Below are 144,179 nucleotides of genomic sequence, written 5' to 3' on the forward strand. Positions count from 1 at the left end.
GGCAGCCCTCTCCTGCTTCACTGCCTTGGAACACAGGGACGTCAACCAGGGGAAATACCAGCGCAAGACCATTGTTTTGAACGTAGATGCTCTATCTGCAGATCGTAGCTGGGAACAACAGCTGAACTCTGGCATATTTCTTTGCTCTTTCTTCCTCTTCTCAGCGTGCGTGTGTGTGTGTCACAGTAGTTTATTTTTGGTGGTGTGAAAGTTAAATGAGTGGCACCAAAGGTTTATGTTGCAGCTTGCTTTTGTACCCAGGCTGATTTGCTAATAATGGATCGATCATCTGTAGTTCCTCAAAGTGTAACCATTCTAAACGGGTGAAATAATCCCTCACGCAATCCTATAGGGCTACAAATGAACAATCATTCATTATTGATTACTCTGTCAATAGTAATAGTAAATAGTAGTTGCTGAACAATTCAATCATTCAATCAATTAATTGATTAATTGTTGCAGCCACATAAAAGCCTCAAGAATTGTTTACAAATCAGATTTCCCAAAATATTTTTCAGGGGTCAAAGGTCAAGAGTCCATTTTTCCAAGATGAGACAACAACCCTTCTTGCAGGAAGTGTAGCCAGGGTTACTGGACCACTCTGAGGTTCAGGCAGGGGCGAATCCACTGGTAAAACTTCAAATAAAGCGACGCATGGCCATAGATCTTCAAAATCACACCTTTTGAGATCCCAGTCTATTGAAAGATGGAGTCAGTTATGGTGGAGGAGGATTTGGAGTGGAAATTAGTAGTGTTAGTTTGAATAAAATGTCCTAGTTGGGGGTATCTTTAGTGATGTTTAACTGGAAGGTGACATTTGCTGACATCTGTGCAAATGAAGCAACATGTTATCAACGTATATTTGTGATAGTGAGCAGAGGCCTATAGTGTGGCATGAGTAAGGTAGAGACAAATGCACAACTAATGATGCCATTTCTTTTGTTTTTAGGCCATGGTTGCCTGTTACCCAGGTAACGGGGCAGGGTATGTCCGCCATGTTGACAACCCCAACGGTGACGGACGCTGCATTACGTGTATCTACTATCTTAACAAGAACTGGGATGCCAAGGTACATTTTATAAGATGAATATTAGTCTGTTTTAAAATGTTTTATCACTCTTGAAAATATATTTAAATCTCTATTTGAATGAGGAGCAACACACAAAAATGATTTACTATCAATTTGGACTCTCTGGTCTTTCAGTGCATTTAAATTGAACTGAATTGCAGGGAAATAACATGTATGTTGCAAGTAAGAGAATGTGCTGTGTGTGTTTATGTGTGTTTATAGAAACAAGGAGGGTTGCTGCAGATCTACCCTGAAGGCAAAAATGTGGTAGCCAGCATAGAACCTATGTTTGACCGACTGCTGATCTTCTGGTCTGACCGCAGGAACCCACATGAAGTCAAGCCAGCCTATGCCACTCGGTTAGTAACTCTTAAAATTGCTGGGGTCCTTCATATGCACACACCCCCCCCCCCCCCCCCACACACACACACACACACACACACACTAATATGGAATTGTGCCGTCTTTTCAAAATTGTATAACGAATATATATACATATACCCTAACCCTAACCCATTTGAATTTGTCCCCTACTGTATAAGTAAAACTATGCACATGCCCAATTGAAAAGAAATATTTGTTTTAAAGTCACAGTCAGTTACAATAGTCTTTTTGAATTATTGAACATGGTTAGATTTACTATAAATATTTAATTGACAAGCTTTATCCAGCAGTTTTAGTAGCGCCAAGATGAACACATGCATAAACACAGTCAACAACTTTATCAGCGATGCTTGATTTTACATCTGTTTAAACCATGCTGTTAAAAAGCGAGGAAAATAAAATTATATTGACTGTAGACCTCTGTAAAAACAAGGATCCAACATTTACAAGTCTAAAAGTTCCCTTGATGCTCAAATGCAACAGACTCATCCTCTCCTCTCCATCTGACTGCTGGGGGGCGAGGCGGGGCTCGAGGCAGGAAGTATGTGTTTCCTGAGGGGGAAGGCGGGAGGGAGAGGGGAGGAAGGTTCGATTGCAGGACTCGTGCTGGAGACGCAGAGACATGAGAGACAGGAATAAACAATACAGCCCCACAGGAGGGACAAAAAACTGTAGAGATTAACCCTCTGCTGCCCACATCAGCTTGCCTGGAAAGTCGGCTGTTCATTTCAATCACCTGTTTTCTCTGGGTCAGAACCTTATTTTTCATTAATCTTATTTGTGGGGGTATTTAGGCCCTTATCACAATCAATCTAAAACCCAACTCTTGCATTTTAGCACATAACCCATAAACAATTGCAACTTTATGCAACATAACACGATCATTATCTTAATAACATCACAATATACTAATATACAGCCATTGTCACAGCCAATAACTGGACTTTTATTAGCAATTTTGCCTCAAACAAACATTTAATGTCTTTCACTAGAAAACAGTTAATTTTCCACAAGGGTTATATATACAAAAGAGAAATAGCTCTTGTCTTATGATTATCTCTCTCTTCTTCTTGTGTCTTACAGCTATGCTATCACAGTCTGGTACTTTGATGCCAAAGAGAGAGCGGAGGCTAAAGAGAAATACAAATTGGGTAAGCTTCTTTACAGTCTCTATTATTAATTACATTTCTTCCCTGGCTTGTTTGTGCAGTATAACACTTATGATTACACAAACTTAATATTGTATGTGACTAATATGTTCTTTCTCTATTACTTGTGTCCATAGCAACAGGACAGAAAGGTGTTCAAGTGCCTGTCACTCAAAACAGCAGGACATAAATCTCATGTAATCACTGGGGAGCACTCTGAACGTATCATGTGCCTTTCTGAACTGCTAATGGACACCACGATGATAAAAGGGAGACACTGTTAAACTGTCAGTCATGTACGCAGCTCCACATCAGCTGTCAGATTTACGTCATGGGAAATAATGTAATATTTCCCTGCCATGTGATTGGCCTGCTGATCAACGATGTGGCAGATATTGAGCACAACAGACCAGATCGTGTGGAGATCGGGTCAGAATACTTTGCATGGCGAAAGAAGAAGACAACCAAGAAGTATTTCTCTTCTGAAGACATCTCGCTGAATCATCTATGAAGACAACTGACTGGAAAAAAACAACTTTATTTTCTTTTGTTGCCATTTTGCCTGTTCAGTTATAAGTGATGTTGTGGCGTATTGAGAAATCATTGTTTTACTCTTGCTCTGAGGTATTTTTCAATTCAAACAAAATGAACATATAGAATATGATGAATCTGTGGACACACAGAGGGGAAAAGAAGAGCAAAAATCAAAACGGGGTCATGCCATTTAGTACCCGAAGCTAGTAATTTTCCATTGTCTGTGGAGTGGTTCCCTTGTCTCATGATGTGGGTGATGTGTGGGATGTGGGGTCAGTGTAAAAACAAAGGCATAGAAAGATTGATAATACATAAAATGGCTGTTGGTCATGATACAGTGGAAAGTTGCCATATGGTACCTGAAGCGCTAATCCCAAACATTGCAGGGATGCACATTAAATATACATCACAAAGTATTCCTGGTATTGCAATATCTGGATATCTTTTGCAAAAGCCTCAAAATGTTAGTGTGGTTAAAAAGCAAACAGAAGCCAAGTAATCCAGCATGGACATTTCATTTATTTTATGAGCTGCAAAGTATGTATGTAACAGATTTTCAAGCACACAAAACATTTTTCAACATACTTGATATGCTGAGCTCTCTGTATGACTGAATACACTGCTCACACTTGAGACAAGGAGCAAGCTGTCTAGTGAAAAGGGTCAAAACAGGGTTTGATGAAATTGAGTGTGTTTTCTGTGTGTGTGCGCTCATATACCTGTATGCAGATTTAGCTTGACTCGTACCTGTTCTAAACAAGAAGAAAACAGACATACCCTCTGCCCCAACAAACACACACACACACACACACACACACACACACACACAGAAAAGATGGATGACAACAGCTAATTAAAAAAAAAAAATTAAAAGGACAAAGTTATACTAAACAGTACTTAGAAGATAACCTCAAACAACCAAGACCATTTAGAGTATAAAGCACAGAGTAAAGCATACACTATGTGAACTGCAGGGTCAAACTATTGCCTGCTCGTGTGGTGGACTGAGTATGTTTGTGTGAAAATTTGTATTTGCACATGTATGTGACAAATTCCACTGTTTCAAGGAGGGTTACAGATATTGTCTCAGTGTATGTTGGATTGGTTAAAGAGAAGGTTGTTTTTTTTAACAAAAAAAAAAGCACTTTATTGTTTGAAATGCCATGTGTGAATGATAGAAAAAATATATATAACTAAAAATGTAGTTTAATGCCTTTATAATATGGTCATTCAAATGCAATAGAAACTAAAACAATGAGAACAAATGGAAATTGTTTGCCTAATTTTTTAATTTTTGAGTATTTAATTAAAGCCTGTTTGTTTTTGTACACAAAGTATTTGTAATTAATTTAGTAAGAAACATTTGCACTGCATTTTTTATTCAGCTGTTCCTTCAAAGTCCAAGAGCAACAAATGGGGCAAAATGCAGTCTCATTCATACAGACAACAGTGTGCGTGACTGTAGACTGACTGAGCACAATTGGCCTAATTTCCTGGTTAGAAAAAAAAGCAGCAACTTCTCTCTTTCAGATGAAGGATTTATTTCCAAACATGTATTTATTTCAATCAATGAGTGAGTTTGTATCATAGCAGGTAGTCTTATGGTGTAGGTATAGTGGATGTGTGGTTTGTGAGATCTGCAACACAGAACAACAACAATAATAATAATTAAAATGGGATATCAGTTATCAGTTAATGAAATATCCACAAAGGGTCAGCGCATGTACATCAGTGAAACATTAGTATGGCACTCATGGATGTATTATAAGAGCTGGATAGTGGACCAAAAATTGTGCACATTCAGTCCTGTAGGAATTGCTCAACTGGTGTTAGGGGGGCACACTGAATATGCACAGTTGTATTTACCCTGTTGGGCCTGTCCATGAGTTCCCGCGTGACCCATACACTTTACAATGTCATGATGTTACAGAGGTCATATAGTTTGCCTCTCCTTGCTGTAAACAAAAACTCAATCGATAAATAATTATTTATATAGCCCCAAATCACAACAAAAGTCGACTCAAGGCACTTTTCACATAGAGCAGGTCTAGACCGTCCTCTAATTTAATTCAAAGAGACCCAACATAGAGCCAGTAAGAAGAAGTCTGTATCCATATTTAGTAAGAGGTCAAGATGGACACATCTTGTATTGAGACATAATGTTCCCCATCTGTTTTTCATGCCTTCATCTGATCTAGAAGTTTGCTAATGCTGTTGTAGTTTTTTTTAACCAATGGCGTCATATGAACCACTGGATTAGGTGAACACAGAGCTCACAATTTCAATTTCTCTGCTTTTGATTCCTCTTGTCTGACTGGCAATTTGATACAATGACATTCAACTGCAAAAATGCTTTGGTTTCTCACCAACCACAGAGCCCTAGTACTTGGGCCAGTGCAGAATGATGGACCAAAAACCTAAAATTGTTAAGGGTTGAGCAGCAGAGCATTTTCCAAATCCATGGGACGTTGTTGGATTCAAGATCAGTTTGAAATGATAAATTGAAGAACCAAGGCTACTTGTATGGACCAGCAGGATTTGGGGGGATCAAAATAACTGTGGTTCATGGTTTGAATACTTTGCCATACAGGATGGTCATTCAGAAGCTCTTCAACACAGGGTTGCAAAGGAAAAGAGAAAATCCAAGAACTAGATCTTTCAAATAGCTTAGCCAACAATAGCTTGGCTTTTACACATTGCACATTTCCATTTAGTACACAAAAAAGAATAAAGTACACTCAGGCGAGCATAATCTTGTGTCAGAAGAACACTGGAGAAAACTCTTTGACACCTTGTTCCCTTGAAAAGTGTGTTGAACAGCGTAATGGTTATTATGCCCCTGCCATCTTAGAATAAAAACACACACCTCTCTGCTTTGTGTTTCATATAAACAGTGTCGAGCAGCAGACTGAACAGTACATTTGCAGGCCATAAAAGTGTAATATTGAGGAATCTTGACATTAAACACTTGATAATGAGCATTTTGGACACATATTCAACATGTAACGAGATATGTGAATAATTAATACAGGGACAAACGATTAGAGCTTTGGAAATGTTTTCATTTCATAATTTCTAAAATGCTAAAACACTTTATGGTTTCTCACCACAAGTATGCCATATCTCTGTCATACCCATTAGTGCTTAAACAATTATTCAATTAAATGGTTAGACAATACAAAATGAATTGACGATTGTAATAATCAGTTGTCTGAGTTTATGAGAATGTGCCACTTCTCAGACTAAACAATCAATTTGAAGTTGATGCCTTGGCATTTTTCACTACTTTATGGCATTTCAGTTATGTGTACTTACTGAAAGATGATTCAATAATGGAAATAATTGTCAGCTTCAGCCATATCATTTATAGTCACTTCATTTTCATGTTAATATGAACCATATTTCAGATTTGAAGAGTGTGTGAGACTAACACTGTGTCTCAAATCACATACTTATGTTAGTAGTACACAGTGTATGCTAGGTACTTACTTGTGTATTCCAAATTTCAACAGGTTAGTGTTGTCTCAAATCAAGTTGCACACATTCCCACTTACCGGAAATGATGATTACCTAGTTAGCAAGCTAATGTTAGCATTCACGTTATCGTTCATGGTACCAAATAATTACAGACTGCTAAATCAACCCAAAAAGTACAGTATAGTGGTGCTTTGTGCAAAAAAACCTGTATAATTTAAATTTGTATAATGCAGTGATGCTCATCATAGTTACACCGTCCTTGGCCGCCACTTCTATTTCTGTTTTGAGTGCCCCGTCCAGAGTGTGCACTGCATTTTTCCATACTTCTCAGTGTGAACGCAGTTATGTATTAAAGTGTGAGTATAGAAGTACATGATTTGAGGCTTAAGACCACAGATATTAAGAACAAAGTTGCAGTGTCCTCAACAAAGCCTGAGACACACATACAACGGATACATTTTTGTCACACTGACCCATTTAGCAATCACTGTGAGGGCAGTTATGGCCTAAAAGTTAGAGAATGCCATGGGTTCGATCCCTGTACTGGCAGGATAAATCCTGGTAGAGAAAGTGAAAAGGCAGTGCTTGCACCTCCCTCATTACTACCACTGAGGTAAGGGGCATGTAACCCAAAAACTACTCAAATGAAGGTAATCAGCTAATCAGTGGCTGGCAGAATCAGAGTGTGGTTATACTGAGCAGCTTCCAGGTGTGATTGTGTGGAACTGTGTAAATGTGATAAGGAAGTTCCTGCAAACGAGAGGTTTCCTTTCAGTGATGTTTCCCCAAATGAAGTAAAAAAAAAAAAAAAAAGATATCATCACAGCAGTGTGCCAAAATAAATGTTTCCCTCAAAACACACTGATACTGGTACAAAAGCACAGATGGTGTTCATTAGCGTATTTACACACACACACTACACACATAAATGATGAAGGGAATGTAATGAAGAAAATTCCATCTGTGGACTATAACACAGTAGCACAGTCCCACTCTTCACACAAACTTGCATGTACACATTCATGAGCCAAACAAGTGAAAATTGGAAATATAAACATCAGGATCAGACACACACACAAAACAATGCTCTTTGTAACACTGGCTGCTGGTTTGGAGCGCTCCTCTAACTTCCTCCTCTATTTTGCACATTCTTTGATCTCAACCACACCTATGAAACATATAAGAGAGTCTGAGGGGGATTCAAATATCACCTAGGACACCAATATGGTGCTATGTAAGTTTTAGTTCCTGTACAATATTTGCCAACATGAGTCAGATGAACACTGAAGAAAACTCTTTGACACTTTGTTACCTCACCTTGAAAAGTGTGTTGAACAGCGTAATGGTTATTATGCCCATGCCATCTCATAATATAAACACCTCTCTGCTTTGTGTTTCATATAAACAGTGTTGTCAGCATTAGTATGAAACCCTGGCCTCTGTTCTACCACTGCCAAGACTCTATAATTATTACAAGGGAGATGCAAGATAAGGTGCCTTTGCTATTGAATCTTTCTGAGGCTGACACAGAAAGTTGTGCATTTCCTGTGAGGATGTATCTTTTGTATTGGCTGAATATCTAAACAACTCCTGACTACTTTAGTTCTGCCTGTGAAGCATTAACAATATAACATTGTTCATAAATGAGGTGGTGTTTTTTCCTCAAAGTCACAGAACTGGGGCGGCAACTAATTATTATTTTTCTTATTGATTAATATACCAGTAATTTTCTCGACTAATCAATGTTGTTTTGTCTATAAAATGTCAGGAAATGGTGAACATTTTAATCGCTGTTCCCAAAAGCCCAAGATGACATCCTCAAATGTCTTAAACAAATCAACAATCCACAACCCAAATAGACCAATAGTTTACTATCACAGAAGAGTAAAGAAATGAAAAAATATTCACATTTAAGAAGCTGGAAGAGAATTTGGACCTTTTTTCTTTATAAATGATTTAAACAATTAATCGATTATCAAAATAGTTTATATCTAATTGTTTGATCAACTTTTTTCACATAGGACACAGTGATGGTTCTTTGATTCACTTTTCTGCATGTGGCAGCAAAGCTTAAACTATAACATATTACAGTATATTGCTGTCATCTCACCCCACCTTGTGGTGTATTGCCTCCATAGCAGTTTAAGACTCATTCTTCCTGTAATGTCATGTCTTACCACCAGAGGACAGAACATCACATGTGTCAGCTGCTGTACTGAATGATAATGGCATGTAACTGGAGTTTGACTTTATGTAAACTTGACAAGGAATTCCTCTCTCTCCATGTTTTACATACCAGTATGCAATGTGATGGGAGACACACACGTGTACAATACTGAAAACACACCCAGCACATGAGTTGTTAACAGGTGCAGTCAAAAGCATGTAGACTTGCATAATGGAAATACAATCCACACCTGCCCAGTACTGTATAATATGAAATGTTGGACATCCTGATCCCTCTGGAAGCAAGCATGAGATCGTAGAGGTAATAATTTTTCTTTATTAAGGTCTTCACTGAGGTCTTCAATGTTATTTCTTACTCTTGTTACAATGATGCAATCCTTCCAAATGATTACTCCTTCTATAAAATGCTATATTATTTTGTCACTGGGTGACTGCAACGTCAGTATGTGTAACTGTTGTGCTCACTTTGTTCTCAGCTACATGTTTTGCATACTTCATGCAATCCTAGGTATCTTTTATCCCATAAGCCTATTTTTGTCCCTTCTCATTACTGAATTTCAAAATGTCTTCAGTTTTCTACCATTTTTTTCTTGTTACATGGTCATTTCAAACAGTTGGTTAAAACTCTGCACACAGTCCCATAAATATGTTCCTTCCATTTATTTAAGTTTCAGTATGTCTTGTTTTGGCAGGATTTGGCAGGTTTTGGCAAGTTTTGGCAAGTTTTCCATCATTGGGCCATTTACTAAACTGGTAGCTTTCGGTCTCAGTCATAGTCTCTCTGGCTCCACATTTAAAAAGGTAGGCATGGTTATGACTGCAATTATATTGCAAATCCTGTCAATGTGAGTTATAGTGTGATCCTAGACAAATTTCTCCCAAGAATGAGTAAACAGTTAAATTGAAGGTTGTTTGGCTGAGACAAAGTTATCTGTGTAGACACAAACAGGATGTTGGCAATTTCCCTGCCATGCTCAGTGGGTAGACAATTAAGTCCTCACTGTACCTACCCTGCATGTGCACAGTGTCATATTAGCTTTTCTTTGTACCTTTGCTTGGCCTCTAGAGGTGCTGTTTGGATCATCACATCCAGTGTGATACCTAAATACTCAATGCTTTGCAACAAACCACTCTGCACTGCAGTGATGGGTTAGAGACCCATCTTTTATGGCTCAGTGATAAATTATGTTCCACAGCTAATCTAGATTTTTTTTTAAAGATGCATTCATGAGAAAGGTGGAAAACATGTGAAAGATTGGTGTGTGAAAGAGAGGCATTTACTGTCAGCACTATATTGATGGTGCCCAGATACATAATTTATTTTTATTGAGAGAAACTGTGGGACAGAGCAAAAGAGAAGAATGCACCCTACAGAAATATGAATATGCACCGAAGTAAAAGTTATGACGAGAATTTTCTCTGAATTTGAGAAAGCGAAAACCACAAAAGCAGACTCCCCTCCTGTTGTAAAGCCTATGCTAACCAACTGGCTCCTATCTTCTCACAGATCGCTGCAGCTGAGTGAACTATCATCCTGCACCATCATACTGGTCCCTCAGAAACCCTCCATCAGTACCACTGAATGTCATAGACCTGGCCTGTAGCTCTGATGTCTGATCAGAAGTCCTTTGTTGACCTACCTGAAGGACATCAGACTCCTGCAGTTTGCCTACCTAGCAAATAGGTCAGTGAATGATCAGTGATCTGAATCAGTTTGGCATGCAACACCATCATTACAGAAAACCTCTCCTCTAAACTCTCCTAGCTCACTGTATTGCCCACCATCTGTCAGTCTTTCACCAGTTTTCTGACATGCAGGAAACAGCAGGTGAGTCTGGAGAAGTCATATCTGGTATACTGACAGTCAGCACTTTTGCGCCCCCAGGGGTGTCCCCACTCCCCATCTCCCTACACACCACTGACTGCACCTCCAAGGACCAGCTGTTGAACTCTTCAAGTTTGCAGATGACACTAGAGTCAAACTCGTCCAAGATGGTCACGAGCCTGTATATCAGCAGGGAAGTTAAACTGCTGGTTCTCTGGTGCAGTCAGAACAACCTGGACCTGAACATGCTCGAGACTGGAGATGACATTGGACTTGAGACACTCCTCAGCAGTGAGCCACCTCACAATATCCAAACAGCAGTGACCTTCAAGTTTTTGGGACCTGCCATTTCTTAAGAAATTAAGTGGGAGACCAATATCAACTATCCTCAAAAAAGCCCAGTGGAGATCTTTCCTGCTGCAGGAACAGCCACAAAACAGGATAGGAACAGATTGCAGTAAGGACAGCAAAATACATCATGAGTGCTCCCCTACCCACACTCCAGGATTTTCACTCTTCAAGAGCCAGGAAGCAGGCAGGGACAATCATTACAGATTCCTCACACCCTGGGCACAACATTTTTCAACTCCTCCCCTCCAGCAGGTGCTACAGAACCTGGAACACCAAAACTATCAGACACAACAGCAGTTTCTTTCTGTCACAGAGGAAAGCAGAGCAGATGGACCCAAATGCAAAGACCAAAAACCAAAAGCAGGGCTGACAAAAAACACAAAACAAAACCTTTGTCATGGGAGGTGCAGGCAAGACAAAATAAAGCAAACGGGACAGGGATAAAGAAGAATTTAGCAGCTTAAATGAACAGACAGCACAACAAAGACTGAACTGAAAACTGACCATAAATACACAAAGGGTGATTACAAACTGGACACAGGTGAGTAGAACAAAACACAGGTGGAACATGTGATGTAATCAACTAAGATGGGAAAACACAGGTCATAAATGTAACAAAAACACACAGAGAAAACATTTCAAAACAAAACTGGAAATAAACTAAGAGTCAGAACACAAACACATTAAGTCCTAGCAGGATATGATACTTTCCTCATCCCACCACTCTCATAAATGGTTGATCAGTATCATCTATTATGCTATAGTCACTCTTGTTTCTTCAGATTACACCCTGCTTCAAGTCTACAAATACTCATGCATCACCATTTCAACCCCATACATGCTGTTCATTATTTGCAATTTTCATTATTTGTAATACCACAAACTTTGTCTTTTACATGATCTGTATATTGCTTGTTTATTGTGTATTGTCTGTAAATAATATATGCACATTGTTTCAGAGACACCAACAGCTGGAACCAAATTCCTTGTGTGTTTTAACATATTTGGCCAATAAATATGATTTTATTCTTAGTTGAAATTGTAAAGATTTAGTTTTACTGTATGTTAGGTTGTCTCTATCTCTTGGTCTGACACCAGATTTTCTAGGCACGCGCATGTGTGTATGTGTGTGTGCATGATTGAGTCTAAGCAATGAGTGAGCATTCTTGTCTTTATTGAGGAAGTAGTCTCTGTATTAAAACATCAAAGCGAAAAATGCAGGAATGATATTCGACAGCCCTGAACACGCCTTATGTGTGTGCAGGTGTCTATGTCAAGCTGTTGCTCAGACATTGATTTATGGCTTGTGCAGTAAATGAATAGTTTTGTTATCTTGCAGTCTCCTTTCTTTCCCCCCATTGTCCTCTAAAGTTAGAATTTAGTGCAGGTGGATAAACATGAAAAACTTTGATAGGATTTATCAATATTTAGGATTGTTTCTGATTTAGAAAAAGTCTCATTGTGTTTACTTTGTAAGTGAAAATCCACCTTAAAAAACAAACATACATTTATTTATGCAGTTCCTATGATAGATATGATATGATATGATGATTAATTATTGATGATACATGTTATATAATCTACAGTTATATGAATTGAAAGGCTTGTTAATGTTGTAAAGAAATGGCTTGTTCACAGAAGTTTGCTAATTCTATATTAATTTAAGATAAGGGTCATTCATTTTTATATTATACACCTCCAAACCAAGGAAACTTGAGTTGAGAGTTGTATCTGATGTTTTACTATAAACTACCAAACCATAACATACCACACATCCTGCAGCAACAGGGGTGTGTACTTCTCATAAATTAATAGTGCTTACACACACACACACACACACACACACTAACACACACGTTATCTTAAGAGCAGCCATTTTTTCTTTTGAATCAGACTTCTCGCTTCAACTTCCCTTTCGTGATTTTGGTGTGTTAGGGTGTGCCTCAGTTAGTATGCCTTCGTTCATCTTTGACTGAAGAGAAACTGTCATTTATCTGATCACTATCACTATCATGTCTTTAGTTGAAACAATATTGCTGCATGAGTGTGGTCACTCTCTGTGACCTTTTGCTCATTTCATCATTTCAGTTTGTGTCTATGTAACTTGATGCAGCTATTTTACTTTTCAGATATTCAGTATTTTCCCTTTTCTTTAATGTGTTCCATGCTCATTTTAAGACGTCATTGATATCTTAAAGTGAAACTTAATGTCACATTAGTGGTAGGTGATGCCAAACCCCAGAGACCTGACATTTGCACCAAGGAACACTGGGTTCTCTCGGTAACAGAATATACAATAAACAATATAACTCTCTCTGTCCAGTTAAACCATGTTTTTCCTGTAAACGATGGAGCCTTGATGCTCCGAAGTAGTTTTTTAAAAAGCTGTGGAAAAATGTCACATGTCATGCTTACCTCTCGAACATGTGTGTAAAAAACCACATAAGAGATTGTCCTGGCTGAATTATTGAATATATATTATTTAAATATATATATATTTTTACGACATACATAGTAACAGCTTTGCCTTAATAATGGGATTGAATATGACTCTCTGACATCTTCTTCATCTTCTTTACAAAATGTGTAAGACCTTTTGAGCTTCACAAATTTAGCATTAATTGTTGTCTAATTGTTTCCCATTACATGATTGATCATATTGTACATCATATTACTGTCTCTGGTGAAGTATGTAATTGTTATCAGTCTTTATCGTTTGTGTATATATTTATATGCATTAATGCTGGGGTTTTTTTTTGACAGAAACATGAGGAAATGATCTGACAAGACTTTCATTTTATGTCAAAGGAGGTGTCCATGTCTAATATTATGGGGTTATTTTAGCTGTTTTCTCTTCTGTGAACTCTTTTTATTTTCAGGAGTCATAGTTTCATTTTGAGACATCGGTGTCAATTGGCAGTAAAATCATGTTTTTTTTCTGTCAAATGATGTGTCCTATAATATGAGACATCTGTTATTTCAGCTGTTTTCCCTTCAATGAAGTATTTTTCCCTTCAGTTTTCATGGTTTCATTTTGAGAAAAGTTTCAATTGGCATTAAATTGTATTTTGTTTTGGTTTTTTCCTTTCATTCTGACTTTTGCTCCAAAGGAACACTGTGTGCTTTCGGCCACAGAACGTGTAATAATAGGTGTCTTTCTTTTCTCTTCCCAGCCAAACAATATTTGAATTATACCTTCCTGTAGAGGAAATAGAGAGATAAACAAATGAGTCAATTAAAGAACAAACATGTTGATATAAAGTGTTTATTCCTTCCATGTTCACACAGATGGCATGATCATTTCTTGTGTTCAGAATTTACATTTGTGTCTCTAATATGTCCTCTACTCGAAGGTCACATCTGTAGTTTCCATGGTGATGAATGTTGTGCTCAGCACACCTAAGATTAACTGAGGAAGATGCTGTATTTCTGTCAGTGCCAACCCTCTCCAGGTGTGTATCTGTTATAGTCAAATCAATAGGCTGTCTTATAGAATTTACATATCTGCAAGTGTGGAGCGCAAACACATTACATCGGCTTGCATGGATTGTAAAAGCAATTGATCTAAAGATGTTTTAAACCTATATTCACAGTGTTACACTCTAATTTCCATGTTTGTGTGTGCTTATGTGCACGTACTATAGGAAGGTATCTTCTCATATTACAATTGTGAATGCATATCTGTAAAGATATCTGTTTGTATGTGTCTGTGCATTCATGTATGTGTAGAATAACTGCTATTGTTGAGGATAACAGGCAGACTTTATACATCAGTGTGCATCTCTGTGTGCCAGGGGAGCTTTGCAGTGTGACTGTTCTCACGGGATGGGGTGTGTCTGAACACCTATCCCAGGGGCATCTCCAACACAGGGAGAGGCTTAGACGGTCTGACCCCTCTGTCTGACCTTTGCACAGTCCTCCACTGGGCCCCACAAGTTCTACCTCTGCTGGCGTCTGTCTGTGTGAGCCCCTTCGGCAAAGATTCTTTCAGGTCTGGTTTATAAAAAAGCAACGAGATAGTAATGTCACATGTGTGCCAACTTCTGAAAGAGTGCAATATCAGCCGAGCAGCACAGTAAAGCCAGCAGGATACCCTGAACTAAATCAAAATGGGTGTGTTCCCAGACAGCTGTTGAATGTGGCACAGCAAGCAAATACCTGTACATTTATGATGACTTCACGTGTGTGATTAATGTCGTCCACATCAGATAGCAGAAGTCACCGCAGAAGATTTGGATTGCAAGTACATCAAAAGAAGAACAAAGTTTGGTTTGCCATCTTGTTTATGCTATACAAATCTAAGGCAAGTGCCAAACTCACGTTCATCTGGCTGGAGTAGGCCTAAATGTTATACCGTTCTCTTAAACTGCACACAAAAACCACCCAAAGTCATGACATGTGGCTGCCTAAGTGTCGGTTCTTTCTGTTTATGGTTCCTCCTAAGCCAAGCTAGTGTTTAACTAGGCTGTAGCAGTGTGGTGTGTAAGCCAGGCCTAGACCAAAGAGGAGGATTACAGCAGTAGGAAACTGGGGCAGAGGATAAGGCAGATACAGTAGCTATCTGTACAGTGGCTATTAAACTCAAAGGCTAGTACAGTGGGGAGCAGCATTTGAAAGCATCACCTTTTCAGATCAAGCAGGGACACATTTATCAGGTGACAGCAGGAAACTGTGTCAGTAGGAGCAGGAGCAGGAGTAGTTTATATAACCAACATGGTAGCACTGCACTTCATCCAGTCTGCTTTTGCAGCTAATAGCCAGGGCCAACAGGCATTATCGGCTACAGTAAGGGGATTAGGCTGCCATGTGCACTGTGAGAGAAACAGAGGGAGGAAGCAAGGGAAATGTAGTTGTGGATCTGGAGATTGAGGGAATGGAGATTAAGAGATTTTTTTTTAATTTTAAATGCTGGCTGTACTCTCCAGAACACTAAAGTCTCAGTGACATAAAGCTGCCAATATCAGCTTTCATACTGAGAAACTGATAGCTAGTGTTTGTGTAGCATATCACCATAAAGATCTATGACTCTAATTTCATTATAGAGCAGAATCCTTTAATAGCACTGACTACTGAAATTATATTAAACCGACTTGCAGTCGCCAACATGATATGAGTTCACAGCCTTCCATGCTCAATATTGGTGGAGTAAAATGGTGGCGGTATTTATGAGAAAAGTATCTGTGGATGTAATGGAGGATTAAGAGTTGAATAAGCAACTATGTGAAATAGATTCCAATTATTAGAGATTCAGGGGAGGAAGTAGAGATAAGACAATGAAGTCAACAAGCCAACAGAGTCTTTGGTTTTTATAGCAACATCGAGCCTCTTCCCTGCAGGTAGGGAGCGCTCACAAGGTGGTGTTGACATCATCATTGCCATTGAAGCACTGACATTTTTATCTCAGTCTCTGGGTCAGTAATAGCTTATAACTTCCTTATTAGCTGGCATTGATTAAGCCAGTTTCTAAAATCATTGTCATTCCATTCGACAAATTTAATTTGATTTATTTTGTTACCACTTTTTGTATCAAGCAGTCCTCCACCCTGGCACCTATTGTAGATATTTACTAGCCTGGCTGGCACCTTTTCAATGTTTCCATTTGTAGAACATTGGGATAATACTTTTCTCAAAGTCATATGAAGGACATCAGCCAAACAACAGCATGTGACAGGAACAGTAAACAACGTAGCCGCACCTCAAAACTCTCTTTCATACCTTGAGTAAACTTACACATACAGTAGAGTGACCTCTACTCTGTGGTAGAGGCCATCCAGCCACTTGTGATGTACAACTATGAAAACACACATTAATCATACACGTTTATACACTGAAATGTAAAGATATAGAGCATACATACATGAGCAGGCACACACAAAAGCAAATACATGTACACACAATTAGCTTTGTGATGTGTCTTTTTTATCATGGCATTGTCTATCATATCCTGTCCTTAAACCCATAACCAGATTGTTAGCAATTTATTATATTTGTCAAATCTACAGAATTAATTTAGGTTAGATTGATTAGATTTACTTTATTGTCCATCTCAGTGGAAATTTGTCTTTGGCTTCTCCCAAAATACAGTAAAATCACATACACTACACATAGCACAACACGCCATTAAATAAACAAAACAAAAAAAACAAAAAAACATAATACACAATAATGTAAACGACCACATTGCAGCAGATATGTAAAAATAATATCAGAGAGAAAATAACAAGTGTTCCCTGGTGCAGTCATTCTGTGTTCCTTGTCTGTGTGGGATAGTGAATGAAATACTTGTTGAATATGCTCTTGGGGCCCTGAATCAACAGCCACATTGGAGCGGTTCAAATTCTGAGTATACTGGGTGTGAAGCGTCTGCAGTTATATGTTTAGCCTTTCTGTGTACAGCAATGTTAAATATATTGCAGAGTTGTTTTTGTTGACTTCTGCCAATCACCCTCCCTGCTCTGCTGGTAATTTTGGAGAGCTTGTTTGTGCTTTCTACAGTTCAGTTGCTGCATCATGCTGTTATGTTAAGTGAGAAGATGCTTTCGACTAGGCTCCTGTATGCTATTTCAAATATGTATTGGCTAATGCCAGAACTCCTCATCTTCCTAATTAAAAATATTTGCTCGTTGACTCTCTTAAAATGCTCTCTGAGTTGTTATTAAAAGTATGGGTATGATTAATGATTGCACCCAACTACTTCAAATGTTCTACTTCTCCCACAAACTGGTTTTTGAGTATGACAGGGTGGATATTAATGGTTCTTGTTGTTTTTTTTCTTTTGATTCAGTTAAGTTTAATGACTTGTTTCTAATTTTCTCATTTTTTGATAAAATTTACACAAAGAGTCATAAATATCAATGTTCAAATATATGTATATAAAGGTGTTCTAATAAATGAAGAGAATGAGCTCAGCCTTTCAGTTAACTGCACCCAATGAACCTATAGTCCACTATTCATACTAGAGTGCAGCTGGTTTCACCTCACTCCTCCTAGGATGTTTTTCTAGCAGCTGGCTGTATCACATATCATATCAGGAAATGACAGTTGGCAAGCTACACGATCACTGAATAACTGAAAATGGTGAATATCCATTGTTCTGTTTGTTAAATCGATGTAATTGTAAATTGTGTGCACTGAATGCATTTTTTGATATTGACAATGGTTAAAGGTTGAATATGTAGAATATTTATTAAAAGCTATATTTTAAAAAAAATAATACAGCCACGGGGCGTTTTGAGGGGTACAGAATGAAAGTATTGCTTTTCCATAAAAAAAAATATTTAGTCTGAATTAATATTTTTAAAATGTTTTGACGGGTTCGACAATGACGTTCTGACACGTTCTGTGTACATTGTACCAGCCATTTAGCGGCCGGAATTGCGGGTTGCCAGGGTTATCTGTTGTTCCGGTGCAGCTACTGTAGGCTGGCACTGGGTGAAATGGAGTTGTAAACAAACACGGCCGTGTTGGACTTACTAAATCCAGCGTTTTTTGCTCTCAAGTACACCTTTTCATCGCAAAACTTCGAAGGTAAGACAGAATATCTGTTAGTCGCTGTAAATAAGTGGTTGTTTACCTTTGTATGCTGCTGGTTCACTGAGTTTTTAGCGCAATAATAGTGGTACTGTTGAACTCGCCAGGGTCTTAGCTTTCATATGAGATGCTATTTGTTTGTGTACCATGAAGTATCAAAACGGTAGCAATGGAAATGTGGAGAGTGGGTTGACTTTCTGACGCTATTCGGATTTTGATATTTGATCATTAACCTCTTAACGCACGCTGTTCCGTTCACGGGACGGGACGGATGTTAGGAGGTAGCCACACGTTCTTCTGAATGTTTTAAACACCAACCCTTAAACATATATACTCATGCCGTACATTGTTGGAAAGCTTAGATTGTTCTGATTCATTCAAGACCACTCACGACTTATATGGTTGCTCACAGCCGTAATAGTATTAGCGATTAGCTCGACTAGCCCCTGAGCTAAGTAAGAAAAGCTATAATGCCTACATACCTTCAAAGTCTTCCCTTTATCCACAACGATCATCTTATGACACAGGACTTTCTGTACAGCTCGCCAAGTATCCATTCTGCTGAAATATGAAATCCGTTTCCATAAAACCGGAATATTTTCCTCAATATGTCAACATGTATTTAGTCCAACACGTAACGTAATAACACAAATAACAAACCATACACGGTCCGTTTACGTCATTTCCTGACCTGCGCGTCCATCTCAGAGTACACGTGACTAGATGTTTACGACCGTGAGCCTCTTCTGCTTCTGACGACACCACACACCAGCCAATCGGTGTTTAGGATTAGGCAGTACATGCAGAGACATTGCTGCTACCATAGACATATAAAGAATCTTTATATGTCTATGGCTGCTACTCCCACTGGCGTATAATGTCTCTGTTTCAAGTCAGTTACAGCGAGGGTATGTTCGCTTCCTGTTTTCAAAATAAAAGCACCAACTCTATCGTTATGGTTTTCTTAATAATAAAAGGCAACGGGTGTTTTATTTTGTGAAAATGACCGGAAGTGCGTTACTCGCTACGGCTAACTTGAGTGGCTCCGAATTCGCAGGAACAAAAGTTTAAGCAGATGTTATTTGGACAAATTAGCGTCACATTGTGGATCTGAAGGGCTACTTTCTCGCCTAAAAAGGTTAGACATGTGGATAAAGTGGTATATTTACAGAGTTAGAGCTAAAATAAAATCCGGCACCGGACCTGGCAACCCGACTGCTGGAATTACTTTTTGGTTGTTGCGACTACGATCTCGAGACATTAGATGGCGTTGTTCTGCTCATTCTACATATTCTACCTTTAAGTTTTGTCATGGCTACTGTATATTTTTTATAGTTTAATTTAGGCCAATACTAAGATCATAGCAACTACAACACCACCAGTTTAGTGGAGGGACTCAGTTGTTTTAATCTCAAATGGGTAAACCATTAAGAGGCAATGTCTCATCCCACCGGGCCCAAATATTTTTGTTGCACTGTAATAGCCCCCACATTTATGGTTCAACCAAGAACAGAATTCTGATTGTTCCATTTATGCTGTTCATTACATGCCGGAGCATGTGCACGCTACACGTGAAGGGAGCAATGAAATACTGGTCGCTACTGGAATTTTTGAGATGATTCAGTATCTCAATGCTGTTTGTGGCACTAGCAAAGGTTGTAACTGTTCTATATTTCATCACAAAAGGCATGCTCAGTATTTGAACTTTCTCAGAACAGACTGTCTTAACATGTCAGACATAAAAAGAATGGAAAAAAGTGGCGTGAGACACAGAACAATCACATCTTTTCCCTTTTTCGTTCTTTGAGTTCAGTCACAAAGAAAGCCAGTGAACGAGAACGGAGTAGGAGGTAGAAAAGCAAGAAGCAGACAGAGTGAGGGTGGGCTGGTGAAAGAAGGAGATTCTGAGCTCCTCCATGTTATACAGTATCGTATGACTCCAGAGCTGAAGTGTGGGTAAAGGAGCCTGGGAAAGGGGGGAGGGGTGGGGCGTCGTGGGAAGGGCGTGTTGATCTCAGCAAATCAGAGTACTGGCTCAGTCCGGTTTGAATTGACCAGGCCTGAATGTTCTCTGCATGTCCTGAGGTTGTGTTCTGCGTGTTTTTAGTCTACAGGTTTCCTGCCCTCCCTCTCTGACATTACCTTTGCCCCCCTGAACTTTTAGCCAGTGGTTAGTCGTACTCAGACAGCTAAATGTGTTATTGCAAAGGTAAGCTGTCTGCCTTTTAGTGCTGTGCTTAATGACACAGCAGAACTATCTAAACCCTAAGACGTAAACAAGAACATGGTCATAATACTGGACTGTAACTGGTTGCTAAGACCAGCTTCACTAAATCAAATAAATGTGCAAGCGTGTAGTGTTGCAGGGTGTGACAGTGCTACTGCAAACTTGCCTGGATAAATGTAGTGAGTGAATTGTTTCTTCACAGTAACAATGTATGGACTCCCTGTCCTTTGCTGGTGCTGATGACAATACCCCAGATGGGACTGATGCAATGTCTGCATCCTTGAGTCCGATACATGTAAGGAATTGTAATGTTTTAAAAAGAGTATTTTAATAAGACTGAACTGTCTGTGCAGTTAAGAGTCCACACTGAGCAGGAAAACAACACCAAACAGACTGCTCTCCTCTGTGTGTTATTGATTGACCTCAGCCTAAGGCAGGTCAACTATTATTATTCAACTACCGAAATACACACAGTGACACAAACACACTCGTGTACACGCTTAAACAATGTGGTAATGACATGCGTGCACGTGGACCCGCTTGTATTGTTTATTGTCGTCTTCTTCTGACAGTGACACAGAGGGAATGCTGATAGGCTTCTGCATCCAGAGGCAGTGACAGGGTGTGTTTTGAGCAGCCTGCACTAAACAGAGAGCCACAGTATGACCTCTGCAAGGTAACTCAGTCTACCTATTACAGATAGAGAGGGAGAGTGTTTGCATGGGGATCAAATGACAAACTGAAGGCAGGCAGTAGATAGGAAGAATAATTTCTCTTTGCAGTCAGCGCTCCTTTATTTTTATCAGATGAAGGAAGCATCCGAGACTAAAGAAGTGATAATTAATATAAAGATTAACAAGAATGTTAAAGCACACAGTCTTCTAACTCACATTACTGTTATGTGTGTGAAGATACTGAAAATATATTGTGTTGACAGGCAAAATCTACTAAATTTAACAGACAACCGATATTAACCAACACTGGCAGACACACTTAAAATACATCACCTACAAGTCCAAAACATGTTGTCAGCACTCCACAGTACACACATTGCTTAAACTGAACCTTGAAGCAAAAACAAGTCAAAGGATTAAACATTTAAGGCTAAAACATATGACACAGACACACACACACACACACACACACACACACACACACACACACACACACACACATGTTCTGTAGGGGGTGAACGGATGCTTTGAAAATGTGACAGTATAATACACATTACATATTTAAGCATTTGTGCTCCATAAGATAAACATAACTTTGCTTACAGACAGTGAGCAGCTATCACAATATTAATGAATTCTCCCTTAAAGAGTCTTGAAATCACAGCTGTATACCTGAAGCTCCTGTTCAACAGACAGAAGGTTCAGGAATGTTTGAGCGAACTGGCTAATGGGCATGATTGTAAACTGAAAAGCTTTTTAAAAATGCATGCCTATTTGTCTAATGACTGAAACATATTGAGCGATTAGACAGTATGTGGGAAGTCTTATTCTTTAAAATTGTGTCTTGTATCACATACTCCAAATAATAATCCGACATATAACATTATACAATGTGACAGTTTAACACCATAATTATCTACAATTACACAAACTGCATATATAAAGCAATGTAGTTACACATAAGCTATTAGGCTATTAGGTGTCTTTATATTTCTGTGTCTATAATGATAATCTTTAGTACATAAATTGGACTACACTTTACTGTGATGTTAATAGTAACACATGAGAATTGACTTTACTTATGATTTCTGGAGAAATGATAATAAAGTAAAAGTAAAGTATGGGTGGCAAAAAGACTAGGTCATCTGAACATGTTGTCAGTCTGGTAATCAAAGGCAGCAAACACAGGAGCATGCTTGTAGGCTGGGCATGTGAGTCTGATTACACAGTGTAAATGCGTAAATAATTTTTGGAGGCCCCTCCTGGACACTTTAGGCTCTATGAGATCAGACAGGATTTAGGGGGCATCCCATCACTTCTGTGCTACATGGAATACTGTGTCTCCCAATCCCAACCTGCTGTAGGAAATACAATGAGAAAAAGCAACAAAAAAAAGCAAGCATTTGTATGTTGATTTAAAATCAATACATTACTTACATTAAATATAATAGAAAACGCCCATTTCAAGTTTAAAATGCTGAATTGAACATTTTAATTGAGAACATTACGGTGAAGAATGATCTGCATCTGCTTCAGTATAAATTATGTACGCCTGTGTAACCATGACACAGTCATTCAATCATACCCTTTCAGCATGACTCAGCAACTTTTCCACCACCCTGATTTTTGGACAGTCATTCTTATGATTTTATCTTTATGGAAACGTATTTCTTGTAGCATTCCTGTAAAAAGCAATGTCACGCAAGAGACAATGTAATTATTATTATGTTTTATCCTGCTGTATATCAAGAGGGCAAGAAGGCAAGGAGTTGCTGTATTGGCACATTAAGATGGGGTATTATGTTTAATTTCTGTCACCACCTTTTACATTTTTTTTATCATCAGTCTCCCTGTCTCTCGTCTGTTGTTCTCATGATACCTGAGACAGCAGCATTCTCCTTGTCCGACATTGCTTTTTTCCATGTCCTAATTTCGGAGGTCACATGATCTATCTCCTTCCCTGCTTGAGCTAGGTGTCTTTGTTCAGGTGGATCCTCGAGCAGTAACCTCACCTGTTAAAATGTTTCACTGTTCAACTATAGAAAGCTGTAGTTTTAGAAAAAGTGAAAAAAATGTTGTTAACTGCACCCACTGAAGCTTAAAAATGTTTTTCATTTTAAAGCTATTTTACATTTGCATTGTTATAAGCTTGACTGGTGTACATTTATTGTATATATAACATTTATTTCTATATTTCATGAACCAGACAGGTTTTAATGTCGGTTCATAAACTAAAACTGAATTCATTTGACATTATTTATATCAGAAAGTGAAATCAACACAACTCCAACACAATCTTGACAGAAAGTAAGCATTACAGACTTCACAGCGGTTTATCACTGGCATATAGTATTAAATTGCATCACCTGGGTGTTTTCTTATTGTGGCAACTGGTGCTATCGTACACAGCATGGCCAAGTCATCAATGATTGAAGATTCTTTAATGTCCAGCTTTCCTCTTGTTGTATGAAGACTGCATTTAAAAAATACTGACAAAATTTAGTGTTATAAATAACCCCAAAAACTAGTCTTAACAGCGTGTGTAGTGTGTGTGTGTGTGTGTGTGTGTGTGTGTGTGTGTGTGTGTGTGTGTGTGTGTGTGTGTGTGTGTGTGTTTGCATACAGCATGTGAGCAGTGTGTGTGTTTTCATAGATGGGGCCTAGTCTAGAAAAACTCTCTCGGCTCTCATGTGCTCGCGGGTTTAGCCATTGAAGTTGTCTTTTCTCACAGAGTAATGCACTACTTCACAGAATCACAGCGATTCCTCCAATCATTCACACAGGGAGAGGGAACAAAGAACAAGCCTGAGATAACAAGCTGAGCACTGAGAGGACAGCTTCCTACCAGCCTGAGTTCTGGTCCTGTGGGCATTCTTTGGTGTTAAAGGTGCCTTTCCCACAAATTTCTATCAGTGGGGACCCTGGTTAAGAAGAGTCTAGATTGTTGTTTAGTGTAATCTAACTCCATCCATTCTTGGACCCCTGTGCACAAATTTGAAGCTATCAGACTGTAGGCCTCAGTATAGACAATGAGAGTCTGTCTCCTGTTACAGATTGACACACACCTTGCCAAAGGCCGCATGGTGATGGCCAAGAAACCGACATTTATAGAATAGCTAAAGCCACGTTTGGACTGCTTGCTTCTCAAACTTTCACTCTAACTCATTACTTTGATTTTTTTTTGGCCACCATTCCCCCCTGCCCTTCTCTCATCATTGCAATAATAAGACATGCAAAGGAAGGTTCAGCACCTCAATGATCATTCTTTGTCAATTTAACATGCCAGCTGTTACATTAATGTTATTGCTATGCTTGTGGTTCCACATGCATTACCTTTTGATGATATAACTACAACAACCATGATATTCTTTGTAGTACTGGTACTTCAGGGGAGAACAAATAAGCACACAGAGGAGGGAGGTCATATCAAAGTCTGGTGGCAGTCTTTGCAGCTGTGCCAGCAAAGCCTCCACCTCTACTGCTCTGAGAAGAGTTAAGTGGTAGCAGATATCCCTGTAAAGTTGTGTAATCATGGTTTACAAAGGCTTACCAGTGTTACATTTAAATTAGCGGATTTGTTGAATCACATTGTTCAAATTTCATTTTTAAGTGAAATATGAACTTAAATGCAGAGCAGCGAAACTGAATTTGTTTTTGTTTTTTAAAAGATTTTAGAAGATCATTGTCCTCAATTCAAAAAGGTTTCATTTAGCTTCCTGTTTGCATAACCACGCTCAAGGGAAACTACAGCCACACTTCTCACTGCATGACGCAATAGTATCAGATTGATCATCAGAAAATGAATTACTTCCTATACGCACACAGGGACATGTGGCGTTATGGCTAAAATACTTAATGCAGAGTTGACTGTGTATAGAAATAAGTGTGGCTTTTATGTTACTTGCTTTTATATACAATGAGATCATAATGTCAAATTTGCATACATATATATATATATACACACACGCACACCGTCTCATCCGTCTTGAATGAAGAAGTGTGTCGAAACTTTTGACTGGTACTGTACTTTCTATAATATAAAAATGTTACTAACACCCAGATGCTTGCTGAGAGGCAAAACTCTTCTTTTGTCTCAGACTACTGCATATTTATTCTATCCTATTCTACCAGTAATCTGACCCAGACCATCTGTTGTACTAGTACTTTACAATTCTTGCACCATATAGTGAGAACAATACATGATCATTGACTGAGGAGATGTATGAGGCAGTGTAACATGCCTTAGTATACAGTATGAATGTGAATTTATAAAAATTGCTTTTGATTTGAAGAATCGCTGTGATTTGTGGCCAAAAGTTAAATTCAGGGTTAATCATTATCACATCCATTAAGTTTAAAACTGCTGCCACCAACAGTGTGCAGTAGTAGTTGTTTATGTGTCATGTGCATCCAGGTGCTCATGTGGACGTTCAGATGCCAAAATTAGTTGCATTGGTGAGACACCATTTGTCAGAGAAGAATGTCTCACATGGTGTAACATCACAGAGACCTCTGCCTCCTCTTCCAGGCCTTACAAATAACATGTGACACAAAAAAGGTCTCTCTCCTCTCCTGACTCAATTTGTCATTATCATCCCACCATCATAGATAGGCTATCTTCTACAGACAATGAGGCAACCATTTACATCTCTACCAAACATCAACAGACAATACAATAGGCTTAACATTTTCAAATGAAAGCCATTTGAATACAATATCTATACAAATAGATACACGGAACAGACCTTATAATATCATCATTTTAACTAAGAATTCATAACGTTAATTTACAATTAGATTTGATGTGCTAGGTTTAAATAGCAGTCTTAATGATCGCAATGCAACGTGTGAGTAGCTCTAAACACGCCCACAGTGTGGGGGTTGACATCGCCCTTCCTGCACAGACATAAGTAGAAGCGGCGTGGAGCAGAGCAGCATCTCACATTAAGGCGGGGACTGGTGGGTGTTTTACCGGCAAAAATTCACAAATACTCTCACTGCGGTGACTATTTGTTGAGCCAAATATTTGTGCTTTTAGAGAAACTTTGAACGCGCGCAATGGCTGATACGGTAGAAGTGGAAGTTAAGTCACCCAACGGGGAGGCTCACCTCGACGACCCGGTGCCCAATGGACTGAACAGCGGGAAAAAAGGCAGCTCGGAGACGACGTCCGAGAAGGTGCGGAGGATAGTCATGGCCAACCTGCTGGTGATCCTCACCGTGGCTGGGGTCATCATCGGTGTTTTCATTGGGCTCGGTGTGCGCAACGTGGCGCTCACCAGAACCCAGATGATCTACATCGGTTTTCCTGGTGAAATACTCATCCGTTTGCTGAAGATGATCATCATCCCCCTGGTGGTGTGCAGCCTGGTGTCTGGGTCGGCCAGCATCGACCCCAAAGCCCTGGGCAAACTCGGCGGCTGGGCCATGCTGTTCTTCCTGGTTACCACCTTGATCGCCTCATCCATCGGTGTCATTATGGCTTTCATCATCCAACCTGGGTCGGTGACAGTCAGCAAACCGACGATGACAGACATGGATGGCAGCGTACCTCAAACTAAAGAAGTGGTTGACTCATTCTTAGATTTGATCCGGTGAGTAAGAGTCTGCACGTTTACCCACAGAGTGCACACACACGTGTAAAACAATCACTTTAATCATGATGGATTCAAATGTAAGTGGTGGTTCCACACTTTTAACTTTTAAACATTTAACTTTCTGTTAAGGAACCATATTCTCCTTCCATCTAGTCTTTAGTTTGAATACGTTTACATGGAAATAAATGTAACCACGCGATAGCAGTCAGATTACACGTGTATCTCAGTAAACCTCCTCTCTGCGTGCGCTGCAGCGTAATGCCTGAGCGCAGTTGCATCAGCTGTGTGTCCAAATATCTGAGGATTAACTCCCGGACTCTTCAAACCTCCTTTTTGTAATATTCACTTCAGAATCACTGTATACCGTTAAAAGTTACATTTCAGTCACAGTTTATCTCTATAAAACACTACACTTGTTATCTGGGTAAATTGGACGTCATTCTTCCTGTTATGAGGGTGCTATGAGTGAAATGGTCTCAGCCCCGCTCTGATCTTGCTGGAATTCCATTTCCATTACAGCACCATACTCAAGAATTAGCCCTTTTTTTTATTCAATGGCTCAACACATGCATACTTTAGAAAACTTGTAAAATGCTTGCTCTATCTTGCACCCTTTAGACTTGTTGACCTCTTTTTTTGCATTTTGAAGCCATATGGTGTGTTCATTATCTACTGTACTCCAGACTTTTCTGGTTAGGAATCAGTAGCCCCGGCAGTTAGTCTTTATTTATCAGTGTCACATTCATAAGGCATGAGCAAGCTTCATATTTAACACTTAAGAATGGGAAGCAACAGGCTCAGGAGCTCATTGACTCAGAGGACTGAAATAGTCATGTCAAAGCCTTCTGACACTTTCTCATAGCCACATGCCATTTCATATATTCTTACACAACTGGTTCCTCGAGGTGCATGGGTTTTTTTTTAGCACAGAAATGCCCGATCATCCATGAACCACTTCATCCACCATGTCATTTTTTGCATGCAAACATACTGATCATGGTGACTCCAGCTTCTCATATGTGAGGATTTGCAGCTTAGCACAATATGTTTGCATTTGGACTGTTAAAGAAATCAATTTGGGCACTGGGACAACTTGTTTGAAAATGACAGACTAAAGGAATAAAAGAGAAAAGAATCAGCACATCAATCATTAATGAAAATAATGGTCTACAAGATTGTCTGGTGTTTCACCCCTTATCTGGGTAAACAGTTATTTAGTAAATTAGTGTGTGAAGAAGTTAAACTGTATTGAAACTCTTTCTTGCCACACAGTAGACAAGTACAGTTTTTGTCTGAGCCGAAGAGGCCGAGGATATTTTCCCTCCCAAAGTCAAGAAACTGGCCTCTGTTTAGTATAAACATGGTGTCTCTGGAGTTTGAAGTGAACATCTGAATCCAAGCTTATCATATTTGGTGTCTTCCAAGAGTAGATGCACTGCAAGAGATGATGTGCTTTGCATCTGTTTTTAACATTGTGATTCGTGCACAGATGTTTTGCTTTTGTCAACATTACACGGACCAACACTGAGAGAGATTCATTTGAACCTACATTCATGTTTCAAATTAACATAAAGTCTCAGCGCACATGCAGTCCCGCCAACACGTGTGACTGCATTGCATAATTTTGTCCGCTTGCTTTGAACATTCTTTGGACACGTTCAGCCCTCCATGAATTATGGAATTGTGTGTACTAATAAAAGCCAGAATTTTCCATCCTCCGCCCCTCTGCCCTCCCCTAACAGTGTGACCTAGCCGTGGCAACACCTCCTAAAACATTTCATGCTGCCCAGAGCCAGATTACACATGCAAGACTAACAAGGCAAAACTTATCCAAACGCAGATAAACGTTGTTACCCTGATTTTTGTCAGTAGGCCTTACATAATTTTCTACAAGTTTCAACACAATGGTCTTGTTTTCACAATTGGGATTGGGGTATTTAGTGTTTTGTCTGACTCTGTTCATGTTTTAATTCCTAGATTAAAACGGGTCTCGCACACAGATTTTCATCAAAGAGCAGTTTTACTGTTGACTGATGTTCCTGAATGCAACATCTCAGCACCCATGCCCAGATTTATTTACTGATACTGGCTGCTGTTTCCGGGGGGGTGGGGGAGTAATGTTTGTCCCGTGCAGGACACATGCTGCCGACACACATACACACACGCACACACTTATTTACGCGTTATGTTAATAGGACAGAAGCCAAAACTCGTGCCTCTTATTAGAGGGAATCCTCTCAGCTGGTGTCCTGGTTAGTTTTGACAACAAAGACAATGTTGAACTGTGACTGAAGAGCTGTTCATCAAAGCGTAAAATGTGGCCTGGTCATTGTTAAAGACGTGCACTGCTTAATGCTTGCCTGTCACGAACCACACACACACGTGCATATAGATGCCACCCTACAGGAAAATACCACATCAGCTTAGAGATGCTTGAGTTATGTTTTCCTAACGCATACACAACTCTTCCGGCAGCCAATCCTACACATCCTTGTTGACATTTCTTATCTCCTGCTTTCTGTTTGTTTTCCCACTCTAGTGTCATTTACATGGATTTATTGACCCATATACTATTTGCCTTGAGCTACGAGAAAGCAGTGACAGGAAAACCTGTTAAAGTATTTTGAGGAACAGGTTCACATATGGTCTAAATTTATCCCATCATCTATTTTGATTGATCTTGTAATTTTTTTGTTTGTAGTTTTTTTCTTCTTTTTTATCTGTGGATTCCAGCTGGACATTTTCAATATAATATACAGTAACACATATTCCCAGCACTGCTGCAATCAAGTCGAATTCTTTTCCAGCTATCTCTAAGACATCACCAGTAATATGATGCCACCAAAGAACCAAAGAACATGTATTAAATCATACATTTACCACTGTTTGGAGTATTTTGGCTGGATTTTTTTTTTTTGATTTTCAGAATTTTTAACGTTTGAAAGAATATCTTGTTCGTGTTGCTGAGAGAAACTACATTTGTTAGTTTTTCCCAGCAGTTGAACAGTTAACTAAACAAATGAAAAAGAGATAAGTATTACAACACTGTGGAATGTTGCTTCCATACTTCTCACGTCACCTCAAACTTGCTAACATCATTAGTGGCTCACTGTCAACAGAGTGGGAGGATTTACGGTATGTCCGTCATAAATTCATTCATCTGTCCCATCGAGCACATTGACTTGTGGTTCATGGGAAGGAAACTATTTACGCCACACTTTGCCAGCAGACGTCGGAACAGTCTGTCCTAAACAATCAGCAGGCCGTCATACAGAGAACACACCCACATCATGGTGTTTGACAATGTAGGGCGATACCTGTCACACCAGTCTATTTATTGTTGCTGGTGGTGCAGTAGTCAGTCAGCTAAAGTGTATTTACACAGTCAAATGTGACAACCCCCTCAAAGGGAACTTCTATCAAGACTCTCAGTCAGGTGTAGGGTAAAGTTTAACTGTATATAAATGACTAAGCATACCATGTTTTTATAGCGCGTATAATAAATTATTAATATTATTTTTTTGATTAGTGACTAATTAAAGGTGTGTTTGAGGAAGTGATACACAGGTTTGTAAGACTTTTTTTGTACCCAGGGTTTGGACCTGTTCCAGGAATGAATTAGCCACACAAAAAAACCAAGGAAGAGGAAGTGGATGCTTTCAGGTTGCAGCTTTTGTATTTTCAACTTGATGCCAATTCAGAGTGCACACCCAAAGCAATGGTGTGCATCCAGACCTTACAGACACTAAAATAGTCCTAATAAATACACAGGTAACACCAGTAAACTGATGGATTTGAGTAAAGTTCAAATTAATGCATTTGAATATATCCAAATAATAAACCCTAACATTATCCTGAAAGCCTGGCAGCCTTTTGTTGTGGCCCTGTGCAGCACAACCAGAATTCAGTCATTGAATCTAGCTGCATGCTGGCTTGTCACACAGTCACATGATTGTTTAATCCTTATGCTCTATAGCTCTCAGTGAAAGGGAATGAATGGCTAGAAAGAGCTCGTGAAGTTAATGCCTTATTACTCTAAATCCATTACCAGAGCAGGGTACAGGGGTATCGGGGACACATGGGTTTCATGAGTTCCTGGGAGATTTATTATGCAGTGGGACCTATGTACCTGTGTACGTGTGTGTGTGTGTGTGTGTGTGTGTGTGTATACTTGTTGAATGAATAACACAACACTACTGGGGGCAGAGTAGGGGGAAAAAAAGGATTAATAGTTAAATTCTCTTAGCTATTTCCACATGATCAACCTTGTGATTCTGTCTGTTTGAGCTATCATTGACTTCTGGGGGGGCAAAGCTGCTGTTTCTGTAACACCATCGGCGACAGAAACTGTGTGTAGTTAAATTGTCTGCATCAGTCCAAACTTCATCAGAAACATTTACAATCTTGAAGGAAGCCACTTTATGGCTGAATTGACATTGTGTTTGTATTGGAGGAAAACAATATTTCTCAAAGTGTTATGTTGTTGTTTTTGCATAGAAAGGAGGAACAACAGGATTGATTTTCAAGCACTTGAATTGTATTCTCTTCAGTTACCAAACATGTAATTTCTCGCCTTCCAATTGCAGCCACAACTTTTTTAATTGGATTTTCCGAAGCCATGTGGCGCACATAGAGCACAGGAACAGAATGTGTTATTGAATTCCTTCTTTTTTTTTATTCTCTCTCCACAGAAACATCTTCCCCTCCAACCTGGTGTCTGCTGCCTTTCAATCAGTTAGTTTTGCATCTTTAATTCTATATTTATTTATTCATTTTTACATAATTGTGATTTTACATTGTATAAAGTAAATATTTGGATACAATAACTGACTAGCTTTCTTTCTATTGCAGTATGCAACCAGCTACAAAATGATTACTAAGAATGGCACAGATGGAAACTTGAGCATCACAGTGGAGAAGGTGAAAGACTACACCATAAATGCCCCCACATTATATGACACACGACCTGGTTGTCCTGACTGTGTTTTTCATGTGTTTCTGTGTGTATCCAGGTGCCGTTTGGAATAGACCAGGACGGCATGAATATTCTTGGTCTGGTAGTGTTTGCCATTGTGTTTGGTGTGGCTTTGAGGAAGCTGGGAGAGGAAGGAGAGATCCTGATTAAGTTCTTCAACTCCTTCAATGAGGCCACCATGGTCCTGGTCTCCTGGATCATGTGGTAAGAAAGATCTGCATTCTTCTGGATAGGCTTGATTTGGCTATGGCATGATAAGCTGTGTTATAGGTTCCAAAACCACAACGATCTACAGCATTGTTCTCTTTTGTGATATTTAATGCACTTCCTGTCTTTCTGCAGGTATGCCCCTCTTGGTATCATGTTTCTTGTAGCTGGTAAGATCGTTGAGATGGAGGATGTTGGCACACTGTTTGCCAGCCTGGGGAAATATATAGCCTGCTGTATGATTGGACATGCCATTCATGGCTTTCTTGTGTTGCCCGGCATCTACTTCATCATTACAAGAAAGAATCCATACACCTTCCTCTGGGGGATATTCACAGCTCTGGCAACAGCCTTCGGAACAAGCTCCAGGTATTGAACTTCACAAACTCTCTGGCACACCCACACCTGTTTACCTTACCTGGTTGTTAAATATCAAATACTGAGGTTCCCCTGTTCTGAAACACACTTTCCTCTCTAAAAACACATATGATCACACCTTTTCACCGCAATACACTCACAACCCTAATTCACTTCTTTCTCAGCTCTGCCACCCTGCCTCTGATGATGAAATGTGTGGAGGAAAATAACGGCGTATCGAAGCACATCAGCCGCTTTATCCTGCCCATTGGAGCTACGGTCAACATGGATGGAGCTGCTCTCTTCCAATGTGTGGCTGCTGTTTTCATAGCTCAGCTGAACAGCTATTCTCTCAACTTTATTCAAGTCATTACCATCCTGTAAGTCTGAAGTTACTCAACTGGATCATCTTTGTATCCAAATAGGTTATATTTGAGGCTAATGTCGAATAATCTTCCATTTTTGTACATTTACTGTTTGTAGGAATTCTGTATATAATTGTATTTCCTCTGTCAGTATCTAATTGTGTCATCTTCTCTCTGAATGTGTTAGCGTGACAGCTACAGCATCCAGTGTTGGAGCAGCAGGTATACCCGCTGGTGGTGTGTTGACTCTAGCTATCATTCTGGAGGCAGTCGGATTGCCCACCAATGACATTTCTCTGATCCTGGCTGTTGACTGGCTTGTGTGAGTACATAAACTTTTTATTTTATTTTATGTGGAAATAAATCAGGACAGTCATATGTAACATACCCCACATAATTAAAGTCAGACTCATTACACTCCCTGACATGTGCACCTCCGCAATATCTGTCCACACGTAATGCCTTAGTTGCTTTATCAAGCGCTTTGTGAAATATCATAGTATTAAAATTGCTTGCGGTCCATTCTGTTTTTCTTTAGTGATCGTACCTGCACAATACTGAATGTAGAGGGTGATGCCTTTGGAGCTGGGCTTTTGCAGTTCTTTGTGGACCGTACCAAGCAAGATGATGGAGCAGAGCTGAGTGAGGTCAGGCTCGGAGACCAATCAGCCATGGCACCCGAGCACTCCCCGCTCATTGAGAAACGAGGTGGGAGGGACAACGCAGAAGGTGCTAATGCAGTGGTCCCCCATGAAAAAGAGTCTGCCATGTAATCCATCTGCTGATATCACCAGTGATCCCCTCATATATCTGATGCTCCCCTGAGCTGAAACCTGAGGTTCTGGCCCCCTTTTCCTTGTTTTCTGCCTTGAAGAAAAGAGTGTGTGGAGAGAAGATGGACGTGCACACTACAATGCAAAGAAAAGCCCTCAGTCCCAATAACAAACGTCATGATGGAAATTCAGAATCCTTTCTGTGCACGTTTCCTTTTTTTTTTTTTTTTTTTCTTAGGGACAGTATTGGTTGGTCCTCCTCTATTTTAAAGGCAGAATTTTACCATCTGACCAAGTCCTGTATACAGTTATTAATCCGTCATAAATGGGATTATCAAATGACCAATATATTCTGCCACAGCAATATATATTGTGTTATGAGTCCCTGCAAGAAGTTGGAGGTAATGGCAAATGTTACAAATAGTAGAAATATTGGTCCATTCATGATGCAGAAATGCAAATTTTAGTCCACTGTTACCTCTTCGTACCATCTCCTTTTAATTAAAACATGCATGAGTAAACCACTGGTATTTATCACTTGCTCGTCTTGGTAACCATTTCCTGGTGGAAAATTTCGACTTTAAAAGTTGACGAGGACCTTTGTACAGTACAGTTTGCTGCACCCAGTCTGCATTAGCCAGACAGTCTTTATAGTCTTCATCTGGAAACCATTACATTCAAATTGTTACCATCACCTTTTTTCTTTTATGTTCAATCTTGTCACATTTCAACCTTCAGGTCTAGGAAAATGATCAAGAAGGATCATGTATGTTGTAAGTAGCATAATTTTATGCTTTTTATCTGAACATGCATTATTTGTGTATTTGATCATGCATGGTTACAAGCACTTTCATGCAGATTTCATCCATTTTATTCAAACTATGAACTATGTATGAACATTAGTTTAATGATATTCCATAAAATCTGCATGAAAGTGTGATGTGTGACAAAATACACACATAATGTGGTTTTTAAAAAAAATGTATAGTTATTTTTTAGGGTCTAATTAGTGTGTTATTATGTCTGCGGTTATTTCAAGCCAATGGTTCTGACACCTTTCTCATGAGAAAAATCAGTACATATGTAAACCCCGTTTTGTTAACATTATATTTATTCTCTGAAAGCACACCAAATGAAATTATTTTCTCAATTACGTCCCAAAGAAGAAGAAGAAACTTTCTCAAGGACTCGGCATGTCAACAGACACACACATCGACCTCTGAGTGTTTCCGCCTCTTCAAATGGACTTCAGTGCTGAGGCAGGCAACATAACCTCAGGTTTAACTAATGCTTGAAGACTGTCCTTCAACGGCTCTTTTTAATAGACCAAAAGAAATTCACATTGACTCAGCAAACAGGAAGGAGAACTCTTAATGACATTTCCAGGGAGATATGCTTGTTTTTTTTAATTATAGCCCACATTTTACTCATGCTGCTGTGTAGGCTCAGCACCCCAGCAAGGCACACATGGGTTTGAAAGCACAGTTTGTGACTAGAAGGACAATTTTGTTTGGTGTTGTAAAAAAGTGTGTTTGTGTGTACAAGGATGTCTCTACCTTGTCAAAAGTGAATTTTGACTGTCGACTGTTGCAAATGTAAACCTATTTGTGTTTTGGCTATAATGGTCACAAACATTACTTTTAATGCTTTAGCCTTGTATGTTATTGTTACTGCATCAGATAATTACATGTTTAAAATTCATATTTATTTCTCTAATCAAAATCCAAAGAATTTTATAGCCAATTTTTTAACATTCTAGAATTCTAGTAACTCAAAAATCAGCTTTTTTCCTCTTTCTTTTTCCTTTTTGCCAAGTCCTCCAAGTCACTTTTTTTTTTTTTTCTGTCAATGTTCTTTTTCTTGTTCTTATTTCCATCGTATGGGTAAGAGTCTAGTCTGTGTGTGTGTGTGTACAAGGTGCTTCCATTTGGTGATTTTTCTTATGCGGTTTTGGCATTCAGCATTTGGGAAACTTCAATACTTGAAACTTTGGAAAATGTGTGGTGTAGCAGTGACAGGATACATTTTATTGGCTGTTCAGGAGATAGATACTGCTCATTTTCACTGTAAAGTTGCACTATTGAATGTTCTATCTCTTTCATCAACATCCATATCATCCATATCGCTAAATTCAAGTCAACGATCTTTTAGCTTTCTAGTTTTGCTGTATTGTCTATGGTCATGGATTAAAATCATTTTTCTACAGTCTTATGACACTACTAGATAGCTAAAACATTAAACATAGCTTATCTACATCTACTTTGATTGTGTTTAATGCTTTTTTAAAAAATCCAAGGTTGTAAAGATGTTATCATTCCTTTCTGAGATCTTTCACCATATGGATGTTTGTCTGGTTTGATTGTATTTGGGATGTTTGTATGCACATAGCAGTAGTAGTATTTTTTTTTTTTTTTTTTTAGCAGTGGGGTAATGTGTCAAAGGAATTTCCCAGTTAGAGTCCAAATGTTCTGTCTTTAGATTTTGAAAAATAAATGCCTTTTTTTATTATTTGGCTGTGTCTCATTCCTCTTTGCTGTGATTATGAACCATAATTAGTACACTGCAGTCAGCAACTTACAGTAGTGGCTAAACAAGGACTCCATAGCTACTGTATATTATGTTACACCTTCAGATGCCATGCTATATAAAACCATGCAAAAGGGGAAACATACTTTAAAATGCATTGAGCTTCTTAATGTTTTTATGTCCAAAATTAACCACACACCCTTCTTAAGTGGGGTGTATGATTGTCTGAATACCAGGCCATATATGAACAAAGCTATTTATTTGTAGGTAAATTAAAAGGAATGTTAACACACCTCAAGGAATATAATACAGCATGTGTAGTTTTGACAGGTGCAAGACAACAGATAGTTAAATATGGACTCCTTTCTGCATTCCTTTGATGCTACATTCCTGAGTCCTGTCATAAAATCCTTCACGTCCAAGCCCCAGGCCATATGGCTAGAGCGCCCCCATACATCTTGACAGTAGGGTCATAGTGGAGAGGCCTTGGAGTTACAAAAGGCCTTTTAGTTAGTGTAGTAGTTAAGTGTGTTGTGCCACCTAGTGTTGAACAAGAATGACAACCCCTATCCTTAGCAACAAATTCATAAAGATATGCAGATGTTACACAAGTCTTTTATTTTACCAGTTCATAAAATGGCGTGACATCTTCTTGACACATCACACATCAGTAATAACACTACAGAAAACATGTTGTACCCAGAGGAGCCGTTTTATTTTTAATTTTTAACGTGTCTTTTAAAATCTTTTCTTTGAATCATTTGTATTGAAATTTCCATTTCAGTTAATACGTGACGGGCGCTCAGTAGTATCACACATGATTGAGCTAAAGGTTAATATTCATTTACAAATTCAGGGAACGTTTTAGGTTATCACTAAGGCCTTATATAGCAACTTTTCCTCCTCTCCAACAGACAGCAACAACAGCATCAATGACAATGTGTTTCTTATTTCACCACACGAAAATGTATTCACCCCACAGTTGCCGGGTACCAAATGGCACTGAAATACATAACATTCGTTCATAAACTGTGCAAATCTGGAAGTTTAAATAATCAGTGCAAAACAAGGCAACAGAGTCAAAACAAACAAACAAACAAACAAAAAACCAATAAGGGCAAAACCACTTATTTAACATTTAGTATAATTTGGTACAATATCTTAAATCCTGCTTAAGAGAATGTACACTGTAGCTTTCAACCATAAGCTACTATAAATACCTTTTTAAGTATTTATCATTTTTACAGCAGTCATATTTATACTGTATTGTACAACACATACAGAATTTGTACATCATGTAGTAAATCAAAGAAGTATGCCTGCTATCACAGCACTACTACTTTGATTTATTTATTTTAAAATCCATATCTCACCACTCTAAGTCAGAGTAACAAGTCAGTCTGATGTTAGAATTCATCCCCAATTACTGATAATAGAGAAAAGTGCAACCAGGCATGTCATTATAGTGACTGTCTGCTCATATAGTTTTAGTGAATTTAACAGCAACTGCAGTCATTTTGGCACCGTAACAGTTTCCGGGTGTCATCTTTTCAACCGTTTTAAAAATGTTCTTTATTGTTCAGTAAACAAATACACAATTCAACAGAAAAAAAAGTCTTGAGAGTCTTTCTTTATCCTCTCATAATTTGCTTCTGTCCAGTCTTTTCTTGGAAGGGTTGGGGTATTGGGGATTCTCAATGACCCCCTCTCCAAACTTGAGCTCCAAGAAGGCGCGGGGGTTATTGGGGCCGTAGGCGTTGATGCCAGCAAAGGGCATGGGCACAAGCGGCTGCAGGAAGTGTTCAGGGAACTCAACATCTTGTTTGTGCTCTGTCCACGTGTCCTTGGTCATGATGCCGTTACGTGGGTAGAACGGCCACAGGTCAACGTGAAGGTGGTTGGCCTCGCTGTACTGGACTCTGTAGAAGTCGCCTTCTACCGCACGCTCCCAGACATAGCCGTTAGCATCCACCAGAGAGCCTGAGTCCAGGTTCTTCAGGTGATCACAGTTGGATACATCCTCCAGGTAGATACCCAGGTCCACATCATAGTCCCAGGGGATGATGTCCTGGTGGCGGACAGCACCCAGCAGAGTTCCCCCTTCTAGCCAGTAGCGCACACCAGAGCTTTCCAGGATATTGATGACATACTTGGTAGTTTCTCTGAGTGCTCGCAGACAACAGGGTGGTGTCCAGCGATCCAAATAAAGGTAGTCTGGAGTGTCATCCTGCACAGTGCCGAAGCAGCGAGGTGTCTCCTTACTGCAGCCATACCAGTGCTCCTTCCCTTCAGGAAACAAAAGACGCTTCAGGCCAAAACTCCTCATGAGCTTCCCAGTGGCATCCTTCAGTCGAGTGTCAGCTTTCCACTGGTTGTGAGCTGAGCTGAAGAGGGGCCGGTGGTTTGCGGAGAAACAGGGGCTCTCCAGCAGCTTGACCTTCCAGCCTCTCAGGGCAGTCTGGACAAAGAGTGAGGAGAAAAGGGGTCGGCCCAGAGGTACAGAGAGGTTAAAAAGATCCTCTGTGCGAATCAGAACCACTGCATCCCCTTGTAAAGCCGTGCACACGCTCCCACTGCTCCCAGATGCAGCTGGGGAGTAAGTAGCTGTCCACTCTCTGAGGTTCACTCGCAGGTGAAGACACTGCACAGCCGACCGAGCCAGCACGGGTGCAGCAACCAGCCTCACAGGCCCCCCACCCTCACCTTCCAGCTCCCTGATCAGCCTCTCAATAGCCCGCGGTTGCTCCAATTCCACTCCATCAGGCACCAGCAGCACAAATTCTGTCTGGACATGAAACTCCGGCCTGTGAGCCTGTGGCGGCTGGTCCGGACTGGGAGAGAGCATCAAAAGCCGGGCCCCATCTGGGAGCACCAGGGGCGGGTAAGGAGACATGTCAGCCACAGCCAGGAAAGGAAGCTCAGGTCTCTGTCTGAGGAAGGAAGTGGCCACATCTCCAACATAATTCTCAAAGTTCTCAAACTCCCTGAGAAGCACCGTCACACGAGGGCCACGACTGTGTCCCTCCACCCCGACCACTCCAGGCTCACCTCCAGGCCCTATGAGTCCCCCTAGGCCTCCCCCAAAACCGGAGGCCGGTAGGGAAGCCCTCCTGGTGCCCCTGCCAAGCTCTTTCCTCTTCTCCATCATCTGCTGCTGGGCCCGGGACACATAGTAGAGAATGAGGAGGTTGAGGATGATGGCTCCGGTTAACAAACCCTGGCAAAAACTGATACGCATGGCAACCAGTGTCTGCTTTCCAGTTTGCCTCCGTAAGATTCAGATCAGTGATTTTTAGGTCCCCATTGGTCTAGCACTTGAGAAATGAAAGATCAGTCCGAGCTGTAAAAGACAAGAAAAAAGATATCATGAGCAAAACCACATTTTTCCAACGCAGCCTCTGTATTTTTGCACACAGACAGTATCATCAAGATCAAGCTTTCTTATTAAAAACGCACTTCCACACTACTTCAGAATGGCACTAGGATAAGAAAAACTGTCCAAAAAGCTGTGAATTTTTTTTTTTACTTCAATACCATTTGATACACATTGCAGCACTCTCAATTTTTTCCTACTACAGAATAATTATTAAAATAGTTTAGTGGAATAGTGGAATTTACTAACCTATCCTAACTATTGCAACTTAATTAAAATGTAAAATGAGGTTAGCTTCTTTTGCTCCATGTTTCATATTTCATGTCCTATGTTCTGTAGGTTTGCTGCATTAGTCAATCAATCATTAAAAACGGACTCACCTCAATTTGGATGTAGCACCTTTATTTGTTTACAAAGACAAATACTTGCAGAAAGCATCGCGCACACATCATGCATCAGCATCAAATTGTTACCCAACGTAACAGTAAGCCCTTTAACCTGCACGGTATCTGCTCTTTTCATGGTGCTCCCTATGGGTGCTCCATGTCAGCCAGCTCCTGCAGCAGAGGAGCAAACCTGGCTGAACCGAGGGCAGAAAAAATTAATCTGCATTATAACGTGACGCTAATATTAGTGCGGGAATCGAGTCTCCAACACTTTAAAGAGGAAATCAAAAACTCAGTGTACACAAATTGCAGCAGATGGTTACGTGAATACGTAGATTAGCACAGGCTCACCCCACTGCACTGATTAGCCGCTAAGCTAGCATGCTGGCCGTCCTTGTTGTTGCCCCAAGCAACAACGAAATCGCTTCCGGTCAGAATGCTTCATAATAAAAGCGCCATCTGCGAAATTAAAGGACGGCTTCACATTTCTTTAAGTGTGTTTTAAAACAGTAGTCAGATGGCCAAATGAACATTTTCTTGCAATAGTCTTCATGCCATAACCCTAATATTTCATAATGCGCTTAAAATGTTATTGATGGAGGCCAAAAATCTACAAGCCTCCTTCTTTTAAAAGTTTATATGAAGCTAATACAGATATATGTTAGCCTTTTTAGTGCCAAAGTGTCTCTTCTATTACTATACTTCCAATGCAGCTCAGCAGGGAAACACTGTCTGATTAAACACAAAGAGGGCATTTTGATACTAAACAGATACCCACTTGATATGACTAACTCAGACTGATGAAGCTTCACACAAGATCACACAAGAGGTATTTTAGGCACATTTTTGCCCAAAATGACTGTGAAAATGTATGAATCAATGACAAGCATAGCCACATTATGCATTACTTATGGATGGAATTATAGTGAAAATTAATTATTCTCCTTTTTTCTGAGGAGGCCTGGAACCCTCTGAAAGCCCCCTGGGGGTCCCTGGACCCCACTTTGAGAACCACACTACTAAAAAGTACAAACAATTCTCTTTAATCTTTACTGTGAATATTTTTCAATGAGAATTAAAACCGGAAATAGTGTTGTAGGCTAGATAATTATGTCTAACTTCATGGATCAAAAAAAAAAAATCCCTGCTCACAAAATGGCAGGAAATGAGCTCCTCTAGCGACATGTTCATTGTGTATTGCAGAAAACACGACCCTTTATTTGTCACACACATTGGGCTTTTCCATCAGCAAACACAGGGAGCAGGAAAGAGATCTGGGATTTACAAATTAAGAGTGGCATCCTTTTATGTTAACGCTGGTTTTGTGCAGAAGTACTCAAATCCTTCACTTTGGTGAAGTTAGTAATACTTGAATGTAAAAAACAGTGTATTTCAAGTAAAAGTGCTGCATTTTAAAGCTTACTTAAGTAAAAATACAGTATTATAAGCTAAATTTATTTCAAGTATTAAAAGTAAAAGTAGTTTGCTGATACATATACCTGATGACTTATATAGTATTGAATACATCTAATAAGCAGCTCCTTCAGCAGCTTTTTTAAAATTAATTTCTATATTTTTAAAATTTTATTGTTGTTTGTTTTTATCCTATATCACTATTTTTTTTAGCTGCTGTAGCAATGAATTTTCCCCACTGTGGATCAATACATTTATCTTTATCTTTTGTATCAGTGGTTTCCTCCAAAGGATCACCAGATATATCTGAGGGGTCATGAGATGTTTAGTGGGAGAGGAAAGAAGAACAAACAAAAATTCTGATTTACAAATCTGTTCATAGTTTTTGGAATCTTTCTCTAATCTTTGGATTTGGAAAACAAAATATGTCTTTGGTGGAACTGCTTACAACTACACCTGAAACATGACAAGGGGCCTAAATGGTTGAGAGCTACTATGGAGTACAATTATAATCTCATCATATAATAGTTTATGTAAATAGCTCATCTGAAATGCAGGAAGTGGAAGTATAAAGTAGCAGAAAATGGAAATACTCATGTAAATTATAAAATTGTTCAAAAGTACAGTATTTGAGTAAATGTAATTAATTACTTCCCACCACTGATTTTGTGTAATAGCCATGTTTTGGTGCTCCTTGATCATGTTTATGTTATGTTATGATCAGTGTTGGGGAGTAATTAGTTACATGTAACAACATTATGTAATTTAATTACAAAATAAATGCAACTGTAATCTGTAACAGTTACTGAGAAAAAAAAGTGTAATTATATTACTGTTACTTGGGAAATATTGATGATTACTAAGCAGGTTACATGAAGTCAGACATTTAAGATTTTGCTCAGGAGGGTCTTTTCCTATTTTCTTTATATTGAAAATGTTATTGAAAACATATACTGCTGTTTTCAATTCTTTGAAATCAATATCTTTAAAGTAAATAAATCATGACACAAGCTTAAATGGTGTCACAATACCAATTAAGGTCATGCCAGACTATTGACTTTTTTCATAAAATATCTTTATTTTGTATTCCAAACTCCACATGAACTAATGAATACATTTTCAAATGAGAGATAAATCTTACTTTATAAGAAATGATTTCCCTTATAAATCATGTCAGTATCCATGAAAAACACCTGAATTTAGATTTTGGTTGGCTAAATGTGTACACTTAGAAAAGTAAAGGGCCCTTACTATTGTTGGGTTTTATTTTTATTCTTTAAATTGTTTGTTTTTATGTTTTTTGTTTCCAATTCTTACTGTCAAATCTTGTTTTTATGTAAAGCACATTGGGTTGCCCCTTGATATGAAGTGCACTATATACATAAAGCTGCCTTGCCTTGCCTTGCCTAATAAAAAAGTAATTAAATGTAATAAGTAACACTACTTTGATTAAGTAATTGATATATATATATATTACTTATTGCATTTTAAATAGGGTAACTAGTAATTTGTAACCTATTACATATTCCAAAGTAACCTTCCCATTCCTGGGGCCTATTGAGGCTGCGTTGTTAGAAATATTGAACTTGATGGTATTTTATCTTGAAGGTGTGAAAGCGGAAGTGTAGTATTTTACCAACTGAATAGTAATTTTGCTGTGTGCGCGTGAGAAAAGGAAGAAAGGAGGGTAGCTTCTAGTGAAGTGCTGCTGGGTTGGAAGACGGGTACGGGGGACTTTTTTTTTTATAAATAATAATAATTATTGTTCGCACACTCTGCCCGTTTCCATCTTCTTATCCTGGCGAAAGGTTGAACGGTTAAAATGGAGGCGGACAGATCCGGCGGAGGACCAAACCCGAGCTCCGGAGGTGGCAGCAGTAGCAGCGGAGCGGGGCGCAACCCGAACGGGCCCAAAGCAGCACCGGGCCCGGGCATGTCATCGGCGGGGACCGGGCCCATGGCGGCGGCGGCGGCGGCCATGGCTGGACCGTCGCAGTCTCGGGAGTTACAGGACGGAGACGCCGCTATGACTCTTCCTGGGATCCTGCACTTCATCCAGTACGAGTGGGGACGTTTCCAGGCCGAGAAATACCGCTGGGAGGCTGAGAGAGACGAACTCAGGGTAAAATGTGTTTCTTTCTTCTTCTTTTTTTTTTAGCCTGCGTTTGGAATAAAGGCCAGGACGGACATTGTAGTTGCTTCTTTTTAGTGTTATGCTTTGTGACAGTGGTGCTCTACAGTCTGGATCAGATTCAGCATGACTAAATGCTAACGGTGCTAACGTGACTCCATATCATTATTATCCGTATTATTCTTTTTCTTATTATTACTATTACTAGACAGTCAATTAAAATCAGTTTCGGGTTACTTTATTGATACCCGTAGGTACATTTGTTTTGCAGTGAGATGAGATGATGTCCTCCATTTTTTACAATAGACAAACAAATGTACAGTAGAGACAACAAATTCAATCTAAGAGACATAAAAATGTACCCAAGGCATTACCAAACAGGACACAGAAAAGAGAAAAAGCATAAATTCCGGGAAACTGTCTCAATATAATAGATAAAAAACAATTAAGAGCTCTCTTACTAAAACCGAGGTAAAGCAAGTTTAAAACCAAATAAATAGATCATAAATCTATAAAGCTGCTGTGCAATGTCTTTTTTTATGTGCAACTTGTCGCTACAGCTTGTTAGTGTCAGATACAAACCAATAAATTAGATGATAAAGGTTAATGATGTCCTGCAAATGCAATCTACCCTGCAAATAAAGAAGGTGGGTAAACAAGAGTTGAGGTGTGGCTACCTTGCAGTGTCTGTCTGATATCGGTGCAGGTACACACATCAGAGACATGTCTGAACCAGGTTCCTTTCAATGTGGACTGTATTTATGGTTTATGTGGAAACACAGGTTGTTTCTAGACATATATCTGGTTTTCATACCCCATAGGGACAAATCATAAAGTGATCTGTGGCTTTGCTGTTGTGGCTAGAAGATGAGGAGAGTGTCACACACAGCTGTCACTTCCCCTTTGAAATCATTACATCTGAGAAATGGGAGCATTTGGTGCCTCAGTTATCAAAAGTGGGTTTCTTGTTTGAGGAGATTCCCCACTAAAATGAAGATTAGTTTGATGTTACTATTTATTCACAAAAAAAATTGGCACTATGAGAGAGCTGATCAGGGTGACCTTTTAAAGATAGGCTGCACTCTCTTCATGCACACTGCAGACAGATAGCAGTCGTTGCACTAAATCACAACACATTACAGCTAAAATCCCTTCCAATGGACTTCATTAGGACATAATCTTAACAGATAGTGGTCTAGAGTCAAATGCGTGTCTGTCAGGGAATGGTGGGGTAGATTAACATGGCATGTTATGAAGTTGTGTTTTTAAAATCGGTTATACTTTTTTGACTGTCTGAGATTATGATCAGAATCAGTGAAATAGCAAGAAAACCCTTTGTGAACCTGTGTGTATTGGCTATAGAAAAGTCCTTGAGCAAGACATGAGTCCCCTAATAGCCCCAGGTATTCAGCAGAGGACAGAGGTGGCACTGTGCAACTCTCATGCGGGCATGCGTGTAACTGTGTGAGGCAGTGCATTGCTAGACAGGATTGTGCTTACTCATCAGATTGTTCCAGGATTAAGAAAGGTTAGGAAAACATACATATATACATACAAAGATGTTTTCGTTCTGCGTTCGGGTTGAAGTGTGGTCCTCTTCGGTCCTGAATCCATATGTGTTCTTCCTCCTGTGACCATAGTTTGCTTGTAATTAAGATGAACTTATGGAGTTCACGAGTTTCACAAACCCACAGAAAAACATATCATTGCCTCTCTTCTGGCACTCTACCTCTCACTTTACCCTCAACGCAAACCTATGCAGTTATAAATAGGAGTGTGATAAAATATGGATGAACAATAACAAAGCGGCTGTGCTCGCTGCTTTTATGGGCACATGTATGGAGGAGTGGGAATGGTAGTCAGAAACAGGCCATCGCCATGTCCGACATGCCATTAGAGCTTAGTGTCCAACTTTGTTTTGCGTGTGTGTATTTGTTGCACATCGTCTGGTTTCACGGGTACAATTAGCACCACGTCCTGTGCGGAGAGAAAGAGAGGATCACTGGATTGCCAGGCTGAAAAATTAACCTAGCTTACAGTTAAACACCCACAGGCCACAGCCCTCTGGCTCTTGTTGCAAGCTTGCTCACAACATGCCGGTTAATGCGGCCCACAGCCATATCCTATACATTTAACAGCATACTGTACATGTGTCTGCTCACATGTCAACTACACATGACATTTAAAGCATCCATGACTATTAACAGCTAGTAAGAAAGCTACTCACAAAGTCTTAGACATAATTGGCACTAATATTTGACAGGGAGCTAACATTGTCATCGTATGATGACTGTGCGACTTTTTGCAGGAATGGCTCTGTTTATAGCCTACGTTTATAGTCTGAGACTGTCACACATGTGTTGGCTGTGAGTGTGTTTTCATGTGAAAGGCCACCTGTGGTGCTGTGTCTCCAGTGACAGGCCAGGAATGAAGGCCTTCCCTATTCAGGGTCAGGTGGGACGTCCCAACATGACCATTGGGCAGCAGGACAGGGGACAGGTGGTAGTGGCCTTGTCCCTTTCTCCTTCAGACACACAAGAAGCTTTTCCCTTTTGTATTTCATCAACTCACACTGCTGCTGTAGCTCTGTTGTCATTAGCTTGTTTTTACACGATCCTTTAATAGACAAACAGATCAAGTCACTATACTTGCTCCACAGGGAACAGGGCAGACCTCTACCTGCTCCTCTTGTATCATTTTCATTTATGTCTGTTTAATTTTATTAACAGTGTCAGTAGTTGTGTAGAATAGATTACTGGTGACCCAAATGACATCACTTCCTGTGGCCCAGGGGGCCCCTGGGTACACATCTCTAATTAATAGCTCTGCGCTCTCAGCCATGACACACATATGACATCCATATGTACTGCATTATTACAGTGCCTCCCACTCACACAGACTTGCAGCACTTCTGGTATGAAGGGTTTCTTTAAGTATTTTATCTCCTTCTTTTTACTTTTCTACAGACAATTCCCTTTTCATTGTTGTATTTCTTGGTTTCATCCCTCTGAATCGTGAAAATCTCACAATTAGAGTTTTCTTCTTTTATTTAAAAACATCCGTGACATACAGTACGTTTTGCTTCCTCATGCTTATCAAGCACCTTCTATTCAAGCTTAGGCAGTAAGCCCAACTCTTTGGGATGCCATTCTCTCACTAAATGCTACACTCACACACACACACTCGACACACTTGAACACACTCCATCAAAGCACACTGTCCCAGAAAAGTTCATTGCTCTACTTGTTGGCTCATGGATTCTGTCTTGGGTATGAAGGGATGAGGAGATGGAGGGTGGCCAGCAAAGGAGGAAAGCTGCCCTTGACCCTGTTCTGCAGCTAGCAGAGTGAGTCTGATGGAGAAGGCTAAATGTGTCAGCTCTCCATGTTACAACAAACTCTGGAAAGGTCAGCGTTGGTAGGCCACATAGAGGGAAATCCACCCGTAGGAAGGAGAGATCAGATGGCACGACAGGTTTGCTCGCAATGAGGTTTTTTTGTACTTTAGGTTTTGTTAGTTTACCAACATAATTCAAAGAAAACACCTAAAGAATCAATGTTAGCAGGACTGTATCAAGTGACACATAAAGATCAACATAATTCTTTGTTTTACTGAAGCGTAATTATCCCGTGATAAGTTAGCAACAATTAGAGGCATTATTACAAGTATTAATCTCTCAATAAGAACAACTTTTCTCTTTTAGTTGATAAATGGACCTCCCAGTCTCACTTCTGCTGTCCCGGATACCACACAAGTAAAAACAAGCACGTCCCAGTCTGAACCAGAGAAAGGGCAGAATAACAAAGACCAATAAAAGCTGAAAACAGAACAAATGTGACATCTACTCATTGCAATCCCGTATTCTGACGAAATGCAGCATGCCCAAAAATTTCCAGGGTTGGACAGAGACTAAAAAACAGGCCTGGACTCTTTTACACAGACTGTGTGTGTGTTTGAGGGGGGGGTGGGGGGGGGGGTTCTTGCTCTTGAGGATGCATCTCTCTTGCTCTTGTTTTTGTATAATGGGTTCACGCGGCCCACATAGTGCTCAAGCGGCCCACTTAGCAACCGGCCCATACACCTTCGTAGAAGCTTGGAGTGTTAGGACATTATTTTTCCCTCTAGCCAATAAATCCAGAGCTACATTTGTTTTTGCTCCAAAGAAAGCCATGATGTGCTTTGGATTATTAATCTACTCTAACATCATATTTCACCTTTTGGACCACTTTCCTTCCCACTTTCAAAGAAAAATAGTATAGAAAGGAGGAACAAGTAAAACAAGGTTGGAGCCAAAGAAAGAGTAACTATCAGACTTGAAATGACCTACAGCAGTAAACCTTTTGACACACTAATCCCTGTTTTGACTATATATTTTTTATATATTATATATTTTTTTTATATATGCAATGCAACCTTGCTTCTCTTTTGTCTGACATAGCTGTGTCAGATATGAGCCAGTGGAAACCTGTCCCTCTAGGAACACAGTATGACACTGGTGCACAGGGGTGTGATGGTTATCTGTGTGTGTGAGCAGGTTGTAGCTCGTCTGTGTTTGAGTAGGAGTGGGAACGTGTTTCCTGCCCCTTAAGGGTGAAGTTAGTAGACACATTCCACTTGGAGGTGGAAATTACAAAGCCCTTTACTGGGTCTAATACATTTGTTTGGTTCAGTAAAAAGATTTGTAATCGCTGACTTGAGTTTATCTTGAGCATGGCAGGTCCTCTTCTTGACCCACAGCAGACCACTGTATCAAAACAATTGACATGCTTAAAGGGAATTGTTTTTGTCATTATTGTGGATGTTCAAGCTTGAATATTGAATGTTACACATATTGATAGAGAAAAATATTGCTATGTAGTTCTGAAAATGTGTCCATCTGTTTTTTTAATAATGTTTAAGCAGTGTATGGGTCAGGGTAGTGTATGTTTTCTGATATCTGGACCCACACTATGACACTGCTGTCCTCGTATTTTAGCATCTTCTCATTTATGTCTGATTCTGTCAGACTGGAACAAGTGTTTCAGTTTGTTTTGAAATGTACAAACACAGTATTGTGCCCGCCGTTACACAACTAAGCTAACACTTCACAATTGCTACTTGTGTGCAGCTGGAGATGCTTTGCTTTGCTTAGTTGAATTTAGTTTAGCTTAGCAGTGGTTGCAGCTAACTTTATTAATCAACTACAGCGACTTTTATTATTATTGCACTGTTGTCTGTTGAAGGGCACGGAGACTTTCTACTGTTTCACTAGTCTTCTTAGCCTGTTAAATGAATTTTCTACCCATCCTTCAGTACCTCTTTCACATAAACTCAGTTAAAGGACCAATGTGTAAGATTTAGTGGCATCTAGCAGTGAGGTTACCCTCTGTGTAACCTCTCCTCCCCTTCCAAGCGTGTAGGAGAAACTACTGTGGCCTCCAAAAACAAAAAAAAAGACCCTCTCTAGAGCCAGTGTTTGGTTTGTTAGTCCTGGTCTACTGTGGACGTGCAACATGGTGGCCTCCTTTTGAAGGGGATCCACTTCCTATGTAGATATAAAAGCCTCAATCTGATGTAATGAAAAAAAAAATCCTTATTTTTATGTCATTATACATTAATTAATACATACTTATAACTATTCCATATTTACCAAGTCTGTTCCACTAGATGCTACTACATGATACACACATTTTAAGGTCCTTATATCATTTGCACAAACTAAACTGCTCCTTACAGACTATACCAAGTATAAACTCCATAAAGCTATCTGTATTTCATAACCATGGATCATGCCTGCAGTGTTGACGCGCAAGCTTGAACAATTATCTCCAAAATTCTGAGATAAGCATATAAAAATCACACTGCATTAATCAGGATTACTCAGCAGCAGCAGTAAGGTTTGCTTGGCAGATTATCCACCAGTCCTCCTAGCTGGTTACATGACTGTGTCTCTATGTGTGCACTTTCCTGGATGATTGACTACCCTCTCAAGTGGACCGAGTGCCTGCCCCATGAGATAGTGTTTTTAGACTGTTCTAGTTTTACAGAACTGCGTATGCGTGTGGGGGCAGACTCGTGGACACAGGCAGGGTGTACAGAGGAGAAATGGACTGTAAAACAAGCAGTATTAATGCTCCAGCACCACTTGGCACAGAGAGAGAGAGAGAACGAGAGGGAAAAGAGTGAAAATACAGAACTTTTGTGCCTACAATCACCTGCAAGCAAAGCACGAGGGTTGCTTAAACAGGGTTAAGCCTTTTTTATTTTACTTCTAACTGGAATTAAAGTTTTTTTATTATTCTTTTTATACTTGGGGTTGTTTCCTCCATCTAGCAGAGGAAAGCATGTTTGTTGCTGTGTTTTGCTCCAAAACAGCCCAACGGCAAGCATCATCTTATGTAAAACACAGCATGCTTTAAACCTTTGTTGTAAATCTGAGTGCTGTAAATTTTTCATCTAGTCCCACATACTTTCATGTCCCTGTCAAGACAAGTCTTGACATATGATGACTTACTCAGGGGGAAGACCTTGCCTAAAGATAGTCTAATCAAATCCTGATAGTGTCGTCAGTGTGCACTCTCTCAATATCACTTTTTTTCCTTCCTACAAAATCCTTTAATTGTTCGACAAATCAATTGGAAGGGCAGTTCTTTCTCAAGGTAAAAAAAAATCAGTCAGTCAGTTCAGTGAGGAAGGAAACGGACGGAAAATGAGAGAGGAAGCACACAAAGGAAGGATGTGTCTTAAATGTAGGTATTTGAATTTGGCCGGTCTGTGTCTTGTTTTTCCTCTTCTGCAGATGCGCAGTGAGGCCTTGGTTAGGAGAAGTTAAAAATAAGAGCCCTGTCCCACAACCCTCTACTTACATGTATTCCTCTGGGTTCTAAGAACTCATGTTTGTTTTGCTCGTCACATCAAACTTTTCTCCTTGGAGTCCACGGCCTCTTCTTGAGATATCTTATATCTGATCTCAAATACTTTACTCACTTGGCTTAATTGACACATAACACACTTTTTTTTTATCCATTTCACTGTAGTTATGGTGTCAATGTAAATTGATTTATTGATCACATACAGCTGTGAGTGGTTCTGATATGCTTTCCTGAGAGTACGTAGTATGTTTCTTACCATCCCTTGTACATGTATGTGTTTTCAGGCTCAGGTGGCGTTCCTACAGGGTGAGAGGAAAGGGCAGGAGAATATGAAACAGGACCTGGTTAGACGGATCAAAATGCTGGAGTATGCCCTCAAACAAGAGAGGTAAGACAAAATGACGGAAAGTACCTCCTTCTGTCTCTCCTTATGTTGTCCATTCAGCCTAATGTTTTGCGTGCTTTAGGAATAGTGATTTGATAGTAAAAATGTTCTTGTATTTGCTTATCATGGTGCCCTCATGTGGTCTGTTTTGGGGTTGCAGGTCTAAGCACCAAAAGCTGAAGACAGGAAATGACCAGAGTCCCGGAGACAAGAAACCAGAGACAGAGGCAGAGCAACGTATGTTCACCCTAACCCCTTATATTCTCTGCCATTTGGAAGTAATATAGAATTACTGCTGTTTTATTTCTTCCTCTTCCTGTACTTTTAGAGCAAGTTTTCAGCTTTTCTGTTCATGCCTTGCTGTTGCATCACTATTGACCAATCTTATTTTCTATAGTTCCCAATGGGCCAGCTGAGTCAGATGCCGAGCCAGCCAATCAGATGTCCTGGAAGGAGGGACGTCAGCTACTACGCAAGTAAGCCACCTCAGTTATCAGCTCCCTCCATTTCATTGCCACACTACTGTGCTCCAACAGTACTTGTAAATTGTATTTAAAATGTTATCAACTAAAAGGAGTCATTTATATGGATGCATATTTAGTTAAGTGTGTTTTTTTCCTGTCAATGTAGATATCTTGAGGAAGTGGGCTATTCAGACACCATTCTGGACATGCGTTCAAAGCGTGTACGCTCCCTGCTTGGCCGGAGCAGCCCTGAGTCTAACGGACCTCCACCATCTGAAGCCTCCCCTGAGCCTGAGCCCCGTGCAGGTGGAGAGTCCTTGTTGGTCAGACAGATAGAGGAACAAATCAAGAGGTGAGACTGCGAAATAAAGATGCTCTTGCTCTCTCTGATACACACACACACACACACACACACACACGCACAAATACTGTTGCTCCACAGACAAGTGATGACACAGTCAACACCCACATTGTGCAGCACAAGTAAAAACATGTGTCTGTATATGAGAACAAAAGACAGCCATGATCTTATCGAGGACATTTTGTGGGGAATATGTCAATAATGTATCAGAGATGTACTATTAAGAATGATGATACATCAGTAGAATCTTGTGCTAAGGTTTAGATTTACCATTCAGCCTTTGATCATTAATAACATCATTGCGGAACATTCTTGGACGAGGCTGCTTAGTGCATGTATCTGTACAAGCAGAAATGTGAAGACAGTGAAACAATAGTACATCCTAATCTCAAAAGCCAACAGAACAAGATGCAGAAAAGATGTGTAAAACGGAGTGCATCCTCCATCATGTTGACATGGTAAGATTACAAAAGTAGAACAAATCTGTTATCTGGAAGTATGTGTGCATGCCTGTCATTGCCAACATACATTGTATCGCCATCCAAAGATGAAACCTAGGAATATAGTAACCTCTGGTATTTTTGTCAAAATTATTCATGTATTCCCTGTGGAAAGTCAAGTCAAACTGAATCACGAGAGCTTCTGTTAGATTTTCAAGTTGTCCAATTTATCTAAACTTTCTTTGTTCTTGTACACGTAAAACTTTAGTCCGATGACATTATCAAAAACCATGGCTTTACTGTAATGTAGAGTTTTAATAATACAGCAAACAAACAGTAACATTCAAACAGTATAATTCAGGTCATGCTGCCTCACGCTTTGTCCGAAATAAACTTTTGTCCCTGTAATTTAATGTGGACTGGAAAGGCTAAAGTATGTGTCCATTTGTAGGAATGCGGGCAAGGAAAGCTCTAAAGAACGTCTGGGCGGCTCAGTGCTCGATAAGATCCCCTTCCTGCATGGCTGTGAGGATGATGATGAAGACGACAGTGACGAGGAAGATGACTTCCAAGGCATGACCACCGACTGCATTGATGGACCTCGAAAGAACAAGAAGTCTCGTGTAAAGGTACGATTTAATGATTTGACACCAAATTAGAGAGAATTACAGAATGAAGATCAGTTGACAAAATGTTTGTCAATCAATCAGGTCAACGTATAGTTATGACTCCTGAAAGTAACTCTGCTTTTCTCTGCGTCTGTGTTTCTTCTCTGTCTCTCCTTGTCCAGATGGGTTCAGAGCCTATGACCACAGACCTGGACCCCGAAGATGAGGAAGATGAAGACGACTCTGAAGATGCCCTCAGTGAATTTGACTTCCTGGGCTCAGGGGAGGATGGGGAGGGGGCGGGAGAGGCCCGGATCTCTGGGGACGGACGGGAGTTAGGTACGCTGTTGCCATAGCAACACCATCAGCACCAGCACTGCCAGAATCACTGCCACCAGTATATCTGTCTTTTCCTGTCCCCTTTGCTCACCTTTTTATCTTTTACTTCTCATTGTGTCTTGGCATCTCTTCTTGTCAATAAAACCAACCTCTTTTCCCAACCACCTGTCTCTCTGTCCTGTTTCACGAGCTTGTCAGTCTGTGACTCTTTAGCGTTGTGTAGCTGTCATCTCTGTCTGTAGGCATATCCTCTGTGGTCCGGGGACATTTCAAAGGCTATCGTGCATGCTGCCTTCTCTTTTTATATGTCCACATTTCATTCTTTGAGTCACATTTACACTGTAGTCCTGCGCTTTTATTGATTTCATCCTCTCACAAAAAGAGTCTTTTTTTTTTTTTTTTAAGTTCTGCGTGTCACGTATTAAGAGTGAAGTCTATCTTTTTGCCTTCGTCTGTCTCATTTGTCCATCTGTTGGTCTCTCCGTCCTTCCTCCACCTCTCTGCATGACTGGATGTGTTGTGTCTCTTTCCTCTTGCCGGGTTCAGAGAACCGCAGGAACAAGTTACAAGGCATGATGTCGGACTTCCCCCCTAAACCTACCCCGCCCCCCTCTGTATCGGGACAGGCTCGTGCCGGGGAAGGTAAGAGTCTCCCACCAAATATCCCCCACAGAAAACCAGACTATGCACCGTCTCCCCTGAATCCCACACGCATGATTGAAGCTTAGACATTAAATCTCAAATATAGATGCTGTCTTGTTTAAAAGCTACGTGGGAGTGAACAGCTATAAACATTTCCTCCAGTACATAGTGTGGGAGTAAGGAAACAGGATGCATGGACTTTTGGCATGGAGATCTAATATTCATTGCTATATTTTACTGTTACCTCAGCTTGTATTTATAGGAGCTGTGACATTTTCTCAAGTTGCAGAAATGACTCTTATGCTTTTACGCCTCCAAACCTGCAGGTGGCGCTCTGGGTTTCTCCTCTGATGTCTTCATTATGGATGCTGTTGGAGGAGGAGACATGAACCTGGGTGAATTGGCTGATCTCACTGTTGCCAACGACAACGATCTATCCATGGATGTAATTACACTTTTGTTCAGTTCAGTACACAGGATGTAACTCAACCTTGATGAGTACACTCATCATAGTATGCCAATGTGTGATCTTTTAAAATGTGTGTGTGCTTTCAGATGCAGGATAACAGAGAGGAGTTTAAGAAGACATGGAACCCTCGTTTCACACTACGCAGCCACTTTGATGCCATCCGCGCGTTGACCTTTCACCCCAGCCAAGCAGTGTTACTCACAGCCTCGGAGGATGGAACACTAAAACTGTGGAACCTCAACAAGGCCATGCACTCCAAAAAGTAAGAATCACCTAGAGGGAAATGATAAACAAGAAATTAATTGATTTTATATGTATAGCATATTAATCAATTAATCAACAGACGTTCATGTGAAATTGAAGCAAACTCACAAACTAAGCAGCAACTTTAAAAGATTGTGTTCCTCCACAGGAACGCAGCATTAGATGTCGAGCCCATCTACACATTTAGAGCGCACAGGTGAGTTAAGTCTGAGGCTTAGACACAAACTTGTCAATGACATACACAGAAAAAGTGCAACGTCTGATGCATTTGTCTTTTTGTGTAGTGGTGCGGTTCTGTCACTGACGATGGGCGAGGATGGAGAATCCTGCTACAGTGGTGGTCTGGATGGAACTGTCCGGTGTTGGAAGATGCCAGATCTCAATGTGGATCCTTACGATAACTATGGTCAGTCAGTCTGACCTGTATTATTTAGTTGTCAAGGAGTAATAGTGATACTCCATTTTCCAATTGTCCTTATCTCTGTTTCTGATGTGTGTGCATGTGTGTGTGTGTTTTCATCTAGATCCCGGCATTGAGAGCAGTGTGCTGGCCGGACATGAGGACAGCGTGTGGGGTCTGACTTACTCTGCGGTCCACCATCGTCTTGCCTCATGCTCAGCCGATGGCACCATTCGCCTCTGGGACCCCCAGAACTCGTCTCCCTGCCTGTCTGTCTTCAACAAGGAGAGAGGTAGCCATACGTGTTGAGTGTACATTTGCTTTCAGTCTTTGTAATTGTACACACATGACACATCTTTACCTTTGCTTGTTTCCTCCCAGAGCATGGAACGCCCACCTCAGTGGCCTTTGTGGCCTCTGACCCCAACCAGGTTGTGGTGTCATTTGACGGCGGTGAGACACTGCTCTACGACCTCAACACAGAGCAGAGCATCACAGCACTAGAGACACAGACCAAGGACGGTATGTAGTAGTAGATGGTTTAATACCACTTAAGGGGTTAACACAATGAGCAGATGTATAAATTAAACATGTGACATTAAAATAAGTTGTTTTTCTACCTTTGCAGGCAGTGAACTAATTAACCGTGTGGTCAGTCACCCATCTGAGCCCGTCTCAATCACTGCGCACGAGAACCGCACCATTCGCTTCCTGGACAACAAGACAGGTATCTGCAGGAGGAGGTTTATATTTACTAGTCATCTGTACAGTTTCTCTACTTTTTCAGCATCTGAATAAACTTGATGTGTGTGTGTTTTTTTTTTTTACAGGTAAAGTTGTCCACTCAATGGTGGCCCACCTGGATGCGGTCACCTGTCTTACTACAGATCCTAAAGGCACTTACCTCATCTCTGGCAGTGAGTACCACCCAACTTTATTGTCTCTATTCTCTCTTCATTAAATAATGGAGAAAAGGCTTGTTTATCTAAACCAGTTAGAATTTGACCTAAAATCTCATTCATAGTTATCTGTCATTTAAAAAAATCAAGTAGACATAATTAACAAAACAGATTAAAATTTTTTGTGGTACTAGACTATAAAGACACACCACATCAACTCCAAATGTATACTAGTTTACATAATCAAACTAAACAAAGGGGAGCAGGGGCACATTGAGATATAAGTTGAAACCCTTCTTATTTCCTAATTGCCTAAAATTGCAGCAAAAAAAGGAAAGGAAATGTGGAACAAAATGATCTTCATACCCCATAACAGTACTATGGCTTTTTTTTTTTTTTTTTAACCCTAACCCCCCTGCAGGCCACGACTGCTCAGTCCGCCTGTGGATGCTCGACAACAGGACGTGCGTGCAGGAGATCACGGCCCACAGGAAGAAGCACGACGAGGCCATTCATGATGTGGCCTTCCACTCTTCCCAGCCCTTCATCGCCAGCGCCGGCGCAGATGCACTTGCAAAGATCTTTGTCTGACAGCACTGTCGTCATTCTGGTGAGGTTGGAGAGACGGGGGCGGGTTGTGTGGGGCAAGCAGAAGGGTGAAGAACAAAATGGTTTATAGTTACTTTGAAATCTGACAATGCACACAACACAATGAATGAAAGTTAGTGTGAACCAGCTACACAGCTACAGTGTTTTTAAAAGAAAAAAACTTTTTACAATTTTAGAATAAACTATTTATAATTCCTTCAGCCTCATATTTTAAAACACAGTATACAAATCTCTACATACTGTATATGATTTCTAAGTAAATCTACAGTTCACCTCATCACATCCTTTAACTGCATGTTATAATATTCCAAAAAACTGCTTTTTAAAAAATGACAAATGCTTTTAAATATAAAGTATTTGAACTGTCTTGGGCTTAAATTTGCCAATTCCTCTTTCTTGGATCACTTTACTATAAAACCTTTTTCTAAAATGATATTTTAGCTTGTGATACTGGAGAAATAAGCCTTGTTTTATCTCATTGCAGTCTACAATAGGAACAAATCATTTATTTTTAAATCTCCACATTAGATAGAATTTTGATTGCATGATAAACAATGTATTTTTTGCCTTTACATCAGCCTAAGGGCAATTCCACGCAGGTGTTGGTCTAAATGTTGTTTGTTTTTTTCTCTTTTTAGGGACCCACAACCACAACCGGGCCAAAAGAGACTGAAGACTACAGTGGACAAATTTCACCTGCTCACACACATACACACAACCACACTCACAGACACACATTTGTCCTGCACCCCACTGGCTGGGTCATTGCCACAGGACGTCACCTCCCCTCAATTTCCTCACCGTTTTATGATGCCTCAGTGACTTCTTGTAATACTAATCACACCGCTTTTTTATAACTTTAAAATTCTAGCTGCTCTGTTTTCAAATAATCATGTTTGGATTAACACTTTTTCTACACTACAATATTCAGTTCTGCTTTTTTTCAGTCTGCTAATGATTATTACACAGCACTGTGTGTGTGTGTGTGTGTGTGTGTTTGTTTGTGTGCTTGAACTGCTGACACACTACTCTCACAATTTGTGTTGTAAGGAGAACCACCAAGGAAACACTCGCCCTGCACAGCACACGCAACGCACAAACGCATCACCACATTTCATTTGAGATCTTCTTTTAATGGTGAACAGATGTTAAATTGCTTGTGGCTAACATACGTATGTAGGCATGACTTTAAAACAGTAAATGTTCCCAGTGTGAGCAGACAACACTTGACCAATCTCTGCATCGGGGGAATCAATGTATTACATTCCAAAGACTCCAGAGAGAGTGTGTGTGGTGTTGTATTCAAAGGTTGGAGAATGTTAAACTTGTTGCGTGTGAGGAGGCACTAGACAGACGCTAACCAGTGTTGAACAAATAGCTTTAATTTCAACTTTATCGCCAAGTCTCAATGTCCGTCTGAGTATTTTCGCGACCCCATGATTCTGCCTCTATTTGTGTATGCGTGACATTAAATGTCACTCTGCTGTACAAGATAAACATATTTCCACAAATGGAGGGAATATTATCATCATCATCATCATCATCATGATCCATTTCTATAGATGTACAGTTTGAACTCGATTCTGCAGGCTGATGCTCTCACACCACATTTACTAGCTAAAGATAGATATCATGAGAGCACAGTTACAGTCTGTAGACCAGATGGGGTGTGAGGCCAGTCTGTATGCTCTCAGCAAATGATGCTTGACAATTGTGTCATTTGCTGCTTTTTACTGTACATAAAGTGTGTGTGTGTAAGTGTGTTTGTATATGCACTAGTTAAATCACGGTGCTATGAAAGACCTTGTTAGTCTTGAGTCAGAATCAGGGACCTGTTTTGTGTGTGTGTGTGTGTGTGTGGGAGTGTGAGGAAGAGAGACCTACATTGAGTGAATCAACTTTTTAAATGACATTTCATTGTTGAATCATTTCATTAACTTGTACTGAGATACTGTGTGGTCACATTTCAGAATCAACACTCACTGTTGTATGTTTCTCATCAGAGGATTGTGAATAATGTCGGCCCTTATTATTTCAAGCTTGATGAGTGTATAGAGCTGATCTTAGTGATAATACAGCGAGGGCCACCCGGGCTTAAATAGCTTCTTCAGAAGAGAGAGCTGCTTTTTCATTTCATCTTCAAGTCAGCTCCAGTTTGTAGGCTCGTCATTATTTATTCCACCTTCACTTGTGTGTCAAGGTGAGGTGCCCTCTTGTCATATATGACGTGCATCAGTTGCACAGTAGCACGTTACCCGGTGAGCTAATGGTGTGAAGCTGGCCTCGTGTGTCCAAAGAGGCATGCTGGGGAAAAGGGGGGAAAAAAAGAATGAAGTTCTTTTTTGATTTCAGTCACTTTTGTCATTTGAGATAGGAAAATAAAGAATCTATTGATCTAATGTGTGTGGGGTTCAGATGTGACTCAGAACTGCTATTCTGAACATAACCCAGTTATTGGATAGTTGTAGTGGTAACATGGTTCCTTTTTTAGAGAAAAGAGTGGCAAGTCATGGACTACAGTCGTAGTGCAGGAATATATTTATAATTTTGTAAACACCTCGCACTCATCTCTCTTTCTGTGCCGCATTGTGAAAACTGTAGGACGCATGTTTGTTGTCCCTCAACAGCTGACCTGACTTCAAATTACTTGACAGGTAGTTTTATCTTATTTCCTTGAGGATACTGGTCAAATCTGGTGTTAAATCAGTTGGTTAAGGGGCACCTCCACCTCTTCAAGATTACAGGGTCACACAAGGAGTCAGAGGTTAGATTGAAGTGTTCAAAGTAGCCTAGAGGTAAAGACTCCTCTCCTAATCACTGGGGACACTAGCATTCAGAGTTTTCTTTTTTTCTTTCTCTCAAACAGGGTGGAGGTTTGTTCTCTGTCTGGAATTAGACTAGATAATATCCTGCTTTGACACAAATCTGCCAGAAGAGAGCAACTAGGTAGAAACACGTTATTGTACTGCTGCTGGGCATAACTGCCCTGTTGTCTCATTTAACTACTATTTGGTTCCACGACATCTAATTTTGGATGCACTGGTTACAGACGTGGTGCAGACATAATGTTTTGCAGGTATTTCTTATTTAATCTAGAGGAACTGTAAGTGTGGAACATGCTGTGGCTCACAGTTATTTGCTGGTGAGAGTTACTGATGGCAACTGATGCTTTCTTTTCACTCTGAGCTACTGCATCCTCACTCTGAGAGTATAGACAAATCAGTATGACACATCAAAAAAAAAAAAAGACGAAAGAAACAGAGGTTGTACATGATGACTAGAGATGCCATTACATGCTGTAAATGTCCATCATTTCCTTGTTTTTTTTTCTTGCATTTCTTTTCATTGTTTGATTATGAATATGATTATTAAGATGTAAGAATACTGTAGTATCATAAGTGAATCATTCTTCCTTGCTAGGCATAGAAATTGCTTGTGATTGATAATGGCAATGTATAACTTGTAAAAAAGCAAAATGATTTAAAAAACCTGAAAAATTGAGAAAACAAACAAAAAAAAAAAATCTGTACCAGTCAGAGGCCAAGGTAAAGGACTCATTTTTTGTGTTTTTATTTTTTTATTAGCAATTTATCACTGTGTGATATTTTGTACATCATATTAAGCTGTATTCAAACAATTTCCTCTAACTACAAGGGATAAGAGACCTGCTTTTTATTAATTTTGTTTTATTATATATTTTTGAACTGCATTCTAGCTTGTATCAAATGACTTTCTCCTTTTGTTTTACGGGTCCCCTGTTGTATGTCATTAAGGAAGAAAAAAAGAAAAAATGAAGATTTTGTACAGTGAATTGAGAGTTGTGTCTTGTGTTGTATTTCTTTACTTCAAGTTCGGGATAAAAAAGCAAAAGAAAAACCAAAACAATAGAATGCATGGAAGTATCTCAGATGTATGAAAGTAGAAGACCCCAGATAGGCACTTCAGCAAATGTAGCATTTCACTTCCAAGAGATGATTATCAGTCAGGCTTCAAAAAGCAGGATCCTTACCATGATGCAACTGGTAAATACAGGATGGCATCTTTTGTTAAACTCTGGTGTCTGCTAAACGGCACAGGCTTTCATAATTTAGACTCAAACCAAAACCAGAATAATAATCTATTTTCTCAACTCGACTCGAGCTCCTCCAGAGCTACAGAAGACAGTTTAAGCCATTCAGAACAAAAAAGAGAATAGTATATCTGATCTTCATTACCAGACGGATTCAATTATTTAATAGTTCAAATTATTTATGTCAAACTGCTCTTTTCAATCTTTATGCCCAATATCGTATAACATTTTTGCTATAATTTCCCCTTTTTAATGACTCAGAATCACATTTGATAACTGAAACTAGCAAATAAGAAATTGAAAGTCTGTGGGATTAATTTACTCAACCTGTCAGTTTGAGCCGTGCTGCCCTGTGACTGACTCTGCACTCACATAGAGTAAGTTATTTATATTTTAGAGGGTTTTCCCCACAAAAATAACCACTACATCATGAAATGCTCACATTATGAATAATGTATAGTTTCAGCACATGGATAGTGAGTATTTTTTGACCATTTATCTTTGGATTGTTTAAATTGTCAATAATATTTTAGATTTCAACCTATATTGACACATATTTGTTAAGTGTTTTATAGCCTACCAGATTTTTATTGTTTCAATTGTACATTTTGGTAGTTTAATTCCAGTTTAATGGAGCAAATATTAATATAATCTCACTACACCTGATTATTACTTTCATATTTAACTATGATTGTGTCGTCTAATTGTAATAAAACAGCAATCCACCTGGTAAAATTGCAACAAGGCATGTGAACCACGATTCAATGTGTGTGTTCAACTATAAGACTTTACGTTGCCCTCTTGTGGTGAAAAGTAGAATCGACACAAACGTTATTACTTTGGAGGCCTCTCGTCACATAACAATGTGGATAATTCGTGTTGGAGATGGTGGGTAACTGTCCTGGGGTGATGGTAAGCCAGAGATGATGAGTTTATCACTATTAATGAAAGTGTGAAAGAAAAGGCAAGGTAAGTTTATTTGTATGGAACCATTCACACACACAAGGCAGTTTAAAGTACTTTATGGAGACAGGGAAATACACTGAAAGTAAAGCATTAAAAATACATTGAAATTGCATTTAAAAGACAATAAAACAAAAGGCAAATAAAAATTTAAACATTAAAAAGAAGTTATGCAATTACTTTACTGAAAAGCTGCAGTAAGCAATCATGTTTTAAACCTCATTTAAATAAGCTAACAGTTTTAGCAGATCACTTTCAGGGAGCTTGTTCCACAGGTGGGGAGCATAGAAACTAACAGCTGCTTCACCTGGCTTGGTTTTGATCCTGGAAACACTGAGTTAATCTGTCCCAGATGGCCTGAAGGGTCTGGATGGAAGTAAGTAAATCAGAGGTGTGTTTAGGCCTGAGACCATTTGGTGTTTTATAAAGAAGTAATAGGATTTTAAAATCTATCCTTTGACACACAGGAAGCCAGTGCAGTGCAGTTTTATGTGCTACATGTAACTTGGGCAGCAGTGTCTGGATGAGCTGCAGCCGATTAAACTGTGAAGACTCCATTACAGTAATCTAACATGCCCAAAAAACTGTTCTGTATCTTGTTTAGACAGAAATCCTTAAATTCTTGTAATGTTGTAATCATTTTTAAAGTGGTTGATTTTGAAATGGTCTTTGTGTGAATGTTGAAATTCAGGTCAGAGAAGATTCCTGGCTTGACTTCTCTTTTTCTGTGTTTGGTTGTAGAAAATGCTAAAAGACAATTAAAAGTAATTAGTTTCCTCTTTCTTGCCGTAGGGAGAGTGCTTGTTTACTATATGTTAAATACGTTTACTGGTGAGTCACTGTCATGCTGATGACTGTGGTAGCCAAGCCTCATTTTAAGCATACATGCTGGTGTGTGTAACACACAAGTCCCACCCCTCTTTGCAGGCCTTGAACCTTTTCTTTTTGTTTTCCATTTTACTGAAACCTGTAGGCAACTTTGCATGAAAACAACTTTACAATAGGTGTGAACTTTTTGTAATTAGGGAGAGGTGTGTCTGAAGAAAACAGAGAGAAAAGATGTTTCAGAGGAAAGAAGGCAAGGCAGGAAGTACAGCTTCAGAGGGACAGAAAGGGGCTAATGAAGTGAGAGGACAGATGAGGAAGAAATGGGAGGGTATTAGAGCGTGAAGCCCCCCCCCCCCCCAGGCATGTAAGAGGATCTTTAGCCACAACTCAGGGAGCGCGCAAACAAGACCAATAACCCCAAACCAAGGCAGGGAGAGAGCAAGAGGAAGGGGAGGAGGGAGGAACCTGGGAGTAGGGAGTCAAAAGGCTTTTGACATCACCAAGCTCTTTGAGAGTCTATTGGCTTTTAACTGTGTCAGTCATTTTACTTCCTCCTTGGCAGTGCTGAGATCACAGAAGAGAAGGCAGGAGGGAGGGGGAGAGGGAGGTACCCTCAGACGGCGCTCTCTGTCTCTCTGTGTGTGTGTTTTTTTTTTACAAAAAAAACTGAACTGGGGCTGAAACTGAAACAGGGCAAGACTCGTAAAAGGAGTGCAGTCTCTTGCTCTCCTTCATTCTCACAGTTTCCTGTTGAAGGGGGCCATTTTGTAACTCAGCTTGGAGGAGAGCACAACAAACTTTGACATTGTTTTTGTTTCTTCTCTCCCACGGCCCGGGAGTTTCACAATCAAGTTTGGACTTTCTCCCCTGCAGAACAACTTCTTTGGACGAGAGAGAGGTGAAGACGGGGAGAGAGTGGAGGAGGAAAAGCAGCAGGAGTGTGTGTTTCGTTCATGGGTCCTCTTATATACATTACTTATGCTTGTCATGCCTGGACAATAAAAGAACTCTGACGAGAGAGAGAGAGAGTGCAAAAGTAGGACTGAAAGGAAGAAAAGCCACCGCTTCCTGGATAAGGATTTCTTCCTTGATCCTCTGGGAGGGGGTGGACACAGGACACGGAGGAACCGGGACTCTGCTCATTGTATGTGTCTGTGTGTTTCAGTGTGTGTACCCCTCTCTCCTCCCCTGAGACAGTTTGAATGAGTGTGGTTTTTCTGAGACTGCACCTGGGCGTGTGTTTGTGAGTGTGTATGTTGAGAACTTCAGGCAGCCAAACAGCCAGGACCTCTGAATGGCGAACGCTAGCCCCTGTATGCCCTCAGGGGCCATGGCCCAGGTCTTCTTTCCTCCAGGGGGCCCTTCACCACCAGGCTCAGCTGTGATGCAGCAGGGGACCCCCATCACCATGCCCTCTATGCCCACTCAGGGTGGTTTTCCTGTGATGGACCTGACAATAGGGCAGGTCCCTGGTGGGGTTGTGATGCCCTCAGTACCTCCTTCTCCAGCGGGGGTGTCCTTCATCATCCAGATTGGCCTGACAAGAGAATCTGTCTTCATGCCTCAGACTGCTGACCTGGCTTATGTGAAACAAATTGCCTGCTCCATTGTTGACACCAAGGTAGGTAGCGTGTGTGTGTCAGTGTGTGTATGTGTGTGTGCAAACAGGAGAGGGTGACACGTTGGGTAAAACTGGGTGTATGCTCTCTCCAGGTGGAAAACTGTTTATGTGTAAAGCCCTCACGCTTCACCATTCTCATAGGTAAACAAGAGGGCTCAAAGTGTTTCAATAGACAGCTGTGACAGACTCTGAGGACAAGTACAAAATGTCACAATTTTGCACCACTCTAATTACAGCAATTAGCATTCTTCCTTCACACAGTTGAAAGTGAACACTGTGTTCAATTAGTCTCATTCAGCACAACAGACTGGGAGTGGGATGTTTGATCAAATTAGACTGTTTGAAACCAAGAAACATTCTGTTTCATTTACCCGATCACTCATGACGCTGCATGTGTGCTGATGAAACAGTGTAGACATAGGAAATGCAGGTCAATACTTGTAGTATTTTACACAATGTTTTACTTTATTGCATTTCACCTTATTAGTAAGACTAACATGTCTCAACATGCAGTTTAACAAAAGGAAGTCAATATCCAGTTGTTGAGAAACTCCATTACCCTCAGTTTAATATCAGTGTAACTGTGAAGCCAACAAGCTCAACATACTTTTATCTGTGTATCTGTATCATAGGCAAAGTTGTCTGTGGCCATGACCTTTCTTTGCCATGGCAAAAGGCCCCTTTCACTTCTCCTCTTTGCACCATCTGAGGTTTTGCATTTCATGCCATCAGAACAGGTCATAGTAGGCCAATCTTCTCACACAATCACTTTTTAATTATAGTTTTGTATTGCCGAGTGTTTAAAGACTTTTAACCTGAAGAACAAGTGGACAGGTCTACTGCTGAACCTTACTTTTTCAATTAGTTGCCCAAAACATTGAAATCACCACCACTTTTTACTACTTTAAAAATGTAACACCTTCACTATGTTTTTCCTGTTCTGTGTCAACAGCAGCAAAATTACATTTAGAACTTATCCCCAAGACACAGCTGTATGATCAGAATTGATTTTGAAATTCCAGCACTCAGCACAAGTGTTTCTGCCACTCCACTGTGTTGAAATTGTGTGTTTCTGGTTCACATGACAAAACAAACAAAAAAAGTACGGGAGCAGTAAAATACTTAAAGGGATAATCACTTATTATCTTTTGAGAGACCGCAAGAGAAAATGTCAAAACAAAGAGTTAGTAAGGGGGGAGAAGTAGTGACATCCTCTTTGCAACAGGAAGTAGTGAGTGCTATGGGAAATATGGTATTTTTTTGAAAACCGCCAGCAATAATACATAGGGTTTGGGCATTTTCACAATGACCATTTTAGACTATATATATATAGAGTAGAAAACATTACATTGATTTGTCAGTTTGAGCCAGTCATGTGTTTTATCTGCCAATTAGGCTGGCAGGTGATTAGATTACCAGATTTTCCACAGCCTGCTAAGAGCAGCTTTGCAAAACTCTCCACAATTGTGAATGTTTTAGGAAATACTGGTAGCTGTCCCAAGCCAGCTTACCCACTCTATTAATCTGTTTTTGTGCTCAGAAATATTTGTTCTCTCCCCTCACATAAGAGGTTCTGTATGTAGTTGTGTAAATTGAGTGTGATAGACTGATTCAGCCGTGCTGTACATCGGATGCTGGACCCTTACAACTTGCTTTACTGCTCTGTAGACAGAGAGAGAGAGACAGAGGGGATCTGTAACTGTAGTTTGATATGCTCCCCACTGTGTTTCCATAAGATAGGAACAGATATGCTTCCAACAAGCTAAATGTGTTGCTTTCCTTCATCAAAATCTAAACAGCAACTCTGCATTTATACCTTTTTCTTCTTATTTTTATGTTTTGTCCAACTAATCAAACTTTTTTTTCTTGTATTTGCATCTTGTTTGTATTTAAAGAAAAAGAAAAAAAAAGTAGGACCCTCAATCATTCCTTGTCTGGTCCACTTTGTAATGCTCTTTAAAAAAGAATAATGTCCAGAAATGCAATTAAACCAAGCAGTTACATTTCTGACTCAGCACCTTCTGCGGCCGCTTCTTTGTGTAAATCTTTCACATCAGAGGACATAATCGCTTTTCTTGCTAAAAACCCTGCTCAGTTGCATCATTAGTGTATAATAAGTGCAGAGATCAATCATTTGTAGTACATTAAAATCACATTGGACGCACATTGGTGTATAAGGTCACTGATAACCCAAAGACAACTAAATGGCTTCTAAATTTATATTTGGTAAATCAGTTTGCCAAAGGAATAGACCTCATTGCATTTAGTACAAAGAATGGAGGCGAAACTCTTTTAGACGACTAATATTGATAGCAACTCCTGTAAGTCACAACGCATACTAACACCAATCTGCTGATCATGATGCTCAGATGAGGGGGTCACTGCTGTACATGTAAAGAGAACAAAATTGTCACGAGGATAATTTTTAATGTATAATGAAGCTTGACATGGACGGGTTAAGCATCAAATATTTTTGAGTGAGTCAATTGGAGCTTTTCAGTCAGTATCACCAAAGATGGACTGGCAATTTGGAGCCCTGGGAAAACTCAAGCAGAAATAAAAACTTTCTCTATTGTTTATTTGTGTGTGCGTGTGTGCGTGCATGCGTGTGACTGTGTGTGTGTGTTGTGTGCGCATTGGCATGCTGCTGTCAGGAAAGGAGTCAAATGGCAGGCAGGAAGTGGGAAGGCAGGAGTCAAGAAAGAAAGTAATGGCCAGTCTGACACTGCAGTAAGGTCACAGTAAGGATAATTAATACAGCCATAGGCGAAGAAGGTATTGTGGCCACAGTCCTGCAGAGCTTCTTACATAACACCCATCGAGGCATAACTTTTTCTGTTCTGTTAGACAAAGGAATGTTAATTCTACAGCAGAAATCTAAATATACATACGGTATGGTACCAGTTTGTGTTTCCTGCTTCACAGTATCTAATTAAAAAACCTTCATTGTAACAACCTGTTATTTGAACAGAGATTGGTTCAACCACAGGTATATGTTAAGTATGACAGTTTAAAGGATGGGTTTACAATTTGTGTCTTAAAACAATATTCAGGTGCCCAAATGAACACTTAAAGAGGTTTTTCTTGCTGTAATCAGTCCTCATGTGTATACTGACCATTAGAAGATCCCTACATGAAGCACTTTGAATGTAAGTGATGAGGGACAAAATCCAAATCCAAAATCCAATCCTTGAGCCATCGAAAGTAATCAAATCACAATGTTTTCTATCAAATTTTACAGTCTTTTTTTGTAACAATTTCCTTCTTATTGTTACTGCCACAGCAGATCAACAAGGAAACACTGTCAAGGGGAAACACAAAGTTATAGTTCTGTACTAAAAAGATTGTTTGGAAGATGTCTACTTGATTTGACTAACAATGACCTCTTAAGTTTGTATGCTGTGTGTGTCTTCTGGGTGTTCCAGTTTCCTTGCATCCCCAAAGACTTGAATCTTAGGTGTTAGGATACTCTTATCCTCAGAACTGGAGTTGGTCCCTGTGAGCTGCACTGTGGCTGCCCACCATAAGTAATTGGACAGGTTAAATGAAGAAGACAAATTTCTCCATCCTTTATTTTGTGAAAACCTTTAGGAGGAGGAGGAGGATGTTGTTCTATAATGGTTGATGTCTGAGTTTATCTTTTGTACTAAAACTAATGCAATCTCTTTCACTGTATAGTAAATGTTTTACCATCAACCTTTTTTTTGAAAATCAAACAAGAGAACAAAACAGAAACCTTTATTCATTTCATGCAAACAAAAAGACACTCACAGCCTGATCTTTTTCAAGCCTTATTAGACCAATCATACACACACAGAAACACACACACACACACACACACACACAATCAGCAATACCAAAATCCCCTAAATACAAAACTCCTGGTCTGCTAGAAGCTATGCGGCTTTAGGTGGGAGATTTGGACAATAGACAGCTTGTCCTGGTCTGGCCTGCTGAGTGCAACACATGAGTTGGACTGTGTGAGCATGCATGAATGCCCACATTGGTGTGTTTTTTAGGGGTAGTGAAGGCAGTTTTGTACCCCACACCCCCGCCCACGGTCATCTCTCCCATCCCAGAAAGGGTGAGTCACCGGCTCTGTTTATTCACAGGCTCCCTTCTTGTGTTCCATTGACACGTTTTTCCATTCACTTCTAGATGGAAGAGCACACTCTTCCCTGGCTTCAACTTCCAACACCAATCCTGAATTAATGGCCTCTTTACAGCTCTTGTTTCCCAATATGACCCTTACCTAGACCAACACTCTGTGTCCACCTTTGATTTCACATTTACTCTCTTACCACTCAACTTCCCACACCTTATGCCGAGCTCAGACTACTGGAGTTTTAGGCTAATTGATCCCCGAATGATTACTGTGCATCACTACTTTCCAAGTGGGACAACAGTAGCCGATAAGAGAGAGAAGTCAGTGTTGCCTAGCAACGTTAAATATTCTAACCTTTGAGGCTAATGTTAGTTAGCATACTACTATTGACAGAAATTAAAATGGACAGCTACGTGAGGTCACATGAGGTGGTGCATTGCCCCCTCTGTCATGATAAACTTAATAATATCCCATTATGTGTGATGCACCATTATTTTCAAATCGAAATCGGAGAAGATTTAAAACTGAGCATTTTTACAGCCCAGCTTTGCTCAAACCCAAAGCTGTCTCTTTACCTGGCAATAGTGCTCACCAAACTCCCATTTAGCTGGCCTACCTCCAGCCTCCCCAAACCCCTCCTCCTGATGGAACAAGAACTAATAATGTGGCCTGGAAACCAGAGGTCTGTCTCCATTCAACCATGATGCAGCTCTGATGTATTCGCTCTTTTGTTGGACAGGCCTCACTGCCCCCCTTCTTTCCTTTCTCCCTATCTACTGTATTAATTGTTTATTAATACAGTAGATACCTTTGTTTCCTGGGATAAAAAGGTAATGACGTCCGTTTCCTCTGACTATCTTTCAGGGGAAACTTACCTCCTACTCTTCCTCCTCCCGTGCCTCTCCCTCTCTCTTTGTATTTCCTCTCCTTATCCACTCATCTCCGGTCCCTTTTGCCCTCCTTATCGCCAACTTCCTTTTACGCTCTGTCTCCTCTTCCTCTTTGCAGCCCTGCTCATCAACATTGCTCACAATACATTCATCTGCCTACTACCACCACCTCCACTGTCAGCTCTTGACCACACCTTAGGTGGAGAAACATGGGGCAATTCCCATTCTTGCCATGTTCATTGTAGATACAGATACATACGTAGATGTAGACCTTTTAAGAAGTGATGAGTCAAAAATCCTATATTCCGGTTTGTCAAGTGGTGACCTCAGCTCATATTTTCCAGAGGATATTATACATTTGTGACAAGTCAAGCTTTTAGATAAAGAAAAACTCGCAATAAACAACAGAGCAGCAAAGTTAACACTGTAGTCACAATTTGTTGTTTATGTGTGTCGGCCTAGGTTGCCAAAAAGGTGTGTCTCTTTAACGGTTATAGTTTGTTATTTCTGAGATGAGGTGTGAGTGTGTGTGTGTGTGTGTGTGTGTGTGTGTGTGTGTGTGTGTGAGTAAGTCAACACATGAACACAAGTGAGAACCTGTTGAGTCCTGTCAGCCCCGACTGTGGTCACATTACTTAATTGTTGAACATGATCTGTGATGACTTACGACATGTTTAACAGCCAGTGAGCTGTGTCAAATCCAGCAGTGGATTTATGGGATGCTATAAATATAAATATATAATGCTATAAATATATAATTTATATTGCAGAACTTGTATTAGATATTTTGTATTTCCAGAAACTCTCTGGCTAAACTTTGCAGATGCAAATAAAGAGAAATACGTCTATTTTGTTCCTTAGTTGGATGGTTAAAAACAGTATCAGAAACCACACACACACACACACACACACACACACACACATACACAGCTGCGATAGAGAGCCCCTGCCCTGGCCATTGTTTCCACCTCCGTTTTGGAAGGGCTGTGTCTTTATCTCTCTCCCTGGAGAAGCTGTTCGGCCCTGGGAATGGGATCACACACACCACCTCCTGTTTACCTCACCCTCTTGCACATGTAATCTACACACACACACGCACATTGTAAAGTAATGTAGCGGTTAGCACTGATTTTTCAAGATAAAGGCTCAGTGTGACTGACAAGGTCATATTGTTTGTATGAAAACAACAAAGTTGTGCTGTAGGTTGAGGGGGCTGACATAATTTGGTCTGAATTACAAACCTACAGCTGCACTTTCATCCATTGCACTGATATAATGTCATGGGGATTTTTATTTTGCTGCTTGGAGAGTTAAAAAGCGTTATGTATGTATCTAGCCGCTGGGCAAATACACTCTGCTTATCAGCCCAAACCTTTGTTGGTCACTGAATAAATGCCAGTCAATTAGCAAGACACTGGCAGGTGAACATGCCAGCGAAAGAACAAACCATACCTTTATCATGCTGTATGACATTTAAAGACAGAGTGAAGATAACACTGCTGCTGACCAACTGTAGCAGCTTTAGCCAAATACTGAACCTCACAGTGTACCATAATAACTTTATCTACTAAAACCTTACTGATGGAAAGGAAATAGTGTCTATTTTTAAAGAGGCAGACCCATAGTGACATGTATCAGTTCTGCTTACCCAGACCTCCCTCTCTACTCTCTCTCTCTTTCGCTCTCTCACTGTGTGTGTGTGTGTGTGTGTGTGTGTCTCTTGCTCATGATTTGCATGGTAGTGGAACAGTTTTGCATGACTGACCGTGTGTGCTGCAGGAGGAAGCTTGGTTCGCACAACGACATTTGAGTATTCAAAGCACACACCGTTGCCCCCCGGAGCCAAGTGACAGGGATATGTATCAGTGAGAGAGAGGTGTGGGGTGATGGATGGAGATTTGAAGTATTTGAATCTGTGTTTGAATCTGCAGCTGAGATTGGGATCCTGAAAGAGCATTTGTGAAATGCTGAAAAAGATCAAATCCAATGTATTAAAGAATAATTGCAGTTTATTACAACCTGAATTATATAAGGTCAAGGCAGGTCCAAATGGTGCAAGAAACAATCCATGTTTAACAAACTAATTTGGAAGATAAAGAAGGTGAATGCTCTGTATTACCCAAACTATCCATTATAGTGCTCGTCATAGTTTACCTTTGACCTAGCGTAGTTGCTGTGGTTTTCGGGCACACCAAACAGATTTTTTTCCTATTGATTATGAACATTTTGCATGCATTCTTTTGGTTTTACTTCTAAATAATGTTTAAGTAAGTAAAGAGTTTAGCCAGCTTGTCTGTTTCTTGTCCCATCGGACGTCTTTGTAGATACATAAATTGCCAGATCCATTTGGAGAGTATCCCGTTTTCATAACGAGTAAAAACTATAACCAAAACTAACAAAATGGGACCCAAGTTGTAATAAAGTGGAATTATCCTTTAAAATTTTACCATTCATGTGTTCTTAGTATCGATTCGGCCTCCCACACCTCCCTACATTCCTTCTCTTGTTCTGAGCAAAGGAGACCTTATGATACTAATCCAGCGATTAGCATCTGTAAAAACGGTTTTGTGCCATAATCCAATTTGGAGCCGCCGAGCAGAGCTGAGAGGCATTTGGTGGCATGTAACCATGTGGAGAGTTGGTACCAGTCGGCTATGAGAAAGAATTTCTTCTCATGTCAGAGATACAGCACAACACAAAGCTCTTTCACAGAGGGGAGAGAACTGCAGGTCAAGGGTAGATAAACACAAACACATTTTCATAACACAGGGAGAGAAAGTGTAGTTAAAGAGGCCTGTCCGCCACAGATAGAAAATATTGTGCCTGGTTTCATAGAAAAACACAAGCAGAGCTACGTCGCTACAAGGCATGAAACTATTTGCTGTTCTAACGTCTGGCGTGAGAAACATGTGCGAGTGTGAGACAGTGTTGGGAAGGCAGCAGACAATGGGGTCAGTGTGAGGGTTGACCGGGTGGGTGTGTATGTTGGGGTGGCTCAGACATGTTGCAAAATGACTGCATGCAGGGACACTCAGTTATGAGGGAAACTGGGCAAAACGACAGTCTTACCTCATAGATAAACACTTGACATCAATATTGAAGCCTGGACGATGGAAGAATCAACTGGAAAATGACTGCCCATCATTTAGGCCTCTTAGTAAGGGGTCGGATCTTCACCAAGATAATTGCTTTAACCCTAACCCCAACTATTCTATTACATACATATATACATACACATGTACACAGCCTTTTTTAAAGTATCTAAAGTGAATGTATTAGGGACTACAGATGCAAATTCGGCATGTTTACAACGCTGTGTAATATCGATGTTCATTAATGTGCACTGTCCCTATCCAAAAATAAAGAATTTATTATTATTAATGAGCACATATCTAATTTGCCATTCTCTATTATTAATCACATACCCAATGAAATATGTTACAGTTATGAAGAATACTGTAAGGAAGTGGCCCTTCTGCACATGTCTGTGTTCATGTATGTGCATACTATATTTTTAAGGAGCAAAAGAGAGAAAGGTTACAGTGCAGTTTCTTGGGTTCTTATTTTCTTATTTTTAAGTACTAGTGTTACAAGTTAGTTAGCTGAGGCAACAAGTCTGTAAATGTAACCACACGTTTGTCATATGACTGGGGTTAGTCTATAGCCTCCAGCTTTTTCCCTCTCCCTTTCTTTTAGTTAGGCTCCAAAGCCATGTCACAGGGAAAGAAAACAACAACATGTGGAGAGGAGAGGGAACAAGCATAAAGGAAAGAGGGGATGACTCAGAGTGCAGCAATGTGGCCCATTGTGGCCCTCAGCATGCAGCTCGATGTGTTTGTGTGTCCATGGCACTATTGGCACATGGAAAACACTCTCATGATCTTGTGTGTGTATTTATGTGTGTGTGCGTGTGCATGTTTGTCTGTGTGTGTGTGTGTGTGTGTGTGTCTTAATATGGCAATCAAAACTAGGAGATGATTTGAAAGAAACAGTGGGATGTCCATTGGTGTACAAAAAAACAACTCTCATTTCCATTAATATCTAGAGCGAAATGTTTTTCATTTTTAAATGAAGATAAGATGTTCTGAAGCACCTGTTTATACTGTAATTTGTCAGTTTCCATCGCTATTACTCATTTGACTGTTATTTTTGGCCTTCCGTTTCATCTGAGAGAATCACACATATACAGGGACTTTTTCTGATGTTAATACAGAGCCAGTCACATTGTAATGAGCAGTCATGCAAGGAAAGTATAATGCCCAACTTGACTCATATCACATGATCACAGTGCATTAATTGTCATTATTTACTTTTTGCTTTTTTGAAATTGAAATTAAGATTTGTACCCAGGTTTTGATATTAATATAAATCTTAATATCGCTACATGATCTGGGATCAGCACTTACTGACCAGGAACCAGGATTTAAATATTGACAAATGTCTACACAATCTATCTCCTCTCACTCATGTCTGCAGCACAGGTATTTACAGTATACCTATGACCTCTGAAGCACCAATCCACATTCATCATTTACAGACAAATACATGATTACAATGAATAAAGCTAAATGCTAACAGATGAAATAAGACTTGGGCCAAGTTAAAGTAGGGTCTTTGGGGTTTTTTGCATGAAAAGTATGTATTTTATACGGTGTGTGTATTTATGACTACTTAATGAGACTAAATGAACATGATCAATAGCTTCTATGAGAATTTTAAATGGACGTACAAAGAAGTCAAAGAAGTACTTTTAGCATCAGAACTTTTTTGCTCATTTTGCTTCTTTCCATCTTTTTCTTCCTCTGTACTTGTCACTTAGGCCTTTCTTCTTAAATGGAGACCAACCTCATTCTCTCCTTCTTGTTCTTTGAGTCAGTGGGCTGTTAGTTGTACACAAAGTGGATTGAATCCAAGGTTCCTATCAGCTTACCTGCCTAGTATCAAGCCAAGGAGAGAGAGAAAGCTAGAGATAGAGAGAGAGAGGAGGAGGAGGATGATGAGGATGAGTGGAGGGGAGTTGATGGAGACAGGAGCTGCTTCCAACAAAGGCTGCTTCAGAACAGCAGTGCGTGTCTCCTTTATCCCTGGACCCCTCTCTCTCGCCTGGTCACGGCTCTCATGTTACTTCTCCGTCCTGGTTGATGCTCGGAGCAGAATGAGACGCTTTGTCCCTGTGCTGCTGCTCGAGACTAAGCTTAAGACACACACACACACACACTCACACACACACGCACAAAGCGAACAAGGCACAGGAGTGTATAATGCATGCAACAGGGTCAGGCTTTCATTAAACATTTTTGCACTTCTTTCCTTCCAAAGTGTACAGCTAATTTCTGCTGACCTTTTCTGTGTTTTGTGTGTTAAGTTTCTGTCTTGTTGCTGTCTCGTGTGTCTCTATATATTTGACTTCACTCGACTTCCATAGTGTCTCTTTTGTTCTAGAATAAATCTTTGATGTGTTTTTATGTGACCACTCTGTGACCACTTGTTGTCGTGCTATGCATGTTTGTTTTAACATAGTGTGTGCATGTCTGTATTGAACCCAGGCAGTTTGTGTGTCTTAGGTTCATGTGTCTTATGTTTCTTTTTCCACTGCAAGATTATTGGGTATGGGTGTTTGTTTGTTGAATTTTTGTGCAGGAGTCCATGTTGTCCGTGTCTATGAATGCATGAGTTCATGTCCATTTTGCATATCTACATTGACATTCTTGCGTTATGTGTTTGTGTGTTCAACCATGGCTTTTTAGGTCAGATGGTAGATAGGTTTTGTGTGTGTTTTGTTTGTGTGTGTGTGAGTGAGTGTGTATTCCAGGTACGTATTCCTCATATTGTGGGGACTCACATCTCCCATGTGGACAAAAAGCAAGTCCCCTTAACATGATTCATTCATTTTAGGGTGAAGACTAGGCTTAAAGGTAAAGCTAGTTTGGGTTTATGTGAAGGGTTAGGATTCAGGTTAGGCATGTGGTGGTTATGGTTCAAGTTAAGTCTCCAGGAAATGAATGTAAGCCAATGTAATGTCATCTGAAGTGATGGAAACACAACTGTGTGTGTTTGTGTGTGTTGTGTGTATAAAACCAGGACCCCCCCCCCCCCCCCCCCTCCAGTCTCTCTGGTTTACACGGTTATCTTTGGTATGTAGAAACTAGAAGGTCAGGAATGTAAACCTGATTATGTCTTTGCTGTCCATGATGAGACACACAAACCCAGTCAGAGCAAAACATAAAGGCAGAGTAAAGCAGTTATTATTATCCTTATTATTAAGAAGATAAACACATAATCACACACACATAATCTAGTGAGGTGCTGGCCCAGAATGGGAAAGCCACACACTCATCACTCTGATGCATTTATTCCAACAAATAAAGACTGAAAGCCGTATATATATGCTGAATTTCTTCTTGAGCAGGCCCAACTTTTAGCCTCAACCATAAAATAAAACTTCTTCTTTCTGTCTAGCTGATGTTAATTTTTTTTATACTTGAAAATATCACCTGACATCTTTTGTCCAGCCCATTTATCATGTTTCAACAGGAAACACATCAAGGAAGAATGACTATTTTGTTTTTGGCCTTTTAATATCTCTTCTAAATGAGATATGATCACAATGAACACATTGTCTTCACTTCTACTGATAAAATATATCCTCCTGCACAAGCCCTCAACTCCCTTTGAACCGTAGACCACATGTGTTTGTTGTCACACAGGTACTTTCTCTCCTTGTGTGTGTAGTTGTATATGCTGGCTGAGCGTTTAGCAGAAACAGCTTCGTCTGCTGCTGATGTGTTTGTGTCGTTGGTTATGAAAAGTCAAACAAAGAGACAAAAATGATTCAAGTGATGTATGCATTGTGACATCATGACACGTGGGATACTTCACCACCGCACCTAAATCTTGTAGCTTTTCACTTGTCTGTCCTTGTGTACACACCTTTCATGTTTATTCATTCACATTTTGTTTTCTTTTTTTTTGTGCCTGCCAAGCCCAGTGACGTCATGGGTATTACCTAGTCACATGCCATTCTGGTGCAGAGTTGTCACTCATGCCTGTGATTTAATATGTGTATTTTTAAAGACCTCACTTCATGTTCTGTCTTTGTCATCTGAAAACGAGCATGGCTGCAATATGCAGTGTGCAGTCAAGACTCTACAGGTGGGTGAGGGCACAGGGAGGGCAGGGATTGCTGGCATTTTTGTTGCCTGCTCCATCTCTCCGTCAGCGTGTGACCTCACTGGGGTTAAAAATAGCATGCCAGGCGTTTGTTCCATCGCTTATGCTGTCAGCACAAAAGGAAAATTCCTGTGTTGTGCGAAGTTGTCAGGAGCTAATGAGGGCAGGTCGTTGACGTCTTTACATGCTCGTTGCCAGGGAAACCCCTCATTAATGACCTCATCACCTTCAGAAAGGTGGGGTGGTCCTCTCTGAATCCCATGCCTGACAGTTTAACAATGATAGAGCCAGTTTAGTCCAACAATTAAGGTTGTGTCTAATGTTTAAGTATAAAGGTAGTGTGAATTAATTCATTCACACAAACATAGTAAAGGTACAGGTGCATGATGACCCATCAACATGTCCTTGAGAATGTGTGCACATGGAAACCCACGCATGTGATGCAGCAGGGTGTATGATTTGTTCCCCAGTAAGACATGGATGTTTAAACAATGTCTGTTGTTTGAAGGGATGCAGCGTGTTTCCTCTTGACTATAAAATGGCTGGATCGGGTTCCTGTTGTGATAACCGGCTTCTGTTGCAGACACACATTGGTGTTGAGGACCATGTAGGGCTGTAGAGGTCACAGTGTTTACAGAGCTCAGCGTGCAGTGTCATACACAGCACGTTTTGTACTTCATCCACGGCAAATCACAGCTGCTCATCAAGTGTTGTCATCTTTGGAGTTTGGCCCAATTGATTCTGCAGAACTGCAGTGTTTCTCTAACATACTGCACGGTGTAAACACGAATCCAGCTCCTGTCATTCTGTAAAATCTCACTTCTCCAGTCGCTCTTCTGAATACTATTAAAAAACAAAGTAACAACTGCATAGAACAGACCAGTTTCATTTCATTACAGTGTGAACTTCTGTTTACCCTAGGGACATAAAACAGTTGAAGCAATTTTCATAGAATGTGGTTATGATCACCATGTCAAAATGAGTGCACTATTAAGACCAAGATGTGATAACTTAGGTTCAGATCAGAAAATTCAGTGTTAGCCAAATCCTAGAACATGAACATCTTAACATATCGTGCTTCGCGTGAATGTTTGTGTGTCTTTCTGCGTGACTGTGGTAACTGCATCATATTTAACACGCCGGCAGTCTTCCTCCACAGACCCACAATATACTATTGTATATGTGTTAGTTAACACCTTTGAAGAGCTATAACCCACATGCTTATGGTTGCAGTTTCCTCTGTTCAGGAGGTAACAAATAATTTAAAAACTGCTCATAATAATCAGTGGTGGAAGATGTACTAGTAGTTCACTCAAGTAAAAGAAGCAATGCTCCAATGATAAAAAAAGTACTCAATTACCACTGAAAGTCCATTCAAAATCATATCCAAGTAAAAATACATACATAATTATACTTAAATTATCAAAAATATACTAAGTACTCATTATGCAAAATGGTCATATTTAGAGTGACTGATTCATTGATAATGCAGCATTTAGTACTGGCAAGGTGCTAATTTAATTATGATGCATGTATAACAAACTGATTATATGTTTTTTCATGCAAAAATTGAAAAAAAGTAGATTTTCCTCTATTAGGTCATACGGTAGAAGTACTAAGTATAGTCAAATTCCTCAAAACTGGTTAGTAAATTTCATCACTGATAATAATAATAATAATACAACTGTTACTAGTTCATAGTTTATATATACACATATGTATATATATAATATGGATTATATGCACTAATGCACTATATAGCATTAATGAGACAACTTAAACTTAAAGTAAACTAAATAATTAAAACCTATAAGGCATACAGAAAAAAAATCAGTATAGTTAGTTCATAGACCTTGTGGAGTTGTGAAGAAAGATATGACAACATGTTGATGTGGAAGAAACCAACAACAAGAACCGCTAATAGCTGACAAAGCAGTTGGTAGAGAGTAAGTGACATCATGCTCTCTGTGTGAATTCACAACTTCACAGGGAGTTAAAAAGCTGAGAGCTCTCATTAAGGCACTTGACATCCATGAGGTTGTATAAATCCGCTTTTATGATAATATTTCCATCAGTTTAACAAAATACAGGCTTGATCTTGACTCTTTTGTTGTTGACCTACATTTGCTGCATGTCTAAAGTGCAGAGCTCTGGTTTGGATGGCACTGAAGCTGTTGCATTAATCCGATTCAGTGTGTGAATATGTGTGAATGTGTGTGAATGTGTGTGAATGTGTGTGCCTGATTGTGCGTGCTTGAGTGTTTGTGTGGCTTGGCGGTCGAACGCATCTCATGCTGAGTTGTTAGAGGGGAAGTGATGGGGAGGATGAAAAGCAGAAGCAAGCGGCTTTCTTAGCAGGACATAAAAGTCTTTGTGTTCTTCACACAAGCAGCGTCTTTATATGCGGAAAAGAGGGTCTATATTTAGTCCCACTGGTCTACAGCCATTCGAAGAGGTCCCCAGGTGAAAATGAAAACGACTTAACTGGACATAGGTCTGGGTGCTTGTATCACTGCTTTAATAAGGGGGAACTAACCTGTTGCTAAACTGTTAAGAGAAAAGGCTTGTTTTGCAGTTGAACGTCCTACCTCCTGTGTTCGTCATATTCACAAAAATAAAACACTCATTCAGTAATTTCTCAAAAACAGAAACAGAAGTTTATATAGTACTGCTCTAATGTGCATATTGGTGCATGAACATACAGTTAGCTGGAAGAGGAAAGAGGAATTAGATCATTGTTTCATATTTGGCAGGTTCCAGATAGTCTGCACTTGTTACGCTTCAGACAAAAGATCCTGATCACTAACACTGTGCATGTGCGCTGCATTATATGATCAGGGGCTGAGGTGGTCGACAAGGAGATTAACAAACCAATAGAATAACAGCAGAGGGGAGAGGAAATGGCAGCTAGCGCTGTGGCATCATGTGTGTTTGAGCTCAAAAACATTGTATTCAAATTTCACTCTCAAAAGTCTTGTTCCATGACATCATGCCCACTAGCTGAGAGAGACGTTTGTGTGTGTGTGTGTGTGTGTGTGTGTGTGTGTGTGTGTGTGGTATACACACAATGATCACTTTTGTTTGTTTTTTAGTTTTTAGACCTTTTATGTGAGTTTGAGTGTTTTTAATATGACTGACTGAGCCACCTGGATGAAACTACTTGCCCTTATTGCCTTTATTGACAGTAGCAACAGCACACAGGCCCACAGCAACAAAAAGTGACACTTGTCAGTGCTTTGGGTGACAGTGATGAGGGCTACATTAGCTGAATTGTTCACTTTTGCCTTCCAACTTCCTGTTAACACCATCACTCCCAGCATTTTACCCATTATTTAAGAGGGGATTGCATATTAACTGATTTATGTATCTTGCAATCAGTCAGTATATCTGGTCCTCAAGAGCAAATTTTGGTGTGTTATTTTGGTGGTTCAGGCAACATGTTCACATCTAAGTTTGGTTGTGCCACTTCCTTTCTAAAAGAACAGATTCAAAATGATCTAAGCGTGTTCTAACCCAATCGTCAGGTGTCCAAATTAAATGAACATACCCTTGTTTTTCATGCTACATCATTTCTATCATTCTTGACCATTAAGAAATGCCTCCATAAAGCATTTTAATGTAAATGAGAAAGGACAAAATCCACAGTGCTACCTCCATACAAAATGTGTTTCAACGTTTATTTGAAGCTGATATGAAACTTCAGCTATCCAAATTGGTCAAATTCCCTTTTCTTGTTATGATCTTTCCACTGCAGCCAAATAGGAAAACACTGCACTGAAACACAACAAGGAACATTTGTATTAAAAATACCATAAATGAATGTAAATACAAGAGATAGCCACTTTACTTGGAAAAATAATAATTAAAAAAAAAGGTCAGATAAGAAATCAGATGCTTGAACTCTCATATTATCTATCTATCAAAATATTTAGATACTTTTTTATTCAAAATGGGGGCTGTGGATTTTGTCCCCCTTCACTTACACGGAAAGTGCATGATGAGCCTATCCTTTAATTGGGGGGAAGCAATAGCAAAGAGTTCACTATGTTAAATAAATGTTACCGATTTTATTCACTGGTTAGGATGCCTTTCTGAAGTATTAGCTCTTGGTGACCCTAGGTGTTGACCCTTGACCCCTATAAAGTCAGAAAGGTTTGTGACATGATTCGACTTGAGAAAAACATGAGCAAAAGTTGATCTCACAACTATTTGCATAAAAGTTTTCTTTCACGGTACTGTGTAGGTTTCTATATCCACATGTTCTATACTCAGTCTAACCCTTCTACGGAAAAAAAACATTTACCATCTCCCAAACAGAACACAGCATCCGACCTTTGAAGAAAGTAGGTTAGTCAAGTCATTAGTGAGGACGAGTGCTTCTGGCCAGCTTTCACATTACATCAGCTTGCAAGAAAGGGAGTTGACCACATTGAGCACAATGTTAGTGGCTGGTGAAGCTCAGAAAAAATGACAGAATGCCTGTGTTTTTGCAAACTCCTCTGCTCGAATTTGCAGGTCTTACTTTTCAGAGTGACATCAAAAAACGTTATAGAAAAAATAATGTTAAAAGAAAGTAACAAAGGGAGGGGGTTGAGGTAAAAAAAGTCTAGTCCATAATTCATTTCACTCATAATGGCTTCATTGGCCCAAAGAGCTGCAGGAATGGTGCAGGCAACGCAGGGTAACCTGATCCCTGGTAACCCAAAGAAACTGACTAGAGACACAGCCCTGTCTCCAGGCAAACCGCACTGCATTATACTACAGTATGTGTGATAATACAGCCAGGTCTTTGTCTGCAGACTGTACACACACACACACACACACACACACACACACACACACACACACACACACACACACACACACACATACTCACTCACTCACCTCTCTCACTCTCTCTCTCTCTCTCTCTCTGTCTCTCTCTCTGTCTCTCTCTCTGTATTCTCTTGCAGACAATACTACTAACCTTTGCCTTCACGGCCAAACATACAATGTACACACAAACATATTGAGATGGTTATGTAATTACAAGACAAATAACATAATTTTTCACCATGTTGACATACAGACAGAAGTAATGTGTGGCTTTAGTGCTCTTTCTACCCTGTACTTTCACTGAAAACTGGAACAGGCAAGGAAGAAAAAAAGAAAACAGTAATTTTCTTAGAGGAGACTGTGGTTTTGGGAGTTGGGATATTGTGCTCCTCAGAAGAGCTGCAAAGACTTGTGGTCCGCAAAGACGTGGCAACTGCAGTTGCGGTCGGCACATTGTGTATGCCTTGGACAGCAGGCGCAGGATAATATGACTAGCCTTGTTTTTTGAGTTGCTCAGGGAAAGAAGCAAGCAGTAACAGTAACAGTGTGGGGTTAATAGCATAGAGTCTGGCATCAAGAGGCACTGTGGGGCTTACAAATGACTTAGGCAGAGGGTTGTCTGTGGATTTGGGCAAAGCCGGGAGTCTCCTCTGATCTGGGCACTGCGGGTGTTTGTAATTACATGTGGCAGCAGTTGGTCTTATTTGTGGCAATCCCAGGTACTGATGCATGGAGTTTTTACATGATTCACTGTCAGAGAACAGTTTTGGAGCTTGGAGGTGGGAAAGTTTGAAGTCTCTTTTTATTAAGATCTGAATCGTCTTAACTGCATCATAGCCAGCGACATTTATGCAGATGTCGGTTCACCAAAATTGCAAAAAAACACATTTTCTCACTTACGGCTTGTGGTATCCAGCCATGTGGATAGTTTTGGTTTTAAATTGACCTGGTTTTGAGATATGCATCTCGGCGACATCTGCCTCCACCCCGGTACAATGGAGATGAATGGAATTTTATTTGTGTTGCTCAGAGTATGAAAAGCAGCATCTCTGTCCAGAAAAAGTGGCCATGCTACATCACGCCATGTTAAAGTCAATAGATGTGACTTTGAATGTGTTTGAACTGGATCTATTTCCTGCTTAGAAATAGTCCCTATGAAGACTCTTGACAGTATGTTCTGTGTATTCTGATTCTGAAAAAGATGTGATGTTGAAAATGAAAATTTCAGATCTCAAAAGGCTATTAAAGAAGCCATGTTCAAACTACACAGGTGCAACCATTATGCTCCTTTGAGCGCCTGGCTGCCCCATAGCTCTGAAGACCAGGCACTGCTCATTTCAGCCAATGGCTCCTTTCTGTTATGTCCTCACGGCAGGTGTAATGGGCTGGGTCTCTGCCCATTTTCTGATCCTCTGCTGCAGGCTGGAAAAACACCTTTTTATAATACATTTCAACACCTCAATCTCATTTCTACAACAAAAACCCTCACCCCTCCTACTGTAGCATGTAGCAAAATATGAACTGTTTATAGATAGATATCACTAGATGTAATTTGGTTGAAGTATACTTTTAAATGAATAATTTTAATGACTACTCAGCTGCTGCAACATTAGCTGTGGCTTTTGGCAAAACCAACAGTGCTGTACTAAAGTTTTGTAATATTCTAGATCAACTTTTTAAGATAACATCCCTCACCACAATCTGATTCTGTCATCTTCTGTGATGTACTAGCTTCTGCTTATCCATTGTCAAGTTTATGAATCAACTTTGCGTAATATGTTTGCTGCACAAACAGAAATGTTATTTCAATTGTTGCACTATTGATTTGCTCGTACATCTTTCACAACCTCTATACAACAGCCAGGGTTTGTGTTCCACTTCTTTATTATTTGGTGTAATTCATTGTCTGTGATTTTCTTTATGGATGTAATAGTTGTTAAATAGGTTAAGGATGTTCTGTGCATTTTGAAAAAAGGCCACTGTGTGCTTTTTATGTCTCATTGTTGACTGCGTGGTCAGGAGCAGTAGCCCACTGCTGGGGCGTGGTGGACTCACTGTGTAGCTTGGCAGCGGTACAAGCCAGGCCTGGATTTCAGATGTGGTGATGTGGAGTGCCTGCTGGGAAACTAAGAGGGAGTATGTGTGTGTGTGTTTGCCTGTGTGTGTGTGTGTGTGTGTGTGTGTGTGTGTGTGTGTGTGTGTGTGTGTGTGTGTGTGTGTGTGTGTTTAGGAGAAATGAAGGGAAATGGGGGGAAAGAGAGGGTGTGTGTTGCTGTTTGTAAGGAGGGTGTGTCTGTTGGTAAGTGAGTAGGAGGTGTACTGTATGTGTGTAATTGTGTCGGTCCAAGGTGGAGACCAGGGTTCCCCTTCCTGTAAGTTGTTAGAGCTGGGCCAGATGGTGAATCTTGCCATGGGAAAAACAACAACAAGAGAAACAGGGAGCATTATGCATGCCTGTGTGTGTTTGTGTGTCAATCTTAAACCTTTTTCTCTCCTCTTATTACTCCGTCTCTCATCCTGTCAGTTCTGTGTGTTCTCACCAAAAGACAAATTATTTTTAAGATGAGTGAACACTTTCCTTGCGCTCTCTCTCTCTCTCTCTCTCTCTCTCTCTCTCTCTCTCTCTCTCTCTCTCTCTCCCTCTTTCTCTCTTTCTCTCTTTCTCTCTCTCTCTCTCTCTACCTGTGGTGTCCTGTGTGGTGTGGCCACTGAAGTGAACCAGGCAGTATTAACTATTCAGGAGAGCAGGGTTTCCCTATGACAGCCTCCCTCGCTCTGCTGACTCCTGACTGACACTCTCATCTCTCATATCTCTGGAAGGCCTTCATGGAAACACCTGGTGCGTGTGTGTGTGTGTGTGTGTGTGTGTGTGTGTGTGCGTGCATGTGTGTGTGTGCGTGCTTGTTTATGACTGATAATAGGACAGGATAACGTTTCTTCTTTGTCTTCCTTCCTTTCCACATTGGCTAAGTTGCTTGATTTGCAGAAGTCAGCCAGTGTTTCTAGTTTGGGGATATCATTGGTTACACTTGCTTGATGGTTGCTATATATTCCATCTAGGCATGATATAATTAGTTAAGGACATATGGTTGATTTTCCATGTATCAACATTCCTGTTGTGCTCCTACCATCTTCACTGCACTTAGTGTCATTTTTCTTATAGAATATGTTGCGAATAGCAAGTATTTGAATGATCTGTTGATTCATTTCATGATCAATTAATTAGTTTTGTATATAAAATGTCACCATTTTTAAAGTTCAAGGTGACATCATCAGATCAGTTGTTTAATTAAACCAACTGTCCAAACTGTTTCTTTTTCTTTCTTAGTGTGTATGTTACATTTTTGCACACACTATAGACCAGTTTCCCTCTTGGATAATAATAAACTTAATCTTATTCTAATCTCACATTATAACTATTAGTACACAATCACATAAGACAAGCAGCAAAATGCCCACAAACAGCTGAGCACTAAGAAATAGGAAATGTTCGGCATTTATTCTTGAATAATGATGTCTTCTGTCGTTGGACTAATCGGTTATACATGCCATATATCGATAATTATTTCAGCTCTAGAAAACATCAAAGCAAGTGACTGTTGAGGATGCTTGATGCAGTTTTGATTACAGCCTAGTTTGGAGCACTTTCGTATTTCTTATTAGAATTGTAAAGAATCAAACTTTGCCTCACTGAATATAAAAGTGGTTGCTGCATTTTATATTTGACAGCCTAGTTAGTGTGCTTATAAACTGGTCTAAGATACTGGTAATTAAAAAAAAAAGTCTTCAGAAATATGAAATATATTATAACCTTTTGTATATTTTCAAATGTGAACTATCATTTGAAAATTAAAAACATTATTTTATGTTGGTTTGGTTTTCTTCCCAAAATGATGTTCTCTGTGAAATATATATTTTAAATTTGTGGTTTAGATGTGAATAATGTTGCTGCAAGCTACTGTACTTTAAAAGAGACACGTTATAGCTGTTTGATATTTTCTATGGTCATTATTTAAATCAGATCTATAAAACTTAAGCAGAAATGATATTTGGTAGCTCCATACTATTTTGCCAATGCAATTTATTGTGGTTTTACTGTGGGGGCATTTATGTGTGCAGCAGTTGAGTGCAAATTTCCCTATGGGGACAATAAAGTGTATTGTATCATATTGTATCCTAATATATAATCAATAAAATAAATACTTAATAATAATAATTGGTAACTGCACATTGCCAATTATTTCTTTCTTCAAGACAAAACTGTTAATATAAATTCACAAGCAAGCAGAGCAACCATTCTAAAAGAAATATTATCCAGTTTTACAATTTAACAATGAGGCGGTATAAAAGGTTATTGAATTTGTCGTGCCTTATTGTCACAGGATAAAGAGAAAAAAAATCCCCATTGTGGTTGCACATGTGTTCGTCTGTTCCATTTCATCAGATGGCTTGTTTTTGTGCTATTACAGCTGGCTGCTTCTGATTTTAATATTCACTTTTGGTTTAATTTGAACTGAAACATTTTCTGTCACTATAACTGAGGTTCATTGTACTATTGGCTTGGCTGGAACAACACGCATACACCCATTAATCACCAACAATCAGCCTATCAGGAAATAGTCCATGATGGAAAAAACTGTGTCAATCAAATCCCTGCCTTTCTACACAATCATCCTGACATGCATCTATGCAATGCTCTCTTTGTATTTTCCAGTTCCCAGAGTGTGGCTTCTATGGCATTTATGACAAGATTTTGCTGTTCAAGCATGACACAACCACCAACAACATCCTGCAATTGGTTAAAGCTGCATGTGACATTCAGGAGGGAGATCTGGTGGAGGTGGTGCTCTCAGGTAAGCAAAATGACTCCTTATCTGCTTATTTTACTACAGGTCTATCATCTGTTTTTTTCCTTGTCTCAAACTGTAATGTTACCCTGAGAGAAACCCATTTATTTTTTCCATCCTGTTTTGATAGTATCCATCTAATCAGTATTTATTCTGCCCATGTAGAGTAACATGATTGTATCACATCTTCTGTAACCGCACCCTACCCCCATTATCTGTTCTAGCCGCAGCCACATTTGAAGATTTCCAGATTCGTCCCCACGCTCTAAATGTGCACTCGTATCGGGCCCCGGCCTTCTGCGATCACTGTGGAGAGATGCTGTTCGGACTAGTCAGACAAGGCCTCAAGTGTGACGGTGAGAGAAATGGGAGGCAAAGTGTTAATAAGATGTATTACACATATTTCTCCCAATTAACACTCACTGAATACACTCCACTCTCTCTTTTTCTCTGTTGATCTCTTGCTCTTTGGTTTCTGGGTCTATGCTACCCCCTGCAGGATGTGGCCTGAACTACCACAAGCGCTGTGCATTCAGCATCCCAAACAACTGTAGTGGTGCTCGAAAGCGACGTCTGTCCACCACCTCCCTGAGCAGCAGCCAGTCCCTGCGTCTCTCCACCACTGAGTCTGTGTATAGTGTTGGGACAGTCTCAACCTGCACAGAGGATGCCAGCCTCATCCGCTCACACACACAAATGGTACAAATTTATTTATATAAACATTAATCTGGTCAGTTTAGATTATTAAAATTGAAGAGGCTTGACAATAGTTAAAAAATTGAGTTAAATGTATGTAAAAATGCTCTCTGTACGTCAGCAGCCTGCTCTGACTGCTTCATTTGCAATATTATTTGTACTTCCACCTCATAATGACATCATATTCATGCATGCCCACAAACTGCAGCCCATTTGATATCCTTTGTTGATAAGGTTGTTTTATGGGTTGTTTGCGTTGTCCACTCACATATTTCGGATTGACTTTGGATGTATAGCTGTGCACAGATTAGATTTGAGAAGTTTCCATTTCATTCGTAAAATAAATCAGCCTCTTTCAGTATAAGATAAATAAGGAGTGTTTAAAACTGTAATATGAACAAGATATATCCCCTTTAAAGGGTTAGTATTTCTAATTATAAAATTCGGAAATGCAGATGATTCCAAATTTATGTGTTAATATAATAGTAACTCATACTGCCACTCCGATTCAGAAATGAATTGGTACTGCTTAAAGCAGCTAAAATGAAAAACCTTTTTCAGAAGCCATATACTGCTTTTTTAGGATCCAAAAACGTTGCTGTGAATTTTTAACTAGATTCACTTTCCAACAAAATAGTATGAAAACGGTTTGATATCTCAAATTTTGTGATCTCTATTTCAGATGGATTTTCCCTATTAAATCTACTGTAATCCAATCACAAAGATGTAGTTTAAGAGAGGTTATTTAATAATAGAGCTAACACAAATATGTTATTGGAACTGGCATTTATGTTTTGTCAAATAAATTACTATTTTTGCATATTCAGATTACATCACAGTATGTGCTGTACAAGTGATATATCAATTAGTGATGTGATGGTACTGTTTTCTTTACCTAATATGTAATCAATTTCATCTTTTTGTTTCCTCTTTTTTTTGCTAGCCACGGACCCCTAGTGATGCCCGGCGTTTCTACACGGGTCGACCTGTTCATTTAGACAAAATCTTGATGAGCAAGGTCAAGGTGCCCCACACGTTCGCGGTCCACTCGTACACACGGCCGACAGTGTGCCAGTATTGCAAGAGGCTTCTTCGAGGGCTGTTCAGGCAGGGCCTTCAGTGTAAAGGTGAGGAGAGAGACAGAGTGAGACAATTTTGGATTACCAATGTGCAATATGCAGAAAATGTGCTAGACGAATCAAATTATACATAATCGAATCTGAATGAGTTGTGTTTTAATCCTTTCAGACTGCAAGTTTAATTGCCATAAACGCTGTGCGTACAAGGTTCCCAATGACTGCCTCGGGGAAACTATCGGAGGTAGGAGAAAATATTATTGTCTTGTTTTCAAGTGCATTCAAAACTCTGTTAACCCTGCATGAATTTTGTAAAAGTATTAATTTCTATTCTGCATATTTCTATTATGAAAATCAGGTCATATATATAATATAAGCACATATATTGTAATATAACCCATAATCTAACAAAACTGGAACTCACTGGCACTAATTTCTTTATTTTCTCAGACAACAGAAGTAACTCCGGTAAGTATGATCAGTACTTGGTCATTGATGCATTTAACCAGAAGTCTTGAGGTCTTTTACAGCTTTCTAACAGTTGTCTTTGTAGTAGTCATATATAAAGTATAAAGTAGTAAAAAAACAAATTCACAACAATTGTAAAAACTTTAAATCAAGTTGTACTTAGCCACTTCTTTGTCTTTTTGCCCCAGACATGTTGAGTCCCAGTGCAGATCCTGAGGTGCCCATGGACTACAGCAGTGAATATGATGGCTCAGACAAATCTTCAATGGATGACTCAGATGAAGCCTGCAGTATCCCTGGGTCCTTCTCTCCTGAAAACAACCAGGATGGAGTCAGCGGAGACCAGAGGTATGAGGAAAAACATTTGGAGCAAAACTACTAACAAGTCTCTGGAGGAATGTTATTGGAATACTAGTTACAAAATAATGATGCACACAGAAACTCAAAGAACCGCTTGAATCATATCCTCCTCCTTCCAGTGTTTACATCCCGTTAATGAGGGTGGTACAGTCGGTGAGACAGACAACCCGTCGATCCAGCACGGCTATCAAGGAGGGATGGATGGTTCACTACAGTAATAAGGACACACTGGTAAAAACATTACCCATAATTCACATGCTTTCTTCTACATGCATGCAGTTGTACTTCTGTATTCTTCTTCACTGCATTTTTTCTTTTTCTATGATTTTACTGCTGCAACTTTGTTTTATTTACTTCCCACTTTTACAGAGACTCAAAGCAGTCTGGCCAACAGTTTGTCTATTTTCTCTGTCCTCCAGCTCTTCTCTGCTATATTTTTTTTGTCCTAACAGTTTCAACCTTGATCATCAGATTGCCACTTTCAGGCAATTTATAACTTCCTTTTCCTATTACTTTTCTGTGTGTGTGTGTGTGTGTGTGTGTGTTTGTGTATGTGATAGTTGAAGATTGATGATGAGACTCACTCTCCCTGAAAACATAACAGCTTTCAAGTGATGTGCAGTGAATTCAAGCTAAAAGCCCTCTCAAATTTTTCTTCCTCCCAACATGTTCATGTGCTCAAATAAACATTTCAGTCTCTCTATTCTTATTTCTTGCTTGTTTTTCCTGTCTGGCTGCACTAACACTTCTCTTTCTTGCTTTCTGTCTTTCTTTCTTTACTTCCTGTTTTTTCCCACCCTTTCTTTACTTCTAATCATGCAGCTGCTCAGCCTTCTTCTCATCTGGTCACTCCCTCTCTTCCTCTGGACATCAACTCCAAATCTGCAAAGCATCTATGTTGACGTCTGAACTTTACCACCGATGCTCTCTCCGTTCCTCACCCTCTGTCCTCTTCATGTTCTACCCCACAATGTCCCACCCTACTTCAATCCCCAACAGAGAAAGAGGCACTACTGGCGTTTGGACTGTAAGTGCATCATCCTTTTCCAGAACAACACCTCCAACAAATACTACAAGGTAAGCATAGCTGCAAACATTACAATCTATGATTTCATGTCATTCATTTTCAAGTGTGCAGCTGTTTCTATTGCTCCATCATTGGTCTCATTTTTCTTACAGGAGATTCCTCTGTCTGAAATTTTGGAGCTGCGACCTGCTGGCAACTTCACCCTTGTCCCCCCTGGCACAAATCCCCACTGCTTCGAGCTTATCACAGGCACTATGTGCTACTTTGTAGGGGAGGACCCCAATACCCTTCCCTCTCTGTCTCCCAGCAACCCCCAGACTCTCCCCCAGACCCCTCCCTCCCCCAGCCAAGTCGCACCCAACAGCGGTATCGGCCGTGAAGTAGCCAAGGCATGGGAGAGCGCCATTCGTCAGGCCCTCATGCCAGTTATTTTCCAGGATGCACCACCAGCAGAGGGGAACACACCTCACAGTGAGTTGAGAAACATCTTGGTTAAATAAAGAGCAGACCCCTCCAGTAAGCTAGTTTTGACAAGTTGTTTTTTTCTCAAACTGAGGAGGAGCAAAGTTATGGAAGCAAATTCAGTAATGATAATTAAAATGTAATCACTACTGAGTACTTAATGTGAAAATTAAATCACAACTAATTATTGCACTGAAATATTTGACTTTGAAAACCATCGCTCTGAATTCATGTGGTCAGAGTTTTCATTTAGGCGAGATTGCTTTTCCTGAGTGTCCCTTATGTTCACATCTGAATTTTATACTTTGAATTTTAGTATCTGAGTTTGACCAAGCGTATTTGAGTTTTTGACTTGAATATTTCCATTTGAGTTAGGATTATGGAAATAGAGCACTGAATATAGTTTCCGAATAATAATAACTTTTTGAGGGATTTTGTATCTCCTAAAATAAATATATACTCGAAATGACAATGTTGAAATAGCTTCACAAGTTTTCACAAGTGAAATTCAGACCACATAAATTCAGAAAGATGCTAATATTTCAGTGCAATGAATTCAGTAGTATCTAGATTCAAAAGTTATTTTGGCCATGGTTTGCCTCCGTACAAAGTTCTACTTTTTTAGTGCTAGAGAAAACACCACACAGTACATGTGGGATCAAGCTGTTGATAAGTTGTGTTTATTAACTGATACACTTACTTTAATACTGTATAACCTACATATTGTACCTGGTGCTCACTTTTCAGGACAAGCCTCTGTCAGCATTTCCGTGTCCAACAGTCAAATCCAAGAGAATGTGGTATGATTTCTTTTGGTCAATTTTTTATTTAATGTAAAATAAAATGTTGATGGTGGCACTGAAGATAATGTTGATAATTTATTTTGCTGCTTGCTTACAGGACATTGGTACAGTGTACCAGATATTTGCTGATGAAGTTCTGGGATCTGGACAATTTGGAGTAGTATATGGAGGTATGAAGATCTACACACAGTGATATTGAGCCTCAGATTTCTCAAAGGCTAAAATACTTCTTTCTTCAAGTCTTTTAGATTATATAAAACAACGTGTAGATGTTGTTAAGATGACAACACAAGTACATCACAATTCCCTGAAAGTATCAACTACACTTATGCATGTGTGCCAGACTGTAGATCTGTCAAACTTTTGTTACCAGGGCTCAATATACAGTATGTCCATGTATGTGAGGGACAATTGAAAACTGCATTTGTTTTTAATGTTCCGCTTTTTCATCAGGAAAGCACAGGAAGACAGGGAGGGACGTAGCTGTGAAAGTAATCGACAAGCTTCGTTTCCCCACCAAGCAGGAGAGCCAGCTGCGGAATGAGGTGGCCATACTGCAGGTACACTTCCAGTTTATTTCTCTACAGGTATAACAGGTATCATGTGTCTGTGTATAATGATGCTGGCATATTGGCTTTGTCAGTTACACACATAAGACAATGGTGTGGTGCTATACGTAAAAAACACAGGAAATGCTGACGATCATTTGAATTTTCCTGTTCATAGTGACATAGATGAAATATTAAGAGGAAGTGGGTAATGATTGTTCCTTCCTACTTCTTACAAAGAGATGATTCAGTGTCTGACCAGACTGATCTATAATTTGTGGTTGTATCCATTTCTGAGTCACGGGAAAAGCCTAAACTTATACTAGATAGGAGTAGATATGTTTTATTAAAAGTCTGTAGTATCAAAGCATTAGGAGAAACAGTAGCTTACAGCATATTGTGTCTTGTGAAAACAATATTTGTAGATTTATATATTACAAAAGCTTTGTATCACTGCATTTCTTTTTGACTTGTTAGACTTATTTTAAACTCTAGAGTAGGGGAGTTTCTCTCTTTATTTGTAATTTTTATATAAAAATTAAGATCACCAAGTTTGGACTTGGACCAACACTATGATATTCTACTTAAAACACTTGTATATTGGCAATCTCTTTCAGTATGGTTTGAAAACTCATGTCTCACATGCAACATAAAGAAAACAATGGCAATTTGTATTCTTTCTGGGTCTTGGTCCTCATCCTAAAATCATCAGTTATTTTCTCAGTTAAGATTAATTGACTGTGTATTGAACAGGTTTCAGAAGTAAAATATCTCAGTCTGATGTTAGATTCCCACCATACAAAATGGTGAACAAGGTTGTACAAGCAAATTTACACACAGTAAACCTAGATTCATTTAGAGACTATTTATCATATTATGCTGTAAATAGTTTTATGCACTCAGTGATGTTTTCACATTTAAATAATTGCATTAGGCTACTTCTTGGTCAGAGGCAGCATCTACAACAATCAAGCATCTAATGATGATTTATAATCCAACAATTAAAATTCTGGACAGGAAACATGACACCACTGCTATGTTCTTAAGAAATTAAGCATGTTAATTTTATATGATTTTATTAAATTGCCTAAGCACTTTGAGCTGCATTTATTGTATGAAAGGTGCTATTATTATTATTATTATTATTATTATTACTATTATTATTATTATCTTTCTCCGGTTAAGGCTCATGCCTAATATACATTTTCACCAGCAGATGGAGACATGGATATACTTATCTGTCTATCAGCTGTCTAAACTTGTTTATGGTTTTGTTGCCTCAAGATCAGACTTCCTCTTTAGCTCAACAGTTACTCTGTCAGGCACAAAGGGCTTCACCACACTCACCAGGTTTCAAGTCAAATTCTTTTAAAAGAACCACACCTCTTTCAAATTATATGAATATGAGAAGTTAAATACCTTCCGGGGAGTAGTTTGTTGTATTTCTTAACCAAACATTAACAAATGACACACATGAATAAAATGTTTATGAGTATGGTTGTCTTACTAAATGAAAAATGAAGAAGAAACAAAGCAGATAAAAAAAACTGAACTGAAATTAAAGTAAAAGCTTTTCCACTACCAATTTGCTGTACTACCTACCAGCTGTAGTTTTAGGGTGGAAATTCATGTTTATAATTAGAAACATAGACAAACTGTCATGAAACTCTATTTTCAGAATAATGCAGAAACCCAGGGACATTTTAAAAAAAAAATCCCGAGCATCACCTTCACCGCAACGACATTGTTTCAGTTCATGCCCTCCAAAAAGTCCCTTCTCCTGATACAGAACTACTATTCATTACCACTTTCTACAGGTCTCTGTGTTGTTCTGGGCAACACACTGTCTCAAACGAAGTCATACAACTTTTGATAGCAGTTAGTGTTTAATTTAGGTTGTGGTGTTCCTGAGTTCATGAAACTCCTCTCCTGTGGTTTACTGTCTTTTGCTGACACTGTTTGTCTCTGTCTGTTGTTCTTCTCCATCTCACACTTTATCATGTTGCTCCATCTCTCACATTATTTAATCTGCTCTTTCAATTCTCATTCTATCTCTCTCCATACTTCAACTCCACCACTCTCTCCTCTCTCATTCCCCCCTTAAACTCCCTCCACCCTTTCTCAATCACATTATTTCCACATAATCCACCTCTTCACCTCTCTAATCCCTCTCCCAGAGTTTACGTCACCTGGGCATTGTGAACCTGGAGTGTATGTTCGAGACCCCAGAGAAAGTGTTTGTGGTGATGGAGAAGCTCCATGGTGACATGCTGGAGATGATCCTCTCCAGTGAAAAAGGCAGACTGCCTGAGAGGCTTACCAAGTTCCTCATCACTCAGGTGTGTATGCACCCCAGTAAAGAAGGGATTTGTGTGTCCATATATTTGCAGCCACATGGAAATTGTATGTGTAACTGCTCTTGTGTGTGTTACTCATTGCAGCATGCTTTTTGTTGTTAATCTGTCTTAGAATCAGGTGCATTGAATGCATCATTACCTGAGGTTGAAAGTGTAAATGTGGTGTAATTTCATGTGAGATCAATCTATATCCTGTTTTTGTGGTTGTGCGTATGCATGTGCGTATGTGTGTGTGTCTGTGTGTGTGTTTATTGACGTAGATTCTTGCAGCACTGAGACATCTACACTTTAAGAACATTGTTCACTGTGATCTGAAACCTGAGAATGTGCTGCTCGCCTCCGCTGATCCCTTCCCCCAGGTACATACCCTCACACATACACTTGGGTGTTCCACTCATGGTTTTCACATCCATGCACTGCAAAGCACTCAAAGTGCAGTTGTTCAGATGTGTTTCACCAAATATTTGCTACTTTCATTTGCTCTTAAGTCATTTTTCCTTTCTCCTTTTTGCTTTTCAAATTTCTGTCTCCAAATGCCTCCTGACTCTCTGCTTACTGTTCGTCATTGTCTTCCACTCAGGTGAAGTTGTGTGACTTTGGCTTTGCTCGTATCATCGGTGAAAAGTCTTTCCGTCGCTCTGTGGTTGGCACCCCTGCCTACCTGGCCCCAGAGGTTCTGTTGAACCAGGGCTACAACCGCTCACTGGACATGTGGTCCGTCGGAGTCATTATGTATGTCAGCCTCAGTGGGACGTTCCCATTTAATGAGGATGAAGATATCAATGACCAGATCCACAACGCAGCCTTCATGTACCCTCCCAACCCCTGGAAACAGATTTCCAGTGATGGTAAACAGTTTTATTGTTAGAAAGCAGGACAAATCATTACAAACTCAAAGTTATATATATTACAATAGATTTTGTAATAATGGCCCAACCTGTATTAGGCCACTCAGTACAGAAACAGGGCTTGAGGTAATTTATCTACATTATCAGTCATAATAAACATGGTTCCTGTTTATTGCATTATAATTGGTAGGGAAGTATTAACAGAATAGAATTGTTCAGATTTTTCTGGGATGTTAAGACAGTCCGTTTGATTTGACAGAATGATCTCTATCCTTTTGTGTTTCCAGCAATTGACTTGATCAACAACCTGCTGCAAGTTAAAATGAGGAAACGCTACAGCGTGGACAAGAGTCTCAGCCACTCATACTTACAGGTAGCATGTATAAGCTACTCATATGCCCTCACCAACACACACACACAGTTTAATATTAATTTATTACAAATTAACATAAATAAATACATGTTTTGAATGGTGTCTCATCACACTTCCAGTACAACCCCAATTAAAGGTACAGGGAGCAGATATCATGGCTGCCAATAACTGCCACCTTTCTTTTTGACTTCTGCAAATCTATTTCTATTTCGGAGAAAAGGCAAACATAAACACAAGCAGGGGCGGATATTTTGGAACTTCAAATAGACAGATTAGCTGTTTTTATTGACTGCACAGTTCTTAAATGTGTTCTACAAAAATAAAATTGTTTGCATATATGAATAGCTTGATCTCATCAGATCATTTAAGAGGTCATTCAAGTTCTTACTCCCACACATACAGTAAACACACACGCGCACGACTTAAAGTAATTACTGGATGATGCACTATAAACACATAAAAGTCCCTAAAACTGAAACTGATATTTAATCCCCATGTTTATTCCTGTTTCTCATTTCTCAGGACTATCAGACATGGCTTGACCTGCGAGAGCTGGAGACTAAACTTGGTGGGCGTTACATCACCCACGAGAGTGACGACAGCCGCTGGCAAATGTTTGCCCGTGAACATACTCTGCCTTACCCTGCTCACCTTGTACCACCTCCTCCTGCCCCAGGCTCTGATGATGAGGAGGGTGGGGAAGATGCAGATGTACAAGGCCTTACTGAGAGGGTCAGCATCCTCTGACCACAAAGACATGGGACTCAAGCTGATTTAGGAAGGAGAAAAGGAATGGGGAGAGGGAGGATGTGATGGTTGACCTAGGATCTGAAAGAGAAATATTGTTTCAAAGAGTCATGTGGTTGTAATAAGAATAATGTCCAGCTGTTTGGACTTTTGCAGGAAATGTCCGCTGTGTGTTAGCACTGTTTTCCAGGAATAAATCCCATTTCTCTCCTCCAGCCTGAGGTCATCAACACTTGCACTTGTAATCATTTACTTCAGCTATTATTACTCTTCTTTTGAATTGTTGAACTGTTTTCATGATGAAGACTGCTCGATTCTATTTCACATCCTCTCTCCGGCTGACCTGGGAAGGCTTTGAAGATAAAATAGGAGTCAAACTTTAAATTGGAATTTGTCACAAGATTTCCTCTCATCACAAAGTGGGTGAACATGAAGCAGAAAATACAACAGCTCAGAATCAATCACAATAAGAATTTGGTGTTGATATGTTTACTTATCAGGATGTTTTTCCGAAAACAAATGGCTGCTGAAAGTTAAGATGAAATCTTAATAAGGAGAAACATTTATTTGTAGTGTCAATTTATTTGGCTGACTGGAATCGCAGTCCCTCTAATCTCTTTTCAGTGATGTTGTAGCCAAACCCTTCCTCTCTGCTGGTAATTACTAATGTGCAGGCATTGAGTCAAACCCATCTGCACTTATAAATGCATTCCCACAAATTCATGTCCTGCAGTGAAAACTGTAAGTACTGATCCCGTGACAGCATATCCTCCATTAATTAGCACTGGTTTTGCCACAATACACTCTGAGAAAATATATATGACTAAAGATGTCACTGCGGGTTTAAATGAACTCTAAGCATTGGGCTGTGTATTATATTCAAACTGAAAGATTATACCACTTTATGCGCAATAGCTGTTGTTGAATGATTACAAAGTTCTGCTATTGTGCTCATTTGGCCACTCTCGCTCATGATACCTGCTGTGTATTTAAATTGTGAATAACATATTCTCAGAATTGCCCGTATATATATAAGATTTACATACTGTTAATAAGGGTATCTTTTTTTTTACACCTGAGCAGGTAAACAGACACTTCTTTTATCAAGAGCGGACCTCTCCCTGTGATATAAATGTGTGGATGGACAGCTTGGGTTACTTGGGGTGAAACTAGACTTTTTTTGGGGGGGGAGTGTATGTAGTAAGTTTGATTATTGACCACCTGTTATGTCAACATGTTGCATGTTTCTGTGAAGTAGTGTTTTCTAGATACATTATAAAACATACTGTAGTTATAATAGCCTATTATACATATGTGTAACCTGAAGTTTATGTACTGTAGCGTCAAATATGTGTAGACTGTGTACAACATGTTTGAAGGATGAACCTAGCCTTTGTAACAGACAATACATACCTTGAACAATATCGTCTTTTTGTCCCAGAGGTTTTATTTATCATTCATCTGTACAGTCATCGAGCAATTGTACTTTCTGGCCTTCTAAAGAGAAAACAGATAACACACACAAAGCTAGGCATTCATAGATTGGTTTATAATGATTCACAGTCACATGCAAACAATTTTCTTTTTTTAAACATTATATTTAAGAAGCATGAGCCATTACTGTCACTCAGGTTTTCTATAGTGGAAGACTTTGAATAATGTGACAAAATAAAGACAATTTGTACTGTAGAATTAGAATGCTTTAATACCCACGGTTTGACAGACTGTTATTTTGTTGCTCTCTGAAGAAGAGCACATTATTTCAGCTGTGCTGAATGTAATACCTGATTATATGTAATCACACTGGGACTGCTGCAAATGTTCGAGAAAGATATCATATGTATGCAACACAGATTTCAGACTTCAGATATGCATGTAAGTACACACACATACACACACTCACACACACAACTACTCACAGCTGTCAATAGACAAAGACTGTTTTTCCGCATATAATACCTCACATATTGGGTGGCACTCAAGAGGACCCTGTGGCTATGGAAGCAACGAGAGAGAATTGTTTTCTGTTTTGTGATTAGTGTACTTCAGCCAGCTACTCGGGCAAAAGTGCACCCTTGTTCCTCCTACACCATAGCCATCATCATTGCCAAACGATGCCAAATATAATACACTGTTTCTATCTCCTTTTGTTTCTTTCAAGTGTTGCTATCCCATTGGCTAAACCTCTTCGGGCTTCCTTCTTTGTAATTCAAGTGGCGGAGGAGACGCTATGCTTAGTAAGCAAGAGAGACAAAAATTGTACACTTAATTTGGTTTCTTCCAGTTTTTTGAAAAGCAAAATTCATCTAATGAGACGAGGATGATGACTCAACAAATTGGAGTTCCCTATTGAAAGCAGCGATGTATTCAGTCTGATCAAGTGATGAAAGGTGCTTCTTAAACGGAAATATACATAGGCACTCAACTGCCATAGCAACTGGTTCAAGTGAATGCACACTATGGATGGTAGCATCTTCATAAACATTACAGTTGTTCAGTTGTAGCCTGAAAACACACTGAATTGTTATCTTGTTTCACCTCAATCACTCATGTATTCTATTTAAATTGCTACCCAAATGTCAGATGTCTGGAACCAGGCTCGTGCAATCTCACTAAAATATCCAGTTGAGACTAGGTTGATGTGCTAGGCTGATGACACTGTATTCAATATGTGCGATTGTCAGCAAAGATCAAACCAAAAATGTTTTAGTTCATCTTTCATTCTTTTGACTTCCACATTTTGACTTCCCTCGGCCTAAAGCCCTTTATTACGGAAGCGTATTGCATTCACTTGAAAAAGGTTTCTGAATAATTTTTTTTCTGTTATTCTGAGTAATTTTTTTTCTCTTTTTCTGAGTATTTTTTTCTGCAATGCAATACTTCCAAATAATGCGAGAAGCTCCGACCTGCAAATAACGTTAACCTTCCGCTGCTACTCCTTCGAAAATGTATTTCTGTCATGCCAGAAAAAGAAAAAAAGCATTATAATTGAACATCTAATCACATTATAACATGAAACTTATCACGTTATAACATCAATGTCATTGCTGGTCTCAAGCAGAGGTGAACATCCTCTGATGTATGTCCACCGCTGTTGTGTGGAGAACATCAGGCCCTCTATCTGATGTGATTATTTTCCTTCAGCTGTTAGAAGTGAGGCTTCATGTTTGGGTTGAGATGCCTGACAAGCTTCACAACCCAAGTGTCGTCTCATGAACAAACTGAGGAGAGATTCTGCTGTTATTGATTGACTGTTACTGAAGCAAGACTTCCAGTTTGAAAGAGCCACTGGTTACTTTTTTCATATCAACTTTGTCAACTATGTCTGTGTGCTCAAGAGGTTATCAGCCAAGAGCAGGCTCCATGTAATTTATTGAAAGGGAAATGACAGGGGAAGGGGTTTCTGGGATTTGCTGCTAACATTGCCAAGAAAAGTCAGGGCCTAACAAATGTGGAGTGTGAACCCATGCAAGAAAGGTTTTTCAGGATTTTTCTCACCGACCTAGCTGAGTAATCATGCTTCCTGAGACACTGATAACCATCAACGGAAAGTCTGTTAGCAAATCCACGAAACAAAAACCTTGCTCCGGACATAGTTTGGTCAGTAATTGTGTAACATGATCACAAATTCTGATAGCATTCTCCTCATCAGCTATCTTGACTGCAGAGCCAATGATGCACAGTTTGACCATCAAGTACATTAACAGGGTTACACCAGCTGCTACTGTTTGCCCTTGCACTCAGGCATAATGCATTTTGAAAGAGAATAACTCAGCAGTGTAAAACAATTTGCAAAATTACAGAAAAGACAGATGCAAAACCAAAAGGTACACCAGAAATTGTTTTGCATGACACCAGTATGACGTGTCAAAAACTAAACTTTGTAAAAAATCAGTGGGGCATACCAAATACTTATAATCATAATTAATCTCAAATGTGTATATTTATTTCATTGATTTTCTCAGGAAAGCAGGTACATTGTTGTTTTTAGTGTTTCAGCAAATTATCAAGTGTTGCAATGTGAATGGTCATGTATACAGTGGCCTTAGTATATCTGTGGTTAAAGTAAAAATGCTGTTGCTAAGAAACAAAAATGCACATCACCTTGTTGTCTTTTAGAAAAACGGCACACGATTTTATTACTACTGTACACACCAACATCATGCTTGGGAATGAAAAACTACAATATTTGAAAATGTCAACACACTTTGCAACTCACAAGAATTTGCACCCACAAGTTGTGCTTTTAAAATGTCACCTCCTGTCATGTGAAAGCTTTCTTTGTAAAGAGGAAGACACAGCAGAGTTAGGTTATTTAGCTTACCAGGTTGTGAAATGACAGATCACAACTGACTGCAGTCTTACTACAAATTTGACAAAATTTCTGCATCTTTAAAAGTAAAGTGGTTAGACTTGTGTGGCATATACTCGAATCAGCAAGCAGAAAATATGACTCAGTTGAGGCAATGCTTTTGTGACAGAATAATTTTATTTTTGAATAACAATACTTTAATGTACAACATAGCAAGTAGAATAACTTATGTAGGAAGCAGGACCACTTTCGAATGATAGATATGCAGCGCAGGCATTATTCCATAAACAATAACCTCTGCAGTGTGCAGTTTATCCATCATCTTAAAGTGCTTCTGGTTCTTGTCCAAGTCATACTCATATTGACCTTTATTAGAAAGTTATGTGCAGTAGAGCATGCGTCCCTTCAGGTTTGAGCATGTACTGTAAGTGACGCAGAGTCATTTTGCAATAATGAAGGAAAGCCATAGAGTTGCACATAACCCAGTAGTAACACATTTTTGACTACTTTTCAGGAGAAAAAGTGAAGTTACAGCTGGAAAACCAAAACCAAAACCAAAAGATATATCAAGCTTCACAGAACTGAGTGAGTCAGGTAATAATACTCTGTGGTTTCATTAGATCAACCCTTTTCAACCAGAAGGGTTAGGGTTAGGGTTAGGTTAGTGATGTCCGACACATTGTTACATTAAAAAATACTGATTATAGCTGCTTTAAACTTAATAAATTACTTTTGGAAAATTGAGGACAAATCACGGGACAAAGTGAAAGATAGATTTGGCTTCAAATAGGCGGAAACAGTGCACAAGTTTGCACAAGTTGGTCCAGGTGTGCTCATAAATTAGTGTATACCTGGGAAAGACTTGATTCATACTGTTTCCAGAAAGCATAAATTGATTTTAAGAATAGGTCCACAAGTACGCTTTAAGACAATAGCCACATTAACATCGGAAGTTTTGCATGCTTTATTCATTCCTCCTGTTCACACTGTCCAGTAGATTCCATCCAAATGTACTTACAATGTAGGCCTAAGTGAATCCACAGTCCTCGTTGTTAGCAAAAATGTTTTAAAAGTTTATCTGAAGCTAATATGAGGCTTCACCTGTCTGAGTTAGTCATATCAGATAGTTGTCTGCCACAGTTGTAGGCTTTTTGTAGTATCTTTCTTTGTGTGTCAACAGTGTTTCCTGTTCAGCTGGTTAAATAACACAAGGTGTGAATATCACACTAAAAAGACTATCTTTGGAAGAATTTGGATGCTTGAAGCTTCATATTAGTTTCAGATACATTTTTAGATACATTTTTGTATTTTGTCTTCTATTGCTTGCATTATGAAGGGTTAGGGTTAGGGTTAGGGATCTCTTAACAGCTAGTGTGAACAGGAGGAATGATTACAGCAAGAAAAACCTGTAAATGTTCATATGGACATCTGATTATTGTTTTAGCTCAGATTGGAAAATTTGTGAAACTATCCTCATCATATGTTCATTTCAAATGGCATAATGTTTTAAAGAGAGTCCAAACTTTAACACACAAAGAATGATTATCATGTTGTGGGCAGAGTACTTCTTTCTACTTCTGAAGTAGTAGTTTCAGACTCAGTCAGTCAGTCACATATCCTCACATGAACAGAGAAGAAAAGGTGATGAAAGGCCCTTTTAGATTATTTTAGGGCTCACTGGTAAAAATGATTAAGCTTTTCCTATTTCTACTCTTCCTCTGTTCCTCTCTTAACTATCTCTGTATTTGAAGGATATGAGGCCTCAGGTATGCATTCTTGCTTACAAGAAAATACAGAACATTCACAACTTGCGTAAATGTTTATTCAACACATTAACAGATCAGCTGCAGGCTTTCAACACAGATCCTTTTCATAAACATAAAAAATGCGTCAGTAACAAACTGCCGATGTGCTGTTCTGAGTGAAATATTGCAACTGATAACCACATGGTTCACACTGGCACCCGGTACAAAGTCTGCATCATGTAAATCAGTATGAGTTCGCTAACCTCAAGGGTTTTTTTGTGTTTGGCAGTTAGTCATTCTGTCGGTTATGATACTAACTCTGTCACAGCATCTTAGACAGCGGGAGAGATATTGAGATAATGAAGAGAAAAGTTACAAATAAGTGAAAATAGGTCCATTAGGATGTACATTTACACAAAGAAAGACATCGATATGACAGAAAACTGGGAACTTAAGGTTGAAGTACATGACATGTTTTATGGCTGCCTGACCACAAAGTTTATATAGGATAAACCTCCACATTATATCTGCTCCATCACAGTCGAGTATTTCTCCCCACCCCTGAAATCTATTTCCTCCATGCACGTGTGCAGAAGCAAACCTCCACCCTCCTACATGTCTCTTCCCCTTTTTGTACTTCTCTCGTCAGTACTTGCTGACATTACAACTGTGGCTGTCAAGGGCAAATTATCTCAACCAGAACAAGCATCAGCCAGTACACAGAGAGGAGGGGAAGAAAACTATCTGGTATAGTAATCGTTTGAGAGTACCATTTGGGACTGGAGTGGCTTTTCGTCATGTCAGCAGCTGTGAAGAGACTCTTCTGAAGCTCGTTCTCTGACCCTCCTGGATTGAACTCTCACACTGGAATGTGTCTGAAACTTTTCACCCACTGGACAGATATCTTTTACAAGCAAGACATCTTTTTTATCAGAAACAACAGGTGAGGTCATTACTGATTACAGTTCTGATTAACGATGTCTGGAAATGCTATGAGACTTAAGGAAACAAAAACCTCAAAAACAACAAAATGATTACAAAAATGTGAGGTATGTTTGAATGTTTTTTAAACAGGGTGTTAAAAGAATTCTTTCTTTTTGAATCCTCACTTTATTTTGCTAGTTTTCTTTTCATCCCCACTGGACTGCTGACAGGGAAAGACAGCATGCTTGAGGCTGTGTGAGTCAGCGTGGCAAAGATAATTAGGCTAGAAATGTTGATTCTCGGCAGGGTTCAATGTTTTTCTGTGACTCTCCCAGCGGTGGTCACCACGACAGGCTGCAGAGAACAACAGAGAATTGCTTGACAATAAGAAAGAGTTGATATTCACAGGAATGTACAGGTGGACTATGACATGTTTGAAGTCTAGCTTTGGTATTAGGGAGGCAAGCTATGAAACATAAAACATTTTTTTGCCATTTGAATGTTTGGAAAAGCACATTCCCCCTCTTGACATGAAATGCTGATGTGTTGCTCTTTTAAAGCCTCAAGGCTGTGTTATAACAACCAGGCATAGTTTAGTTTATGATATTAACAAATACATAGTTGGCTCAGATGAACGAACTGAAGGTGGGATCAGCTATTTAAAGTAGGGCTGTAATGGGATTATGTGATCAAGTAAAATTAACACATTGTTCAACATGTGAAAAACAGACAAAAATGAACCTGTAGGCTAGGAAAGAGGAAATAAACTGTACTTATTGTAAAAAGGCAGGCAGAGAAAAAAAGACATGAATAGGACAAACTCTTTCAGGCTTGTCGTTACTAAAGGGAAAGACCACTTTGGTCAGACTGATGACTAACCAACAGACTATGAATAATTTTGGAAACGATAGTGTGAGCAACCTGAGCAAAACTTTCCGTTCTACAGTCATTATTTGAAAGTGTCATGAATAATCCATCGCATCAAATCCCTATCCACAAACACACACACACACACACACACACAAACACAGGCACACATTATCATTTACTAAAGATGGACTGTCTCTAAATGGCTTCTCCATTATTGAGTTTGGATGGGACAGCCTATCTCTGTCCAGACGTTAATGGCATTAGATGCTTCCTGAGCTTATAAACACAGCTGGGCCAATCCTGGAAGAAAATAACTGAGAGGAGAAAAATATTAAAGAATGCCCCTGAGATACAGGGAAATAGCAACATAGAACACAGGTTTAATTTCCTAATGCTTAAATCTCAGAGAGATACAGGAAATTGACAGAATAAAATAAAATATATGGTTATATTACCATTTTACATAAATAGTAACCATGTTGGGTTTTTTTGTAGGAAATAATTCAAAGCATCTCCAACCCCTGTAACAAGAGAATGGTGACTTCATCATTCTTCAAACCGCAGTAAATATTTAACCACTTCTTGTTCGTGTTCTCGGTGTTTGTTACATCAGTCATTCCCCATAAGTATACAGTAGATTTGAATTAGCATTAACTGGTTGAGTCAGGCTGTGGGTTGTTGTGACCCCACAGAATCATGAATACTAATTGTACAGATAAATTAGACTTAAGTTATATTAAGCACTGATTACAGTAAACAGTAGGAAATGGTCACTTTGCGAGTTCAGTCTATGCTGTCCCTGCCTGCCACTCAGATTAAGACCATGGAGTGCAATACGTGCAACAATTTCTAGACAATCTGATATACAGCAATAGTTTGTCAGTGCTCTAAGTTTCTGTAAAACCAGGAGATTAAGAAGGAAAAAATGTGTAGAACCTCCGTGCAGAACATCTGATGTCATAAGGAGGGGATTTTGGCTTAGTTTCTATTGCCGTTGAAAACTGTTATCATCAGGGAGTATGTATGACTAAGTCTATATCTTCTCTAGAAGTGGGAAAATGAAACTCTCCACCCAAACACCCAAGTGTAGAGAAGAAAAAAAAAGATTTTATCTCTTGAGCTCACTGAACCAAGAAATAGACTGGGGGATACAGAATGTCCAAACTGTGAATTGGAAGGTATTGTAGGAGTGAGCTCATGTCGCTTGTGTCACTTTTACTCAAACTGACAAACTGTTATAAAACTATTTTATTTTATGTTTTACACTTGCAGGTGAATTTCTAATAAGAACCGTGACAGAAACCAGAAGCAACAATGAACACCACAGCCACACCACTAGCGACAACTTCAACTTCAAACTTAACATGTGTTAAAATTGGTGAGAGTGCCTTTAGTGACTTTCTGATGGCGGTTTACATCCTGGCTTTTATCTTTGGTTTGATCTTCAATTTGCTGACCCTCGTTCCCATTTCGCAACAAGTGCGGAGGCAAAACGTTCTGGGCATCTTCCTGCTAAGCCTGTCCATCTCTGACATTCTTTTCATCTTCACCATGCCCCTTTGGATAAATTATTACCGACAGGACCACAAATGGCAACTAGGTGTTATAAGCTGCAGTGTAGCCGGCTTCTTCTACTACTCCAACATGTACATCAGTATCTACCTGCTCTGCTGTATCTCTGTGGACCGCTACCTGGTGATCAAGTACCCACTCCGCTCAAAGACCCATCGTACATCACGCTACGCCTGGGCACAGTCCCTCACTGTTTATGTTGTAGTGGTGGCGATGCACATCGCAGTGCTGGTCCTTGACAATCTCAAGGACGCCCATGATGACAAGAATAACAATGACCGTTGTTATGAGACCTACCCCATGCAGACACCTATCGCCTTCTTCAACCTGGTCAGAGTGGTCATTGGCTTCCTGATCCCACTGCTGGTGTTGGCTTTCAGCTACTGGGGGGTACTAGCCACTGTAGGCAAAAGTCCCGGCCTGACTGCCCAGGCTAAAAGGAAGGTCCGTTTGCTGTCCTTTGGGGTAATCGGCATCTTCTCAATTTGCTTCGCTCCATACCATATTCTCCTGCTCATACGCTCAGTTGTCTTCTACCAAAGTGACAAAATCTTACCTGATGGAACTTACTGCAAGTTTGAACAGAATATGCATTTCTACTTCTCATGCACACTGGCGCTGTCCAGTCTGAACTGTGTGGTGGACCCTGTGTTATATGCGTTGGTCAGTAATGGAGTCCAAGAGGAGGTGAAACTATGCTGCAGGAGGTATAAAAATACACCGTCAGAGGACTATAGCCTTACTACAAATACCAGAGGAAAGCCTAACAGAAATTTAATATGAAAAGTAAATGTTTGCATGTGTGTTTGTGTGGATGTGCATATATATGATTCATACTCATGTTTTCATTTCTGGTGTTCATCCTTCACATACTGACAATCAGAAACCACATTGCCACATGTGTGTGTTATCTTCTCTCATATCCTGCTCATAGAGGAGGGTGTCAAATAATACCAGAGCTCTCTAATTGGATTATAAACTAAGGTTCTGCTCTCCCAAGCGTTCTCCAGAGGCAGCCACTTCTGATTTATGGATGGTGTCTGCTAGAAGAGCCCTTGTGTTTTCCCTCCAATCTATACAAGGATATTGTGACTGTGATTGTGTAGTCCTGGTAAAAGAACAATGACTCTTAAGCATGACAAAAATGAATTTATTAGCATGGCTGTATGTCTTCAGTGTCTGTCAGTAAAACATGCTGTTTGTAAATCAAAATAAACCAGTGGTTGAAGAGGTACCCAGTTTTTCAGTGCTTGAAAATATGTGATGATCTATTTTGCACTTGACATTTTAAACATTTTACAAGAAGGAAAGGGGCTTGGTTAATGCTAAGCCCATACATCCAAGCACTTATATACTTACGTACTGTCACTCATCAAGGTAATCAAATCCTGCATAGCTATGTATGTGCTGCATGTCTGTCAAATTGGCACAGGCTGCAATCAAGAACCCAGTGTGTGTGTGTGTGTGTGTGTGTGTGTGTGTATGTGTGTGTGTGTGAGAGAGAGAGAGAGAAAGAGAGATATTTATTCTTTTTTTGAAGTGATGTTAAAATGTTGATGTTTTCGTACAGTGTTATTTTTACCACAGTGTTTGAAAAGATGAGGGAATGGGAACAGTATTGTACATTTAATCTATAATATACATAAAACAGACAGCAAAGACAAAGTCAAAAAAGAAACAAACAAACAAAGAAAGGAGGAAACAAAGAAGGGAGGGAGGGGGGGAGATTATGAATCAACCACTTCAGTGCAGTCATTTCTTTGTTTTATATTTTGTCTATTTTTCATACAGTAAGTCTAATGCATCAATGCAGCTCTTTGTGGCACAGATCGATACATCACCAGCTGAGTGCCTGGCATATGACCAGTATTAAACCTGAGGCTTGTACAACCTGTTCTCTTCCACTATAATGCTGACTTATTGATCTGTATATTGCACACTGCATATTGCATACCATATATTATGAAAACGTTTTGCCCAGTATTGCTTTGATGAAATGTAATTGCTGCCTGGATTATGTTTACTGGTCATTTTTTGTTTTTCTAGTGCATGAAAAGTGGATATTGAAGAAACAATTTATAAAATGTTGCCAATGAACAATTTACCAATATGCTTAGAACATTTTGCAGATATAGTCATTAAAAATGGTCCCTCATTATGTTCATAAGAACATAAGCCCAGCAGCATTTCTTCTATGCTTTTGCAAATTTGTTGTATATGAATGTAATCTTTATGAGACAGGGTTGCACACAAGCTCATTTTTGCTCAATGTTAAATACTTAAAGAATAAAGCTGTTGCTATTCTACAGTATATTCAACAAATATTGTATAGTTCTTGTTTACAACAAATTCTATAAAACATCCAAAACCAATGCATTAATAGTGTACGAACAAGTATTGCATGTGTAGCTAAAGCCTGATATCGCTCATCTCTGAACAATGCTGTCCACAAACTAATAAAAACATAAATGAACATACTGTTGCACTGGTTGGCATGCTCTCTGTCATCACCATGAACAGGGGTGCTGTATTTTATATTGAATTGATTCTACATGGACTGTCCTGTCCATACACTGAAAATACTGAACCTTAAAAAAAGTATCTTTTCTTGGAGAAAAATGGGCTACAGATACTTAAGGAAAGCCAGACAGGAACAACATTTTGTTGCTTTTGGTCCTCTTATGGGATTTGTTGACACAAAGAAAAATACAGAATAATTCTGGCCTTGTTTTTGTGCACAAACCTGAAAATTTGACTTGAAGATTTGGCTTGATATTTGCAAATGTTAAAATGCAGTCAAGTTTAAGGACTCAAAGCTGCAGTCCATCATCTTGCTGCATTAGGCTAAAGTTATTACAGATCAATTTTTTTTCCAGAGTCAGCTCTTAATGAGCCGACTCAGGCTCCTGCCAGACTCCTTAGGGGATCAATATGGTTTCATTGATTAGCTGTTCTGGCTCATGTGTGCAGAGTCGGTCTAAAAGCATTATATGTACAAGCTATTCCTAGAACCGTTATTTTAGCTTTTGAGTATTGTAAAACATACAAAACAACACTTAATAGTACGTAATTTTTTATTTCTTTCACCATAATGAGCAATCACTGCTAATCAGTTCATGTTTCTATTGAACTGCTGCTCCCCTGCTGCTCTCTGTGTTTTTAAGTGTGTCTTTAATGAAACAGCAAATCTCAATGATCAAACTAAATTTGTCTAACTAATGCATTTCTAAACCACAAACACAAAGTGCTCTATCATTATATTTAATATTTCATTAGCAACACCATAAGCAGGATAATTCATTTTCACTATGTTCTGTAACTACTGACATACATTCTGCTATGGTTAAATTAAATCATCTTATTTACATTTAAATTACATATTTATAGAGGTTATGCTGTAAATAATATACTGTACATTAAGGCATTTCCAATTTCTACCCACATGTATAGATTTGCCCTCATACAGTAGAAAGCCAGGTCAAGTAAAATGTATATGTAAAGCCCAAAGCTATCAATTTTCCTCTGAGGGTTTCACAATCTGTACTCCCTAATACTTAAACCCTAAAATGTAGATATGGAAAACTCATCTGGAGAAGCAACAGTGGAAGTATTCCTCTTTCAAGTCAGGAAGGCATGCAATGTATGTACAGGCAAAATACGGTAGAAGAATCAGCAAGGAGAAAAAAAAGACAATAAATTGTCCATGTAATAAGTACGTGTTTAAGAGTTTCAGTCAGAATGTAAAAGTGCTTAGAGAGATGATTGTGGCTAAAGAAAGATGTTGAGCAACTTGAAGGCAGCAGTGGTACCAGAAACCCCCTGCATCAAAACTTGAAGAGAGACTAAACACTCACACACAATACAAAAGAGAGGAAGAGAGCTCATGACTGTTGGACAAATAGACGGTGTAATATAGTTTAAAGCTGCACTACTTAATATCTAAATACATATTAACAGTGCATCAAATGGTCGCCATAAAGGCTCACTCATAAACCAACAGAGACTAATCAACTAACTCTGAAGTTCTCCTCAGTTGTTCAGTTGTTTACCGACCTGTGGTTTTTACTGCTCTTAAATGTAAAGCTGGGTCACGTATGTAAGGTTTCAGTTGTTCTCAGACACTCACTCACACCTTTTTATTTATATGCAGTCTCTGTCACCACACATTGACAACCACAAAAGAGTTAATATCTAAGCTTAACATGTGGTACATAATGCTCTTCATACCAAAACATGTGCACACAGACACACAAGACACACACATACACTAGTGCACTAGTTTTCAGTTATTGAGGACAAAATAAAGACACAAACCACTATTTCCCATTTTTAATTTATAGACAGGAACTAAAAAACTCAACATAGTATATTTTAAACCCGCCTGGTATTCAGTTGCAGTCTTTTGTGCACCACTGTGCTTGCACATGCATGCAATACATGTGGTTATGTACAACAGACACAACCACAATATATTTTCTTTGCTCATTTTTAGCATATTCATTGCAAGAAGTCATTTATGATATATGAACAGTGGATTTACACAGTTACAGCAATACCCAATTTCCAGTTATGGTGGTAATTTAATAGTTGTGGTTATTCAGAATAATTGCCTGCAGTATATTGTGAACATTCTTTTGTTTCATGTAACGCCTTTCCAATCCATTAACTTCATTATGACAACTTGTCACAGCTCATATAGCAGCCCAGAGGACAACCAAATCTAAATCCTCATTGTAAGGAGCTTAGTTTTTATGAACAGGTCTTTTATCAGAAGCTACTCACCCTTGTCCCAGTCAAAAGTTTGTGTATCCATTTATTGCAATATAAAGCAAACGAAGTAGTGCAGCTCTCAGCCTTAGCCAAACAACTGAAGTGGAAGTGAGAGTCTTCAGAGCTCTCTTAGTCTTCCAAATAAGGCAAAATGCTGCATCTTTTATTTACCATGTTTGTGTTAGGTGCATTCTACATTTATAGCAAGCTTGTATTAACAAGGTGTCTGCTTCTTACTGATGATGTGAGAAACAGAAGAGTAATAATACACTTACACTCCAACAGTGCACTCATTTGGATTTGATTATACTGCACTAATATGTTTATTCTATGGTCATTGTGGCCCTTCATGAGCTCTGACAAGTTCCCTTGTTTTGGAGAAGGTTGAAACAAAGCTGTAGCAGCATACTCACCATATTGACAGAAAAGTGTTGTTTCCTTATTCTGTGACTCTTTTCCTTATTAAAGGTGCAATATGTAAGGATCAGAAATTCATTCTCGTTAATGAGACCATTGGCCATTAAGTGAGCTGCAGTCAGCATTCTTTTGCTGCTTGCGTGAACTTCGTCAGTCCGAGTGACAGCTAAACATCATAATATCACAATATATTTGACATGCCTTCCAGTAATGCCAGCTTAACTACCTGGCAAGAAAGCCAGCTCAGGGTAAGACATTAACAGACTCAATTTATAAGCTAACGTCAACTAGTGATGCACTGTAGGGGGATGGGAGATAGTCAAGGCACTCAGGAGTGCACATACTGTAAACATCACATTCTTTGGATTTCCAGCAAAACTTTCTAGATTCCTTTATATAGAAATCAGTCCACAGGCAACTAAGAAAGTCAGGCCAAATTTAGTTATTTTTTCACATTCATTTGATTGTTTAAGTTAATTTTTGGATGTATTAAACTAAAATCTGATGACAGCAGTGGGGTTGTTTGCTTATTTTATCAGCACCGTCAATCACATCTCATTAATTAAAACATGTCACAAGTATATATTTAACATTTCATACCAAGCTGCAAGTGGCATTAGGGTATATCATGTCACATCCTGTCTGTCGTTTCTGTTGTATTTTAGTTTGTGTTTTATTTTGAGAGTTTTGCTCCTTGTGTGTGTGGTTGTTTTTCCTTCCTGTGTTTTACCACCTTAGTTGATTTCCTCATGTGATTCACCTGTGTCTTGTTTCACTCACCTTTATCCTGTTTGTAATCATCCCTTATCTATATAGGTTTTGGTTTCCAGTTCAGTCATTGTCCAAGCCTTTGTTTTACTTGCCTCTGTTTGATTTGCCTCCGTGTTGAGTTTCTCTCGTGTCGGAAAAACAAAGTACATTTTTCAGACTTTGTGAGCCTGCAGTATCTGCATTTGGGTCCACCTGCTCCGCCATTCCTGACATATCAAGGTGAAATTCACCATTATAACATCTAACCTCTCTTGCAGACCCTTTCAGAGAGAGCATCTGGACAAAACATCAAATTGAATACAGCTGAATTCAGTCTCAAGGTTCACTTAAAGAAAAAAGCCAGGGCAATCCAGCTGCCGAGCAACAGGCAGCAAAGTAAACAGATTGTTAAAAAGTGACAATTGGCACCAACAGCACTGGCTAGGAAGCTTGTACCAAAGCTACACTGGGTGTTTTTGTTCCTTTCGGTCACAGTAAATGGTGTTTTGGCATTTTCAAATGGGCTGATTTGCTTTGTTGATGGACAATCTACCCTGCCATATGAAACTGTTATTGTACGTGATGTACAAATGTAATACTTTCACTTAACAGAAAAAAAATCCTTTTATCATAAGCAGTAATAATGATGAAAATTGTCACACCCCGAATAACAAAGTGAACAGAATTAATGTTGCTTAAATGTAATTTAGATTACATTAGTCACTTCTGGGGTGAGTCTCTTAACAGAAGCAATGTTAACTTGATATCTGGGCTCTGACAATTCTAGAACGCATTAATCTTACTTAATGGAAACTCAGCAGGGGTGGTGACAGCAGAGCAATCTTTATAGGCGATTTTATTATTTGTGCTCGGAATAAGTTCACACCATCGTCACAAGAAAACCAACAGTTTGCTTCCTGTTTCCAACCACGAGTCAGGGCACTTCTTTAAAAATAACAGTAACATATTGATTTTTTTTTTACTGTTGCCATGATGCTGAAGGTTTCGTAACTTTAAGGCAGTACTAACTGCATTTCAAGTGATAATTTTTAAACCTAAATATTTAAGGAAATCTGACCAGACCGTAACCACACAAAGATAAAACGCTACCATGTGTTGTTCTGGAGTGCAAGTACAACTGACTAGTGTGGTTGTTTGTTTATGAAGATGTGTTGGAGATATTAAGTTGGTTATTTGTGACAGTGTTGTTTTCCAGACAGAGTCAAAGCATTGGGACTCTGCTCATCAGATAACACCTTTATGAATTTGGTACAGTTTCAACTTTTACAAACAGGGGTGTGAAAGTCAAATATTTAATCTCCAACTTCTGTACATCTTTGTCTTTTTCACCCAGGTCCACACAAGCTGTGCACACAGCATTGTGTGTGCACTAATACAAACATATCTACCCATGTACATTTATGACACACAAAGAGCCAAATCCTAGAAAAAACTACATAATAACACTGCTAATAGCAGGCAAGATGAATCTAATATAAGGTGCGTGATATACAGTACCAGTAACTGATACTTCAGTCTCCTCTCTTCTAAATTACAAATAAGACAACTTTACATTTTCACACTGCGTGCACTGCATACACCATGTCCAATTTTGCAGGTGATATACCAATCCTTCCCAGGGAAGTGACGTTGGCAAAAGCAGCAGAACACTTTTCGACACCACCAACTAGACATTCTCAATGTCATGTTTGACATTTTATTTAGATTTTTAGATTTTTAGTGTTATGTCTGGCATTTTAACTTGGCATTTTAGTGGCACATTGAGATATTTTAACCACATTTTACTATTTTAACCCAAACCATGATCTTTCCCTAAACAAACAATGTTACATGAGGTTAGAATGCAGCATTACATTGGCATGTCACCTACATGCAAAATTGGACTATGATCACATGCAATTTGAAAGTATAAAGTTGTTTTGTTTGTATGCAAATTGTGAGATAATAAGAATAATATGTTCATAACGTCTGAAGCACAGACATTCAGAACAAGGGACACCCTAAAATATCTCTCTCTGTCTTTTGCACATCCTGTTCTTTCTGTCTGTTATCCATGTGCAGCAAGAAGAGTTCATTGTTCGGTCAGCTCCCTGAAGTCAAACATGTACTGTTTTAGTATAACCAGCCCCTGTAGCCAGTGCACATACCCCTGATCTCAGCCTCTAGCATCAGTCACCTACAATATAGCGCCTCCTCAGCCTGAGGCACTGTTTATGCCCCTGCTGGCCTTTTTAAAGCCGCTGTATCTGCTTAGTGTCTATGCCAGCAGCTCAGCCGTCCAAGAAAAACACAGGGATCCCAGAGGACAACTTGATCTTCCTCATCATGATGCTTAGCTACAGTCTGGTCTGGATCCGCTTCTTTGCTTGTTTGTCATAAGTGGCCTTTTTCAACACTGCCCGTGGTTACTCTGTACATGAGAGGACCAAATGTCTTGAAGTCAGAAACTGCTTGAAAAACATGGACAAAGCTGGTTGAAATGAGTGTTGAGCCATTGCCTTGTTTTCTCCTGGACACATCAGACATTATCATCTGTGTCAGGGGTTGGGTGTTAGCTTGTGGGTATGTACAGGACTCTGCATGTCATGAGTTGCTAAATGAGTTGTATCACAGCCGGCATAGTCGGAAATCAGCATCTGGATATCGATCTCTCCACCATCCTCTTCTGTCGACAAGGACAGAGATAGCCTTTCAGGTGCATGCGTACCTTGCTGTGCAGTGAGGCGTATATGAAGGGATTGTAACACGCAGAGCTCATGGCCACTAAATGACAGCAGACTTGTAAGACGTTTATGTAGCGCTTCCCTATGATATGGAAGTCTGGGTCCAGGTCCAGCAATAGGTTCAGCACCTAAACAAAAACAATGCAAATACTTGAATTGGAAATGAATCTGTATTGAATTATGTTAAATTCACCCAACTTAGAGGCACTCTAAAAATGCAGGAGCTGGATTGTAATGCATGTAGCAAAAACATTTAAGAAATTGCATTTTTTTCTTGTGTGACAATACACATTTAAAATTTAAATTAAAAACTATATATGAAAAATATATTGAGTGGGTACTTACCATCTAAACCAACTTAACTGTGTTTTTTCCCATTAAGTTCCACCACACTGTCTGTAAAATGTCCTAAAAATTAATTAACACCTGCAGATTTCTCATAAAATTTCTTGTTAAATAAAGCATTACCAATAACTCTAGAATTTAAAAAAACTCCTAGGCAAGCCTGGTCAACCCTCCTGCTTTGTAACTACTTCCCTCTTCTTCCATTAATATGAAGTAAAATCCTAATCTGTTAGGCTTTTGCATGGTTCATTGTGGATATAATGCTGGTTTTGTTGCCACACTTATCTGAAGATGAGCTACTCTGGTTAATGATGTGTAAAATTGAATCATCTCATGGACTTTGCAAGACAGCTGGAGTCACAAGATCACATGAGAACCAATCTAGTCAGGCTTCAAGTTATGCGCTTGTGTCTGAGCCTATGATTTGGACCAACCAGCATCCTATGAGGAACTACTGGCATCTACAGGTGTGACGACAGTGAGAAACTAAGATAGCCTGCAATAGATGATGATAGACAGATGGTTCATTCAGTCACCTACCAAGTATACTTTGAAAGTGCGCTTTTACAAATAGTTTAAAAGACAACTTCTCAGATGGTTTATTGTATCAAACCATCTGGCTCATCAGGTTAGATAGTTAAGGCTTCACTTTACTTTCCACTTCCCTGCTGTTGCATTTATGATTTTCTAAGACATACTGTACCTATAGGAAGATGTAAACGTCATTGCCCTCCCACGCTTACATTCTATAAAAAGATCTTTCTCAAATTTCACTGAAGGGCTTAGATACAGAGTAAAAGTGTGGCTTTAGCTTTGTATCTAACTCACCTGCAGGGGCAGCCAGCACAGGGCAAAGGCAAGCACTGAGGCCACTAGCAGTGAGAAGGTCTTCTTCCTCCTTTGGCTCCAGCACTGCTGACTGTTGGATGGCTCCCCGGGTACCGAATACCGTTTTAGACTGATGGTAATGGCACAGTAGGATACGCTGACAGACAGCAGTGGGATCATATAAGAGGCTATGAGAATGAAGCAGGAGTAGAGCAGTCGCAGATTGCCACTATTTGGCCAGAATTCCTCACACACTACCAAGTCAATGCCATTGGGTCGCAGGTCCAGGTAGCGTGTGTAGAGCGATGGAGGGGCAGCCAGGGCCAGAGATAAAAGCCAGACGCCCAGAGTCACTGCACCACAACCCCATACAGAGATCCTCCTCCGCACTGGATGAGCTGAGATGAAAAGGAAAAATAAATATTTTATTTCATTCATTAAAGCAATTATGTGTCGGCTTTAAATTTATTGGCTTCTCGTCACTATCAAAAATACCCATAATCAGTAACAATAAAGTCAAGTTGTCCTCTTACCTACAACAATATAGCGGTCCACAGCAATGGCAGTGAGAGAAAGCACTGATGCAAACACTGTAGCACATTGCAGCAAAGGGACCAGGTGGCAGAGGGGTCTTCCAAAAGCCCAGCCGTGGCTGTCAAAGGCGTAAGACACTGTCAGAGGAACACAGCTCAGACACATAAGCAGGTCTCCAGCTGCTAAGTTCCCGATGAAAAAGTTTGTGGCGTTGTGGAGTTTCTTGTCACCCAAGATGCAGGCCAAAAGGAAGGCGTTTCCAACACCAGCCACGATCACTACGATGCAGTAGAGAGGTAGAAAGAGAAGCTTGAAGCGTTGAAGAACCTCCATGCCTTCAAACATGTCTAAAGGGTCACTGTGGTTGAGTCCTTGACTTTTGCTGTCTTCAAGTCTTTCGAGTCCTACTTCATGGCTGGTGTTACCGGTCACAGTAAAATCCTCATTCATAAAGATATCCATCTCTCTGGAGGCAAATCTAAAAAATGGGAGACAATGATCAAAAATAAATCCACATCAATGATAAGTAAGTAACCAACCAGATATTTGTGATTCTTCTGTCATTGCACAAATAATCAATATGTGTCGCCTACATATGTTCTATAGGGAACTGACTGAATGAAAGTGTTGCTGACATTTGTTTAGATTTCAGTCAACATTTTGATATGTCACTTCTTATATTTCAGTTGATATTAAAAAAAGAGTAAATTAATAACATGACTTAATGTTTTTAGGGCAGATATACATGTTCACTACAACAGTTCATTTAGGGAGCATTTCTGCAGTGGAAAGCAGTTCCTACAAGAGGAAGCTGATCCACAGGAAGAGGAGGTTGGTCCTCCTCTGCCTGTCGGTAGAGGTAATTGGTTGGAGCAAAAAACCAAAAAAACATCACCAAATCTCAATATAATTTAGAAAATATTTTCTCTCTTCTTTGGATAAAATCCATGACTGAAATTCTGATTAAAATGCCTCAACACTGACACCTGCAGGACAGGAAAGAGGAAAAATGATCGTCTGCAGCTGTGTCCCAAATCAGGCCCCTGAACTGGGACATTGGGACACAGCTTGTCTGGAGAAGTGAGAAGAGAGAAAGGGAGGATGGGCTCCTGCTGTCTTCCTTAAGGCAGGATCTCTTAAATCAGTTTTACATTCTTTTTTTGTCTGGCTAGCTGGACACATGGTGACAGTACTAGGGGGATTTTCAGCGGCCTGACGTGCTGCTGCTCTGAAGCTAACTCCTCTCAACAACAATAAATTAAATGAAACAACAAATTGCTGCTAATGATATCAGACTAGTTCACATACACAGCCACAAACCCAATGGGACGTTATGCATACAGATACTCCATCTTCATCTACATCAGATGACGTGGGTCAGATACACTTTCTCCCTCTGTTTCTTTGGTTGCTAATTTCTTCTCTGATGGTTAAATGTCTCTGTGAATGTATCTCTTGAACAAAGATGCAGCAGATGTCATAATCATGTGTTGTAGGTAGTTTGCTTGGAAGCTGAAGCTGTTGGAGACCTGCAGTGAGCTGTCTGGACTCACATGGAAAGAGTCTGATTCATTTGGCATTGATCCAATTTTTATTTGAGTGGTTGTTTAGACACCTGCTGATGTTGTATAATTTGTGAATCAGTGTGCAGGTGTTGCTGCTTGCTTGAGAAAATTACTTCATTCTTGCTCGTTTTTAAGCAGAGCGTAAGTGTCATGTTTGTAGGCTGCATTTTGTAAGTTCTGCATATAGATCAGAGTAAGTCATGTATGTTATACATTAATACTAATTCACTTTTAGATCTGTGAATGTTTTTAGTGTCCAATCTTTCTAATATTTAGCACTGATCTATACCTCAGTTAGATTACTTTTCGGTATACTTGATTTCTATATACTATGAAAATAGATTGGAAATTTGAAATGTAGTCTGTTTTTGATATAATAATATAAATCTGTAGAAAATTATTATACATTTTAAGTTAACTTTGTTGAACTTTGTTGGTAAGATGACACAATCTGAATCACTCCGTCACTCTGTTTGCTATAAATTAACAGGTTGGTTATATTGGTGTATGATGTTTTAAAATCTTGTTCCAGATTGTCCTTTGTAACTTTGAGCACCTGCTCCTCTAAAGGTCTCTGGACTGCCAAAAACAACAAAAAAAGTAGTTGCATAATGCAGGCCTTTCCAGCGGAAACAGCACTGTAAACAAAACTAAAAATGACCAAGATCTTACTAGCAACTGTATATTGCATGATGTTTTGGCCCATAATTGATTGTTTGTCTCAAGGTACCCAAAATTTCCCATAAACTGCTCGTCAGTGACTGATTTGGGCCTTACAAGAACTTGTGGCTACAGTTCAAAATAAAACACAATTGCTTGATCATACAACAAAGAATCTCAAGAATTTCCTGGAATTATATTGCGTAAAACTGTACTGGGAAGTGGTACTGTTGACCATACATCAAGTCCAATATTTGTGTGAAGAAAAATTAGTTGACTTTGACGATAAATTATTTCTACAGAGAAATGTTTCACTACATTGCCTAGAGAGCGATCAAAGATGATAGATATTTTATTGCATTCAGTGTCCTGTAATCTATCATGCAGTGGAGCATTATGTTCCCTGGTGCCTTTTGCTTTCAAATAGCTGTTAAATCTAATTTCTGGCCCCATCTGTGCATCCTGTGGATATGAGGTAGGAATCCACAGTCATAAAATATCATGAGGAAGGAAAATAACTGTTACCTCTGTGGTATTATATGGTATTTTATATTAAAAAATAAAAAAATGTTATAGCAATCTTTTTTTTATTACTTATTAGTTATCATGAAAAGTTCTTGATTTCATAACAGTGAATGGAAAAAGTCTCAAAGCCTCAAGGGCGATCCACACTGAGAACTATAACTATAACTATGACGACAGCTATGTGAGTGTCCACACTGAATGATAACATCATGTAAACAGCGGTGTCGAGTACGCATTGCAAGCTCCAGCTGTGTCTGTCGCGAATTATTGATGAGATGTTACTGCTGTAGTATGTTGTAGGCTACGGAAAAATTAAACAGAAAAGTAGAAGAATTCAGAGGTGGGTGGTAATTCAGTGTGTTTATCAGAAGTATTTCAGACACTAGTCGCTGTGATGTTTCAGTATTTACAGACCAAATTGACCCGCAGCAGATGTTGAAGTGCGGTGTGTAAAAGTGCACCGCTGCAGCAGTAACACACAGTAGCTGCTTACAAAGATCCACTAACTTGTTAACTTGCTACCTTTTTTTTACATTATATTAGAGAACAAAGTTCCAGCATCTTCGTAATAATAAAGAACTATCTAAAGAAATCACCTCTGTTACCTCATTCTCAATGTGGACAGCCTTCAGACTATACCAAAGTCTGCTCTCTTAAGACAGGAAGTCTGAAGAGAAGCAGTCTGGTAAAATGGTAAAACAGCTGTCTGTGTTTGACTGGCTGTCTGTGTTTGACTGGCTGTCGGTGTTTACCAGCGAACAGCAGCTTTGAGTCACTTGGCAACACGGGCTTGGTAGGGGAAATACTGCAGTAGCCCAGAAATGTCTGCAAGTCTGATTGTTTCATGCATCTACGAGAGTTAACTTTCCTATGCATACTACACTGGTCCAGTTGGTTCTAACTGTTTATTAGTTCTGTCTTTGACACTTCTGTTACAGGATGTGACTGTCTGTACTCCACCTACAAAGCAGATACTAATCTCATGCAGGTGGCTTAGATAGATCTGTCTTCCATCACTGCAGCTTTAAGCTTCTGCAGTTAATACTGAAAATGCTGGTGGCTGCACTTCAATGATTTTCTGAAGTCAATCTTCTTGTTAATGTCAACTTTGCTTTGTTATCATGACCTTTATCCACAGATCAGTGTTTGCTATATATAGAATTTATTCTTACCAACAAGTAGATTTGCTGTCACTTAAAGGATTTCTTTGCAGTGTTATTTTTTGTAAGGTCTGTATGGAAATACTGTTGAAATTGAATATTGATTGAAACATCTACAAGGAAAGTGCAATCATGGGCTGTTGTATAGATTGGAAAAAGTCTATGCTATTCAAAAGTAAACCCATAGTACAGCCAACTATCAGATGCTGCAGCCTTTAAACAGCACACAAATGTGGCACACTTGCCTAATCATTTCCTGAAATGTTACAATATTTGACAAGCTCAAAACAAAAAAGCTGATCCATCATTGTTAGGGGAAGCTAAACCATGATCTGTTCATAATTTATCTTCCCATTGTTAAAGAATAGCAGATTAAAACCACAGAAACCAGCTTCATAGTTTGCAGATGACTCTGAGTACAGTCTTCCAGGGAATTAGGCCATGGCTTTGGTAACCTCAACAGAAAGACAGTGACAGTCTCCTTCTGTATTTGAAATGAGGGAATATAAAGAGAGCTACAACATGACTTGTTTTATTTTGTTTCCCTTAGTAACACTGAGCAAGACCACCCCAAAGATCTATGAGTCATGATTATTGCTGGTTAGGAAAGTCATTGTATCAAATTGAAAGGTTATTGTTTGGCATTTTTGCTTAATTTGAGAATGATATTAGAGAGAGAGACAGAAAGGCCAGGGAGTGGGGGTGACATGCAGTAAGGGGCCTGAGCTGGATTTGATCCCAGGCTGCTGCAGTAAGAACTCAGCCCTGACGTGTGGTATGCACTCTACCAGGTGAGCCAGGTTTGTTTTGAAAGTAATTGTGCTTTCCCTGACCAAACCCTCCTCTGGCTTTGCAAAGATTTGGTGGCTGATTACAATATTTCTTGATACCATATGTTTAATGTTTCTAAAGGTTATTATTGGCAGCAGAGTTCACTGCTGAACGTCGACTACAGACTACACCAGAGTAGCATTGTATTTTATTCTTGTAAATATCCATTGCTTCTAATTGTGATTATAAACTGTTTTAGTATATTACAGATTTGAGATGCTGCCTTTGGAATATCTGTTACAGCAAATATTCAGCTTAAAAGTGCCTAACTGGTGTCCAGTGACAACCAGAGGAAAGAAATGTTTTCAGCCATATATAGACTGAAACTGTCTTGTTTAATAACTGTCCATAGCACCACATAAAACCTTTCAAATTTGAGAAACATCAATTCACTGTGGTTAAACAAATTCCAGGGAGGTAAGATTTAAAAGGTTAGGTTTCAAAACTTTGTTCAAAAATGTGTCGCTCAATGACAGCTCCAACTTGGAGCTCTTGTGTTAAGGAGCTGGCTTTACAGCTGCCAAGTGATTATTAGCTCCCCATTCTCCAGCATACAAAGAAGGTTTCTTCTTTCTTCATAGCAAGCATTTAACACTGGGATGCAAATGTGCACCTGGCAAATATAGAACATATTTCATAGCAAGCAATTACTGTTAGAAAATCCTAATAAATAGATCTGCTTGTGTGTATAGGTCAAGAGTAGCTCTGGTGCAGGGAGCCAAAGGGTACAATGTGGGGGAGTGATAGAGTTGTAAAACAGGTGCTTTTGTTTCTAATTGTTTGTGTGCTTGTCAGTCTTACATTGACTAATGCTGCATACAAATTTATTTATTTTGTGCAGTGTCCTCTCTCCACTGAAGATATGAGTAATGCAAAGAGCCTACAGTGCTGCTAACTGCTTTGTGAGGCTGCTTTTAACCGCAGCTGTTTCATTCTTCTAAATGCTGGTGTCAGTGTGTGGAAATTCTCACAGAAATGATAATGATATCTAGCAGGTATCAGGCCCACAATCTTAGGTTATGTTGCATGTCAACATTTCCTTATTAGCTATAAACCAAAAGTACAAGAAGTTTTAACCTGATGATGGGGCTAGAGTAAAGTTTAGGGGATCATATTTTTTATTATTCATCCTCTGGGGATCATGAATATCTTTACCAAATTTCATGGCAGTCCCTCCAGCAGAAATATTTCACTTCAAACCAAAAATGTTTAACTTATGGTGAGTCTGCATAAAAAGTCAAGGAAAAACCAAAATCATTAGAATATATAATCTGGGAACCATTAACATTTGTTCAAAATCTGGTGCCAGTCCATCTAAGATGTTGACATATCTTACATATCTTACTCAAAAATCCTCTGGGAACCATGAATATCTCTGCAAACTTTCACAGATATCCATCCAATGGTTGTTGAGACCAGATCTAGACCAATGTGGTGAACTGACTGAGACATTTCCATTTCCATGCACAGAGTCATGCTGCTGCTAAAAGACAGCATGATTTGTTATTTTTATCAATGGAATGGAGTCATGTTTGACAATCCTGCAAGCTTGATTTTCTAAAAGTGAGGTTATGATCCCAATTAGACTGCATTTAAGCCCCAAGAGAAGCTGCCACAGAATGCTAAGTTTCTCAGTACTGAAACAATCACTGAGGATGTTTTATGCTCAAATTAAATCACGAGAAAGAATCCCTTGATATAAGCTGTGTTGAGAAGGCTGGTGGCAGTACAGCAGAGATTTTTCCATCCCATCAGCGCATGGATGAATGATTCAGATAGCTGATCAAATCTTTAGCAGATGGATCCACTCCAGTGAGTCAGTGTGTGTTGCACATCAGTGCAATCAGTTTGAAATGTTAGAAAATTGTCCATGCTCAATTCAAAACCTGTTAGTAACCTGTTAGAAACCCACCCTTGCCTAGTAACGCTGTTGCCATGGCCTTTGTGGAAGCCATCCAGACCCTGCAGCTAATTTGTGAGGCGTGATGAGAATTGAGAACCCTCAAAATGCAAAAACGGAAGGACCATTCTCTCTCCCTACATTGTTCTCTCTCTTTTTCTACTTTGCATCTGATCCGCTCTTTTTAGCTCTCTCTGACATTTCCTAACCTGAGCACATTTGATCAATTATGTATCTCCGATACACTCAGCTGGAGTCAAAGGCTGGGCAAATACAAAAAACACAAATGAGGTCATAGCTGATTATTATTAATTTGATGATTATTAATTTGATGAAGTGATTAAATGGCATATGACGTGGTTTGAATTTGGTACAAAGGAGACCTGTTGACTCACTGTCAAAGATGCAGTGGTCTCTGTTGAACTTTAAAGAGCTACACATTTGTGTCAGTCAGCAGTACTATGTCCAAAATGGTGATGGTTTATATTGCAGTGCAATGAAAGTCTGAACCAGACACTGGGTGTTTTTAAAGTGTTTTAAACTCAATACACAGAAATTCCACACTGCAGTGAGAATGTCTAACCTGGTCTGCAGGGCTAATGATTAGTGTCTGGCTAAATGTTATTATCTCCTGCTGACCCTTTCATTAAAAGAGGTCAAAGCTTCTCTAATAGCATTGTCTCTGCCAAGGAACAGCCCAACTGAATTTAAAATGTGCAAACACACACATTTGAACAAATGCAATGAATAGAAAAATCAACACATAGGATTTTAAGGTTAGCCATGTTGGGTAAAATGCCAATTAGCTGAATTTATCAACTCCCAAACTCTTCCCCACAGGTTTGTGTGGTTGTTGATGCTGCAGGGTAGTGTGGAGGAATTGAGCATTGATGTTTTACCTTACTGAAAAGAAAAATAATTCCCTCCTTAACGTACTTGTATCCATAGAGATATTTTTATAAGATGTTTAAGCAGTTTTATCCTTTTCCTGGGGTATGATTCCAACAATGGAGCTTGTAAATGCGGTGTTGTTCAGCTTTAAAGTCCAGCATAGTGCACCCTCCCCTCTGCTCTGCTGTCCATGGTGACAGGATGCTGCATACAGATGCTTAGTGCCCAAGATTTCATGTAAGACCAGAACAATTATCTTATTTTTGTTGATTCTGTACTAAATCACACCCTTTGTAGTTATAAGAAATACAATAATTTGTTTAAGAAATCTAGATAATTTTGTATTTGTGCTCTAGGCAGAATGCACAAATTACATTGACACAAATGCAGAAACGAAATGTTATTTTATTACTTTAAAACAACAGAAGAAGAAGAATCCCACACATATCTGTGTCATAATCTGCTGGGGAAGGGTGTAAATCTTTGTGGGCGGACGGCTCAAATATATTCTGGGACACAATGTGTAATATTTGTTCTTATCTTCAATCTGTGACTGCTGTTTGTCACTGTCAGATTTGTTTTTCTTTATTTTACACAATGTTCTGTCAGTCTTTCACATAAAATATTCATAAAAAGTCTTCACGTTGTAAAATATAATTACTGTAGAGCAGTACCATATGATATATGTCATACATGTATACTTTATGTAAATGTTATATACAATGGCATAAATACAAGATTGTTTGAAATTTGCATGAAAGTGGCCACAATCATATAATGTATGACAAAATAAGTAACTATGTGCAAATTTCATAGGAAAAGCAAATTATTCCACATTTTTCAACCTATGCAGTTCTTATATTTTGATATTTTATTGGTGGGTTTGAAAACAGATAAGACAAAAGATAAGCAGGGATACAGATAACACATCTGCAGTTGGGTCACAGATGCTATTGCCTCTTTAGAGCACTGCTGTCTGTCTAATGCTCCTTTGAAAACTCTCATGTCAAAGATTGATGATTGAATGATTGCAAGACCTCCTTTAAAGCTGCTAATTGTGACCCACATATGCATGTGTGTAATTGTGATAATGTTATTTTAGCCTTTGCCATCATGTGTTACATTATTTTGTCAAACCCCTGTATATTCATTATAAAATTATCTTCTTAGAGTATTATACATTTGAATAAATAACCTAAAATAGTAATTGTGAATACAAATAAAACTTTTTAATTAGACATTTGTGCAAATGATTACATTGCATTTTAACATGAATACTGTACAGCCCAAACTTCTTTGGGCGAAATATTGGTGGTGTGTTTGTGTGTTTGAGTGTATATTTGTAAATGTCAATGCATGCAGTGAATCAGTAGACAGAGACTGAGTGTCTTACCTGTGCAGATGTTCAAAATGGGATATTCTTAGAAATCTCTGTGTGGTGGCTCCTCAGTTCAGCAAATGAGCTTATTTTCTTCTCCTCTCTGTCGTCTTGGTGTTCGTCACTCCTTTTCTTTCTAGCTACAGATCTCTAGTTAGAAATGCTTTCCTGCAGTCTATATACTGTAGTAGCCCACAGTGATATGGAGTCAGGCAGTAAGACGGAGCCTCACTCAATACTGGGGAAGAGTGACAGAGGGAGGGAGAAAGAAAAGGGACCAACATAACCTCTCTCCCTCAAATCCTCATATTTGTGCCCCCTCCCACCTACTCTGTTTAATTTTATCATCCACACACATTCATACTTTACATATATACACATACACACACACACACACACACAGAAAAACACACATTTTTGAATGCAACCTGCTGTGGAGACCTGTGCTGAAACCTATTATGTGCCCTCAGGGGAGAGGGCAACCTATTACTTTGATTTATTTACTGCATGAAAGCTTTGATTGCCTCCAGATTCATACCTGAAAGAGGGACGAGAGAGAGAGGATCAGCAACTGTCTGGAAAAAGAACAGAATCATGTGCATGGTTGTCTTCATGATGAGGAGGAAGATGAAAATTGACCAGTTATTGCACCATTAAAAAAAAAAGCAGATGCATGGCTAAATGAGAGAGGTGCAGACAACTGAGGAAGAAGTCTGCCAAAAACCCATTTGGCTTCTGCGTCAATTACCAGTCATTAAAAATAAAATAGCGTAATGATTTCAAATTACTTTGTGTCAGATGAGCCCACAAGCACTGTTCACAGTTTTTGTCTATGCCAGGCAGCACTTGTAATGCTATATACTGTCACTTTTCTGCCATTGTATCTTTGTATAGCCATTTGTGATGTAATGCTCTCTCCGTGGAAACCCTGCTGACACATTGAAGGCAGCATCAAGGAATACACACACTGTTTTTCTCCTCTCAGCTATGTCTTCATCTCCCTCTCCCCCTTTCTCTCTGGTAAAAGCTGCTCCTTATGTCTAGTATTGGACTGTGTGTGATGAGATCAGAAGTCTGCACCACAAGTCCAACCATTCACACCACTTCAACGGGGAGACCAATTCAATACAAGACTGACCACTCAATAGAGCACACTATCCTGGCAAACCCATGTGAACTCAGAGTGAATGACTGAGGAAAAAAAGAAGAGAAAAAAAATCAAGCACAGAGTAAAAAGACATCGATAAGTGGAAAGCATCAGATATGGATTGCTGTATTGCTGTAATTGTGTGTGGCAGTCCTTTTTTCCGAGACTGAAACACAACTGAATGTTTTATTGGTTTGCATTGTCCCTGTGGAAAGCATGCAAAGACAAGGGGACTGAAAAGACAGAGGTATTCAGGAGATTTAAGCTGCAGGACTTGAAGATAAATGGTAAAAATAAACCCATTACATCAAATGTATATAAATATTAGGTTGTGTGACAACCATCAAACATCAGCTTTTGCCACTTTGCCAAGCAATATACTGTGGTTGATATATGTATTTATGTATTATGTGAAGTCATTTATTGCTCCTTGGACTGAATAATAATTACATTTGCTTCTGTTCTCTTCTGGTCTATGATTAAGCTTTTAGCATTCAGGTATTGAAGCATTAGTTGAAATGTATTTAACCCTGCTATCAGAGTGTCACAGCTATCTGTGTAACTGACTGAGTGACTGTCTGTCAAATTACTGCAAGTCTTTTATGTAGGGGTATATTAATTTGTTGGGACTGCATGAGTGTGTCTGAATGTGTGTATGAGGTGAACTTTACAAATGTTTGTACTGATTTTGGCTTTTGGACATCCAGATGTATCCAATTATGAAAATATGCATCTACAACTTCCTAGCTCTGCAGAATAAAAGACTGATATGGCGTCAAAAGAAGAGCAGAAATAATTTGCAGAACACGCCCACACAGCTGCAGGCTCTATCAGTGTCATGTTTGTCATATCTTTCATGTTTTCAAATTCATTCAAACCCACAGTGGTGGAGGGAGTATTCAGATTTGTTGTGTAAAAGTATGTAAACTTCAGCAAAAGTTCAGAAGTAATGAAATGTACTTAAAGTACTAGTTCTGGAGAAAAATAATTAACTGCATATCAATGTGTAAGCAGCCTTTTACTTTTGTAGCTGGTTGAGGTGGAGCTATTTTGAATGCTTTACACAGTGTTTCCCATACACAGTTAACTTTTTAAGATAAAAATCTTAATTGCCAGTTTGATGTTTCATATTGCATTTCAGTGGAGTAAGGACACCAGTGAATGGTTTGGCACACAGTACACTGGAGCAAGAGGCTGAAAACAGTGCCCCCTTTTCTATTCATTCAGAATTAGTTTTGAATTGTGAATCAGTGAATTCCCAATTCCCAGCCTGAAGCATCAAGAAGATGAAGAGAACCAAAGAGAGCCAGAGGTAGGATGCAAACTCTTATAACAAAGAAAATGTCAGAGAATAGGCTGTTGGGAAAGTAGATCATTTCAGATAGCAATTAATAGTTATTCATAAACCTTTGATTGATTACTCTATGGTAAATGCAGTGATATAGCACCTTTCTAGTCTTCTGACTACTCAAAGCACTTTTACACTACAAGGCACATTCATCCATTCACATACACAATGACACACACTCACACTAACAACCACCAGGAACTAACTATTTTCAGTATCTTGTCCAAGGACACTTGGAGCCGGGAATCAAACCGCCAATCTTCCGATTAGTGGATGACCTGCTCCTCCTACTGAGCCACAGCTGCCCCAAGGGCTACTTCCCGTCACAAACTGTGCCACTCAGAATCTTCCAAATAAGGTGTGCAGGATGTTGTCTTTAATCATCTGGAAACATGCCTGCTACCTCAGACTGTAACAAATGCTAGCTTACTGGAAACATCAAGCAGTGCACACTTGGGCTGACATTAAATCGTGTTGATGTTTTTTCAATGGAAATCATTTGGAGCCACAGTTTGTTTTTTGGACCTAGCATCAACCAGCTGTTGCTGGCATTACATTTCAAAGTATGTCTGCATTGGTTCCAGCCTCAATCCATGGTAGTTCCCATTTGCCAAAATGGGACAATTCAGAGCAGAGAGAGAAGTTCCAACCCTGGCTCCCTGTTTACCTGTCCAATCATGTTAATGAGTGGGTGTTAATTAGGATGCAAAGTTAACTTTTTTTGTCCACCAGCCAAATGACTCATGAATGTTAAAATTTAACCAGCCACTCAATAGATTACATTTTTTTTAGCTAACTACCAACTACCAACTCCTTGAATATTTTACCATTTGACTAGTGACTGGTGCTAATTTTGTGCCCTGGTGTTGAAAATGTCAGGTATACACATAATAATCCAACATTTGGGAAGCGTGGTTTGTGGAGCTTTTGGACTGTCCAACAAGTAGTTCTGATGGAGTATATCCCAGCCTTCATTGCTATATGGTGGTATGATTAAAGAGGTTTTTTATATCTAAAAAATCAAATCACATATTAAAATAATTATGTATTTCAAATTAATGAATCCTCTAAAGGGGGATTTGAAGTAAAATGTCTTTTTTTGTGAAGTGTTAACAATTCATAGACATCTGAAGTGTGACAAGGAATCATAAGCCAAAATAGTTAGGGAACGATATATGTTATAAGCTTATCACGTTTATTTAATAACATGTTAATATGAAAAGTATGTACAATTACAGCAGTCACATGAATGTAAAAGTACAATATTTCCATCTGAAATGTAATGCAGTAAAACCAAAATGTTGCATAAGATGGAAAACCTCAAACAAAGCACAAGTACCTCTAAATCATAAATGCAGTACTTTAGTATATATGACTTTAGTTCATTTCCACCACTGTAGACCTACTGTAAAACAGTGCATTTGCTGTTTTTTCAGTAGGAAAACAGAACCTGCTTTTTCTGTTTTATACATACATTTATATCAGAATGTAAAGTTATTTCAGTACTGTATATTGAAGACTTGATTTTGATTACCATTGAACTGATGTTTTGAGGGTGTAGCAGCACAGCACGTCTGTCTCGCTAAATGTCACAGTCTAATTTTGATTCATCATCCCTTAAGGATACTTTTAGTAACAAGCAGTCATTCCAGATTAATTTAGCCTTCTTCCCATCTTTGCTTTGACCTCCATATGACTGTATGTACACAAACCACCCTCCAGGAAGGGTGCATTGTAGAGATAGAAGCAGAGAAAGAAATGAGGTGGAGGCAGAGCTGAGGTGACTGTGTTAAGAGGATTAGTGGTTGAAGTGAAAGCGAGGGAAAGTGCTTTTAGCGTACTGTGGAAACATAGGATAACATTATTGGTCTTAGTAGAAAGCATGAGCCAAAAAGATGCAGCGCTTAAAGTGATAATAAGACAGGATGAAGAGATTTGATTGGAAATAATAAGACAAAATGGAAAAGCAAGACAGCCTAACAAAACAACAAGTGTGTGAGTGTTTTTGTAAAGACAATGAGGAGAGAGAAAAAAGCAAATAAAATGTTACAACTTATGCTACAAGTTAACTTTACAAGAGAAGCAATAGCCTGTGACAAAGTACTGTATGTGTCTTCATTTCATGCTTGGATTCCAACCTCACCATTAAAGCAACCCACTGATGTGAAAATCCATAGCTTGTCTGCCCTTACTTGCCCTCTCAAAGACATTTTCGCACTCATTTCTGTGTTTAAATGTTTCCCCAGCGATAGGGAATGATGACTCTTCAGTACTTGTGGTAAGCATGACAGTAGAGTACAAATATAGAACTAACTGAAAACTACTGTAGCTTCATTCAACATTAATTCCCAGTAGATCTGTCATAAATAAGTACTATATTCTGTCACTTTGACATCTTAAATTGGTTCAAATGCATCAACAGAATAACTCATAGTCTCAAACAACAATTACTTCTGTAGGTGAAATCCTTGTAAATATTACCTAAGGAGCAGATGTTGCAGAACACATGCTTCTACCAATGCCAGTTTTACAGAATTATTGTTTATTTATTAGTTTTCCGCTAAAGTATTTCTCCAGTGTCCAATCATCAGCTTTGTATGACTGGGCTTTAAAATTATTTATTTATTTATTTGCCTTTATTTAACCAGGTCATCCCGTTGAGATACAATGACCTCTTTTTCAAGGGAAGCCTGGCCAAGACAGCAGCATAGGAAAGTTACAAAATTAAGAACACACATTTATGTCACATTCAGATGTACTGTACGTCATGCTGATGTGTTTTCCTGTCTGTGGCTAAAATTAACATTGTTTATGGATAATTAGCAGCGGATCTTAACAGATAACCTCTCGTGCCCCGGTGTTGTTTGACTGTACCAAATAGGAATGTTTGCTCATCTTTATGTCTACTGATCTTTGCTGCTGTATTCTCATTTATTACACGTCAGTGCTGGAGCCAGCTAGAGACAGAATGAGCAATGACCTGTCAGACTAAATGACCAGACCATATTTAAATTGTGTTTGAGGACTATTGTGAATTCAAATGCTTCTGTTAGCTCAGGCCCTAGTCGCTGCTGTTTGTTTTCGGTTATTGCAACGGCTGACATGAAGATCTGTGATTTAGAGACTGGTAACTGCAGCTGAACCAGATATCTACTAAAACTAAGGTGTCATCATATCAGTCAGAAAGCAGATTTTTTTCTGTTGTTTTCCAATTTTAAATCTCTTGACACTGAACATGTTTTAGTTATATTTTAACCTTTAAACATGTTTGTTACTGCTAGAAAAAAGTGGAAAAAGACTATTTATGACCCAAAGGCTACATGACAGCTGGGGTACATGGAGCTCTGTGGTGATTGTTTTCAATCACCAGTATTCCCTATAGACTGCTGACTCACACTATCACAAACTGCAATGCCAGACTGTCTGTGAGTTTGTTTCTTATCAAACAATTACATTTGATCATGTTACGTGTTTTTGCATATGTTACCGATTCACTATATAAACTGTGTATATTTTACATTTTCCAGGGCAGTATGTTTTTGAATAACTATTTTCAACCTTTCAGGCCACAAACAGTTTCCAGTTTGGTCAGAAACTCAACTTGCAGGTGCTATTCTCAGGTTGTTGTTGTGCAATCAGTCTGTTCACTCCCACTCACTGGACTTAAAAGGTTATAGCTTTATATCACAGATAGCATGTTGTGACAGTAACTTGTTGGCTGGCTGTCTGTGACACAGTCAGGGGTGAAAATCTCTCAGTGCTTCAAAAAAACAATTTAAGATGTCAAAGGGACAGAATATAGTACTCATTTTTATAGTATTGACAAATAGAGCTTGACTGTGAGTGTTGATGCAGCACAGATGAGCTCTAAGAGGGATACTGTATTTCCACCCATTAACTAGTTTAAAAAGCACTAACATACTGTAGTGGTCCATGTTCAAAATTGTTTGAATTAAACCATAAGATCGTTTAGACATACAGCTATTGCTGTAGGTGCTAAAGGTGCTAAAATCATAAATGCAAATGGCACTTCTATGAAATTTTTTTTTTCTTTGTTGTCTTCACAAGTGATTCACTCTCAGTTGCATAAAGTCCAGACTGCCACGCAGCAAACATATTACACATTAAAGAGGTACCTTGCTTTGTGGTCCATAGTGAACAGTGAGTGCAGCCTCCATTATCTGTTAATGTTTGAAGCAATGAAATAGTAAAATGAATCGAAGGAGCTGCCTGTAATGCATAACTGGAAATGTTTACTTGACCGAAGAGTGCTTGTATGTTATGGTGATGCTTTAGCCTTACCCACCTGCAGACATTTGCAGCTAAAAAAAGCATTGCAGATTGTAAGTTAAAGTGACAACCCATCTGAAATAAACAAAACAAACCAGGAAAACAAACCAGGAAACAACAACAATAAAAGCTGTGCCCTACAAAGCTCGGCCACTTTGACTTCTGTCACTGCTTGGGGCTGGAGGTAAACCTGTGTGTCATATTTTTTCTTTTCTTCTTTGCACCAATGTAGCACACCAGTCCACCTTACCTGGAAACAAAACAATGAGCTGTCTTTCAAATTCAAGTGAATTCATAGTGATTTTTGACCACATTGGCCTGTGGTTTGCGGTGCCTTTCATCTTCACTTTCCCCACCATTTCCTGATGCCACCATACCTTGCCACATTTCACACACACTTCTTTCAGCTGCCCAATAGGTCTGGGTATTGTTTAAAAAATTACGATACCAATACCAATCCGAGTACCCTTAAAGTGATAGCGATACCAATTGAGAAATTATTAATACCAGTCATGTTAATAGAAGCATAAAATGCCACCACTCCTCCACATCTAAATGATTTGATTTTTTACACAAATGCATTTTGAAAGTCTTCAACTGATTAATGTTTAACACTTGTGCTGATTGGCTGTGAGCAAGTCCATGCAAAATAGTCATATTTGCTAGCTCTGGGTGCAAAAAGGATTAATTGCAGGTATCATTTTATGGGAGACTTGATACCTTTAAGGTATCGAGTACTGATACCCAGCCCTGCTGTACGACAGACCTGCTACTTCTTCCCATTTTAACCTTTTGTAACAAACCAGGGCTCCGTGCTCCATTTGGATCCACACAGAGAGCCACTGCTGGAAAGTTAGGGAGGCTAGCTGGCTTTGCTTTCCTCCCCCATCAAAATTAAAAGGTGTTGCACAACTCTTCTTATGCTTTAGTCATCAAATGTTTTTGGCTATCTTGTCATGTCTTATCTTACCTAATATATAATGTTTTCAGTGGAATGATGATTTCTCCTGAAAGTAAACTGATTAAAATGGAAAAAACTCCTACAATTCTAACTATACTGACCATACTGTAGTTATTATGATCCTATGTTTTTCAAATTATATTCTTTTGCCATTTTGGGAGTGAGGTTATTACTGTGTGCAGTTGGCATGGACAGAAAAGCCTTTTTGGTGTATGGTTTAAAGCACTAAGGCATTGCTCTTGGGTGTTAAGTTGGGATCTGTAGGGGTATGTAATGCATTCAGTGCTCCACCTATTTAATGCACTTTAGTCTTAGAAACATAGCAAGAATCAGAGGATAGATGTCCAGGATTTAGAGAAAGTAATCTGTGATTTAATTTCCAGCAGGTTAGATCGCTGTAATGATCTTAGATCTCAAAAACAAACATAAAAAACAAACCTCTCAGGCAACATCAGCTCATTCACAATGCTGCTGTTAGAGTCTGATCAAAGACAGAGAAAACTCAACACGAATCACTCCAGTGCTCACATTCCTGCATTACTTCAAGTGTGTCAGAGAACAGAGTTTTAAGAACTGCTGCTTGTCCATAAATCTTACATTGGCTTAGGACCAAAATAGGACTGCAGCTAAGGCAGCCCAATGACATAATTGTAAAAACATTTCAAAGTACTTAGCAACAACAGTTGTGTGGTAGTGAATGGGGTGTGGATAAGTATGCAACAGTATGAGACCACAGACAATCACACATGGACACACATCCTAAAAACCCACAGGTTCCTGCAGAGTTGAGTAAACAATGATATAACCTGGCCCCTCTGGCAGTTGTTATTTTTGGCCTTATCATTTATGATTCCAATTTGCTTTATGTCTAACTTTTCTCACCTGCCTGAGCCTGTTGCCAGATGTTTGCCTGTGTTTGACCTGCTCCCTGCCCTCCTCGTCAGCTCCCTTTATCTTCCTGTATACTTTATGCACTATTAAAACTGCATTTACTTTACTTTTTACATTTACTATTTTATTTTAAATACCTAAACTGTGACATTGTTGCTTAAAGAAGATGAAAGCACAGATTAAGTGTGTTTCAGCCTGTATTTGTGAATTCTGAATGATGGTACCTCTGTGAATCCAGGCAGAAGTCTCTTTAGCTGCTCCATTTGCCATTGCAAATAATAACTACCTCTCAGCTAAACACTACAGTCAGACATTAATTCCTCCATCCCTATGGACCTTAATAGATATGACAAATTGTATTTATTTTTAACCTAGGTACAGTGGAGTAAACCTATTCTCATGTTGGTTTATAAATGTGCTGCTCATGGCATGCTGGTGTTTGTAAAGCTTTGTTTTTTCCATTTGGCTGGAGGGCAGATTGGCACATACTGTGATTTTTCATCAAAACAGACACTGTGTGTGTTTGTGCATGTGTGTGTGTGTGTGTGTGTGTGTGTGTGTGTGTGTGTGTGTGTGTATGTGTGTGTGTGTGTGTGTGTGTGTATGTGTGTGTGTGTGTGTGTGTGATACTGTGATTGATTGTTCATCAAAACAGACAAAACAAAGTGTGTATGTGTAGGTGTGGTATCTTATATACCAAACCTTGGGGACAAATTTCAGATTTAGGACTGGTTAATTGGGGACTGTTTGTCCGACTGGGGACAAAAGCTTGGAATGCCTACCAGGCATTACACTCAGTAAGGAAATATCATTACATTTGGCACATTTAAGAATATATTTGACATTTTTAAAGCACTCCATGGTCCTGCTCCCCTCATATCTGGTACTATTGAGCTTTTAAACCTTTACACACCTTCACATATAGTACAGTATAGCCTGAGATCCTAATGGTCACATGATTGGACAGAATCCAACTCTACTGTAAGAGGTGACCTTTGCTGTCAGTGATCCGTCTGTCCACTGGACTGCAAGTTACTGTGAGATACTTTTTTGCTGCTGTACATGATACTGGACCAGTAACTATTTAATATGTTTGTTAATTATAATATACACATTCTGTATATACATTTATTGATTTATTTTCAAATCAATAGAAGAATAGCATATAAAACATGGTATACATCAGATTATGATGGCGTTGAAATTATCTAATTAATCAATAGATCAAAGCAAAATAGTAGATGGGTTTAGTGAATTAATTGTGACTGTATAGAAAGAAGCCACTGCTATGAAAGCAATAAATCATTGAATAAAAAAGCTGTATTCAACAGGTGGATGAATGTAAGTAGATGTAAGGTACAACAGATACATACTGTATAAAACCAATGAACTCTATTCTTACATCTCAGCTTTAAGCCATGAGGGATTTGTCCATCCTACAATGCCCTCTTGTGGATTTTAACATACCATAAGAAAAGGGAAAGCAGTCACATTGATGAAGCACATTGAAGGACTCTGCCTTTGCTTCTATGAGAAGCTTTTTAAAAAAAATCTATATAGCCCTTATCAGACTTAAGCCTTTTATACTTTTTTAATGTGGTGCAACTTGATCTCATCTTTGTTAAAAAGGAAGAATTACGTATACATTTAAGGTTTCAAATAAAATCTTGAGGATGCCTAAATCCAATGAAACCCTTATATGATATGTAGAAGATTTTTCAACAGGTGTGACCGTCTCAGGTCAAATACTCAAAGAATTGCTAAGCACTGTATTTCTCTTATTTGACATTTTTATTGTTTATCTTTAACTCAGATTTGTTTTCACTCAAGTATTTTACCCTCTTTGTTTCATGTTAACATGTGGAATCATTGGCTGTATGACCTTAGTACTACCAAAGTCAGTTGTAGATATAGGCAATCATTTCAAAAACAGAAGTAGCACTGGATTAAAAGTGAAAAATAAATTGAAAAATGTATTCTTAAGAATATAATATTTCTTCTCTTCATTAAATGATAGTACATATACATATTTCTTTAAATTACACATGTAATATTTTAATATATTTTCACAGACATTATCATTGTGTTGGTTTTAATGTATGAATACATACTTAAATAATGTTCTTTAGCTGCAAAACATCTATAATGTTTAGGTTTAGTTCAAGAAGCTTAGAGCAAAGTGAGAAAATAGAGAGTCAACGCTTACAGTATCGTAAAACATATTTAACAGAAAATCTTTTTCTAATTTTTCTATTAATGAAAATGGTAAAATGAAAGGTAAAATAACAAAAAATATCAGTGTAAGTTTTCTGTCCATCATCATCATCATCATCATCATCATCATCATCATCATCATTAAAGTTAGCATTAATTGTAAAAAGAAGAAACTAAAATAAAACCTGACCATGATCAATAAAGTGTCACATGTATAATAGTACAATAGTAGACAGCAGTCCTTATGTCAGCACTGTCAAATGAAGAAGGCCTCATTCAGACTGTCGATGGCCTCCTCCTTAGTGATCCTCTTCCACTCCTCAGGAATCTTTGCTGGCTCCTGCTCATATTCCTTTGCAAACTTTTCATTGAACCGCGCCAACACATACCTGTAAATTAAAAAAAAAACATATTTTATCCAGGAACATTTCAGTTCATAAATATATACACTGGTATGTAGCATACAAATTAAAGGAGAGAAACTTAACCATTTAGCATGATGATATTTAAATCTAGACAAAATACTGTACCTCCAGTAAGCAATCGGTGTCTCACTGCTTGGGTCTCCAGGGGAGATGCTCCAGTTTGGTTCGAGGGCATGGAGGTCGCTGTATGCCACAGATATCTCCTCTGTGTCCATGTTCTTGGGAGGATTGGATTGGGTCAAGCTTTCAATCTGGCTGATACAGGACAAAGAAGATTCACAACGAAACAGACCCTTGGGCCGGTGGAGCATAGCCCTATGAGCATCATGCTCCATCTGTTCCACCTCACAGGGGGCTTTGCAAAAAGGACATTGCTTGTCACATCCTCTCACTCTGTTGAAAATTGTGTCTTGGGGTTGAATGGGAAGACACTGAAGAAGTTGGTTAATATCCACATCTTGGGAGAACTCTTGGGCCAGGTCCAAACGCATTGCAGCCAGTAACTCCATTAAACATGTGATGAAGCGATCCCATTCTGTGGTGATACTGAAGAATGGTCCATTCAGACAGGCCCTGTTGACATCTACATCTCCATCTCTCTCCAGAGTGAGGCACACCCGCTCCAGCAGGGGCTTTGTATCACTAAGCACACCATTGGTGCCTTCTGCTGTTTGGCTCACTGCTGCTGCAATTTTTCCCACAATTTCTCCAAGTCTGTGTTGCCTCCATTTTTCCAGGCTGGTTGATTCAGACAGGTGAGCCACCACTGTCTCCTGGATCTTCCTCAGCCTGTAGCTGTCATAGGAATGCAAGTACTCCATGAAGCTTTCAAACCTGTCCTCCTTTACCAACTCTTCCAATAAGCTTTTGTGAAAGGCCTGTCGGGACAGATACTGCGGGGCTTTACTTTTTGTCTCCTCCATGATCCGCATCCCCAGTGGTCGATAGATGTAGTCCAACACTGTAGGTTTGATGACCATGGAAGTAAATGCCTGGGCCACTCTCTGGCACTGGTCTCTCTTCCTCAACTGGTAAATAAACTCTGCCAAGTATTTACCCTTGGTTGATTTGATACATGTCAAAAAGTCTCTGTCCTTGGCATAGCGGTCGTGTTGTTCTTGGAAGTCTCGGCAAGCAGCACTACAGAGATAAACTTTCAGATCCACTTCAAAAGCTGTTCTGATTTCCATAGGTTTTTCATTTAAAGCTTTCTCAACATTTTCTAATATTTCTGTAATGTAACTGTCTGAGAAATCTGCTGGTGAACTTGATTTATCTGCTACAAACTGATTGTATTCCTCTATGACATTGCATGCTAGTTGTTGAGCTTCTACCCTCTGTAGTCTGTTGTTGTCTTCAAACATGTGCTTTAATCTGCTGCGGTATCCAAAGTGCTCATCATAAACTTGGAAGCTAGTTGGCTGATTTTCACCAGCGACTTCAAGTTTATTCATGTGTTTCTGGAGACCACGACTGACGAGATTCTCTTTCAGAATACATGTCACCCTTTCAGTAATGTCATCTGTTTCCGAAGGCCTAAAGTCAAAGTTGGATAGTGTGTTATTCCACACTTCCTCAAATTCATCTTCCAGCTCTTTGTCTTGAAGGAGATGATTGGTTGACTTGCTGTTCTCTACTAGTGCATGTAGCTTGGACTCCTGCACCTTTTCCAGCAAGGCCTCAAATTTTTCCAGCTGTGTGGAAGAACAGTGGTTCTCAGTGACTGTCTCTAACCTTTGTATTATCTCTTCAGTTACTTGCCCCTGTAGGTCATCCATATTGCTCATTAGGATTGGCTTGAATTTTTCAGTGTACATTTTGAGATGGTCATCGCTCATGAAATTGGTCTCTACTTTTGACCTGAGTTTATCCACCTCAGTTTTGACCTCTTCTCTGGCTTCATCCTTTAACTTGCTCAGAAGATCATTTTTGATCGTAGCATCTAAAGTTTTTGCTTTTGTGTCAGAGATTTTCTTTGTTGCCCCCATAAACCAGCTTTCCATGTGTCCCAGAAATTTATCCTTGCACAGGGAAAGCTCTGTGCACAACATGGAGAATGCTAAGGCTATGTCAGTATTTTGCAGACCAACGCAGAATGACTTTGCTTTCACTGCATCCCAAACAGAACACAGACGTCCCATAAATTCAGGCAGACCTGTGGCTTCAGATTTTGCTGCACATGTCTTCAATGCCCCAAACAGGTTTTGCTTAAGCTTCAACAGAGCCTTACTATACTGTGCATCAACTGGTTCTGTGAGGGACGTATTGTACCAAGGCCCCTTGACAGTGGTGCTACAGCTTGTGGTCTTTGCACTATGGTTATCAGTATTGCTACTTTCTCTGTCCCCAGTCTCAGTTTGAAGCATGTCAGTTACACGTCTTAACTGTGAGGCTTCTAATACGCTGTTTATTCCTTCATCCTGAACCAAAACGTGGAAAGAGGGCATGACGCCACATTCTTTGATGCGCAGTAGAGCATTGACTACGACAGTGAAGTTAGTCTCAAACTCAGAACCTGCATGTGAAGAGATGTTTTGCAATAAAACATCACTAAGGCCGACCGCTACAGTGGCCATCTCATTGTCACAGATCTGCGTATTTCTGTTGCCGTTTAGAGGCATTGAGCAGAGACCTTCTACGTCAATTAACAACAGAAAATCACACTCCATGTCCTTTCTGAGGTTATCAGGTAGGCAGAGGATGACCATGTACACCCCTCTGGTGGATCTTCTCCCTCCATCAGGAAATTTCACCCCAAATAATGCAGAAAGAACCTCAGCATTCCTTCCATGAGGCCCTCCAAGGCTTGTCAGTATGCGGGTCCTGAACTGTTCTTGAGGAAGGCGGCGTTTGAGCTCTGCTAAGACACAGCTCAGCCAGCGGATGGGGATGTTAGAGGCATCTCCATCCATTAGTTCAAGTGGAATCCCATAGAGAATCAGGTCTGCAGCCAAACTGGGGAGGCGCAGGACATTGTGGCTCCCACTCCCAGGGGTGATGTGTGTGAGTTCGAAAATGAGCCCCATCTCACGCAAAAAATGCTCAAGCCCCAGCAAGGATGGATTGAGTTCAGAAAGCTCTGAACACATGGCTACCTGATCTTCAGATGATGGATCAAGATTCATATGCTCAACAGAAGAAACCATATGTGACATATCTAGTGTTAGCTGTGGTTCATTTGGCTGTTTATCTTCAGAGCTCAAGGTTCCATTTTCCCCTGACTCCAAACAAAGGTTTTGATCATCAGAGATTGGTTCTGAAATTTGTTGTCCATTGTTTTCAAGTATCTCTTCACCTTGGACTTCTTTCTCATCAGATAACTGCTGTTCAATGACTGCTTCATGTGTGGACTCAAGATGAGCTTTTTGTTCAGACTCAGGTTCTGTGGTCCCTTCTGTAGACGTCTGCAAAATCGACACTTGGCCTGCCTCGGACTGTGGCTCAGAGACTTGCAGTTCAGCATTTACAGGTTGGTCTGCAGTGTCTTCCTCTTCAAATGATGAATCTGTGCAGAAACTATCACTGAACTCTGAGTGGTCATGGACTCCATTTTCAAGCTCCTCTGATTGTTCAGACATGCCATCATTCTCTTTGATCTGCTGATTTGTAGTTAGATCTTGTGGACTGTTTGTTTTTTCCATTTGCAACATCTGAAGCCTTAGTTTCATCCAGTTTAGGAAATAAGTCCTCTCTACTATATCTGTTGTGAAAAGGGCATCTGTGAATATCTTCATCGCTGGGGTCATTTTGTAGCTGCTCAACTCCACTGAGATGACTTTCTTTTCTTTTTGCAGTTGGGGGTCAATTTGTTTTCCTTCTTTTCTTTCTTTCTTTTCCTCTTTCTCTATTTCTGCCAGCTTGTTCCATAAATCACCCTGCAGAGGCAGTTGTTTCTGCCTAAACAGAGCAGGTCCCTCATCCAAACCTTTCAACACTTCCTCCACTGTGGCCATTGCCTTTTTACAGACCACCTCTTCATCCACATTAAGCCCTAGCGCCGCTGCTAATTTTTCTGCTGCTTCAATTGTAACACATTTTAGTTTGTTTGGTAACAAATATTTTAGGGTGTCAGACAGCCTATCAGCCAGTTCCTCTTCATTCAGGTCTTGTCCTGGCAGGACTGATCCTTCTGGAAGCCCCATGTCCTGTTCAAGGTTGTCATCAACGAACCCCACAACTCTGTTCTCATCTTTCTCTTTGTCAGAGACATCAATCAGTATGACTTTATTTGCCATATTTTTGCAGGAAGCAAGAAGTTGTTTTTCTTTCTCCCTAAGATCTCCACAGAAAATGACCACAGCTGAAGATGCTTGACATAGAAGGATGAGGCTTTTCTCATGCACACTAGCATCTCCACGTAGGTTACATATAGCCAGAGGGACAGTGAATATGTCTCTGTCTGTGTCTCCAGTGGGGAGATACCATCCAATCTCTACCAGGCCATTAGAGAGTCTCCGGGGCATTTGTGCTCCATCCATCCCTCTGTGGAGAAATGTTTCGCTATGAGATCTGAATCCACTTATTACATTGTTTAGAACCTGAGACTTGGAGACACCACAATGACCAAACTTCACACAAGAAACCACTGGCATGCATGTGCTTGCCAGAAACCCCTCTTGGACTTTCCTGTTTGTACCTGGAAAGTGAGATGTCCATTGGCTCACAACACCTCTCAAAGGCCAAAGGAGGAAGCGGCTAGGTTTTTCTGGATCTATGTTTGGAAGTACCAGGGGCACAGCAAACTGGCACTGCATCATGCGTGCTGCCATCTCTTGTTGAAGGAAAGTGTTGGAAGACATGAAGACGGCTGCAACTAGATCAAGCGGATTGACGCCACATTGGCTGTCTCCTCCAAAACCATTGATATCCTCAGATGATTTGTCAGCATTGTCTAGAGCGTCTGATGGAAGTTTGCAGGAAGGACTCCGAGCATCTGGTCTAAGCAGCCAAAGGCGTTGGAGGAATGCATTGGCTAGGTCCTTGGTTTCAAGAGGGGTTTGGTTGTTCAGAGCCCAGGTGCTAATGTCCAACATAGATGCTGGGTCCAGTGGTGTAGTCCAGAAGGACTCCAGACCCAGTTTAGATAGAACCTCTGACTGGGCATTGTCCTTTGGAGGTTCTGGTTTGAGAAAACACAAATACCATTATTTTTGCTGTGGATCAGCTACATTTTTAACCTTACATTATAATACAATGTTGTCCTATTGAGCATAAAACTACATTTGTTAATATTAAATGTTAAATGAGGGGGGAAAAATGTAACTTCACTTGAATAGCACACTGTGTATTGCATCTATGAATTATAATAATTATAATATGAATTGTAATAAGTGGCTTTATTTTTGGAAAAAAATAGTGTAAATGAAATATTACCAATTAATAATGTTCTAATTACTTTTTCTTGTGTTACATATAAACTGTTGTTTATAACAGAGAACATTAAAGTTAAGTGTTTTTTTATAAACAGATAAGGAACATTATCTCCATTTCTAACTAGCCAGCTAGCTTTTGAGCTCAGGGTGTTAGCCACACCTGCAAATATAATTGCATTGTTTCCCTTAGGCAGACCAGCCTGTAGTGCCATTAATGAGTAAACACATTAAAACTTTCAGTAACGTTGTCATTTCATCTCAGCATATCCCGCCTGGCCTGCAGGACTCATCTCATTTTGTTTCCAAAGCCAGAGCAGTCACAAGGGCCTCTGTAGTGGTCAGCCATTTAGTTTCTGCCTTGCTTATGATATAATGGGGGAAAACAACAACAACAAAGACTTGACAAATTCCCACATTATTTGATGTTATGGTGGCTATGCACATATTTGTTTTTATTTACCAAACAGTTAACTTTTTAATGAAATGTAAACCTATATTATGTATCAACTGACATGCAAGGGAAACCATTTCAGGGCTAGACAGCTTGTACTGCAGCAGTACAGTATTGCTGTGTTGTCTAAGGAATACCCACCTCATAATCAAAACAGGGCAAAAATAGAAGCTTGTCACCTAGATAGATAGTTAGTTAGTTTTGCTTGAATACTTTTTCAAAACGGTACACTGATGCCACAAGTGTAAGAATGAATGTACTTTGTAATGTATTGCCATGTGTACCTTCATGTAGGCTTTCCTTAAAAATGTTTGGTATGCCTCTAAGCCTTGGAGGAAGAATGCATAGTATTTGACATACCTTAGAGTCTAAGGTATGTCAAATACTATGCATTCTTTGGATCAAATTAAATGTAATGTTGATGAAGTACAAATGCAAATCTTTGTGTAGAGCTTTAAGCCATCTGCAATTTGTTCCCTCATTCACTTTCAATATATCAGTGTAATATCACAGCATAATCACCCTAAGTTGAACAAAATAATTGTAAAACATATTTCAGTGATGCCCTGAAAAACACAAGTAAAAAGAAACATACTTTTCTTTTTGCTGCTCAACCTCTTTGAAAGCTTGACTGACATGTTGACTCCCGCTGAGTGTCTTTCTTCTCCGCTTTAAATTACTTCGTCTTCTCTGATAAGCCTCATCACCAATAGAGAACTGATTGGAAACCTGTGATTAAAATCCATAACATAAACATTACTGGCATACAAAAGGCAACAAAGCACTATCAAAAGTCTACAGTATATTTAGGTGAGTTGAAACACTTTTCAAACTGAAACATGTTTACACTATCAAGTTAACATGTCAAATGTGAATGATCTACAAGTATTTTTGGCCTAATGCCAAATGTATCTTCAAATGTAAAAAACCTATGTTGTTCTACAGTACTTACAATAAATGAGAAATCATGTTGCAGCCTGCTGTTATAGAAAAACTGCTCATTGTGGAAAGTACAGAGGAGGCCAGTTCATCCTGGCTTTCATTTCACTGAAATACTTCACTGAAGCAAGACTCTCTTCCCTGTTTTATTTTGCTTTCGCTACAATAAAACCTGATCCAGGACTTGCTGAACATGATATGCCTCTCCTCAGATCAGGCGACTCTCAGAAAGATAAAGTACACTACTGAGGTGACTATCTCCTGGTTTTACTACTTTGCATCTTAGAACACACACACTTTCAGATAGGAGGATTCATGTTTGTGAATGACAGACCTAACAATATAGTTCGCCACAAAATACTTTAATTATTTCTAGTTATATCAAATATGATATGGATTTGAATATGAATGTAATTCTAATCTGAATATATTAGGCTTTTGTCATACATGAACTACAGTAATAGTGGATTAATAGTAATAGTAATTAAGAAATGGATTCTTAATTCATTCTTTAATTATTTAGGTAAGTGAGTCATCAATTACATATTTTGTGAATTAATCAGGTAGGATTCATTAAAGAAGTGTTCAGTATTTACATTCACATATAATGAGAAACTAATTACTATTCAATGGTTAATCAACATGATATATTTTTTTTAAGTATCCAATCACTATTTATTATACCATCTTGGTTCTGAGTCATTCAGAAACATACAACTGCAGTTCAAATTAGTTTCTAATGTACTCCTCTTTAACAAAATGTCTTATTGTGCACCTTATTGCAAAGTATTATTCACACAGATGACATGTTCAATACATATTTCTTTCACAAATTAGAAAAAAAGAAGAAGACATTAAATAAATTCATGAGCTGTAATCTGTGTATAAACTCTGCTTTTTGCTTTCCTGAGTCTGCTATCTTTAACCTGGCTTCAATGTAGGGTTGCACAAAACTACCCTTCTGCACAATAAACATACCAGCTGATGAAGGTATGCTCTTTTATCTATTATTTCTCAAACAAAACAAAGGTACATAGACTGTTCATACAAATTGTAAAATCGTAATGTTCTTACCTATTTCTCCTCACACCATTTTTTGGTAGAATATAATTGATTGGTGAAAAGACAGAGTATCCTTCAGATTATACCTCTGAGCATGTGCCTGTGTCTTTCTGTCTGTTAGGAGAACTCTTATACCTATGTGTTCAGTGATAAGACACATTCCTGCACTTATATCTAATCCCAAAAGTACAAATGAACATCAATCATGGTGACATCAGTGATTATGTAAAAATTCTTTACATGACTGGTGTGATGATCAGACTTGATAACAGTAGGCAGTGGCAGTCTTGACGCTACTCTTGAAAGGTATTCACACCCAACCAGCCCCAAAGGATTATCATTGGTCTGTAGGGGTCAGAGACGAGACTCCAGACAATGACGCACACAAACCCTTAGTCATGTGCGATCTCTCAGATATAATCTGATTACTAATAACATATAACTGGCATACCTCTTTTCATAGAAAGTCTTCTCTTTCTGTGAAGTTGTAACTTTCAAGATTTTTTTTTCTACAAACGTATGACATAATAGTTTTACTCGATCCATCTAAACAAGTAATTAGCGATTATAAGGGACCAGGATTAGATTGATTTTAAGATGGAAATAGACTTTGAATTCCAAATTCCAGGAATTCAGGGGACTTGGTAAAACATCCTGTACTTCAAGTTCAAGTTGAAGTACAGGCAATAAACACATGCAGGTAATCACATAAATACAATGACAACAATTCTCATCCCAATTAGAGTATCTTCTTCTACTTCTTATTAAGACTATAATTCGACACCAGGGGTAATTGACCAGCCTAAAAATGTCAAGACCATATTACCATGAAATCCAGATTACAAGATCTTAGAGAACTACACTTTCACTTTCCACCACTATGCTTAGTTAAATCCATTAATTGTGATTGATCTGACCTAGATTGGTTCTCTATGAGGGGTCTGGGTCCTTATGCTTTAAACATCATCAGTTGATCTTTGAAAGATAGTACACTTCACTTATTTTCTACACTAATCTAATTGTATATGGAGTGTCAACTTGCTTG

The 144,179-nt window shown here is 39.3% G+C and overlaps 8 protein-coding genes across 8 annotated transcripts in view; 5 read left to right on the top strand and 3 right to left on the bottom strand.

Annotated features, from left to right (window-relative positions):
• Window positions 1-3,954, top strand: part of egln2 (egl-9 family hypoxia-inducible factor 2) — a 13,811-nt gene extending 9,857 nt beyond the window's left edge. Inside the window, exons 3-6 of the mRNA XM_053320754.1 lie at window positions 950-1,069; window positions 1,292-1,428; window positions 2,537-2,604; window positions 2,739-3,954. Of these exons, the coding sequence (XP_053176729.1) occupies window positions 950-1,069; window positions 1,292-1,428; window positions 2,537-2,604; window positions 2,739-2,791 (378 nt within the window). The 3' untranslated portion in view covers window positions 2,792-3,954. The remainder of the gene's footprint in view (window positions 1-949; window positions 1,070-1,291; window positions 1,429-2,536; window positions 2,605-2,738) is intronic.
• Window positions 3,955-26,344: 22,390 nt separating this feature from the next.
• On the top strand, window positions 26,345-34,361 carry slc1a5 (solute carrier family 1 member 5). Its single transcript, XM_053320438.1, has 8 exons — window positions 26,345-27,000; window positions 31,695-31,737; window positions 31,855-31,923; window positions 32,016-32,182; window positions 32,321-32,554; window positions 32,728-32,922; window positions 33,095-33,229; window positions 33,446-34,361. Exons 1-8 carry the CDS (start codon window positions 26,465-26,467, stop codon window positions 33,678-33,680), a joined length of 1,614 nt encoding a protein of 537 aa, XP_053176413.1. The 5' UTR covers window positions 26,345-26,464; the 3' UTR covers window positions 33,681-34,361.
• Window positions 34,362-37,457: 3,096 nt separating this feature from the next.
• Window positions 37,458-40,339, bottom strand: fkrp (fukutin related protein). Its single transcript, XM_053321027.1, has 2 exons — window positions 39,960-40,339; window positions 37,458-39,546 (listed from the first exon to the last, which is right to left on the bottom strand). Exon 2 carries the CDS (start codon window positions 39,442-39,444, stop codon window positions 37,846-37,848), a length of 1,599 nt encoding a protein of 532 aa, XP_053177002.1. The 5' UTR covers window positions 39,445-39,546; window positions 39,960-40,339; the 3' UTR covers window positions 37,458-37,845.
• Window positions 40,340-43,066: 2,727 nt separating this feature from the next.
• strn4 (striatin, calmodulin binding protein 4) lies at window positions 43,067-60,045 on the top strand. The gene is made up of 18 exons (XM_053320835.1): window positions 43,067-43,500; window positions 50,645-50,748; window positions 50,906-50,982; window positions 51,143-51,221; window positions 51,376-51,561; window positions 52,462-52,639; window positions 52,801-52,957; window positions 53,504-53,599; window positions 53,926-54,044; window positions 54,155-54,330; window positions 54,481-54,528; window positions 54,617-54,738; window positions 54,857-55,024; window positions 55,114-55,254; window positions 55,361-55,459; window positions 55,563-55,649; window positions 56,053-56,241; window positions 56,879-60,045. The coding sequence occupies exons 1-17, from the start codon at window positions 43,201-43,203 to the stop codon at window positions 56,220-56,222; spliced, it is 2,307 nt and encodes a 768-aa protein (XP_053176810.1). The 5' UTR covers window positions 43,067-43,200; the 3' UTR covers window positions 56,223-56,241; window positions 56,879-60,045.
• A 2,855-nt stretch (window positions 60,046-62,900) lies between these two features.
• Window positions 62,901-96,737, top strand: prkd2 (protein kinase D2). Its single transcript, XM_053321031.1, has 19 exons — window positions 62,901-63,721; window positions 85,416-85,554; window positions 85,773-85,904; window positions 86,048-86,247; window positions 87,188-87,371; window positions 87,493-87,564; window positions 87,771-87,788; window positions 87,977-88,136; window positions 88,268-88,379; window positions 89,148-89,225; window positions 89,328-89,646; window positions 90,385-90,437; window positions 90,538-90,610; window positions 90,894-91,000; window positions 93,166-93,327; window positions 93,606-93,704; window positions 93,926-94,193; window positions 94,481-94,566; window positions 95,089-96,737. Exons 1-19 carry the CDS (start codon window positions 63,395-63,397, stop codon window positions 95,311-95,313), a joined length of 2,814 nt encoding a protein of 937 aa, XP_053177006.1. The 5' UTR covers window positions 62,901-63,394; the 3' UTR covers window positions 95,314-96,737.
• A 5,321-nt stretch (window positions 96,738-102,058) lies between these two features.
• gpr184 (G protein-coupled receptor 184) lies at window positions 102,059-105,568 on the top strand. The gene is made up of 2 exons (XM_053320869.1): window positions 102,059-102,313; window positions 104,437-105,568. The coding sequence occupies exon 2, from the start codon at window positions 104,479-104,481 to the stop codon at window positions 105,517-105,519; it is 1,041 nt and encodes a 346-aa protein (XP_053176844.1). The 5' UTR covers window positions 102,059-102,313; window positions 104,437-104,478; the 3' UTR covers window positions 105,520-105,568.
• Window positions 105,569-113,323: 7,755 nt separating this feature from the next.
• Window positions 113,324-115,613, bottom strand: si:dkey-202l22.3 (7 transmembrane receptor domain-containing protein). Its single transcript, XM_053320244.1, has 3 exons — window positions 115,124-115,613; window positions 114,591-114,988; window positions 113,324-113,545 (listed from the first exon to the last, which is right to left on the bottom strand). The coding sequence occupies exons 1-3, from the start codon at window positions 115,584-115,586 to the stop codon at window positions 113,324-113,326; spliced, it is 1,083 nt and encodes a 360-aa protein (XP_053176219.1). The 5' UTR covers window positions 115,587-115,613.
• A 19,528-nt stretch (window positions 115,614-135,141) lies between these two features.
• si:dkey-202l22.6 (interferon-induced very large GTPase 1) lies at window positions 135,142-141,771 on the bottom strand. Its single transcript, XM_053320245.1, has 4 exons — window positions 141,729-141,771; window positions 138,778-140,429; window positions 135,416-138,405; window positions 135,142-135,274 (listed from the first exon to the last, which is right to left on the bottom strand). Exons 1-4 carry the CDS (start codon window positions 141,769-141,771, stop codon window positions 135,142-135,144), a joined length of 4,818 nt encoding a protein of 1,605 aa, XP_053176220.1.
• Between the last annotated feature and the right edge of the window lie 2,408 nt (window positions 141,772-144,179).

This window comes from Scomber japonicus, chromosome 6, assembly GCF_027409825.1.
Source record: "Scomber japonicus isolate fScoJap1 chromosome 6, fScoJap1.pri, whole genome shotgun sequence".
NCBI classification, from domain to species: Eukaryota; Metazoa; Chordata; class Actinopteri; order Scombriformes; family Scombridae; genus Scomber; species Scomber japonicus.

Coding starts and splice junctions, on each gene's coding strand:
- slc1a5 (XM_053320438.1), top strand. CDS start 26,465: ATGGCTGATACGGTAGAAGTGGAAGTTAAGTCACCCAACGGGGAGGCT. Junction 31,924..32,015: donor TGAGCATCACAGTGGAGAAG/GTGAAAGACTAC, acceptor GTGTGTATCCAG/GTGCCGTTTGGAATAGACCA. Junction 32,555..32,727: donor GCCTTCGGAACAAGCTCCAG/GTATTGAACTTC, acceptor CTTCTTTCTCAG/CTCTGCCACCCTGCCTCTGA.
- fkrp (XM_053321027.1), bottom strand. CDS start 39,444: ATGCGTATCAGTTTTTGCCAGGGTTTGTTAACCGGAGCCATCATCCTC.
- strn4 (XM_053320835.1), top strand. CDS start 43,201: ATGGAGGCGGACAGATCCGGCGGAGGACCAAACCCGAGCTCCGGAGGT. Junction 54,739..54,856: donor GGATCCTTACGATAACTATG/GTCAGTCAGTCT, acceptor GTTTTCATCTAG/ATCCCGGCATTGAGAGCAGT. Junction 55,025..55,113: donor TGTCTTCAACAAGGAGAGAG/GTAGCCATACGT, acceptor GTTTCCTCCCAG/AGCATGGAACGCCCACCTCA.
- prkd2 (XM_053321031.1), top strand. CDS start 63,395: ATGGCGAACGCTAGCCCCTGTATGCCCTCAGGGGCCATGGCCCAGGTC. Junction 93,328..93,605: donor CCAAGTTCCTCATCACTCAG/GTGTGTATGCAC, acceptor TTATTGACGTAG/ATTCTTGCAGCACTGAGACA. Junction 94,194..94,480: donor GAAACAGATTTCCAGTGATG/GTAAACAGTTTT, acceptor TTGTGTTTCCAG/CAATTGACTTGATCAACAAC.
- gpr184 (XM_053320869.1), top strand. CDS start 104,479: ATGAACACCACAGCCACACCACTAGCGACAACTTCAACTTCAAACTTA.
- si:dkey-202l22.3 (XM_053320244.1), bottom strand. CDS start 115,586: ATGGATATCTTTATGAATGAGGATTTTACTGTGACCGGTAACACCAGC. Junction 114,989..115,123: donor GGACCGCTATATTGTTGTAG/GTAAGAGGACAA, acceptor TTTTCATCTCAG/CTCATCCAGTGCGGAGGAGG. Junction 113,546..114,590: donor TGTGCTGGCTGCCCCTGCAG/GTGAGTTAGATA, acceptor GTTTTTGTTTAG/GTGCTGAACCTATTGCTGGA.
- si:dkey-202l22.6 (XM_053320245.1), bottom strand. CDS start 141,771: ATGTCAGTCAAGCTTTCAAAGAGGTTGAGCAGCAAAAAGAAAA. Junction 138,406..138,777: donor AAGACACTGCAGACCAACCT/GTAAATGCTGAA, acceptor TCTGAAGATCAG/GTAGCCATGTGTTCAGAGCT. Junction 135,275..135,415: donor ACACCGATTGCTTACTGGAG/GTACAGTATTTT, acceptor TTTAATTTACAG/GTATGTGTTGGCGCGGTTCA.